This window comes from Tiliqua scincoides, chromosome 5 (genome assembly GCF_035046505.1).
Source record: "Tiliqua scincoides isolate rTilSci1 chromosome 5, rTilSci1.hap2, whole genome shotgun sequence".
In the NCBI taxonomy this organism is placed as follows: Eukaryota; Metazoa; Chordata; class Lepidosauria; order Squamata; family Scincidae; genus Tiliqua; species Tiliqua scincoides.
This window is the reverse complement of record NC_089825.1, coordinates 113,585,249-113,724,500: the sequence shown is the minus strand read 5'-3', so window position 1 is coordinate 113,724,500 and position 139,252 is coordinate 113,585,249. Positions and strand designations below refer to the sequence as shown.

At 45.0% G+C, this 139,252-nt stretch overlaps 9 protein-coding genes across 11 annotated transcripts; all 9 read left to right on the top strand.

Moving 5' to 3' along the window:
- Positions 1 to 4,840: 4,840 nt before the first annotated feature.
- On the top strand, positions 4,841 to 12,965 carry LOC136653233 (vomeronasal type-2 receptor 26-like). Its single transcript, XM_066630140.1, has 4 exons — positions 4,841 to 4,891; positions 7,948 to 8,074; positions 8,653 to 9,521; positions 12,936 to 12,965. Exons 1-4 carry the CDS (start codon positions 4,841 to 4,843, stop codon positions 12,963 to 12,965), a joined length of 1,077 nt encoding a protein of 358 aa, XP_066486237.1.
- A 3,215-nt stretch (positions 12,966 to 16,180) lies between these two features.
- On the top strand, positions 16,181 to 22,645 carry LOC136653232 (vomeronasal type-2 receptor 26-like). Its single transcript, XM_066630139.1, has 3 exons — positions 16,181 to 16,342; positions 19,896 to 20,022; positions 21,747 to 22,645. The coding sequence occupies exons 1-3, from the start codon at positions 16,181 to 16,183 to the stop codon at positions 22,643 to 22,645; spliced, it is 1,188 nt and encodes a 395-aa protein (XP_066486236.1).
- A 10,507-nt stretch (positions 22,646 to 33,152) lies between these two features.
- On the top strand, positions 33,153 to 42,653 carry LOC136653231 (vomeronasal type-2 receptor 26-like). The gene is made up of 4 exons (XM_066630138.1): positions 33,153 to 33,406; positions 36,909 to 37,200; positions 40,542 to 40,668; positions 41,905 to 42,653. The coding sequence occupies exons 1-4, from the start codon at positions 33,153 to 33,155 to the stop codon at positions 42,651 to 42,653; spliced, it is 1,422 nt and encodes a 473-aa protein (XP_066486235.1).
- Positions 42,654 to 50,918: 8,265 nt separating this feature from the next.
- On the top strand, positions 50,919 to 57,023 carry LOC136653230 (vomeronasal type-2 receptor 26-like). The gene is made up of 4 exons (XM_066630137.1): positions 50,919 to 51,080; positions 53,483 to 53,710; positions 54,942 to 55,068; positions 56,125 to 57,023. Exons 1-4 carry the CDS (start codon positions 50,919 to 50,921, stop codon positions 57,021 to 57,023), a joined length of 1,416 nt encoding a protein of 471 aa, XP_066486234.1.
- A 6,968-nt stretch (positions 57,024 to 63,991) lies between these two features.
- Positions 63,992 to 71,505, top strand: LOC136653229 (vomeronasal type-2 receptor 26-like). Its single transcript, XM_066630135.1, has 5 exons — positions 63,992 to 64,137; positions 65,957 to 66,248; positions 68,528 to 68,755; positions 69,766 to 69,892; positions 70,607 to 71,505. Exons 1-5 carry the CDS (start codon positions 63,992 to 63,994, stop codon positions 71,503 to 71,505), a joined length of 1,692 nt encoding a protein of 563 aa, XP_066486232.1.
- Positions 71,506 to 75,218: 3,713 nt separating this feature from the next.
- LOC136653228 (vomeronasal type-2 receptor 26-like) lies at positions 75,219 to 80,583 on the top strand. The gene is made up of 4 exons (XM_066630134.1): positions 75,219 to 75,482; positions 77,475 to 77,595; positions 78,155 to 78,310; positions 79,685 to 80,583. Exons 1-4 carry the CDS (start codon positions 75,219 to 75,221, stop codon positions 80,581 to 80,583), a joined length of 1,440 nt encoding a protein of 479 aa, XP_066486231.1.
- Positions 80,584 to 90,294: 9,711 nt separating this feature from the next.
- Positions 90,295 to 98,708, top strand: LOC136653227 (vomeronasal type-2 receptor 26-like). The gene is made up of 4 exons (XM_066630133.1): positions 90,295 to 90,558; positions 93,658 to 93,885; positions 96,284 to 96,410; positions 97,798 to 98,708. Exons 1-4 carry the CDS (start codon positions 90,295 to 90,297, stop codon positions 98,706 to 98,708), a joined length of 1,530 nt encoding a protein of 509 aa, XP_066486230.1.
- Positions 98,709 to 104,899: 6,191 nt separating this feature from the next.
- Positions 104,900 to 110,779, top strand: LOC136653225 (vomeronasal type-2 receptor 26-like). The gene is made up of 4 exons (XM_066630132.1): positions 104,900 to 105,061; positions 106,343 to 106,570; positions 106,997 to 107,123; positions 109,869 to 110,779. Exons 1-4 carry the CDS (start codon positions 104,900 to 104,902, stop codon positions 110,777 to 110,779), a joined length of 1,428 nt encoding a protein of 475 aa, XP_066486229.1.
- A 1,584-nt stretch (positions 110,780 to 112,363) lies between these two features.
- On the top strand, positions 112,364 to 119,852 carry NAXE (NAD(P)HX epimerase). 3 transcript variants are annotated; one of them, XM_066628085.1, is made up of 7 exons: positions 112,364 to 112,506; positions 112,585 to 112,628; positions 114,124 to 114,232; positions 114,574 to 114,684; positions 116,281 to 116,394; positions 118,214 to 118,361; positions 119,550 to 119,852. In XM_066628085.1, exons 1-7 carry the CDS (start codon positions 112,432 to 112,434, stop codon positions 119,750 to 119,752), a joined length of 804 nt encoding a protein of 267 aa, XP_066484182.1. In that variant the 5' UTR covers positions 112,364 to 112,431; the 3' UTR covers positions 119,753 to 119,852. The 3 variants fall into 3 exon arrangements, with proteins under 3 accessions (XP_066484182.1, XP_066484181.1, XP_066484183.1); XM_066628084.1 differs by having other exon boundaries at positions 112,364 to 112,628; XM_066628086.1 differs by lacking the exons at positions 112,364 to 112,506; positions 112,585 to 112,628 and adding an exon at positions 112,860 to 112,900.
- The last annotated feature ends 19,400 nt before the right edge of the window (positions 119,853 to 139,252 follow it).

Here is a 139,252-nt window from a genome sequence, read left to right as displayed (position 1 = left end):
AACACATTTATAAGGAGAGGCCATTTTATTTTTTCTTTAAAAAAAGAAAAGAAAAGTAGAAAGAATACCTGAAGAAATGGTGGAAGGAGTATTTTTAAATAAAAGAATCAAACAGTTTATCATGTAATATTATTACAAAGAGAGCATTTTATGTCTCTTTTTCTTGTCATTTTTCCTCACGGTTTATCTCTGTGTTCAATCTGTTGCATCCAATTGGGTAGGAATCAATGGGTCAGGCCCACAATCTTTAAGACATTTCATTTATTCTGAAATTGCTTTCTAGGACTGGGCAAGAATTATATTTATAATCAGCACAATAATCAGAATTGTAAAGAAACAGATAACCTGTCATGATAGCTGCTTGAAACCATGGAACTGATAGAAATGTCTCAAGGCAGACAAAAACCAAACAAAGGGGGGGGGGCTGGAGTGGGCATCTATTGAACTTGAACTTTACCTATGTTCAGAGGATATATTCTAGAGAAAAAAGAAGAGTTAATGGGGTTGGTGACAACATGGAAAATTATAGAGGTGTATGAAATGGCAAGACAATAGATCAGGGCATTCACGTTTTAACCCTTGTACCTGGACTGGCACCAGATTGGAACGGAGCTGATGATAAAAGTCACCAGTCTAGTCATCTGTGGTCATCTGTGGTCCCTAACATTAAAGTTAGGAAATTAGTGTGTATGTACTCTGATGATGCAGTTGTAACTCCTGTTGTGCTTATACGCTAATTTTTAATAAAGCTTTGTCATGCCACATTAGTCTAACAAACCTCTCCGAGAGAGAAGGAAGGAAGTCTTGGTTATTCAACATAAAAGTGAATTTGCCTTTCTCTTTCATTATCCTCAATAAGGAAATCCTTTCTCTCACTCTTTCTTCTAAATTGGCAAATGAGAGGACGGTAAGCAACTCTCATTTACCTAGTTGTGGCCTAACAAGCAATGCTGACTCCTAAACTAGACACAGGACCCTATAACCGACTTCCAACTTCCTCAGTCTCTACATGAGGAAGACCTTTGCATGCACATGGAGTAGACAACATCTCCTTATTACTCTTAAAATTAAATATCTGTGCAGGTAGAGAGTAAGTTTGGAGAGACAGCTACTTTGGAGAACTGGTTAAAAGATGACCCACATATGGTGGTCAGTTGCATTATTAGAGAACATCCCCCCCCCCCATGGCCTGGGAGAGCAATATATGGCAGAACAGATAGCGGAGTGCTAGGACAGTGGGCCTGGTTGTGGTTCCCAGATATGTGTCTGGGAACCACTACCTCCATTCATGTCATAGTTCTTTTTCATAAGCTTTTCCCCTGCTTATTGGGTAAGAGGCACTTTTTCAAGTGGGTGTTCCTTTTTTTAGCAGGGGGAGAGTAACTGGCCCACCTCACCCCAGCACTGTCTGTTCTAGTGGCTGTCTGCTGGTATTCATTTGCATCTTTTTAGATTGTGAGCCCTTTTGGGACAGGGAGCCATTTACGTTATTTGATTTTTCTCTGTAAACCGCTTTGTGAACTTTTAGTTGAAAAGCGGTATATAAATACTGTTGGTTGGTTGGTTGTTTCCTATTTGGAAAATCATAGCAAGGGGGAGTAGTTCAAAACTGCCCTCAACACAAATATGTGAGGGGGGAAGAATGGGCTAAGGATTTGTATTTTGAAAGAAAATTTATATTTTAGACTTGTTCAGTGAAATGGTTATGTTGAAATGGGTGCACGAGCATCCATGTGCCACTCCCCTTTGTGGCCTGCTGAAAAAAAACAGCATGATGGAAACGACACTTCAGTGCAGTATTTAGTACTACTACAGCCCAATCCTATACAGATACCCACTGTTTCAAAATGTCTGCTGAAAGCATGTAGAAGTACTAGATGGAGACCATAGCCTACGAAATGGGCGCTCTTCACTCTGAGCAATAATAATGAATTATTGACTTGGCAAGCATTGGCTTGGAATCAAGTCAGTTGACTGAAACCACCCAATCCTATGTGGCCCCAGTGCCCAGAGGAGCAGAGGCACCAAAATGGCTACCTCTGTGCCCTATGGGCATGGGGGCAACTACCGGAGTCTCCTCAGGGCAAGGGAACAAATGTTCCTTTACCTCACATAACACAGCTGCAGCCCCAATGAATCTCCTTGGATGTGCGCCCACTGTTGAGGGGGTGCAAACTTAAGAAGGTCCATATCAGGCTTTTTGGGCAGGGAGGGAGCACAGGATACACCATCAGAGACTGCTGCAGTCTCAGCCCCCCTCCAGAGCCCTATCCTCCCCTCCCCACACCCAGTTCTGCTTCCTCTGCCCTCCCCAACCCCAAAACGTCTAGTCGCCAAACGGTGGCAGTATTTACTGCCGGCTGCTCCTCAGCAATGTCTTCCTGGTGCTGAGGTCCAGTGTCCACTGGTGCTGGCCCAGTGTCAGCACTCCCTCCTCACCGGGTGCACCTCATCTTTGCACCCCAAATGTCACTTCCAACATGCTTTTTTTTTCCCCTGAGGAGAAAATAAAAGTTATAATAGTAGTTCAGAAACAGAACCAAAAACATGTAATTTTCATAACCACTTCCTCATTACAGATGCCATAGCAAAGAGCAACGTAAAGGGGAAATGGTTTTATCTCCTGACATTGTGAAAAATACTACTTTTTGCTCCCCAGTGGATTTTGAGAGTCAGTAATGAGATAGCAACAACAGTGTCTGGAAGCAGATATAAAAACCCCATGCATTGTTCAGAACTGGATTTATGAATCCAGGACTCTGTACGTCTTTTTTATGATCAATTTCCATTTATATTTTTGGTTAATGCTCCTTCAAATGATTCTGCCCTCATTTTAAATCAACAGTGTGCCTGCATTGCATATTGAGATCTTTTCAGTTTTATTAAACTGACCACTGCTACCCAGCCTCTCAGTATCAGAGACCTGTTTTCTATGTGGTGGATGACAGAGAAACAGATAGTTAATGTAGGTAAATATTTTAAAGAGAAAGAATAACCAAAAAAGAGCCATTGCTAAAACAGAACAAAATAGCCCAATCATTATCTCCATGTATCAACTACCTCAGCTGCTATTTATGTCAGGCTGTAAAAAAGCGGATGCTAGCTAAATAATACTGTAGTTGGAGAATCAGGAGAAGACATTTTCATCTAAGGATGGTGCTGGCAGGAATGTTGCTTCTTGTGCAGCTGCCTCTGACTGTATCCATGACCCATTCCATTAACTGCAGCATCTATGATGATCCCTTTCCTATACCTCATGGATTTTATCAGTCAGGCATTATGGCAACTGTCTATTCCAGCTACAAGGTTCCACAGGTAGATATTTGTAGTGGGTGTTTGGAAATTCTTTGGTGTACCATTTCACCTTACTGGATGTGATCCATTCAAAAATGTGCTGTGCCTTTTCTTTCAGCTCACATATGGAGTATTTTCCCTACCCCAGGGTGACCAAAGTCTAGTCTCTTCATTGTTCCAGATGGTCCCAAATGAATCAGAGCAATACATGGGGGTTGTCCGCTTACTTCAACATTTTGGATGGACATGGGTTGGGCTCTTAGCTGAGGATGATGACAGTGGGGATAGGTTCTTGCAGGCTGTGCTGCCAGTGCTTTCTCAGAACGGCATTTGTGATGCCTTCATCCTAAGGATGCTAAAACGGGCTTATATGGATCATTTTACAGGCTTGGTTTTAAAGCAGCTGGAAAAATATCCAATTCTCTTGGACAAAAAAGCCAATGTGTGTTTTGTGTATAGAGAACTGACAACATTTCAGCAGTTGAGGATGCTCATATTTTTGGCATCCTTCTATTCATTACCACCTCTGGGTAAAATGTGGATTGTTACATCTCAGTGGGATTTTGAATCACTACCCCCTCAAAGAAATTGGGAAATACAAGCCTTTCATGGAGCTTTGTCCTTCACCATTCACTCAAATCAGCCACCCGGATTCCATAACTTTGTCCAGAACCTAAAACCCTCCTGGGCAAAAGGAGATGGCTTTATTCAGAATTTCTGGGAGCAAGCATTTGACTGTTCATTGAAAATTCCCAGTGGGAATGCCACGATGAAGACATTGTGCACCGGGGAGGAGAAGCTGGAAAGCCTTCCTAGTCCTTTATTTGAAATGGACATGACTGGCTCCAGTTATAATGTCTACAATGCTATCTATGCTGTGGCACATGCTTTACAAGCTGTGTGTGTCTCTAGAACCAAATCCAGAGCATTGGTAAAAGGAGGAAGAGTAGAAGTGGAGAATGTGGAGCCATGGCAGGTAACTACCGGTATTCTATGAGCCAGATCAGAAACTACTTTTCAGGTCCTCTCATGCAAATAATGTCCTTAATGAGGATGAGTTGCTCTCTCTCTCTCTCTCCAGGGTCCCTTTCCCCTTCTACAAATTGCAGGGAAACAATTCATCTGAACCATCCCATTCCAGGAAATTTGTTTAGACACAGATCACATTTAAAGTTAATATTGACGAAAACTTGTCTCATTTATTTCAAGGGTCCTTAGTCGACATTTGCCTTCTTAGGATAAAACCCTCAATCAGATACATTCTGTAACAAGAACAGGGGCTTATAAATCAGTCTTTGTAATGCACCTTGTCAAAAATTGCAAGTCAACTCCTTGTCCTTCTTCTCCCTCATTTTCATTTTCAACCAAGCTCCATCACTTTCTAAAGAGCATCACATTCAACAACAGTGCTGGGGACACAGTGCGTTTTAATGAAAATAGAGAATTAATAGTCGGTTTTGATGTTACCAACTGGGTAACTTTCCCAAATGGTTCTTTTGTTAGAGTTAAAGTTGGAAGCTTGGACCCTCGGGTTCCTCCAGGTAAAATGTTAACCATTAATGATGACCTTATTGTCTGGCATGGAAGATTTAACCAGGTGAGATAAAGTTGTGCATTGTGGAATTCATAGAATGACTGAGAAAAGTTCCAGTTAAGTGATTTCTGAGTTGTGCCTGACTGCTTTTTATTCCAAATTTTAAACCATAGTTCATTTTCTTATTTGCAAGGAGAGATATGGATTGGTCTAACTTGAATTTGTTGTTTCTAACATAGCACAAGTCCTCATAAGCTATTTTTTTAAAACAAAAACCCTATCTACGCAATGATGTCCTTGCTTCTTCAGGACATTTTGGCCCAAATCCTAATCAACTCTCCAGCACTGGCATAGCTGTGCCAATGGGGCGTGTGCTGCATCTTGCAGTTGGGTGGCAGTCACAGAGGCTTCCTCAAGGTAAGGGAATGTTTGTTCCCTTACCTCAGAGCTGCATTGCCATTAATGTGGTGCTGGAAAATTGGTTAGGAAAGTCCTTTGACTTTCTGTGAAAGGATCAGTGAAGTTATTCTAAACTACCACAATATCTCTGTTATTTCATACATTATTTCTGACAGCAAAGAGCTTCATGTCTCCTCCAGGAGATCTCCTCAATCAATGTGCTCAGGGCATTAGAACAGGAAACCATTTTGATGTTCACCATCAATGACAGTCACCATCAACCATCCTCAGAGACACCATCAGTAATTTGTTTCATGCGCAAACTTTCATTAGAAATAATCTACAAGGAAAGGGTTGGCATATTTTTCCCTAAAAGGAGCGTAATGTAAATTCCGTGATGCCCTAATTCCATTTTAACAGACTACTTCTTGCCCTCCAGACATTCCCAATGTGCATTTTACTGATACTGATGTGCTCCCTTCATGTTACAAACAGGTGATGCCCGGGGGGCGGAGCTAACTTTCAGCGAAGTTGAGGTGAACTTTGGGGGTTCCCGAAGAGACTGCGAAATAGATATGTTTTCATGTGCCTAAACAACTAAGGCACGCTTCGGTGCCAGGAAGACGGTACGAAGAGCTGAGAGCTTGAACGGGGGGTCCTTAGAAACAGGCAATTTCAAGGATTTCTCTCTGTTTTGCTCTGTGCTGAAGCATATCTATCCCGGGCGACACCTTTGAGAAGCTCGGAGAGCTGAAAAACCGTCCTCCCACGGCCTAGATACAACAACATTGCAGCGAAAAAAGCTATTAAGAGTGAGTGAACTTGGCTTGTTAAAAAGTTTTACTGAGAACTGTAAGTAAGAAGTCTGGAGGAGGAGGAGATAATTCAAGATTATTCACGCTGGCCATTAGCCACCCAGGGGGGGGAATAGGTGAAATGGTATTTCCCCTGCTGGAGTAAGTACAAGATTATATTTTTTTAATGGTATGTACCGAAGAGAAATAAATAAGTAATCTTCAACGAAGGAAATAAAGTCTACCTTCATTTTCCCAGCAAAAAGCCTTTATTTAAGCCTGGACACTGTTACTTTCGGTTTCAGTTTCTCAGCAAGAGGCTTGAATTTTTTTTTTTTTCCTTTTGGTCATTTAAAGGCATACTAACCTGACTGTGGATTTGATTGACTTTTTTTGGATATAAAAATTTGGAAAGTAGCCCTGGATACAAAATTAGAAAGTAGCCCTGCAGGAAGTGGCTCAAGTTGGTGTTGATAAAAATGGCTTTTGAAAATCTAAAAGATGATCATGAAAGCCAGGCCTTGTTGGTGGACTTTCTGATGGATTTTAGAAGAGAAATGGAGCAACAAGTCAGAGAACTCTCTGAACAAATTGGGCAAATAAGGTCCTCCCTTGTAAACTCGCGGGAACAGATTATAAACAATAGAGAAGAAAAAAGAATGGATCAGATGTCAGGTGAAGTTAAAGAAGTGGAGTATTTTGAAATGGGACATGAGATGGAAGAAGCAATTGTTATAATAACTGGGAATTTTAAGGAAGAAAAAAGATGAAATGTTCAGAGAGCAAGCTGTCTCAAGAAGAGGAAGAATTTATGGATTGAATTCAAGAATAACAGAATGAAAAAGAAGAAAGAAAAACAGAGGGGGGGACTTAAGAAGAAAAAGAAGAAGTGGAAGAACCAGTAGGAGGACTAAGAGGGAACACCAATAAGATAGAGTACAAAGTAAACAATAAGAAGAAGGGCGAAATGGTTGAATAATAAATAGAATTTTTTTTTAATATATTAAATTAAAATAGATGTAAATGAAAATTTGAAATATAAATATTGTGGAAATTAAGTGGTATTAAGATAAATATTTTATTAATTAGATTAAACTAAAGTGGATGAAAAGGGAATTTGGAATATAAGTATTGTGAAAATTAAAGTGGTAAATATATGAAATAAATTAGATGGAACTGCAATTTTGGAATGTAAGTATTGTGTAAAATATAGTGGTATTAAGACAAATAAAAGGGTTATTTTATAAAAAAGAAGGTAAATAAAATAAATTATAGATGTCAATTTATTTTGGAGAAAATATTAAACCTGTATTTTGAGTTAATAAATATGTGGTGGATAAGCGAAGTATAATATTATTGTAATTGGAGATATTTGTTTTTAGATGTGATATTAGAAATTAAGAATCAGATAAGAGATTGTATTTTAGAGGTTAGTTTAGTGGTAAGAAGAGTCTATAAGTAAAAATTTGAAGCCTTTTTTGATTGGATAGTTATGGAAAATGATGTATAACATGTTATAAGAGATATTGAAGGAGGTAATACCATGGTAATCGGAGACTTCTTTTTTAGATGTCATATTAGAAATTAAGAATCAGATAAGAAAGATTTTATTTTAGAGACTAGTTTAGTGGTAAGAAGAGTGTATAAGTAAAAGTTTGAAGTGTTGTTTTTTTTATGATGGAATAGATAAGGTTAGAGGAAAAATATGGAATGTTAAAGTATTAACCAGTTGGGTTAAAGAATATGATAATTTTTGTATTGATTATTAATTTCGTTTGGATTAATGTTTGTTGTAATCGATGGCCACCACCCTCGTGTGTAACCTATGTAGTCCTAGCCCTAAGTCTATCCAATTTTCCTTACCTGTATCTGTAATAAATAAATAAAGCATTATATAAAAAAAAACAAAAACAAAAAAACAAACAGGTGGTGCCCGTTTCTGTGTGCAATGAGAACTGCTCTCCAGGCTACAGCAAAAAGAAGAAGGAGGGAGATAAATTTTGCTGCTATGATTGTGCTCCTTGCCCTGAAGGGATGATCTCAGGCCAAAAGGGTAGGCCAAATATAGTAGATTGGTCAAGTGGTCACGTAATTTAAAGTCAGACCTCGGTATCCATGGAGGATCAATTCAACTCAAAAGCTGAAAATTCTAATGTAGGGAAATATCAAGAAGACTAGACATAATCATCATAGTACTGTGTGATCTGGTGGGAGAGTGAGAATACCTGCCATTTAAAAGTTAATCTCAATAGTTAAGGATATTCCTAAATATTTGTTTCTCTTGAAGTTATCAATGATCCAAGAAGAGCAAATGGGCCTATATATATATATCCTTTGTAAATATCCCAGTTCCATTTAGTGTGGGTTACAAGAATCCGACATCCCAGAAACGTCTGTCTGGAGGAATGGGTTTGGGGGAAAGTAGGGTGGGGTGAGCATCCGTGATGAAAATGACAGCATGGCTAAGTTTCACGTGCTGTTCTGGAAAGTTCCACTAGTGGTACTAGTACCATCAGTTGCAAAGCATAGTTCTAACGGAAGGTAAGTGGTTGGTAAAAGTGATTTCAAAATATGGAGCTCTTTTCATTGTTTTAAGAAATGAAATGTTTAAATTGTCTTTCCTTTTTTCAGACATGGACAACTGTGTCAAATGTCCAGAAGATCAGTATCCCAACCAGGACGAAAGTCAATGTATTCCAAAGATCATCAGCTACCTCGCCCACAATGAAAGCTTAGGGATCATCTTAGTGGTGTTGGCAATTTTGTTGTCACTGATCACAGCTTGCATATTAGGAACATTTATAAAGCACAAGGATACTGCCTTAGTCAAAGCCAACAATAGGAACCTCACCTACATCCTCCTCATCTCCCTCCTTCTTTGCTTTCTCTGCTCCTTGCTATTCATTGGAAGGCCTGGAAGGGCGACCTGCCTTCTCCGACAAACTACTTTTGGCATTGTCTTCTCTGTGGCCCTTTCTTCTGTGTTGGCAAAAACTATTACTGTGGTTCTTGCATTCATGACAACCAAACCAGGATCCGGCATGAGGAAATGGTTGGGGAAAGGACTGGCAAATTCTGTTATCCTTCTTTGCTCCTTTATTCAAGTAGGAATTTGTGCACTGTGGTTGAGTAATTTCTCTCCATTCCCAGATATAGACATGCACTCAGTAAACAAAGAAATTGTAGTGGAATGTAACGAGGGCTCAGCTTCCATGTTTTACTGGATCTTGGGCTACATGGGTTTCCTGGCTGTTGTCAGCTTCATTGTGGCTTTCCTGGCCCAGAAGTTACCAGACAGTTTCAACGAAGCCAAGTTCATCACTTTCAGCATGCTGGTCTTTTGTAGCGTTTGGGTCTCTTTTGTTCCAACCTACCTGAGCACAAAAGGGAAGTACATGGTGGCTGTGGAGATCTTCTCCATCTTAGCCTCCAGTGCTGGGTTACTGGGTTGCATTTTCTTTCCTAAGTGCTACATCATTATGCTGAGACCTGAGCTGAATAAAAGGGAGCATTTAATACGGAGGGGGGGAAAATGAAAGACTAGAAATTTGTTTCAGTATTCCCTTCAAGTACCATCTTTTCTTTGAATTGTCGATGGAATGGGATGCAACTGCTTCTCACAAAACTACATTGTCTAAAGAGATCACTGTTAAATGACTGGAAATGGCCTAAGTTTGTCATGATGCTTTGTCCTTATTTCTTTAAATAAAGCTCTTCAACCCGTAATTTAACCTGGTTCTCACTGAGGTGGTAAACTGGCACCTGTTTGTTTCATACTACAGAAGGAACTTTTTGGAAGCAGGCTACCTCAGAATGTCAGGTGCAAGCGAGTGGTACCAGGATTCAGAAGCTTGTTGTCTTGTGTACTCCCTGAGATACCCTGAGAGGCCACTGTGTTATGCAGGAAGCTGGATTAGATGGGCCTTTGGCCTAATCCTGCAGGGCTCTCCTTATGTTCTTATTTTCTTATTATGTTTTTCCATATCTGGTTGGGTCTCATTACCAAACAAACCAACAATATTAAAATTCCTGCAGATGGAAGCCTACATGTCAAAGCACATAACACTTTTGAACTACAAAAAATAGAAGCTTGTCAGGTCACACAGAAGAGAGATACTCATATTGTGCATGAGTGTTTGGGACACTAATATTTGCATTAGCCATGCAAATCAGCAGACGCACAAACCACTTTAAGCCTCAATTGTAATACTGCATATCAGGCTCCAAATATGTGAGTGATGAAGTTCCCGGTTCAAATCTCGCCCAAGTCATGAGCTCAGAAAATGCCCTTAGACAAGCTACTAATCACTGATCCTTCTTATTTCTATAAGGAGATAATAATACTGGCCAACCTTCGGGCATTAATTTATGCATGTGCTACTGTATCCCTCGTGTGGCTCAGAATCACGGTACATCACAGTATGGCAACCAAGAACTCTCTCCACAACCTGAGTTCAGTCCCAGCAGTAGCTATAATCTCAGGTAGCCGGCTCGAGTTCGACCCAGCCTTCCATCCTTCCAAGGTTGGTAAAATGAGTACCCAGCTTGCTGGGGGAAAGGTAGTATCACTGGCGAAGGCAATGGCAAACCACCCCACTACAGTCTGCCATGAATGAGTTGAGGAAGCGGCATCACCCCAAGGGTTAGTAATGACTTGGTATTTGCAGAGGGAACCTTTCTTTCTTTCTTTCTTTCTTTCTTTCTTTCTTTCTTTCTTTCTTTCTTTCTTTCTTTCTTTCTTTCTTTCTTTCTTTCTTTCTGTATCCCACCCTTTGATGGCATGTAGTCTATGAAACTATTCAATTGTCCCTAATGGCAACCCAATAATAAAGGATTAGGACCAAACAGACTTGATATAAGCCATCAGTATCATAGCAAAAGCCAGACTCAGTGATGGGCAGGCTCAGGTCCCCTGCATTGGCCCAGGAGTGGCGCTAAGCATGTTTGTGACTACTCTGTAGCCAGCTGGGCTGATGCAGAGGATCATAGTGGCTCCCAGATACCAGATCCAGGCCTGGAGGGGGTCTGTTTGCACCAGCCTGAGCAGGCCGGTGGGGGAGGGGTGGGAAACGGTGCAAGGAGGGCGTTATGGAAGCAGGGAGGGGGCATTTTAAGGTGGGAAAGGGTGGACCAGGAGGTGGATCAGGCCTGGGAGGGGGTGGGACTGGCTGAGGTTGTGCAGGCCAAATTCCAACCCCTGTCCCTGGCCCAAGCAGCCTTACATGGACAGCTCAGATTTGCACCAGTGATTTTGCTGGTGCAGATCTTAGTAGCCCATAGCGTGATAGGCAATCGGAGCTCAGGTCAGCCATGCAGAGGTTCTCAGAGGGGTCTGAGAGCCTCTAGGACCCTCATGGAGGCTTGAGCATTCCTCCAGGTATGTTAAAATGTCTCTGGCTCCCCAAGGCACCACAACTGCTATCGCCCTGTTGTGGCACCTGTTCTGGACCACTTCCCATAAGAGGGAATGACCCATTTCTGACCTGGTAGGTTGCAACCCACTGGTTTGGGAACTGCTATCTTAGTATGCTCTTCTCTTGTTAACTATTCAATAAGCTTCCTGAACCTTCTCCCTAAGCATGGACAGCCCAGACATTCAGGCCCAGGACTGCTTTCTTGATGCTGTATAGCAAAGGCAAAAATAACTGTTCTGATAATAGGAATTCAGACCAAGCAAAAAACACACACACAAAAAAAACCACAACTCTTAACTTTTCTTTCATGAGGGATGACATAGTGAAGGTCAGGATATTGGGGATATGATAATCTTTGTCATCATTGTCACTATGATTGGATTTTTTCCTGCTATCCAAAAAAGGCAGATTTTAGGAATGCGTATCTATATGGAGAGCTCTTTCAATCTTTTGCAAAATTTTATGATACAATACAGTATGTTCCCTCCAGTGGATTACTCTGTCACTGTTAAAGCTAATCTTATTTTTTCCAATTTGCTGCCCACTTTTTGGTGTGAGAAAACTGCACCTCATAATAAATATATTAGCAGCCCAATTCTAACCAATATTCTAGCACAGATGCATCCAACATGGCGTACACTGCATCCTGTGATGGTGGGGGTAGTCAAGGAGGCCTCCTCAGGGTAAAGGAATGTTTGTTCCCTTACCTCAGGGCTGCATAGCAGGTGCATCAGTGCTGGAAAGTTGGTTAGGATTGGGTTGTTAGTCTCTCTCTCTCTCTCTCTCTCTCTCTCTCTCTCTCTCTCTCTCTCTCTCTCTCTCTCTCTCACACACACACACACACACACACACACACACACATTTTCTTGGTCTGACTTGTTTTTATTGGCTGTTTCGCTGTATTGTTTTAATGTGTCTAATTGGTTTTGTGAGTCAGTTTCTGGAGCCTTGATATGTGAAAAAACTCCTCCCAAAAGCCTGGAAGGTCGCCTGCTAGTCAATATCGACACTACTGAATTTGTTGGATCAATTGTAGCCCTAACATCAGTAGAAGGCAGTTTCGTAGGTTTCTCACTTTGATCAGCTTTTGCTCATCTAACAACCTGATTCTATTCGGCTTACCGCCTGCGCTCTTGCCTTACCGCCAGCAGTCCAGCACCGCAGTGCCAAGAAGACACATTGGGGGAGCTCTGGTTGGGCTTTTTTAGGGCTGCAGGAGGGCAGAGGGAAGATGGGGGGGGTGGAACTAGGCAGAGGGAGGGAAGGCCAAAAGGGGGCAGAGACAGTGGAACCACCTCAGGAGCCATGAAGACCTACACGGATCTTCTCGGTTCTGTGCCCACTCAATAGCAGGTATTCAATAGTGGGCGCAGATCCAAGTAGATCCGTCAGTGCTCTCTGGGCTTGACACGGGGTAAGGGAACCTCAAGGAGCCCTTGGGCAGTTTTCTTAGTCCCACAAGATACAGCATTAGCCATTTCAGTGCCCCTGCTCCTTTGGGCGCTAGGGAAGTTTAGGAATAAGCCCTAAGTAAGATCTGCTTGTAAAAAATGGTTCTTGAGCAACACCAAGCACCACTGTAAAACACCACTGAAATCCTGGATCTTTCCATTCTGAGCAATAAGCATTTTGTTCAAGCTACCTGACACTTATCTGCATGTGCTACTGAACTTTGCAAAGGGTTACACAGCCACTTCTTGGCTCATTATGCAATACAATAACCTGAGCCTGCTCTCTAAGAAGAGGCAGCCCAGAAGTTCAGGCCAGGGACTGATTTCTTCAGGCTCTCCTTTGGAGGTGAAAATAATAGGATTTCACAACTAAAGTCCAAACTCTGAGCTCTATTCCCATTAGTGGTGCCACAGCAAAGGACAAGACATTGAGGATGTGATTATTTTGTCCATCATTGTCAACATGACAGTGTTTTTCTCCCTGCTACCCAAAGGATTTCCAGGAGCTACCAATTAGATCAAGAACAATGGTGTGTGAAAGATGCTATCTAGACCTCCTATACTGATCAGAATAGTATCTAAGGATAGGCAGGGCTCTGCCAACCTTTTGTATCAATCTTTTTAATTAGGTATATTTCTTTCCCTGCCCAACTGGGGAAAAAATAATTCAATGAGTACCTCTGCACATAATAATTTCATTCTCAATTTGTTTTAGCTCAGAGAAAAACAAGTGGGGGGAGGGTGAGAGAGAGAGAGAGAGAGAGAGAGAGAGAGAGAGAGAGAGTATTTATACATCACATGTTTTAAAACTCTCATTCTTTTGGGGATAACCAGGCTAAATCATCGATATTTGTAGCTACACAGTATCTATGACTACTTTTAAAAGATGAAAACTGCACGATGCTGACCAGATGCTCCTCTAAATAGAATCAGAGAACTCCACATTTAGACTGGATGTGTTCACATTAAGATGGGGATGACAGTACTGCTGCTGCTTGTACTACAGTTTCATACGGTTTGCAAGTCTCATTCAGTTAATTGCACCATCAATGACGATCCCCTTCCTATAACGCACAAATTCTATCAGCCAGGCGACCTTCTCCTTGGTGCTCTGGCTTCTCAGGTCTTTGTCTTTCACGACAGCCCCTCTTTCATGGAACACCCTTCACAGATGCCGGTGGGTGAACCTGTGTAAGTAATTTTTGACTTGATTTTGCAATGTACTTGGATCAGAAAAAAAGAAGAAATCTTTAAGCAACAGAATGCTTAAGTAGCAAGCCTTTTCAGCTTCTATAAAGTAGGCTGGTATCCAAAAATAATTCGTTGGATTGACCTCTTTGTTTTTGAGCACTAGTCCTTTTCTTTCAATATTTCATTACTCTGACTTTCTCTTTTCAAATTCCTCTCATATCTTCTTTTTCTAAAAAAGTAACTTCCCCCAGTATACATCCCATAGTGTCTTCATCTTATCTGTCTTCTACCATGCCTTTTTTTCCCATTTGATTCAAATTCTTTCCAATTACCCTAAGAAAACGTACCCCGTGGGGAGTCACAACCAATCTCCTTTCAAAACAGTAACCAAGCTACAGTCCGAATTTGGGCTGGAACCCCTTTAATGACAGCAGTACACCACCGACAGTAAGCAAGTGGGATAGGCAGAACCAAGAAGTGGTCAGGGCCCGGGGGGGGGGGCGTGGGTGGGAACAGGAGGAACACTGTTATTGGTAACAATGACTGCACCAATATCTGCCACTCTGTTTAACCCCAACACACTTCCTTGCCTCTAATCAGACTTGTACCCTCTAAGCGCTGACAAGGTCCAAGTAAACGACATGTTTACTTACATGATCTCTGGAAGCCCACAGGATGCAGCAGAGCCTTGATGGCACGGGGGCACCCTATGGAAAAACTTTAGTTAGGATTGGGCCCTTAGTCTGTTTCAGCAAAAGCTCAATCCTTTAAACCACATCCAAATGCCCAATGTTGCTCAAACATCTACCTACCCATCATCTTCACGTCTCTCATGAGCGCAGTTATTTATAATGGTCTGTTCATACTTGTTTTTGAGTTTGCTCCATACGTCTTGTTTGAGCCCATTTAGTGGTGCTGAGAATCTCCCTACACAATAGTTAAAAACAACAAGGAAAGAGATTTTGAACTGCGCACTTCTTGCCATTTTCAAGTTGGATATTTCAGAAAAGCAGTGTTTCATACAAAGAATGTAATTCATGCCTGCTGAAAAGATTCTGTATTAAATAACTCCCCCAAACCAGAGAAATGTAGTTTTTTTCCTTCTCTTCTTATTGATACAGTAATGAAATCATAAATTACTAATACAAGTAAAATATGTTTAAAAAAGAAAAAAACTAAAAAAAGGAAAAATTAAACAAATGTATGTAAACCTCTGTGAATATAATCAGTAGAACTGAGTTAAAGAAATTTGATTTTAAATGTTTGAAAACTATCTACAAATAGAAGACACTAACAGGACACTCTAGACATATTTTTAAAAAAGCCTTCCAAGTATAAAAATGTAGTATTGATTAAATCAAATTGAAATAAATTGGATGGTAGTTGAGTCATAAAAAAATGTTTGCAATGGTGATTAGCCAGGTTAGACCAGACATTTTCAACCACTGTGCCATGGCACACTGGTGTGCTGTGAGTGGTCTTCAGGCGTGCCACAAGTGCTTGGGGGAGGGTCATTTGTTAGTAGGTCCAATAGAGATGTGAGCCCCTCACCAACAGCATGGTGTGCTTTGTCAGTTCTCAAAAAAACTGATGGTGTGCCTGGCAATTTTAGTACCTTGTCACTGTGCCGTGAGACAAAGAAGTTTGAAAATCACTGGGTTAGACTTTCAGCGCACTCCTATAGAAATCTACTCAGAAGTAAGCACCACTGAGCTAAATGGAATTTACTCCTGGGTAACTGTGTAGATGATTGCAAGCTTTAGCTGTGTTTCACCAATTCATTTAACCAACTTTCTGTTTTCACTTGTTCCAGTAGAATTGCTGAAAGTGTATCTCAAATAACAGTTACAAATTAAGCATCTGTAGGCTTTTAAACTCTGATTGACTCTTGAAACTATACTGTTGTACCAGGTTGAAATATACAGACCCCCTTATTAACCATTTAGATCAACATCACATCACATTCATTGCAGTTCAGTGCCAAAGTTTTATCAGCACACCTTGGCCTTGGCTTTTGCTATAAATCATATCAATGAGGATCCCCAAATCCTACCCAACATCACTTTGGGTTTCAACACCCTCAACTGCTACCTCACTGCAAAGATGACCTACAAAGCCACCTTGAGTCTGCCTTCATCACAGCATAGGTTTATCCCCAACTACAAATGTGGCTCCCAGAACAATTTAACTGCTGTCATTGGAGGACTCATGTTTGAAACCTCTGCCAGTGCGGCCACCATCCTAGCCATCTACAAGATCCCACAGGTAGGACAAATGCACACATGTGTAGAAATTTTGCAATGATGATTCCTAATTTAATTTGTTGGTAATGCATCTGAAAAGACAATTCATTTTCTTGCAGCTCACTTACGGAACATTTTCCCCAGCACAGAGTGACAAAATGCTGTTCCCTTCCCTGTACCAGATGGTCCCAAATGAAGCCTATCAGTATGTGGGGGTTGTCCGCCTACTTCACCATTTCCAGTGGACGTGGATTGGGCTCATTGCTGTGGATGATGACAACGGGGACCGGTTTTTGCATTCAGTGGTGCCTCTGCTTTCACAGAATGGCATTTGTTATGCTTTCATAGTGAGAATAACACATGTGACATATGCGGAAGAAGCAGCAGACTTACTTTTAAAACAAGTTCAAAGTTATCCAGTTCTCATGGATAATAAAGTGAATGCCTGTTTTGTATATGGAGAACCTCCTGCCATGAGTGCTTTATCTGTATTGTTGTTTTTTGCACCTCTCTTTGGATTTCCACCTCTCTGGAAAGTCTGGATAGTTACATCCCAATGGGATTTTCAATCTATAAATATTCAAAGGCTTTGGGATGTACAAGGCTTCCATGGGGCCTTATCCTTCACAGTTCACACAAATGAGCCACCTGGATTCCAAAAGTTTGTTGAGACTATCAAGCCCTCTTGGGCAAAAGGAGATGGCTTCATCCAAAATTTCTGGGAGCAAGCATTTGACTGTTCATTGAACAGTGACATTGGGGGTGTAGAGAGCAAGACGTCTTGCAGTGGGGAAGAGAAGTTGCATAACCTTCCTACTCCTTTCTTCGAAATGAGCATGACTGGCCACAGCTACAATGTCTATAATGCTGTCTGTGCTGTGGCACAAGCTTTACATGCCACTTATGTATCCAGAACCACACTTAGAAGATTAAGTGGAAGACTGGAGTTTCAGAATATGCACCCATGGCAGGTAATTCTCTCTCTCTCTCTCTCTCTCTCATATTCAATCTCTCATATGCACACACACACACACACACACACACACACACACACGCAAGAAGCAGGATGGCGTATCAGGCATGGAGGGAATTCTTTCCTTAACTCTGCATTATAAAATTTGATGAGAGTTGCAGTGATTTGGGGCCCAGTCCTAATGGAAGATAGTGCTGGCCCTAAGCTCCAGCTCCAGAGCTGGGTGTCGTAAATGAGCTCTAAGCATGTTTACGGCACCCTTGGAGGAACGAGTGCCAGGGCTGGGCCAGCTCCAATCAGCACTGGAAGCTGCACCAAATGGATGCCACCTGGAGAAAGGTAAGAGCTCCGGGCGCCAGTGTAGGCTTGCAGGGTAGGTGGGGGAAGAGTTCCAGGGAAAGGGGAGGTGGGAGGAACCGGCCTGGGAGGGGAGTGGGACTGGCTGAGCTATCTTTTGTGTCGGGTTTAAAAAACTGAACACAGAGGTTCTCTTGTCTGCATCGTCAAAATAGCTGGTGCAGACTTGAGAAGCCCTAATCTTGGAAACTGGGGCTTTCTTCAGAGGAGGGTGATGAAAGTCCCCTTCCTCCGAGGAGACATCTGGTGCTTTCCGTGGGGATACTGCAGTCACCATTTTGCTGTGGCTGTTCCTCTGGGCAAGGGCATGATAGGATTGGGCTGCCATATTGCAAAGATATTTTATTAAGGAGTACTTGCTGTTTACTTTTTGTCTATAACAAAATATTTGCGTATTGTATTTGAGTTGTGTATGTCCCCATTATGGTGGTTGTGCTCATTTTATATTCTAACTGAATTCCTGTGAAGCCAAATGACAGCCAGCAAAATAAAAGTATTCCAAGAATGATCAGAATTAGCAAAATAAATAGCACATTTTTGCTTCTACACGACATGTACATAAACACCCCTAAAAGGACTGTCTATTAATTGGGTGACAGGTTTATTAAGTCTAAGGATCTCTGCCATTGAGCACATCCAACCCAATAATTCATTAAATATGGCATCCTCAGTCCCAGCACCTTCATTTCACCTTCTTTTATTCTTCTCTTTCAATCAAGCTCAATCCCTTTCTGAGGAGTGTCACCTTCAACAACAGTGCTGGAGAGTCTGTGCGTTTTGACCAAAATGGAGAATTAGTAGCTGGTTTTGATGTCACAAACTGGGTCACTTTCCCAAATGGTTCTTTCCTTAGAGTAAAAGTTGGAAGGCTGGATCCTCGGGCTTCACCAGGCCAAGAGTTAACCATCAATGATGACCAAATTGTCTGGCAAAGAACTTTTAACCAGGTGTGACTTAGCTGCAGATGGTACAATCTAGAAAGGAAGGGAGGAAACACTAATTTTGTTCATTTCCAAGTTCTAGCCTGAGGTGGCCCAGCCCTGAGGCCAACTGTAACCCTCACTTGGAGCAATGGATTGGGGAAAGCAGCAAGCTGGTGTGAAGGTGCACCACAATCTGACCTGTCTACGACTTACAGTCACTACTGTATCCTGTGGGGCAAGTGAGGCAGCCAGAGGTCTCCTCAAGGAAAGAGAACCTCTCCACTTCTGGCTCCAGGTCAGCCTCCAATGGGTTACTGGTTACAGCTTACTTACTGGCACTGGCCTCCCCAGTATCGCCTTCCATCTCCCATTCACCACAATGTAACCTACAGCACCTTTTTGATGGCTATTGCTGGGTCTGAGACTGGCACAGTCTGGCACTTGGATAAGGACCCAAATCTTCTCTCCTCTTTCAGTTGCTCCACTTCTCATGAAGTGAACAACGGAAAGGATGCTGAGAGCAATGCGATGCTTTTTCCTGTCAAGAGACTCTACATAGAGGAGCAGCTGAGCTGGAACATGTCTCACAGCCTCATTCTGAGCTGCCCGTTCCACCGGGACTGACATGGTGCCAAAATGGCTGCCACGGCAACCTATGTGCAACAGGGCAGCCGCCACCGACTCCTCAAGGGAAGGGAAGTAGCCCCACAATTGGGATTCCCGATTCTGTGGCAGCCGTTGGGCTGCTGTAGAATCCAGAACCTCCATGTCAGGCTGCGCATCCTGACATGGAGCTCAGGAGCCGGTAGAGCTGAGTTCCACTGGTCCCACATCCCTCCTGTTTCCCACCCTCCCCACGGCATGCCTCCACCCCTCCCTCTCACTGCCATACCCCTGCCTCACCCTGCCAAGGAAATCCCTCTCTTCTCCTCTTCCCATGCACCCACCCAACTCTCCACTGCCCAGTGGTTCAGGAGACAGCGGAGCAGCGGAGTACCAGTGTTCCACTGGTGCTGGCCCAGTGCCTACTGGCGCTGGGCTAGCTCCGGTGCTCCACTGGCTCTAGTTGCTCACAAGTGTGCTCTATGCAGATTTGTGACAGTGCACGCTGGCAGTAAGCTCATGTGCATTGTTTAGGATTGGACCCTCAGTCTCTCTCTTTTTGTGTGCTGGTACTGATGATGTTTACACAGGTGGTATCTACTTCAAATATTGTCTTTCTAATGCAAAGATTTGGTGTTACTTTTGGTGAACAACCCAGGAAACAGTCATTGTCCACAGACATTTGTTGGATACTACTCCTCTTCTGTGTTTGTGCACAGGTGGTTCCACTCTCGGTGTGCAATGACAACTGCTATTCTGGCTCCAGCAGGAAAAAGAAGGAAGGGAAGCCATTTTGCTGCTATGAATGTGTCCCTTGTCCAGAAGGGATGATCTCTGACCAGGAGGGTAGGCGAAAAAGACTACAAAACCTTGTCCAATGGGAGGAACTTATGTAGCTTGATCTCATTTATGCCTTTTCATTCAGAAATAAAATGTCCTTTTTTCATGGAATGGAGAGATGCTGTCACTTTCCCATGGCTGTGGCCCAATTCTGCATCTGTCTTCCACTCTCTAAAGCAAATTGCATAACTTCCTTATTGTTGGAGCTGATGTAACTCCATCTGCTGTCCAGAGGGGGCAGGATGCTGTCCAGAAGGGGTCAAGCTATGGCCCAGTGACTCTGACCTTTCTACCTGTCCTCTCTGAGATCTTTGTGAGGTGTGGCCCTAACCCTTTATCCTTCCCTTCTCCTCTGAGCACTTCCTCTTGTCCTCTGACCTGTTAAGGCACACCAGGGCTCTGACGCCCAGGCCATCTTGAGCACAAGGCATGCAGGGCGTGGCAGCTCTAGGGCCTTGCTCTCTCTAAGTGTTAGCTGAACCACTGATCCTAATCAGATACTGTAAATATACACTCAATGGAACTGTAAGTAAATAACTTCTTTTTTGCAACTTTAACAAGCCATTGCCTCTTTGTCTTTTTTTATTGATTAGCAGTCAGCCAGGTGAGGGAGGTTCCCAGGGATGAAATCCAAACCGGGGGGGGGGGGTGTCCGTGGCTTAAGCTACTCTACTTACCCCCCCCCCAAAGATTAAACTATTTTTCATTTCCTCCAACACTTATAAGCCAATGGTATCTCTCTCCCACTCTCCTACCTCACAGGGTTGTTGTGGGGATAATAAAGGGGGGAGGGTTCATTAACATTACACTGAGAACTTTGGGCTAAGTGAATAATAGAAATTTTGGTTAAAAAAATGATGAATGAGGCATCAATTCAGAACCCCTGAGCCAGATGAAACACATGGCAGGGAGAAGCAATCTTAACCCTTGGCTTCTGCCACAGCTCCAGTCCCAATTGCTCCTCCCCACCACCTTTTAGCTGTTTCAGAAGGGGAAAGGCACACATTTGTGTCAATTGAAACAATTTCCACATCAAATTTTAGGTGGGAGAGATCCAGAGTGGGACTGCGGTAAGGAAAATGAGTGATGAACCCATAGTTTAATCTTGATGTTCACTGCACCCACAGCCATTGTGATCCTTGAAAGCAAATGCATACTTCCGCTGCCAGAACCTTGTAACTTTGAAGGGATAGGCAGTTTTTGACAATATCTAGAGAATTCACTAATTATGAATGAATGAATGAATGAATACTTCAAAGTGATTCACAAACAGTATATTAAAATACACAAACATGTACACACAAAATCATGCATTCAACTCAAATGGCTAGCACCATCACACACTAAAACTAAAAACCATCTGTCAAAATGTGAAAGAAATGAGCAATAAAAACACCTGATATAAATATTCCTGGCATATAAAATGACTTGGCAAGAAAGAACATTTCTTAACTGGGCATCTGAAGCTTAGGAGACAGGCACCAGTGCAGTATCCAAGGGAGGGCTTCCAATAAATATCATACCACCAACAAGAAATATCCTGTCTTCAACATTACCGAGTTCAAGTCAGGTGGGACCACCCAGAAAGAGGCATCTGAAGAAGAACTCAGGCAGGTAAATCTGTGTATAGGTGTTGTAGTGTCGACTGTTACGAAAGAGCAGGATTCCTATCCCCAGCTACTGGACAATATCTTGAAATATTTAAAGAGTTTTTCATTTTTTTTTCCCAGATGCGGATGCCTGTGTCCAATGTCCAGAAGATCAATATCCCAACAAACAGCACAGTCAATGTATTCCCAAAGCCATCAGCTACCTCACAGCCAAAGGAAGTTTAGGGATCATCTTAATATTGTTGGCTATTTCTTTCTTTTTGATCACAGCTTTGGTGCTTGGAACCTTCGTGAAGCACCAGGACACTCCCATAGTCAAGGCCAACAACTGCAGCCTCACCTACACCCTCCTCATCTCCCTCCTCCTTTGCTTCCTCTGCTCCTTCCTCTTCATTGGAAGGCCTGGAAGGGTGACCTGCCTTCTCCGACAAACTGCTTTTGGCATCGTCTTCTCTGTGGCCCTTTCCAGTGTCTTGGCCAAAACCATCACTGTGGTTCTGGCTTTCATGGCTACCAAACCAGGATCCAGGATGAGGAAGTGGCTGGGGACAAGACTGGCAAGTTCTATCATCCTTTCTTGCTCCTGTATTCAAATTGGTATTTCTACAGTGTGGCTAAATACATCCCCTCCATTCCCTGAGATGGACATGCGTTCGCTGAACCAAGAAATCATATTGAAATGTAATGAGGGCTCAGCTACCCTGTTTTACTGTGTCTTGGGCTACATGGGCTTCCTGGCCGTTGTCAGCTTCGCTGTGGCTTTCCAAGCCAGGAAGTTGCCGGACACTTTCAATGAGGCCAAATTTATCACTTTTAGCATGTTGGTCTTCTGCAGTGTTTGGCTATCTTTTGTTCCAACCCACCTGAGCACTAAAGGAAAATACATGGTGGCCGTGGAGATCTTCTCTATCTTGTCCTCCAGTGCTGGGTTATTGGGTTGTATCTTTTTCCCCAAATGCTATATAATTGTACTGAGGCCTGAGCTAAACAGCAAGGAGAAGTTAATGAGGAAAAAATGAGTGAGGAAAAAAGTCTCAGTATTCTTCTCTTATATGTTTTCCCTTAGACACGTCCTTGAAGTGGTGGCACAATTATGTATTCAGTAAACTAACACTCCTATAGCATCATCTATTTCTTTGCTAAATTTTGTTTCATTGATGTAAACTACTTTAGAAATACTGTCAAAAGCAGGATAGAATTGTGGAAATAACTCAGAAAAAAAAAAAGTATGACAGTGGCTAGTCTCATGGCATTTCAGTTGGCCTGCTGGTAAGAAAGCCTTGAGAAGGTACCAACGTTCTTCATCAGAGCAATCACCACCACCCCCACTGTAGCAAGCAGCTTGGGACAAAATGGACCTTGCTTTCACTTCTCGGAAAATTCCAGTTTATTGCATTGCTTTTAATTTTTACTTTTTGTTGTTCCCTCTTCCTAATATTACATTATTACTCCAACAACAGAAGTTCTTTGTGGTTGTACCTTTATCTTTGTCTTCTTCCAGTGAGTTGTTTCAGGGCCCAATCCTGAGCTGATCCAGTGCCGGTGCTGACCTCCAGCACTGGTGCTAAGTGTTGCAAACCTGTCATAGGTAAGAGCTCAGGGAAATGGTGAGGGTGGCAGGGGGTAGGTATTATGGGGTGGGAAAGTGTGATATGGTGGGAGGAAGTGGAGTAGGACAGGATGGAAAGGAGGCAGGAGGTGTCCCATTCCCCCAAGGAGAACTCTGGCAGCTGCCGTGGTGCTGCAAAACACAGTGGTAGCCACTTTGATGCTGCTGCACCCAGCAGTGGCACCCCCTTAGCAACTGGTATATCAGTGAGCTCTACCATGCACTGGCATTGTGCGGGGGTGTGGGGGTGTGGCCTCACTGAAAGACGCACAAATGGAACATGCAAATGTGGTGACATCACTAATGACCAAAATCTCTATAATTGCAATTTCTTGGAATAATACCATCATGTTACAACAGTATGCAAAGAAAAAAATTGGAGTGAAATATCTCCATTCTATCAAACGTTATGGCCAGAAAACCAGAAAACAAAAATGCAACTCTTATGTAACAAAAAAGTACATTTCCTTAATTCAGAATGGACCAATGAGACTGTTCGAATAGTGAGATGTTATTATGACACTTCATGATGTGAGTAAAGTGGTAGTAAGGAGACACCCTAGGGGAGAGGGCTAACACAACTAGTGACCAAAATCACTAAAATCACGGACAACCTCAGCCTCACCTCCATTCTCCTCATATCCCTCCTCCTCTGCTTCCTCTGCTCATTCTTCTTCATTGGAAAGACTTGGAAAGGTGACCTGCCATCTCAGAAAAATGCCTTTTTTCTGGTCACATATAGAGCACATATGGAGTCACATATAGAGCACATATAGAACAGGTCACATAGAGAGAATCACACATGCAATAGAGGCAAGTCAAAGGGCTTAGACAAGGGTTGGCACAAAGCCCCCTGGTGTCTGGGAAGAACAAAGAAAGGAATTTAGAGAGAGCACAGGTGGCTCCAAAGGACACCTAAGTGGAAGAAGGCCAAAAGACAAGTGCAAAGACATACCAAAAAAGAAGTTCTGCAATAATTTAGTAAACAGTGCCACCTACGGGTTGTTGGAATCTTTAAGTGAAATATGTCTCAATGTATATTTTTGCCCTATTTGAAACCTGTAACTTGAAACCAACCAATCAAATGCTTGTAAAGATATCTCTAGCCAACCCTGAGAAAGCCCCATCTCTGATGTCAAACCCCAGCCAATGAAAAGTGTGAGACTCCTCAAAGAAAGGAGCTAAAATGCAATATAAGCAAGAGGGTCAGACTGGGAAAATGAATCTCTTCGCTTTGGACAAGGAGTCCCTGAGAAGCCCGTTGCTGGCAACAAAATAAAGCTTGCAGACGATCACCACTCTTGCCTACTAAGTTTGCTTTTGAACTTTGCTACACTTTGCAACACTAACCCCTTATGTCAGTGCTTTCTAGCACTGGCATAGCAGTACCAATCGGACATGCGCTGCATCCTGCAGTTGGGTGTCACTCACAGAGGACTCCTCAAAGTAAGAGAATGTTTGTTCCCTTACCTTGGAGCTTCATTACTCTTATATCAGTGCTGGAATGCACTGCTAAAAGGGGATCGGTTTGCGCCCTTAGTTAAGCACGTCCCCTCCATTCCCTGGTACCGACATGCACTCAGTGAACGAGGAAATCATAGTGGAATGTAACAAGGGCTCAGCTACCGTGTTTTACTGTGTCTTGGGCTACATGGGTTTCTTAGCCATGCTCAGCTTCACTGTGGCTTTCCTAGGACTGGGGTTTCCAGACAGTTTCAATGAAGTCAAGTTTATCACTTTCTCCATGTTGTTCTTTTGCAGTGTCTGGCTCTCCTTTGTTCCAACCCACCTGAGCACTAAATGCAAATACATGGTGGCTGTGGAGATCTTCTTTATCTTGTCCTCCAGTGCTGGGTTATTGGGTTGCATCTTTTCCCCTAAATGCTACATCATGTCACTGAGACCAAAACTGAACAAAAAAGATCAGTTAATAAGGAAAAAATGAAATTATATACTGTTGGGTCGAAAACAATCCCAGATCCAAACTGGAGCAAGAAAGAAAGTGTTGTCGTTCAGTCTGAAGGCTCTATTTAGCCATTGTAATACTAGCTAAAAGTGAATTTGAGGTGGAGTGGCACATTCAAGATCGTCAGCATTAAAAGTGGCACATGGCATGCTACAGGTTTGCACCCTGGTAAAGGTGGAGACCGCAGAAGGTGCTACACAAACACACTGGTCATCAGAGATCATAGCTGCTGACTCTTGGTGCTGCCAGCAGTTGAAGGGGGATTAGCATGTTTTGTTTAATACTTCTTAAGTGCTATCAATAAAAGGCATTTTCTATACCCACTGATGTGCTTATTGTTTAGGAATCCAGAACAAATACTTGTCCTTTCCAGTGCAACCCAGTACCAGGTTTTTTTCTGCGGTGACTCCTGGCTTATGGAACTACCATAGGGCACAATGCTAACCAGGTCTACTCAGAAGTAAGTCCCATTTTGTTCAATCGGGCTTATTCTCAGGAAGTTGTGCTTAGGATTGCAGCCACAGATATTCATGCTTAAGTCAATCTCACAGATATGACGAGAGCAGGTTTTGAGCCAAAAATCATGATTTTCTATTACCCTCTTCACACTGTACAAGAACAAAGGCAACAGGGGTGACTGCAACAACTACCGTGGCATCTCTCTCCTTAGCGTTGTAGGAAAGTTGTTTGCCCGAGTTGCACTAAAGAGGTTCCAGGTACTTGCAGAGAGCGTTTATCCAGAATCAAAGTGCGGATTCCGAGCCAACAGGTCCACCACTGATATGGTATTCTCCCTTAGACAACTGCAGGAGAAATGCAGGGAACAACGACAGCCACTCTTTATAGCCTTCATAGATCTCACGAAGGCTTTCGACCTGGTCAGCAGGGATGGCCTCTTCAAGATTCTCCCCAAGATTGGATGTCCACCCAGGCTCCTCAGCATCATCAGATCCTTCCGCAAGGACATGAAGGGCACTGTTGTCTTTGATGGCTCCACATCAGACCCCTTTGACATCTGAAGCGGCGTGAAGCAGGGCTGTGTTCTTGCACCAACCTTGTTTGGGATCTTCTTCACTGTCCTGCTGAAGCAGGCCTTTGGAACTACAACAGAAGGCATCTATCTCCAGACCAGATCAGATGGAAAGCTCTTCAACCTCTCCAGACTGAGAGCAAAGTCCAAAGTCCAGCTGAAATGTCTGCGTGACTTCCTCTTTGCTGACGATGCAGCTATCACTACCCACTCTGCCAAAGATCTCCAGCAGCTCATGGATTGTTTTAGCAAGGCCTGCCAAGATGACCACAGGTCATGGTTCAGGATGTGGACTCACCTCCCTGCATTACAATCTCTGCAAATGAACTGGAGGTTGTCCATGACTTTGTGTACCTTGGCTCAACGATCTCCGACACTCTTTCTCTCAATACCGAGTTAAACAAACGCATGGGTAAAGCAGCTACCACGTTTTCCAGACTCACAAAGAGAGTCTGGTCCAACAAGAAGCTGACGGAACATACCAAGATCCAGGTCTACAGAGCTTTCGTCCTGAGTACACTTCTGTACTGCAGCGAGTCATGGACTCTTCACTCACAACAGGAGAGGAAACTGAATGCTTTCCACATGCGCTGCCTCCGACGTATTCTCGGCATCACCTGGCAGGACAAAGTTCCTAACAACACAGTCCTGGAACGTGCTGGAATCCCTAGCATGTATGCACTACTGAAACAGAGACGCCTGCGTTGGCTCGGTCATGTTGTGAGAATGGATGATGGCCGAATCCCAAAGGATCTCCTCTATGGAGAACTCGTGCAAGGAAAGCGCCCTACAGGTAGACCACAGCTGCGATACAAGGACATCTGCAAGAGGGATCTGAAGGCCTTAGGAGTGGACCTCAACAGGTGGGAAACCCTGGCCTCTGAGCGGCCCGCTTGGAGGCAGGCTGTGCAACATGGCCTTTCCCAGTTTGAAGAGACACTTGGCCAACAGTCTGAGGCAAAGAGGCAAAGAAGGCAGGCCCATAGCCAGGGAGACAGACCAGGGACAGACTGCACTTGCTCCCAGTGTGGAAGGGATTGTCACTCCCGAATTGGCCTTTTCAGCCACACTAGACGCTGTTCCAGAACCACCTTTCAGAGCGCGATACCATAGTCTTTCGAGACTGAAGGTTGCCAACTATGACCCTCAGATAAGTCAGGGGGGGGGCTTAAACTTAGGGGGGATGTCTGTAATTTTGTCTGATTTTACCCAAGGCCAGATTCTGAAAAATAACTTACCAGTAATTGGTACCAAAGAACTTTACAGTCTCTAATTTATTTGAAAAAATTAGGAAAAGATCTTAAGATGCATTTTTCTATATTAACATTTTAAATTCTGTTCTTCACAATCTTTTTGTAAAAACTATCAGAGAACTGCACTGTAAACAACATACCAGTAGAACTATTAACCAAATACTTCCTTAAGGTGCCTGGTGTGTTAAGGCAGAGGCTCTACATAGAACATCAAACCTATAACACATAACTGGGAGTGTGCAATTCAGTTCAGGGCAGAGACGAGCAACAAGGACTGAGCATGAGCAAGCACAGCTGATTTGCTCCTAAGCTGACCCATTGCTGTCCATGGGTTTTATTCTTAAGCAATGGGGCACTGAATTGTAGCCTGGGACTTTGTTTCAGATGTTAATGAAGATTACATCCTAGTGTTTTAAAAACCAGACCTCTGCTAAGCATTTGCAAAATGGAAGGAGGCTTCAGAAGGGCTGGGTGTGATCCTGCCAAAGAGGCTTGCTTGATTTAAACTGAAGTGTTGAGCCCTGGCTTACTGTATTCTCAGGAGAACAGAGTAAAAAGGTTAACTTTGGCTGCAGCTTGCAGAGACTAATGTCCTGGTTGCCCTGGAGACTATTGGCCCTTAATTACCCCCACACCTGCAATAAAGACACAAGACTTCGGCTTGGATGAAAATGGGCCACTTTATTGAACATTAGCTGCAGCCGGGCAATAACACTGAACATCAATCGTGCGGGGCCATACGGGGGAAACGGTCCTAGCCATCTGCCTCCCCCTACATTCTCATTGGGCGTAAACCTGGCTCGAGGCCTCAGCCGACAATCGCCAGCTGAGGTATTTCAACACCACCCCCAGAGGGGGCAAGGCAGCCGGACTTCAGGCTAGCTGGCCGAGCCACGCCATCCTGCCAGTCCAGGCCAGGCATTTGCCTGCCTGCCTCCTGGAGCCGGTCAGGCATCTTGGGAGCGGTTCAGACTTACCCCTCACCCTGCTGCCTTGGATAGACACCGAGACAAGTCCCTACCTACCCAGCCCCGCACGTACCCTGCCATAGGGGATGACAGCCTAGCGCTTGTCCTCCCCACTCCCCACAAGGAGGAACTCCTTCAAGCCCTGCTGCAGGTCAGTCAAAAACAAATCATTACCCACAGGGGACAAATGCACCCTGTCGCTATGAAACAGGGCAAGTTCCTTAAACCCAATAGACGGGTACCTGATAACTGCCCCACCCTGTCCAACTACTACCCTCCCCAGGTAATCATTAACCCTCTTCCTAGTAACATCTATCCTGCGTACACTACGAGCTCCACGCCACACGCGCCACGGGAGGAGGTTAGACCAGAGGATGGCCATCCCCGGGAACCAGCTGCAAAGCAACGAGAACTCCCTATGCGCCTGGAGCCTCAAGGATATCAAAGTCCTCTGGCCCAGATCATTCTCGCCTAGATGTATGACGATTACCTGGAGAGGGGGGGTGCCCCTCCAAATAATGCAGCAGTGTGGGCATAAACTGGCCCCAACACATGCCCCTTCTGGCAACCCAGGCGACACTGGCAAGACTCCCCAGTCCCAACTGAGAGCCAAAGCTGCTGGATAATGCTCTTTTCTGGGCCCAAAAGATAATCGAATGTCTGCAGATCAGCACCCTCACAGGAGACGACCAATGTGGACCTGAAACAGAAAAAGCAACATAAGCCATTGTGTTGAAACTCACAAGATGCCCGCAGGCAACATAACCAGGGACTCCCACCAGACGGTCCTGCTCCACACCAAGACTGGCGACGCCAGTCAACACGCCCCCCTAACCACTATGGGTACCCGTAAACACTAGCCGGCCCCGCCTACCTGTGGGCCTAACGCACGTAGTACCGAAAGGCACCGGAGCGCCAACGGCCAATCCTTTTAATGTCTTTTGCCTGAAAACCAAGCTGGCTGCCGTGGATGCTGTGGATGCGGCACCAATTCAAAAGGAGTGCAGAACAAACAGGTCGGGCGAAACGCCACGCCTCTGTAAGGCCGCACGAAACACAGCCCAGAACTGATAAACAGTCAAGGGAGAGGTGTCCTCGTGACGAAAAAGGGGGGCCCGCTCCCTGCGGCGCCACATCGTGGTAAGCGACAAGTGCCCGTACTGGTCAGATCTCGACTGAAGCCGCCCTCTTCAAATGGACCCACAGGCCCTTACCTCCTTGATCTGCCTTAGAGAACCTTAAAAATAAAGGAACACGATTAGCTTCAAACTGACTGTCACCCCACTGCAGGGCCCTGTCCCCAGGATTGAAATTGGAAGCAGACAAAACTTCACTGGGGCGAAAAGCTCCAAAGAATAAAACCAGGCAACAAGCCTTAAACAACTTCGCCCCATAACTAGAGGTGCAGAGCTGGTCATAATCCGCACAAAGAGCCTATAACATGCCAGGAGTGATTGGCTTACAGGCATCCGGGGGCCTGTGGGAGCTCCTCTTCAACCCCTCCAGCATCCTCCTGATTCGACAATCAGAAGTGCTATCCGCCCAACCCAATGCCTTAGCCTGAACCCTGGTGGCAGCTGCCAAAGAAGCCCAGATCATGTCCTGGGCGGTGCTGAGCCAAGGCTCCACAGCCATAGGGGCATGGCTTCTTGGTCTTGCTGAGCCTCCGGTGCCATCTGCCGAAAATGCTCCTCCTGAAAACGAGAGAGAGCATCAACAGTGCTGTTCTGCACTCCAGGCATGTGCCGAGCTGAGAAAAGCGCATTGATAGACAGGCACTGGAGAACAAAAGCTCTTACCAGGCGCATGACCCTAGGGGACTTGGAAGTCTGACTGTTGATGAGCCTGACTACCGCCTGGTTATCACACCAGAAATGGACAGAAGAATTAGCAAACTCCTCGGCCCACACATGCACTGCAACTAAGATGGGAAAGAACTCCAGGAACGTCAAGTCCCAAGTGATGCCCTCCTGCACCCATCCACCAGGCCAACGGGCAGCGCACCATTTGCCCCTGAAATAAATACCGAACCCATGACCCCCCGCTGCATCAGATTGTACCTGCAGCTTGGCCTCCACCAATCACCCCGTCCTCCAGAACGACACCCCATTAAATTGCTCAAGGAATGTGAGCCACGCCACCATGTCCTCCAGAAGTGCCGCCGTGACCCATATGCGGTGGGATGGCCTGCGCAACCCCGCCATCGCCTCACACATATGTCTCAAGAAGGCCCTACCTGGGGCAACCACCCTGCACGCGAAGTTGAGGTGCCCCACGAGCACCTGCAACTCCCTGAGGGTAAGTTTTTTGGCTTTTAATGCCAGCCGAAGCAAGCCAGAAAGCTTAACCAACTTTGCCTCTGGAAGCCTACTACACTGATGAACGGTGTCTAACTCAATGCCGAGGTAAGTCAACCTGGCTGCAGGGCCCTCGGTCTTATCATGTGCCAGGGGAACACCCAACTGCTCGCACAGCGTCACAAACGATGCGAGCAACACTTCGCAAGTTCCAGTACCTGCTGGGCCCATAAATAAGAAATCATCCAGATAATGGGCGGTGGCCAGATAATGGGCGGTGGTCACATGGCTAGTCCGAAATTGGACCACCCACTCCAGAAAGGTACTGAAACACTCGAAGTGGGAGCATGATATCGCACACCCCATTGGCAAAGCCCTATTACTGTAGTAGGCGTCCTTGAAGCAAAAACCCAGGTGGCAAAAATCATCCGGGTGAACAAGCAGCAGGCGGAATGCGGACTCAATGTCCGCCTTTGCCATCAAGGCACCCACGCCACATAACCGCAACCGCCCCACGGCCTGGTCCAATGATGTGTACCTGACCGAACACAGTTCGCTGGGAATACCGTCATTCACGGATGACCCTTCAGGGAAGGATAGGTGGTGAATTAAATGGAACTCCCTGGGAGCCTTCTTGGGGACCACCCCCAGAGGGGATACCCTCAAATTAGGAATAGGTGGGGTTAGAAACGGACCAACCACCCTGCCCAAGGCCAACTCCTTGCCGATCTTTTTCCTGACAACGTGCTCTAACCCCTTAACCGAACGTAAATTCTCGGCTAGCACAGGTACAATGGGTCGTGCTGCTGGAATTCTAAAACCCTTTGAAAACCCCTCCACCAAATGACCAGCAGCTACTCTGTCTGGATAAACTTGCAACCAAGAACACAGCTGTGATAACTTAATCGGCATTGGCCCCCTTTCCATCAGAAGGATAGAAAGGGGGGGCACCACCCCCGCGGCCTTGGCCAGTCTGCCGCCCCAAGGCCTGTCTTGCTCCACCCAATTTAGGGCACGCAGACATGGGGTGCTTTGCTCCGCACAGGCCACATGTGTGCAATAAAGTGCAATTGTTTCTTCCGCACTTCCCTGACGCATTGTACTCGAAACAGGTCCCAGGGTTCTGAATCCACTGAGCACCGCTAGGTGCCTTGCTAGGTTCAGCCTTGTTTTTGGCGATGAGATGCCCGCTATCAGAGCGATCACCCCATGCCGGCCTGGACGGAAGGACAAGCTGCGTCCACAACTCCCATTGCGGGATGCGCCAATCCAGCGCAGGATCGTGAGCTGCGCGTAAACGAAAATGGTGGTCGTACGCCACCCAGGCAGTACCCGTATAATCTCTAAACGCCCTGTGCACTATGTCTAAATACTTAAATAATGCCTGGGCGCGATTGGGATGCATTTGGAGCAGGACCGAGGCATAAATGACGTAGCCATTAAGCCAATTGGCCCAATTCTTGCCTATTTTGCGCCTCCTAACCGACTCCTGATCCCTAACAGGCTCGCCTACCCTAGGCACGGGCTCAGGCTCAATCTGTAAGAGGCTAAACATATCCACATACTCACCTCTCCAGATTTTTTCTTTCACAGACAAAGCCAAATGCCCGCCAAGCGGGAGAGCAATGTCCCCGTAGGACACCCGGGGGCGCTCAGCCGCCTCAACACAGCCCCCATCTGTATCCCAGGTGCAGCCAAGGGTCCCATCAACTGGCCCAATGGCGGGAAACCCAGCATTCCCGGGATACCAAGTGCCCAGGCCGGGAGCGAGGGGGCGCCAGCAGCTGCAGCCGCTGGGGCCAGCGCTCCTCCACCCAGCCTGCCCTGCTGATAATGGCCCCATGGATAATAAAGATTAGCCACACCCCACTGAGACCATGGAGCCCATTGGGGAGCGGGGGCCGCTGAGGGAACAGCAAAGCCCTCCCTTTCATCCCAGGCAGTGCCAACAGTGTTGCCCAAATCTTGCACTGCCTCACCTGGAGGACCTCCAACCGGCTGTCCTCCTCCCTGAATGGCCTGTGAGGTGCCCGTAATCTTCACCTCCGGAGTGGGGGCTACCAGGGCAGATGGCACAGCATCACTCTCCTCGCCAGGGCCGCTTACACACTTCCTGGAAGACAAAATTTCACTCAATCTAGCGCCACGCCCTTTTCTGGTTGACCTACGCAGAGGGGTACCCATGACTAAAACCCCACCACCATCACCCCTCCCTGCCCTCCTCAGAGCCTTCTCCTTCTCCCTAGCATCAAAACAAGCAAGCATGGCCCTAAGCTCATCAAACTCCTCCTCTCTTTCGGATGAGAAGGCAGGAGGGGAAAGAGGAGGGGGTGGAGGTCACCTGGGGGCTTCCCCCCCCCCCGCTTTTGACTCTTTTTGCCCATGGCGTGAAACCCAGTGAAGATGAAGCACAGAGGAGAGGAGGTGCACTCCGGAGCCCCCCCAGGCACACAAACGTCTGCAGGAACAGCCAACCAGCCCCTGCCAAGCGACCAGCCAGGACCCCTCTTCAGCAACTCTTCAGCCAGCCCTAAGGAGCGACCAGCCAGGACCCCTCTTCAGCGACTCTTCAGCCGCCCACATGCTTGCAACGCTGCTGCCTCCTCAGCGAGTGCTCCTCTCCTCACAGCCACTGTCTCCGCAGGCGAGGAAGAGGGGTGAGGCCGCCCAGAGGCTCAAGCTGCTCCCTCTGAGGACGCAACTGTCCTCATTGCCAGCCAGGAGCGCTCTGAGCCCGACCGGAGCGCACAGTCCACATTTAGGGCTCTGGCCTGCCTCCCCAGCCGCGAGAACCAATCGCAGCTCAAGCCTCAGCCCTGGGCACGAGGCGGGGAGGGGGCAATTGGCTGGTAGCGACTGATTGGCGCTAACAGCTTTTATCTCTGCATTGGCTTCTGGGCTTCTCCTCACTACCTGAACAGCCCAGACCCTGAGTAACCTGCAGATAAGGTGAGGAGATGACTTACACTTGATTTATTGACAGAAATTTATTGACTAATAGGTAACCCTCCCTCAGACTGAGAACTGCTATCTTCTTGCTGGACTTCTGCAGGGATACAAGGGTCCTTTTATTTTGCAAGACTTTTCATTAGAGTCTGCCTGGTTTCTATTGGCTGTTTTGTTTCAGTGGCATAGCTAGTGAATGGTGGGGGGTGGTCTGCCCCAGGTACCAGACTGGGGGGGGTGACACCACAAATGAGCCAACATGAACCAGGCGGGCTTTTTGGAGCAGGGAAAGGGCTGAGGAAAGGCAGTGGGAGGGTGAAAAGGGGCAGAAGGAGAGAGGCCTGGAGGGAAGATTGGGCCCAGGAAGGGGGCCAGAGATGTGGGCAGCCTCTTGAACCCCCTCCCGAGTCATGGAGACCTACACTGATCTCCTGGGGTCTGTGCCCGCTCAATAGTGGGTATTCAAGAGCAGATGCAGATCCAAGTAGACCTTGAACAGCTTTCCTGGTCCCATAAGATACGGCAGTGGCTCCTGGGGGTTCAAGTGCTGGGGAAGCTTAGGATTGGGCCCTAAGAGTGGTCTGCTGGTGGAAAAAAAAAAAATGATTCTTGAGCAGCACCAGCCACAACTATAAAACAGGAAAGAATAGAAGTCTTGGATCTTTCATGCTGAGCAATAAGAATTTTGTTCAAGTTACTTGGCCCTTTTCTGTGTTTATGAACATTATAAAGGGTTACACAGCCACTTCTTGGCTCATTATGTAATACCTGAGCCTGCTCTCCAAGAAGAGGTAGCCCTGAAGTTCAGGCCAGGGACTGATTTCTTCAGGCTCTCCTTCAGAGGTGAAAATAACAGAATTTCACAACTAAAATCCAAACTCTGAGCTCTATTCCCACTAGTGGTGCCACAGCAAAGGATAAGACATTGAGGGTATGATTATTTTGTCCATCGTTGTCAACATGACAGTGTTTTTCTCCCTGCTACCCAAAGGATTTCCAGGAGCTACCAATTAGATCAAGGTGTCTGAAAGATGCTATATAGACCTCCTATACTGATCAGAATAGTATCTGAGGATAGGCAGGGCTCTGCCAACCTCTTGTATCAATATTACATCTTTTTAATTAGGAATATTTCTTTCCCTTCCCAACTGGGAAAAATAATTCAATGAGTACCTCTGCACATAATAATTTCATTTTCAATTTGTTTTTGCTCAAAGAAAAAAAAAGTCGGGGGGGGGAGGGTGAGAGAGAGAGAGAGAGTATTTATACATCACATGTTTTAAAACTCTCATTCTTTTGGGGATAACCAGGCTAAATCATTGATATTTGTAGCTACACAGTATCTATGACTACTTTTAAAAGATGAAAACTGCACGATGCTGACCAGATGCTCCTCTAAATAGAATCAGAGAACTCCACATTTAGACTGGATGTGTTCACATTAAGATGGGGATGACAGTACTGCTGCTGCTTGTACTACAGTTTCATACGGTTTGCAAGTCTCATTCAGTTAATTGCACCATCAATGACGATCCCCTTCCTATAATGCACAAATTCTATCAGCCAGGCGACCTTCTCATTGGTGCTCTGGCTTCTCAGGTCTTTGTCTTTCACGACAGCCCCTCTTTCATGGAACACCCTTCACAGATGCCGGTGGGTGAACCTGTGTAAGTAATTTTTGACTTGATTTTGCAGTGTACTTGGATCAGAAAAAAAGAAGAAATCTTTAAGCAATAGAATGCTTTAGCAAGCCTTTTCAGCTTCTATAAAGTAGGCTGGTATCCAAAAATAACTTGTTGGACTGACCTCTTTGTTTTTATGCACTAGTCCTTTTCTTTCAGTATTTCATTACTCTGACTTTCTCTTTTCAAATTCCTCTCTTATCTTCCTTTTCTAAAAAACTAACTACCCCCAATATACATCCCATAGTGTATTCATCTTATATGTCTTCTACCAAGCATTTTTTCCCATCTGATTCAAATTCTTTTCAATTACCCTAAGAAAACGTACCCCGTGGGGAGTCACAACCAATCTCCTTTCAAAACGGTAACCAAGCTACAGTCCTAATTTGGGTTGGGACCGCTTTAATGACAGCAGTACACCACTGACAGTAAGCAAGTGGGATAGGAAGAACCAAGAAGTGGTCAGGGCCCCGGGGGGGGGGGAGTGGGTGGGAACAGGAGGAACACAGTTTTTGGTAACAATGACTCCACCGATATCTGCCACTCTGTTTAACCCCAACACACTTCCTTGCCTCTAATCAGACTTGTACCCACTAAGAGCTGACAAGGTCCAAGTAAATGACATGTTTACTTACCTCTCCATCCGTACATGATCTCTGGTAGCCAACAGGATGCAGCAGAGCCTTGCTGACACAGAGGCACCCTATGGAAAAACTTTAGTTAGGATTGGGCCCTTTGTCTGTTTCAGCAAAAGCTCAGTCCTTTAAAGCACATCCAAATGCCCAATGTTGTTCAAACATCTACCTACCCATCATCTTCACGTATCTCATGAGCACAGTTATTTATAATGGTCTGTTCATACTTGTTTTTGAGTTTGCTCCATACGTCTTGTTTGAGCCCATCTAGTGGTGCTGATGGCTGATGGCTAAATTGGATGGAAGTTGAGTCATAAAAAATGTTTGCAATGGTGATTAGTCAGGTTAGACCAGCCATTTTCAACCACTGTGCCATGGCACACTGGTGTGCTGTGAGTGGTCTTCAGGCGTGCCGCTAGAGCTTGGGGGAGGGTCATTTGTTAGTAGGTCCAATAGAGATGTGAGCCCCTCACCAACTGCATGGTGTGCTTTGTCAGTTGTCAAAAAACTGATGGTGTGCCTGGCAATTTTAGTGCCTTGTCACTGTGCCGTGAGACAAAAAAGTTTGAAAATCATTGGGTTAGACTTTCAGCGCACTCCTATAGAAATCTACTCAGAAGTAAGCACAACTGAGCTAAATGGAATTTACTCCTGGGTAACTGTGTAGATGATTGCAAGCTTTAGTTATGTTTCACCAATTCATTTAACCAATTTTCTCTTTTCACTTGTTCCAATAAAATTACTGACAGTGTATCTTAAATAACAGTTACAAATTAAGCATCTGTAGGCTTTTAAACTCCAATTGACTCTTGAAACTATAGTGTTGTACTGGGTTGAAATATAAAGAGACCCCCTTATTAACCATTTAGATCAACATCACATCACTTTCATTGCAGTTCAGTGCCAAAGTTTTATCAGCACACCTTGGCCTTGGCTTTTGCTATAAATCATATCAATGAGGATCCCCAAATCCTACCCAACATCACTTTGGGTTTCAACACCCTCAACTGCTACCTCACTGCAAAGATGACCTACAAAGCCACCTTGAGTCTGCCTTCATCACAGCAAAGGTTTATCCCCAACTACAAATGTGGCTCCCAGAACAATTTAACTGCTGTCATTGGAGGACTCATGTTTGAAACCTCTGCCAGTGTGGCCACCATCCTAGCCATCTACAAGATCCCACAGGTAGGACAAATGCACAGATTTTGCAATGATGTTTCCTAATTTAATTTGTTGGTAATGCATCTGAAAAGATAATTCATTTTCTTACAGCTCACTTATGGAACGTTTTCCCCAGCACAGAGTGACAAAATACTGTTCCCTTCCCTGTACCAGATGGTCCCAAATGAAGTCTATCAGTATGTGGGGGTTGTCCGCCTACTTCACCATTTCCAGTGGACATGGATTGGGCTCACTGCTGAGGATGATGACAATGGGGACCGGTTTTTGCATTCAGTGGTGCCTCTGCTTTCTCAGAATGGCATTTGTTATGCCTTCATCCTGAGAACAACAAAGGTTACTTATGCGGAAGAGGCAGCAGATTCATTTTTAAAACAAGTTCAAGGTTATCCAGTTCTCATGGATAATAAAGTGAATGCCTGTTTTGTACACGAAGAACATCCTTCCATGCTTGTTTTATCTCTGCTGTTGTTTTATGCACCTCTCTTTGGATTTCCACCTCTCTGGAAAGTCTGGATAGTTACATCTCAATGGGACTTTGAATCCATAAATTTTCAAAGGCTTTGGGATGTGCAGGGCTTCCATGGGGCCTTATCCTTCACAGTTCACACAAAGGAACCACCTGGATTCCAGACATTTGTTGAGACTATAAACCCCTCCTGGGCAAAAGGAGATGGCTTCATCCAAAATTTCTGGGAGCAAGCATTTGACTGTTCCTTGAGCATTGACATTGGGAGTGCAGAGAGTAAGACATCATGCAGTGGGGAAGAGGAGTTGCATAACCTTCCTACTCCCTTCTTTGAAATGAGCATGACTGGCCACAGCTACAATGTCTATAATGCTGTCTATGCTGTTGCGCATGCTTTGCGTGCCATTGACATATCCAGATCCACAGTTAGGAGATCAAGTGGAAGGCAAGAGTTTCAGAATATGCACCCATGGCAGGTAACTCTCTCTCTCTCTCTCTCTCTCTCTCTCTCTCTCTCTCTCTCTCTCTGATAATCAATCTCTCATATGCACACATGCACACACAGTGATTTGGGGCCCAGTCCTAATGGAACTACCTAATGGAACTACCACACTTAGAAGATTAAGTGGAAGACTGGAGTTTCAGATTATGTGCCCATGGCAGGTAATTCTCTCTCTCTCTCTCTCTCTCTCTCTCTCTCACACACACACACACACACACACACACACACACACACACACACAGTAGGATGGAATATCACCCAGGCATGGAGGGAACTCATCCCTTAACTCTGCGTTATAAAATTTGATGGCAATTGCAGTGCTTTGGGGCCCAATCCTAATGGTAGATAGCACTGGCTCTGAGCTCCAGCTCCAGAGTTGAGTGTTGTAAATGAGCTGCAAAGCATGTTCATGGCACCCTCGGAGGAGCAAGTTCCGGCGCTGGGCCAGCTCCAATCAGCACTGGAAGCTGCACCAGATGGATGTCACCCGGAGGATGGTAAGAGCTCCGGGCAGCAATGCAGGCTTGTGGGGCAGGGGGGAAGAGTTCCAGGGAATGAAGACTGCATGGTGGTGGGAGGAACCAGTCTGGGGTGTGGGACCAGCTGAGATATCCTCTTTGTAGAGCTGAAAAGTCCAGCGCGGAGGTTCTCTTGTCTGCTCCAGCAAAATAGCTGACACAGACTTGAAGAGCTCCATCATGGAGCCTGTCGCTTTCTTCATGGGAAGGGAAAAAGTCCCCATGATCCAAGGAGACATCTGATGTTTCCCGCTGGGACACAATGATCACCCTTTTGGCACAGCTATTCCTCCAGGCACAGGGAACGCTAGGATCGGACTGACCCTATTTCAAAGATATTTTATTTGTTAGTAGTTGCTACCAAATAATTGATTAAATATTTCCTCCTCAGTTGCAACACCTTCATTTCACCTTCTTTTATTCTTCTCTTGCAAACAAGATCCATCCCTTTTTGAGGAGTGTCTTCTTCAACAACAGTGCTGGAGAGACTGTGCGCTTTGACCAAAATGGAGAATTAGTAGCTGGTTTTGATGTCACAAACTGGGTCACTTTCCCAAATGGTTCTTTCCTTAGAGTAAAAGTTGGAAGGCTGGATCCTCGGGCTTCACCAGGCCAAGAGTTAACCATCAATGATGACCAAATTGTATGGCCAATAACTTTTAACCAGGTGCGCACTTAGCTGCAGATGGTACAATCTAGAAACTAAGGGCGCAAACACTAATTTTGATCAATTCTAGCCTGAGGTGGCCCAGCCCTGAGGCCAACTGTAACCCTCATTTGGGCAGTGGATTGGGGAAAGCAGCAAGCCGGTGTGAGGGTGCACCACAATCTATACCTGCCCACAACTTACAGTCATTGTTGTATCCTGTAGAGCAAGTGAAGCAACTGGAGGTGTCTTTGAGGAAAGAGAACCTCTCCGCTGGCTCCAGACTGGCCTCCAACAGGTGTGGAGACCCAACACTTACTGGCACTGGCCTCCCCAGTATTGCCTTCCATCTCCCAGTCACAATCTAACCTACAGCACCTTTTTGATGGCCATTGCTGGGGCTGAGACTGGCACTGCCTGGCACTTGGATCAGGCCACCATTCTCGTCTTTGGTAATCATCTCCCTGTTTCAGCTGCTCCACCACTTCCTATGAGGTGATCAATGGATAGTATGATGAGAGCAGTGTGATGCTTCTTCTACATAAAGGAGTAACTGACCTGGAACAAGTCTCACATCCCCATCCTGAGCTACCCTTTCCATCGCGATTTCCTTAGTGCCAAAATGGGTGCCATGGCAACCTATGTGCAAATGGGCAGCTGCTGCCAGCTCCTCAGGTAATGGGAAGTCGCCCCACAGTGAGGCTATTCAATTCTGTGGCAGCCGCTGGGCTGCTGTCAAATCCAGAGCCTCTGTGCTTGTCCGCCAGCCTGACACGGAGCTCAGGATCCAGTTGAGTTGAGCTCCACCGGTTCCACCTCCTGCCCCTTGCACACCTCCACCCCTCCCTCTGTCTGCTGTCTGCCTGCCCCCCCCGGAAAGCCCTCTCTCCACCTCCCCCATTCACCCACCCACGGGTCAGGTGACTTGCGCTGGGCTGCTTTGGTGCTCCATTGGCGCTAGTTGGTCACAAATGCACTTTCCAGCACGTTTGCAGTAGTACATGCTCGCGGTAAACTGGTGCACATTGCTTAGGATTGGGCCCTCAGTCTGTCTTTCTCTCTCTGACACAGGTGGTGTCTACACGTTAGCCCTCTTCAGACATTCACTTTCCCGTGCAAAGTGTTTGTGTCACTCTTTGTGAACCACCCACAGAGCAGTTGTTCTCCACACACATTTGATTGATACAACTCCTCTTCTGTGTTTGTGCACAGGTGGTTCCACTCTCGGTGTGCAATGACAACTGCTATTCCGGTTACAGCAGGAAAAAGAAGGAAGGGCTGCCATTTTGCTGCTATGAATGTGTCCCCTGCCCAGAAGGGATGATCTCTGACCAGAAGGGTAGGAGAAACAGACTACAAAATCTCCTCCAGTGGGAGGGAATTATAGAGCTCCACCTTCACTTCTGCCCTTTACATCCAGAAATAAAATTCCATTTTTTCATGGAATGCAGAGATGCAGTCACTTTCCCATGGCTGTTGCCCAAACCTGCATTGATCTACAACAAATCTAAAGCAAATTGCATAAATTTCTTATAGGTCAATGGCCTCTCTCTCTCTCTCTCTCTCTCTCTCTCTCTCTCTCTCTCTCTCTCTCTCTCTCTCCCCTAACAAACAGGGTTGTTGTGGGAATAATAAAGAAGGGGAAGGGTTCACGAACATTACCCTGAGTTCTTTGGACTGAGTGAATAATAGAAATGTTGAAAAAATTATGATGAATGAGGCATCAGTTCAGAACCCCTGAAGTAGATGAAACCCATGGCAGGGAGAAGGAATCTTAACCCCTGACTTCTGCCACAACTCCAGTCTCAATTTCTCCCCCCCCCCCCCAGCACCTTGTCAGCTGTTTCAGAAGCAGCATGCTAACATTTGTGCCATTTGGACCATATTTTCCTCATCAACTTTTAGGTGGGAGAGGAGAGAGCCAGAGTGGGTCTGAAGTAAGGACAAAGGGTGATGGACCCATAATCTACCTTGATGTGACCACAACCACTGAGATTCTTGAAAGCAGAACTCCAGGTGCCGGAACCTTGTTACTTTGAAGGTCCAGGCAGCTGTTTGACACGATGTACAGAATTCACAACATTATTTAAGTAATTCACAACATTAATAATTTTCCCTCTTGTCGCTTCCCTTCTCGCTCTCACACACTCGAGTCTTTTTGAGTCACCAAAATGCTTTGGGTGACTCAGAAAACGCCCCCATTAGGACGTGTTTTTGAGGCAAGACACTGGGGCAGAGACTCGTGACTTAACTCAAGTCAAACCATGTTTTATTGCCCATGATTGGGAGCCTCTAAAGAACTCAGTCAGGTAACTGTGGGTGTTGGTGCTTTAGTAACGACTGTTTCAAAGAACAGGATTCCTTTCTCCATATACTGGTCAATATCTTGAAATATTTAAAGAGCTTTTCATTTTTCTTTTTCCAGATGCGGATGCCTGTGTCCAATGTCCAGAAGATCAATATCCCAGCAAACAGCACAGTCAATGTATTCCCAAGGCCATCAGCTACCTCACAGCCAAAGAAAGTTTAGGTCTCATATTAATATTGTTGGCTATTTCTTTCTCTTTGATCACAGCTTTGGTGCTTGGAACCTTCATGAAGCACCAGGACACTCCCATAGTCAAGGCCAACAACCGCAGCCTCACCTATACCCTCCTCATCTCCCTCCTTCTTTGCTTCCTCTGCTCCTTCCTCTTCATTGAAAGTCCTGGAAGGGTGACCTGCCTTCTCCGACAAACTGCTTTTGGCATTGTCTTTTCTGTGGCCCTTTCCAGTGTCTTGGCCAAAACCATCACTGTGGTTCTGGCTTTCATGGCTACTAAACCAGGATCCAGGATGAGGAAGTGGCTGGGGACAAGACTGGCAAGTTCTATCATCCTTTCCTGCTCCTGTATTCAAATTGGTATTTGTACAGTGTGGCTAAGTACTTCCCCTCCATTCCCAGATATGGACATGCACGCGCTGAACCAAGAAATCTTATTGAAATGTAATGAGGGATCAGCCTCCCTGTTTTACTGTGTCTTGGGCTACCTGGGCTTCCTGGCCGTTGTCAGCTTTGCTGTGGCCTTCCAAGCCAGGAAGTTGCCGGACACTTTCAATGAGGCCAAATTTATCACTTTTAGCATGTTGGTCTTCTGCAGTGTTTGGCTGTCTTTTGTTCCAACCTACCTGAGCACTAAAGGAAAATACATGGTGGCTGTGGAGATCTTCTCTATCTTGTCCTCTAGTGCTGGGTTACTGGGTTTTAGCTTTTTCCCCAAATGCTATATAATTGTACTGAGGCCTTCCCTAAACTGCAAGGAGAAGTTAATGAGGAAAAAATGAGTGAGAAAAAAGTCTCAGTATTCTTCTCTTATATGTTTTCCCTTAGGCACGTCCTTGAAGTGGTGGCACAATTATGTATTCAGTAAACTAACATCCCTACAGCATCATCTATTTCTTTGCTAAATTTTGTTTCATTGATGTAAACTCCTTTAGGAATACTGTCAAAAGCAGGAGAGAATTGTGGAAAGAACTCAGAAAAAAAGCATGACAATCGCTAGTCTCATGGCATTTCAGTTGGCCTGCTGGTAAGAAAGCCTTGAGAAGGTACCAACGTTCTTCATCAGAGCAATCACCACCACCCCCACTGTAGCAAGCAGCTTGGGACAAAATGGACCTTTTGCATTGCTTTTTATTTTTACTTTTTGTTGTTCCCTCTTCCTAATATTACATTACTATTCCAACAACAGAAGTTCTTTGTGGTTGCACCTTTATCTTTGTCTTCTTCCAGTGAGTTGTTTCAGGGCCCAATCCTGAGCCGATCCACTGCTGGTGCTGACCTCCAGCACTGGTGCTATGTGTTGCAAACCTGTCGTAGGTAAGAGCTCAGGGAAATGGTGAGGGTGGCAGGGGGTAGGTATTATGGGGTGGGAAAGTGTGATATGGTGGGAGGAAGTGGAGTAGGACAGGATGTTAAGGAGGCAGGAGGTGTCCCGTTCCCCCAAGGAGAACTCTGGCAGCTGCCGCGGTGCTGCAAAACACAGTGGTAGCCACTTTGATGCTGCTGCACCCAGTGGTGGCACCCCCTTAGCAATTGGTATATCAGTGAGCTCTGCCATGCACTGGCATTGTTAGGGGGCTCAGGGGTGCAGCCTCACTGGGCTCGGGGGTGCACAAATGGAACAAGCAAAGGTGGTGACATCACTAGTGACCACAATTTCTATAACTGCAGTTTCTTAGAATAATACTATCATGTTACAACAGTATTCAATGAAAAAAATTGGAGTGAAATATCTCCATTCTATCAAATGTTATGACCAGAAAACAAAAATGCAACTCTTATGTAAGAAAAAAGTACATTCCTTAATTCAGAATGGATCAATGAGACTGATTGTTTGAACAGTGAGATGTTATTATGACACATCATGATGTTAGTAAAGTGGTAGTAAGGTGACACCCCTGGGGGGAGGGCTAACACAACTAGTGACCAAAATCACTAAAATCACGGAAAACCTCAGCCTCACCTCCATTCTCCTCATATCCCTCCTCTGCTTCCTCTGCTCCTTCTTCTTCATTGGAAAGACCTGGAAAGGTGACCTGCCTTCTCAGAAAAATGCCTTCTTTCTGGTCACATATAGAGCATATATGGAGTCACATATAGAGCACATATAGAACAGGTCACATATAGAGAATCACACATGCAATAGAGGCAAGTCAAAGGGCTTAGACAAGGGTTGGCACAAAGCCCCCTGGTGTCTGGGAAGAACAAAGAAGGGAATTTAGAGAGATAGCACAGGTGGCTCCATGCAACATGCCAGGGACACCTAAGTGGAAGAAGGCCAAAAGATAAGTGCAAAGACATACCAAAAAACCAGTTCTGTAATAATTGAGTAAACAGTGCCACCTACTGCTTGTTGGAATCTTTAAGTGATATATGTCTCAATGTATATTTTTGCCCTATTTGAAACCTGTAACTTGAAACCAACCAATCAAATGCTTGTAAAGATATCTCTAGCCAACCCTGAGAAAGCCCCATCTCTGATGTCAAACCCCAGCCAATGAAAAGTGTGAGACTCCTCAAACAAAGGAGCCAAAATGCAATATAAGCAAGAGGTCAGACTGGGAAAATGAATCTCTTCGCTTTGGACAAGGAGTCCCTGAGAAGCCCGTTGCTGGCAACGAAATAAAGCTTGCAGACGATCACCACTCTTGCCTACTGAGTTTGCTTTTGAACTTTGCTACACTTTGCAACACTAACCCCTTATGTCAGTGCTTCCTAGCACTGGCATAGCGGTACCAATTGGACATGCGCTGCATCCTGCAGTTGGGTGTCACTCACAGAGGACTCCTCAAAGTAAGAGAATATTTGTTCCCTTACCTTGGAGCTTCATTACTCTTATATCAGTGCTGGAATGCACTGATAAAAGGGGATCGGTTTGCGCCCTTAGTTAAGCATGTCCCCTCCATTCCCTGGTACCGACATGCACTCAGTGAATGAGGAAATCATAGTGGAATGTAACGAGGGCTCAGCTACCGTGTTTTACTGTGTCTTGGGCTACATGGGTTTCTTAGCCATGCTCAGCTTCACTGTGGCTTTCCTAGGACTGGGGTTTCCAGACAGTTTCAATGAAGTCAAGTTTATCACTTTCTGCATGTTGTTCTTTTGTGGTGTCTGGCTCTCTTTTGTTCCAACCCACCTGAGCACTAAAGGGAAATACATGGTGGCTGTGGAGATCTTCTCTATCTTGTCCTCCAGTGCTGCATTATTGGGTTGCATCTTTTCCCCTAAAGGATACATCGTGTTACTGAGACCAAAACTGAACAAAAAAGATCAGTTAATAAGGAAAAAATGAAATTATATACTTTTGGGTCGAAAACAATCCCAGATCCAAACTGGAGCAAGAAAGAAAGTGTTGTCGTTCCATCTGAAGGCTCAATTTAGCCATTGTAATACTAGCTAAAAGTGAATTTGAGGTGGAGTGGCACATTTAAGATTGTCAGCATTAAAAGTGGCACATGGCATGCTACAGGTTTGCCACCCTGGTAAAGGCTGAGACTGCAGAAGGTGCTACACAAACACACTGGACATCAGAGATCATAGCTGCTGACTCTTGGTGCTGCCAGCAGTTGAAGGGGGATTAGCATGTTTTGTTTAATGCTTCTTAAGTGCTATCAATAAAAGGTGTTTACTATACCCAGTGATGTGCTTATTGTTTAGGAATCCAGAACAAATACTTGTCCTTTCCAATGCAACCCAGTACCAGGTTCTTTTCTGCGGTGACTCCTGGCTTATGGAACTACCATAGGGCACAATCCTAACCAGGTCTATTCAGAAGTAAGTCCCATTTTGTTCAATGGGGCTTATTCTCAGGAAGTTGTGGTTAGGATTGCAGCCACAGATACTCATGCTTAAGTCAATCTCACAGATATGACGAGAGCAGGTTTTGAGCCAAAAATCATGATTTTCTATGACCCCCAGATAAGTCGGGGGGGGGGGGTTTAAACTTAGGGAGGAAGTCTGTAATTTTGTCTGATTTTACCCAAGGCCAGATTCTGAAAAATAACTTACCAGTAATTGCTACCGAAGAACTTTACAGTCTCTAATTTATTAAAAAAATTAGCAAAAGATCTTAAGATGCATTTTTCTATAATAACATTTTAAATTCTGTTCTTCACAATCTTTTTGTAAACACTACCAGAGAACTGCACTGTAAACAACATACCAGTTGAACTATAACCAAATACTTTTTTAAGGTAGTATTCAAGGTGCCCAATTCAAGGTGCTGTTTTTGACCTTTAAAGCCCTATACTCTCTGGGCCAGGGTATCTTAAAGATCGCCTACTCTCGTACAATCTGGCTCCTCCTCTTAAGTCATCAGAGAAGGCCTTTTTACAAGTGCCGCCGCCTAATTAGGTACGTGGGGTGGCGGCAAGAAATAGGGCCTTCTCAGTAGTGGCACCCACACTATGGAACTCCCTTCCCCTTGACTTAAGAATGGCTCCCTCTCTTGAGACCTTTCGGCGAGGCCTGTAGACCCTTCTGTTTAAACAAGCCTTTTGAGTTCTTGAACTTTTTAACATCTTTTTAACATCTTTTAATATTTTTTACAGGCCTGATTCTTTTATAATTTGCTGCTGCTCTATACTCTTTTTACCTATTTTTTCTCTGCTGTTTTTTATGATATGTGTTAATGTTTTTATTTGTTTTAAATTATGTTTTTAATCTGTTGTAAGCCGCCTTGAGTCCCTTCGGGGAGAAAGGCGGGATAAAAATATTATTATTATTATTATTATTATTATTATTATTATTATTATTAAGGTGCCTGGTGTGTTAAGCCAGAGGCTCTACATAGAACATCAAACCTATAACACATAACTGGGAGTGTGCAATTCAGTTCAGAGCAGAGACAAGCAACAAGGACTGAGCATGAGCAAGCACAGCTGATTTGCTCCTAAGCTGACCCATTGCTTTCCATGGGTTTTATTCTTAAGCAATGGGGCACTGAATTGTAGCCTGGGACTTTGTTTCAGATGTTAATGAGGGTTACATCCTAGTGTTTTAAAAACCAGACCTCTGCTAAGCATCTGCAGAATGGAAGGAGGCTTCAGAAGGGCCAGGTGTGATCCTGCCCAAGAGGCTTGCTTGATTTAAACTGAAGTGTTGAGCCCTGGCTTACTTTATTCTCAGGAGGACAGAGTGAAAAGGTTAACTCTGGCTGCAGCTTGCAGAGACTAATGTCCTGGTTGCCCTGGAGACTAATGGCCCTTAATTATCTCTGCATTGGCTTCTGGGCTTCTCCTCACTACCTGAACAGCCCAGACCCTGAGTAACCTGCAGATAAGGTGAGGAGATGACTTACACTTAATTTATTGACTTATAGTAACTCTCCCTCAGACTGAGAACTGCTGTCTTCTTGCTGGACTTCTGCAAGGATACAAGGGTCCTTTCGTTTTGCAAGACTTTTCATTAGAGTCTGCCTGGTTTCTATTGGCTGTTTTGTTGCAGTGGCGTAGCTAGTGGTCCACCCCTAGGTACCAGACTTTGGGGGGGGGTGACACCACAAATGAGCCAACATGAACCAGGCGGGCTTTTTGGAGCAGGGAAAGGGCTGAGGAAAGGCAGGGGGAGGATGAAATGGAACAGAGGGAGAGAGGCCTGGAGGGAAGGTTGGACCCAGGAAGGGGGCCAGAGATGTGGGCAGCTTCCTGAGCTCCATCCCAAGTTATGGAGACATACACAGATCTCCTGGGGTCTGTTCCTGCTCAACAGTGGGTATTCAATAGCTGATGCAGATCCAAGTAGACCTTGAACAGCTTTCCTGGCCCCATAAGATACAGTAGTGGCTCCTGGGGGTTCAAGTGCTGGGGAAGCTTAGGATTGGGCCCTAAGAGTGGTCTGCTGGTGAAAAAAAATTGATTCTTGAGCAGCACCAGCCACAACTATAAAACAGGAAAGAATAGAAGTCTTGGCTCTTTCATGCTAAGCAATAAGAATTTTGTTCAAGTTACTTGGCCCTTTTCTGTGTTTATGAACATTACAAAGGGTTACAGAGCCACTTCTTGGCTCATTATGCAATACTTGAGTCTGCTCTCTAAGAAGAGGCAGCCCAGAAGTTCAGGCCAGGGACTGATTTCTTCAGGCTCTCCTTCGGAGGTGAAAATAACAGAATTTCACAACTAAAATCCAAACTCTGAGCTCTATTCCCGTTCGTTGTGCCACAGCAAAGAATAAGACATTGAGGGTATGATTATTTTGTCCATCGTTGTCAACATGACAGTGTTTTTCTCCCTGCTACCCAAAGGATTTGCAGGAGCTACCAATTAGATCAAGAACGATGGTGTCCGAAAGATGCTATCTAGACCTCCTATACTGATCAGAATAGTATCTGAGGATAGGCAGGGCTCTGCCAACCTTTTGTATCAATATTACATCTTTTTAATTAGGTATATTTCTTTCCCTGCCCAACTGGGGAAAAATAATTCAATGAGTACTTCTGCACATAATAATTTCATTTTCAATTTGTTTTAGCTCAGAGAAAAAAAAGTGAGGGGGGAGGGAGGGGGGGAGAGAGAGTATTTATACATCACATGTTTTAAAACTCTCATTCTTTTTTGGGATAACCAGGCTAAATCATCAATATTTGTAGCTACACAGTATCTATGACTACTTTTAAAAGATGAAAACTGCACGATGCTGACCAGATGATCCTCTAAATAGAATCAGAGAACTCCACATTTAGACTGGATGTGTTCATATTAAGATGGGGATGACAGTACTGCTGCTGCTTGTACTACAGTTTTATACGGTTTGCAAGTCTCATTCAGTTAATTGCACCATCAGTGACGATCCCCTTCCTATAATGCACAAATTCTATCAGCCAGGCGACCTTCTCCTTGGTGCTCTGGCTTCTCAGGTCTTTGTCTTTCACGACAGCCCCTCTTTCATGGAACACCCTTCACAGATGCCGGTGGGTGAACCTGTGTAAGTAATTTTTGACTTGATTTTGCAGTGTACTTGGATCAGAAAAAAAGAAGAAATCTTTAAGCAACAGAATGCTTAAGTAGCAAGCCTTTTCAGCTTCTATAAAGTAGGCTGGTATCCAAAAATAATTCGTTGGATTGACCTCTTTGTTTTTGAGCACTAGTCCTTTTCTTTCAATATTTCATTGCTCTGACTTTCTCTTTTCAAATTCCTCTCATATCTTCTTTTTCTAAAAAAACTAACTTCCCCCAATATACATCCCATAGTGTATTCATCTTATCTGTCGTCTACCATGCATTTTTTCCCATCTGATTCAAATTCTTTCCAATTACCCTAAGAAAACGTACCCCGTAGAGAGTCACAACTAATCTCCTTTCAAAATGGTAACCAAGCTACAGTCCTAATTTGGGCTGGAACCCCTTTAATGACAGCAGTACACCACCGACAGTAAGCAAGTGGGATAGGAAGAACCAAGAAGTGGTCAGGGCCTCGGGGGGGAGTGGGTGGGAACAGGAGGAACACAGGTTTTGGTAACAATGACTCCACCGATATCTGCCACTCTGTTTAACCCCAACACACTTCCTTGCCTCTAATCAGACTTGTACCCACTAAGAGCTGACAAGGTCCAAGTAAATGACATGTTTACTTACCTCTCCGTCCGTACATGATCTCTGGTAGCCAACAGGATGCAGCAGAGCCTTGCTGACACAGAGGCACCCTATGGAAAAACTTTAGTTAGGATTGGGCCCTTAGACTGTTTCAGCAAAAGCTCTATCCTTTAAACCACATCCAAATGCCCAATGTTGCTCAAACATCTACCTACCCATCATCTTCACGTCTCTCATGAGCGCAGTTATTTATAATGGTCTGTTCATACTTGTTTTTGAGTTTGCACCATACATCTTGTTTGAGCCCATTTAGTGGTGCTGAGAATCTCCCAGATAAGCCTACACAATAGTTAAAAACAACATGGAAAGAGATTTTGAACTGCGCACTTCTTGCCATTTTCAAGTTGGATATTTCAGAAAAGCAGTGTTTCATACAAAGAATGTAATTCATGCCTGCTGAAAAGATTCTGTATTAAATAACTCCCCCAAACCAGAGAAATGTAGTTTTTTTCCTTCTCTTCTTATTGATACAGTAATGAAATCATAAATTACTAATACAAGTAAAATATGTTTAAAAAAGAAAAAAAAAACTTAAAAAAGGAAAAATTAAACAAATATATGTAAACATATATGAATGTAATCAGTAGAACTGAGTTAAAGAAATTTGATTTTAAATATTTGAAAACTATCTACAAATAGAAGACACTAACAGGACATTCTAGACATATTTTTAAAAAAGCCTTCCAAGTATAAAAATGTAGTATTGATTAAATCAAATTGAAATAAATTGGATGGAAGTTGAGTCATAAAAAATGTTTGCAATGGTGATTCGTCAGGTTAGACCAGCCATTTTCAACCACTGTGCCATGGCACACTGGTGTGTTGTGAGTGGTCTTCAGGCGTGCCACAAGAGCTTGGGGGAGGGTCATTTGTTAGTAGGTCCAATAGAGATGTGAGCCCCTCACCAACTGCATGGTGTGCTTTGTAAGTTGTAAAAAAACTGATGGCGTGCCTGGCAAATTTAATACCTTGTCACTATGTCGTGAGACAAAAAATTTTAAAAATTACTGGGTTAGACTTTCAGCGCACTCCTATAGAAATCTACTCAGAAGTAAGCACCACTGAGCTAAATGGAATTTACTCCTGGGTTACTGTGTAGATGATTGCAAGCTTTAGCTGTGTTTCACCAATACATTTAACCAACTTTCTGTTTTCACTTGTTCCAATAAAATTGCTGACAGTGTATCTCAAATAACAGTTACAAATTAAGCATCTGGAGGCTTTTAAACTCCGATTGACTCTTAAACCTATAGTGTTGTACCGAGTTGAAATATACAGAGACACCCTTATTAACCATTTAGATCAACATCACATCACTTTCATTGCAGTTCAGTGCCAAAGTTTTATCAGCACACCTTGGCCTTAGCTTTTGCTATAAATCATATCAATGAGCATCCCCATATCCTACCCAACATCACTTTGGGTTTCAACATCCTCAACTGCTACTTCACTGCAAAGATGACCTACAAAGCCACCTTGAGTCTGCCTTCATCACAGCATAGGTTTATCCCCAACTACAAATGTGGCTCCCAGAACAATTTAACTGCTGTCATTGGAGGACTCATGTTTGAAACCTCTGCCAGTGCGGCCACCATCCTAGCCATCTACAAGATCCCACAGGTAGGACAAATGCACACATGTGTAGAAATTTTGCAATGACGTTTCCTAATTTAATTTGTTGGTAATGCATCTGAAAAGATAATTCATTTTCTTGCAGCTCACTTATGGAACATTTTCCCCAGCACAGAGTGACAAAATGATGTTCCCTTCCCTGTACCAGATGGTCCCAAGTGAAGTCTATCAGTATGTGGGGGTTGTCCGCCTACTTCACCATTTCCAGTGGACGTGGATTGGGCTCATTGCTGTGGATGATGACAACGGGGACCGGTTTTTGCATTCAGTGGTGCCTCTGCTTTCACAGAATGGCATTTGTTATGCTTTCATAATGAGAATAACACAACTGACTTATGCAGAAGAGGCAGCAGACTCATTTTTAAAACAAGTTCAAAGTTATCCAGTTCTCATGGATAATAAAGTGAATGCCTGTTTTGTACATGGAGAACATCCTTCCATGAGTGCTTTATCTGCATTGTTGTTTTATGCACCTCTCTTTGGATTTCCACCTCTCTGGAAAGTCTGGATAGTTACATCCCAATGGGATTTTGTATCCATAAATATTCAAAGGCTTTGGGATGTGCAAGGCTTCCATGGGGCCTTATCCTTCACAGTTCACACAAAGGAACCACCAGGATTCCAGACATTTGTTGAGACTATAAACCCCTCCTGGGCAAAAGGAGATGGCTTCATCCAAAATTTCTGGGAGCAAGCATTTGACTGTTCATTGAACAGTGACATTGGGGGTGTAGAGAGCACGACATCTTGCAGTGGGGAAGAGAAGTTGCATAACCTTCCTACTCCCTTCTTTGAAATGAGCATGACTGGCCACAGCTACAATGTCTATAATGCTGTCTATGCTGTTGCACAAGCTTTACATGCCACTTCTGTATCCAGATCCACACTTAGAAGATTGAGTGGAAGACTGGGGTTTCAGAATATGCGCCCATGGCAGGTAAGTCTCTCTCTCTCTCATATTCAATCTCTCATATGCACACACACACACACACGCACACGCACACGCACACGCAAGAAGCAGGATGGCGTATCAGGCATGGAGGGAATTCTTCCCTTAACTCTGCATTATAAAATTTGATGAGAGTTGCAGTGATTTGGGGCCCAGTCCTAATGGAAGATAGTGCTGGCCCTGAGCTCCAGCTCCAGAGTTGGGTGTCGTAAATAAGCTCTAAGCATGTTTGCGGCACCCTTGGAGGAACGGGTGCCAGGGCTGGGCCAACTCCAATCAGCACTGGAAGCTGCACCAGATCGATGCCACCTGGAGAAGGTAAGAGTTCTGGGCGGCAGTGCAGGTTTGAAGGGCAGGTGGGGGAAGACTTCCAGGGAAGGGGGAGGTGGTGGGAGGAACCGGCCTGGAAGGGGTGTGGGACTGACTGAGCTATCTTCTGTGTTAGGTTTAAAAAACCAAACATAGAGGTTTTCTTGTCTGCATCATTAAAATAGCTGGTGCAGACTTGAGAAGCCCTAATCTTGGAAACTGGGGTTTTCTTCAGAGGAGGGCGAATAGGGCTAATAGGCAACAAATCATCTAATATTATAATGCCATTGTACAAATCGATGGTAAGGCCAAACCTGGAGTATTGTGTCCAGTTCTGGTTGCCGCATCTCAAAAAAGACATAGTGGAAATGGAAAAGGTGCAAAAGAGAGCGACTAAAATGATTACGGGGCTGGGGCACCTTCCTTATGGGGAAAGGTTATGGCGTTTGGGCCTCTTCAGCCTAGAAAAGAGGCACCTGAGGGGGGACATGATTGAGACATACAAAATTATGCAGGGGATGGACAGAATGGATAGACAGATGCTCTCTAAACTCTCACATAACACATAACAACTCTCTAACTCTCACATTTAATAATTCATTAAATATGGCATCCTCAGTCCATAACATAACATAACACATAACAACATAACATAACACATAACAACTCTCTAACTCTCACATTTAATAATTCATTAAATATGGCATCCTCAGTCCATAACATAACATAACACATAACAACATAACATAACACATAACAACTCTCTAACTCTCAAATTTAATAATTCATTAAATATGGCATCCTCAGTCCATAACATAACATAACACATAACAACATAACATAACACATAACAACTCTCTAACTCTCAAATTTAATAATTCATTAAATATGGCATCCTCAGTCCATAACATAACATAACACATAACAACATAACATAACACATAACAACTCTCTAACTCTCACATTTAATAATTCATTAAATATGGCATCCTCAGTCCATAACATAACATAACACATAACAACATAACACATAACAACTCTCTAACTCTCACATTTAATAATTCATTAAATATGGCATCCTCAGTCCCAGCACTTTCATTTCACCTTCTTTTATTCTTCTCTTTCAATCAAGCTCCATCCCTTTCTGAGGAGCGTCACCTTCAACAACAGTGCTGGAGAGTCTGTGCGCTTTGACCAAAATGGAGAATTAGTAGCTGGTTTTGATGTCACAAACTGGGTCACTTTCTCAAATGGTTCTTTCCTCAGAGTAAAAGTTGGAAAGCTGGATCCTCGGGCTTCACCAGGCCAAGAGTTAACCATCAATGATGACCAAATTGTCTGGCAAAGAACTTTTAACCAGGTGCGCACTTAGCTGCAGATGGTGCAATCTTGAAACTAAGGGAGCAAACACGAATTTTGATCACTTCCAAGTTCTACCCTGAGGTGGCCCAGCCCTGAGGCCAACTGTACCCCTCACTTTGGTCAGTGGATTAGGGAAAGCAGCAAGCCGGTGTGAGGGTGCACCACAATCTATACCTGCCCACAACTTACAGTCATTATTGTATCCTGTGGAGCAAGTGAGGCAGCTGGAGGTGTCTTTGAGGAAAGAGAACCTCTCCTTCGCTGGCTCCAGACTGGCCTCCAACAGGTGTGGAGACCCAACACTTACTGGCACTGGCCTCTCCAGTATTGCCTTCCATCTCCCAGTCACAATCTAACCTACAGCACCTTTTTGATGGACATTGCTGGGGCTGAGACTAGCACTGCCTGGCACTTGGATCAGGCCACCATTCTCGTCTTTGGCAATCGTCTCCCTGTTTCAGCTGCTCCACCACTTCTTATGAGGTGATCAATGGATAGTATGATGAGAGCAGTGTGATGCTTCTTCTACATAAAGGAGTAACTGATCTGGAACAAGTCTCACAGCCCCATCCTGCGCTACCCTTTCCACCGGAATTGCTGCGCTGCCAAAACAGGTGCCATGGCAACCTATGTGCAAAAGGGCAGCTGCTGCCTGCTCCTCAGGGGATGGGAAGTTGTCCCACAGTGAGGCTACTCAATTCTATGGAGCCATTGGGCTGCTGTCAAATCCAGAGCCTCTGTGCTTGTCCGCCAGCCTGACATGGAGATCAGGATCCAGTTGAGTTGAGCTCCACCGGTTCCACCTCCCTCCCCTAGCACACCTCCACCCCTCCCTCTCCCTGCTGTCTCCCTGTCCCCCCACCCCAGAAAGCCCTCTCCCCGCCTCCCCCATTCACCCACCTAATTCTCCGCCACCCAGCGGGTCAGGTGACTGGCGCTGGGCTAGCTTTGGTGATCCGTTGGCGCTAGTTGGTCACAAATGCGCTTTACAGCATGTTTGCAGCAGTACATCCTGGCGGTAAGCTGGTGCACATTGTTTAGGATTGGGCCCTCAGTCTGTCTTTCTCTCTCTCTGAGTGCTGGCACCAGTGGTGTCTACACGTTAGCCCTCTTCAGACATTCACTCTCCCGTGCAAAGAGTTGGTGTCACTCTTTGTGAACCACCCACAGAGCAGTTGTTCTCCACACACATTTGATTGATACAACTCCTCTTCTGTGTTTGTGCACAGGTGGTTCCACTCTCAGTGTGCAATGACAACTGCTATTCTGGCTCCAGCAGGAAAAAGAAGGAAGGGCTGCCATTTTGCTGCTATGAATGTGTCCCCTGTCCAGAAGGGATGATCTCTGACCAGAAGGGTAGGAGAAACAGACTACAAAATCTCTTCCAGCGGGAGGAAATTATAGAGTTCCACCTTCACTTCTGCCCTTTACATCCAGAAATAAAACATCATTTTTTCATGGAATGCAGAGATGTTGTCACTTTCCCATGGCTGCTGCCCAAGCCTGCATCAATCTACAACAAATCTAAAGCAAATTGCATAAATTTCTGATAGGCCAATGGCCTCTCTCTCTCTCTCTCTCTCTCTCTCTCTCTCTCTCTCTCTCTCTCTCTCCCTCCCCTAACAAACAGGGCTGTTGTGGGAATAATAGGGAAGGGTTCATGAACATTACCCTGAGCTCTTTGGACTGAGTGAATAATAGAAATGTTGAAAAAAATATGATGAATGAGGTATCAGTTCAGAAACCCTGAAGTCGATCAAACCCATGGCAGGGAGCAGGAATCTTAACCCCTGTCTTCTGCCACAGCTCCAGTTTCCATTGCTCCCTCCCTCCCCAGCAGCTGTTTCAGAAGGGGAAATGCTAACATTTGTGCCATTTGGAACATATTTTCTTCATCAACTTTTAGGTGGGAGAGGAGAGAGCCAGAATGTGTCTGCAGTAAGGACAAAGGGTGATGGACCCATAATCTATCTTGATGTGACCCACAGCCACTGAGATTCTTGAAAGCAAAGGTCCAGGTGCCGGAACCTTGATACTTTGAAGGTCCAGGCAGCTGTTTGACATGATGTGCAGAATTCACATTATTTAAGTAATACACAACATATTTTCCCTCTTGTCGCTTCCCTTCTCGCTCTCACACACTCGAGTCTTTTTGAGTCACCAAAATGCTTTGGGTGACTCAGAAAACGCCCCCATTAGGACTTGCTTTTGAGTCAAGACACCGGGGCAGACACTCATGACTTAAGTCAAACCATGTTTTATTGCCCATGTTTGGGAGCCTCTAAAGAAGAACTCAGTCAGGTAACTGTGGGTGTTGGTGCTTTAGTAACAACTGTTACAAAGAACAGGATTCCTTTCTCCAGATGCAGGTCAACATATTAAAATATTTAAAGAGCTTTTCATTTTTTCCAGATATGGATTCCTGTGTCCAATGTCCAGAAGATCAATATCCCAACAAACAGCACAGCCAATGCATTCCCAAGACCATCAGCTACCTCACAGCCAAAGAAAGTTTAGGTCTCATATTAATATTATTGGCCATTTCTTTCTCTTTGATCACAGCTTTGGTGCTTGGAACCTTCATGAAGCACCAGGACACTCCCATAGTCAAGGCCAACAACCGCAGCCTCACCTACATCCTCCTCATCTCCCTCCTCCTTTGCTTCCTCTGCTCCTTGCTCTTCATTGGAAGGCCTGGAAGGGTGACTTGCCTTCTCCGACAAACTGCTTTTGGCATTGTCTTTTCTGTGGCCCTTTCCAGTGTCTTGGCCAAAACCATCACTGTGGTTGTGGCTTTTATGGCTACCAAACCAGGATCCAGGATGAGGAAGTGGCTGGGGACAAGACTGGCAAGTTCTATCATCCTTTCTTGCTCCTGTATTCAAATTGGTATTTCTACAGTGTGGCTAAATACATCCCCTCCATTCCCAGAGATGGACATGCACTCGCTGAACCAAGAGATCATACTGGAATGTAACGAGGGCTCAGTCTCCATGTTTTACTGTGTCTTGGGCTACATGGGCTTCCTGACCGTTGTCAGCTTCGCTGTGGCCTTCCAAGCCAGGAAGTTGCCGGATACTTTCAATGAGGCCAAGTTTATCACTTTCAGCATGTTGGTCTTCTGCAGTGTTTGGCTCTCTTTTGTTCCAACCTACCTGAGCACTAAAGGAAAATACATGGTGGCCGTGGAGATCTTCTCTATCTTGTCCTCCAGCGCTGGGTTATTGGGTTGTATCTTTTTCCCCAAATGCTATATAATTGTTCTGAGGCCTTCCCTAAACAGCAAGAAGCAGTTAATGAGGAAAAAATGAATGAGAAAAAATGTCTCTGTATTCTTCTCTTATATGTTTTCTGTTACTCACATCCTTGGAATGGGGGTCCAACTGTGCAGTCAGTACACTAACACCCCTATAGTATCATCTTCCCTTTGTTAAATTTTGTTTCATTGAAGTTGGATGCTCCTTTAGGAACGCTGTCATGATCAGGATAGAACTGTGGAAATAACTCAGTATAAAAAGAGAAGCATGACACTGGTTTGTCTCATGACATTTGAATTTGACTGATGTCAAGAGGTCTCGAGAAAGTACCAACCTTCATTCACCAGAACAATCAGTACCACACCCCACTCTGGCAAGTGGCTTGGGACAAACTTGACCTTTCTTTCAACCCTCGGGAAATTCCACCATATTTCATTGCTTTTTATTTTCTTGCTTTCCTCTCCCTTTTATTACATTATTATTCAAACAATAGGAACTGTTACCCTGCAGATGTCCGATCTCGTCTGATCTCGGAAGCTAAGCAGGGTCAGGCCTGGTTAGTATTTGGATGGGAGACCGCCTGGGAATACCAGGTGCTGTGGGCTTATACCATAGTCTTTCGAGACTGAAGGTTGCCAACCAGAAGTTCTTTGTGGTTGCACCTTTATCTTTGTCTCCTTCCTGTGTGCTGTTTCACTGACCTATTCCATGGACCACCACATGGGAAGCCTAAAGCGGAACTGGCAAGAGCTCAGGGCTGTCACTGCTCCAAAATGCTACCACTCCTTCCTTGGGAGAAGAAGACTTTCATTCCCTTCCCCCAGGCAAGGGAAGTAGCCCCGCAAGAGGGCTACTTGATTTTGCGGCAGCTGCAGAGCTGACATATGTTTGGTCTACATTTTACACATATTCTCCAAGGTATGCCCAGTAACAATAAGAACTGTGGTTAATGTGTGCATGTACCTCAATGACATAGTGATGAACCTGTGTATGCATATATTATAACACACACACAAAAATAAAATAGAACCACAGAGGAGTCCTAATGTATCGGTTCCATTTTGGAGGCAAGAACATGTAACCCAGACATTTAAATTCCAGGGACACATTTGGGTGGGGAGGTTTTTGGAAGCAACCCTAGGATCTTTGAAGTCCACAATTTCCACCCATCCCCACCTCACATGATCATAGCTGTAGACTTCCAGCAGTGGTGTAGCTAAAGGGGGCAGAAGGGTACATTCTCCCACATACCATGCCTTGAGGAGGTGAATCAGAGGCTTCCAAAAGTCACCTTTGGTTTCAGCAAAAATCAGAAGTGCCTTTTGAAGACTTCTTAGGACACTCCTGGAGATCTCTTAGACGTTGTATGGGGGTATTAAAATTTGGGGAGAGTGTTATAGGGTTATAGCAGAGATTCTCAAATTTCTTGGGAGTACAACCCTGAGCTAAGTCTTTGTGTGGGGCGGAAGCAGGCAGTGACGCGATCCCCAGTACTGCTAACGGGGGGGGGGGATGAAGGGTTTTCTCTTTAATCCACAGGGGCTACTACAAGGTCCAGGAGTTGTAGGGAGCCCCGCATAGCCCTCCACAGGTCTCCCCAAGTCTTAGAATACTGAAAATAAGCTAAAAGATAAAAAAGATTTATCTTTTTTAAAGATAAAAAAACTGGAAGTGGTTTGGGATCACTTATTTTCAGTATTCTAAAACTTGGGGAGCCCTGCAGAGGGTTATGTGTGGTTCTCTGCACCTCTTGGACATTGTAGCAGCCACCTGTGGGTTAAAAAAAAAAAAGAACTGTCACCCTCCATTAACGATGCAATCCTAAGGATTGCGTTGCTGCCTTCCCTGTCCCCTTAAGGGGTCAGAGGCTGAGGCTCTCAGGCAGGGGCATCGTGACACCCCAGTTTGAGAACCTCAGGTTTATAGGATATGGGGTTGGTAAAAAAAATTTCCCCCCCGTGCCAGATGTCTTAGCTATGCCACCAACTCCCAGGACCAGGAAAGACCATGAGAAAGGGTCTCATGGAGACTCTGCAAGAAACTTTCTGATTTACATCAAGTCAGCAGACCAAGACTCTGGTCTCTGTGTTGATTGTCACTGGCCATAACCTGTTTTTACCTGAACAGTCTTCTGCTCTTTACGGCATACTCCCAGGAGATGACCCCAACCAGAAAAGGGTAAAATAATCCAAGATCCATGAGTAAGTTTGCAGGGTCTCCAAGGAACTTTCTGATTTACAACATGTCAGAAGGCTGAGACTCTAGTCTGTGTATTGATTGATTCCACAAGTGAGAAACTGAACTGAAACCTTGCAATTAGATATGATTATCCAAGATAAGCATAATTACAGCTGGCTTCAGGCTCACAATTCCTTTGTGAATTCCAGGCTCACAATCTGGAAAAAAATATTATCTGATGCAAGGGAAGTTTGTCAGGACATTGAACCAATTCAGTGAGCACTGGGAAAAGTTTGATGTGACTCCTTGAATCCATTACTTTCAATGGAAAAGTTGTCTCCATATTGTATGTTTCGCAATACTCAGTCACATTCTCTCATTTTACACATGTAATGCACAAGACATTTTGCAGGGGCAGCCAGAGGCTTTCTTCATGCTGTCCTTCAAAGGCAAAATAATTGTTATGATACTCATCGTTCGGGGGGTGGGGGGTAAACACAGACACACACGTCCTAGCTCTGTTATCATGAGTGCAGCCATCAAAAAGGCCAAGACATTAGAATTATCTAATCATCTCTCCCATCATTATCTCTCCCATCGTTCTTGTCAACAGGACTGGTCTGCTTCCTTGTACTCAAAGGATTTCCAAGGCCCAGCAGCAAGATTGACAATAATGTGTTTGAAATATGCTTTATAACCTTCCCAGGTTCAGGACTGGGATAGGCAGGCCTCTGTTTCTCATTTGCATGACTAGTTCATCATTATAATTTATTGTAAGCTTCCTCCTGCTGCCCCACTTCCAGGTAAAAGAAACAAAGTTTCAGCGAGTACTTCTGCATATAATAACTTCTCTTTTTTCTGGTTAGTTCTACAATTCCAGGTTTCGTAGCATGAGAAAATGTAACTCAAAAATGATGTAACCCAGTCAGAGGAAAATAAGAACAGACAGATATATTAAAACTATCTTTCCTTTTTGGACTGCCATGCAAATTTTTGCAAATCTGTAGCTGTACAGTTCCTATAAGTACTTTTAATGAAGGAAACTACGTGTTCAAACCAATAGTGCATTCCACCAAAGAGAAGATGCCAACGTATATGGAGTCATAAGGGATACTGACAATGAGGTATCCAATGGAAACTTTATGAAGTGTGTGAGAGAGAGGGACACCAGGACAATGTATTGTCAAGGAGGCAGATGACTCAGAGGATACTTGTCTCAGGCCTTTACTCTTCTCCTCTTGACCTGCAGGCATGAGTTTCCCAGCTTGATTCCTCCATTCCTCTATACCTCCCATTCTGTCTCTCTCTTTCCTGACCTTGCAATGAGTAACAATTCTCTCAGCAAACTCTGCCAACCACATGAAATCTGCCATTCCATGAGCTCACACACACAACCACGGAAAATGCCCTGGCCTCCACTGGTCACATCCAGAGACTTTTTGCAGGCCAGAGAGGTCACTCGCAGCCTCTCTGGCCCTCAGAAAGCAGACCTCAGGAAGACCTTAAAATGTCACTTATGGTTTCTTGGAGAAAGCCAGAAGTGATGTTTTTATGGTCATCCATAGGCTTTAGAAGGCCTTCCGATGGCCTGAAGACATCACTTCCAGTTTCTGTGAGAAACAAGAAGGGATGCTATAAGACTCTCCAGGAACCTTGGAAGGCCTTCTGAGCCTCAAGGAAGCTTTGTGGGACCTCTCTGGCCCTCAGGACTCCTCTGTATGGGGAGGCAGCAGGCGTAAATGGTCCATTGGGAAGCACGGCTGGGAATGTGGTGGTAGCCCCATAGCCATGCCATCTGGAAGCACGTGAACTCGGGGACCCCCCCAGGGACACCACTGGGTAGAAGTGCTGTTTAGACAGTAGCCCTCTTCAGACATTTACCATGCCATGCAAAAGGATGTTATCACTCCACGTGCACAGCTCTCTGTGTGAGTCATACTCCACATACATTTATTTCTAATCTGTGTTTGTAGACAGGTGGTTCCAATTTCCATGTGCAATGACCACTGCCATCCTGGCTATAGCAGGAAAAAGAAGGAGGGAGAGAAATTTCGCTGCTATGATTGTGTTCCTTGTCCAGATTTCTGATGATTTCTGATCAGAAGGGTAGGAGAAATAGCATACAAGAGCTTGTCCAATGGGAGGCAATATACAGCTTGACCTTGAACCCTTCATACTTTTCAGGGAATGGAGATCGATGCTGTCACTTTCCTGTAGCCACTGCCCAAATATGCATCTATCTATCATTATCTAATGATAATCCAGGCCGCTTGGGAACGCAGGTAGTATCTGGCATAAATGCCAAATCCTGCCCCGACTCCAGTTCCCTGCTCGCCTGCTCCTGGGAATGCCCACTGCCTGCCCTTCCCTACCCCGAAACACCTCCCGCCTCCACACCACCCTCTCCATGCCCCCCCAGGCCCCTGAGCCAGCCAAACTCGGATAACACAAACTCACCTGGCCCAGGGCCTGTGTCTGCGCAAGGAAGCTGGCACATGCCCATGCACTATCCTGCCTCCCCCAAGAGTGGTGCGAAAGTGCTTTACGGTGCTTCCGCGACACTTTGGCCGGCGCAAGGGACATGAGCAGGCCAAAGGGGTGCTTAGGATTGTGCCCTTAGTATCTTAGTGCTCATTGTCTCTCTACCGTTGTGACCTGTCTCACAGGTTTGTTGAGGGGGTGATAAAGGAGAGGGAGGGTGCTTGAACATTACCCCGAGCACTTTGGGGTAAATACATTATAGAAATGAGAAAATAAATATGATAAATGAGACATTAACTCAGAACCACTGAACTAGATCCAACCCATGGCAGGAAGAAGGAATCTTAGCCATTGACTTCTGCCACAGCCCCAGTCTGGATTGCTCGCTACCCCACCACCATGTCAGCTCTTTCAGGAGGGGCTTTCATTTGTGCCAATTGGAGCCTATTTTCCACATTAAATTTTAGGTGGAAGAGGAGAGATTGAGAGTGGGGCTAAGGTAAGGACAAAGGGTGATGTGCCTCTCAGCCCCATAATTCAATCTTGGATTGGGCCCTCTGCCACTGACATCCTTGAAAGCAAATTTAAGCCTGTTAGTACTGATGATGGGCTTAAAGAAACAGGCAACATTATCCTATGGTGAATGTTATATGGCAAAATTCTTACTGAGGTTGTGAGAACTTAGCTATACAGAAGATATTTGACACTACATGCAGAACTCACAGTAATTCTTTATGTATATATTTATTATAGGAATGCATATTCTTCTTTAAAATGTGAATGACATTTTCAAAGTTACTCATACAGTTTAACAAAATAAAACAATAGAAAATACAACTTTAACGGCTAGCCAGTGGCATAGCTAGCGAGGGTCGGAGGGGCGGTTCGCCCCAGGTACCAGTCTTTAGCGGAGGCGGGGTGCGTTCGCTCTGCATCTACCTTCACTGCTTCAGGGAGCCCTGCTGCAGGTTGTGCTGGGCTCCCCGCACCACTGGGAGGCTGCACCCAAGCCCCTGCAGCCCCCCTGAGCGGCGTGATCCTGGGGATTGCACCGCTGCCTTCCCCCGCCCCTGCTGCCTCCCCCTTCCCACCCACACAAGAACTTAGTGGCTCTCAAACTCTCTGGGAGAGTTTGAGAACCACTGCTCTATACTATATCTCTATTGGTATTTAAAAGGGTTGCTCAACCAGTTCTCTTATTTTCATCCTCTCATTTTACATATGCAGTAAACATCACATTTTGCAGAGGCAGCCCAGAGGTTCAGGCCGCAAATTTCATTCTTCATGCTGTCCTTCAAAGCCAAATAATAGTTGTGATATTCAAAGTTTGGGGGGGAGGGGAAATACACAGGCATGCACCCACATCCTCAAGAGTGATGCCTTAGCAAAAGCCAAAACATTAGGACTGTGATTGTCTTTCCCATTGTTATTGTCAACACGACTGGTCTGCTTTCTTTTACCCAGAGGATTTTCAAGGCCCAGCAGCAGGATCAACAATAACCTGAAATATGCTTTATAACTCTCCCATGTTCAGAACTGAATCGAGGGATAGGCAGGGCACTGTTGTTCATTTGCATGACTGTTTTATCTTTATAATTAACTACATGCTTCCTCCTGCTGCTTCCCATTAAAGGGAAAAAAGGTTTCAGTGAGAACAGTATTTCTTTGTATAATACCTTCTCTTTTTCTGGTTAATTCTAGAGTTCCAGGTTTCATCATATGATTCATTTTAGCTCAAGGAATAAGCAACCTACTCAAAAGAAAACATGCACAGATAGACAGTTTAAACTCTCATTCCTATTGGGACACTCACAGCCCAATCCTACCCACACATTCCTGGGAGTAAGCCCCATTGACTCTAATGGGACTTACTTCTGAGTAGACAAGCATAGGTTTGGGCTGTCAGGCAAAATTCTTGAAATCTGTAACTGTATAGTTTCTGTAGATACTTTTTCATGAAGAAAACTACATGTTTCAAACCAACAGTTCATTCCACCTAAAAAGAGAAAATGTGCCAATATAAATATACTCTACTTTTAGTGTCTCTACTCCCTGCTTAAGCTAGCAAGGGTCGACAGGGAGCAATTGTATAAAGGATCTTCTGCTACAGTACTCTGTGTAATTTGCACCCATAGACCCACAGGGAAGAGTTTGTGAGACGGTTTTTATCTCACAGCAAAAACAGAGTCACTTGCTACACAAGGAAGGTTGTGACAAAGCGGATGCTGACCAGTTTTCTAAGTGCAAACATGGAATTCTGCATGTGGAGGGGCAGCTTGGGCATTAAGGTGGAGGTAACAGTGGTTGCACTTCTTATACTATCATTTTGCAATGTCTGCAAGACTCATTTGATGAATTGCACCATGACTGACGATCCCCTTCCTATTGTCCACAAATTCTATCAGCCAGGCGACCTACTCATCGGTGCTCTGGCCTCTCAAGTCTTCTTCTTTCACAACAGCTCGTCTTTCATTGAACAACCCATGCAGATGGTGCTGGGTGAGCCTGTGTAAGGAATTCTGTTCCTTTAATTTTTTTTTTCTTTTTGTAATATAGTCTGATGCAATAATGCAAAGCACATGGTAAACAACAGAGTACTTAAGTTACATCACTTGCTGGCTTGCCTCAGGTAGGCTTGTATGCAACAATAACATGAAACTATAAGGGCGTTCTTACTGTGAACATCTATAGCCACCAATATGCACTTATGCTCAGTGGCATGGCATGAACTTATGCACTTCTGCTCAGTGGCATGGCATGAACGTATGCACTTATGCTCAGTGGCATGGCATGAACGTATGCACTTATGCTCAGTGGCATGGCATGAACTTATGCACTTATGCTCAGTGGCATGGCAAATGATCATGTAGCCTGGTGCCAAGCTCAAAATGATGTCCCGGAAGCGATGTCATGCCGGACTTTTAAAAAAGTGAAAATGGGAGAAAATCTGCGTCCTCCACCCAGCAGCTTGGCACCCACTTGCTCTGCCACCTCCCCTCAGGATCCCCCCATAATAACACCTTATTGGATCTCTGCTGTATTATAACATCTAATTGGCTCAGAACATTCTGTCTCATTGCTCAGTTTTCAGTTAAGAAAATTCAGTTTTTGTTACATAATTCAGTGGTGTTTTTATTTTCTGGTTACGTGGCTATAACGTTTGATCAAACAGAGATATTTTGATGTGGTTTGTTCCATTGCGTTCTACATTAAATTCCACATCGAATGGCATATAATATGATGGTATTATTCAAAAATACCAAGGTTTTCACAATTTTGGCCAGTAGTGTCAAGCTCAGGTTGTTGCTCCCCTCAGGCTTGTTGCCCACCCTCTTAGCTATGCCACTGCTTACAATGCCTTTTTTGTATCAAGTTTATTAGGTTGATCAGCACATAAGCCATACACCTATTTATCTGAAATCTTACAGCCAGAGTTTAAAACCACATAAAAACTGAAATTGGCTATATCCACAACACACCCTTTGCAAAGACTACTTAACAGTAATTTCAATCTTAAAGAGTCCGAAAACATAGAAAATGTATGTATCCATTTCTTTAAGAATCAATCTCTCCCTGCTGTTTATTTTGGGCATCAGAAAAAGATATGCACCGGGTTTTTGTAGCAGATAAATCAGTCATAAGGTGCCACAAAGTTTCTAAATGGAGGTGATGTTTGTCAGTTGCGGAAAACTCTTCTATTCTAAAAGCGTGTGCGATACCATCTCTGAATTCCTTATGTGACAGCAGATAGCTTTCCATCATCCTCATGTATTTCATGAGCTTAGTTATTTGCCATGGTCCATTCATTCTTGCTTTTTGGTTAGCTCCATTTTACTGTCTATTTCCTCTTTGATGACACTTGGTGGTATAGAGAATCACACCGATAAGCGCACTTGGTTTCAGAAAAAATAATAAGAACAGGAAAAAGAGTTTTAATTCTCCATTTACCATCGTGGATATTTAAGAAGAGCAAGGAAGCGCAACATTCAATGCAAATAATGTATCAAATTTTAGCTGTTGTTTCTGTGTTAAAAGGGGGTTTGAATCAATAGAATGATAACAAATATTGAGTGAAATTAATGGATCTGAAATTGAATTATGATTAATAATCTCAATAGTTAGAACTTAACATACCTGGATTCTATTCATTATGTCAAGAATCTTCCGTTTTGCATTTGGTGAAGGAGAAGTTGCTGACAATGGATCCGATACAATAATTAGGTTAAATCTCCAATGAAATCTAAAAACCTTTTGAGAGGTTTTATGAAAAAAAATTGTGTAAGAGTCATTTTTCTGGCTGGCTAAACATCATATCACTCCTCTTGCAGTTCAGTGTCAAAGTACTATCAGCACATCTTGGCCCTGGCATTTGCTGTACAAAATATCAACAAAGATCCCCAAATCCTACCCAACATCACATTGGGTTTCAACATCCTTAACAGCTACCTCATTGCAAGGATGACCTACAAAGCCACCTTGAGCCTGCCTTCATCACAGCACAGGTTTATCCCCAATTACAGGTGTGACTCCCAGAATAATTTAATTGCTGTCATTGGAGGACTCATGTTTGAAACTTCTGCCATTGTGGCCACCATCCTACCCACCTACAAGATCCCACAGGTAGGTCAAATGCACAAAGGTGCCAAAATTCCACAACTATGCCAACTCATTTAATTTTTGTGTAAGTCATCTGATAAGAGTCATCCATTTTCTTGCAGTTCAGTTATGGGTCATTTTCCCCCGCGCAGAGTGACAAAGTGCTATTCGATTCCCTGTACCAGATGGTCCCAAAAGAAGAATATCAGTTCATGGGGCTTGTCCGGTTACTTCACCATTTCCAATGGATGTGGATTGGGCTCCTTGCTGTGGATGATGACAATGGGGACCGGGTTTTGCATACACTGTTACCTCTGCTTTCTCAGAATGGTATTTGTTATGCCTTCATACTGAGAACACCAAAACGGACTTATATGGAAGAGTTGACAGACTTGCTTTCCAAACAATTTCAAAACTATTCAGTTCTCATGGATAATAAAGTGAGTGTCTGTTTTGTACATCGAGAACCTCCTTCCCTGCTTGATCTGTCAATGCTGATGTCTTATGCATTCTTCTATTCATTGCCACCCCTGAGTAAAGTCTGGATTGTCACATCCCAATGGGAGTTTGAATCACTATCCTTTCAAAGGTCTTGGGATACAGACTTTTTCTATGGTGCCCTGTCCTTCACAGTTCATGCAAATCAGCCTCTTGGATTCCAAAAATTTGTTGAGACAATCAAACCCTCATGGGCAAAAGACGATGGGTTTATCCAGAATTTCTGGGAGCAAGCATTTGATTGTTCGTTACAGAATTATATCCCGGATGCAGACAGTCAACGATCCTGCACTGGAGAGGAGAAGCTGGACAGCCTCCTTACTACCTTCTTTGAAATGAATATGACTGGTCACAGTTACAATGTCTATAATGCTGTCTATGTTGTGGCACATGCTTTGCACTCTATGTACATAAAACAGTCCAAATTCAGAGAACCAGGAGGAAGCCCGGAATATCAGAATACACAGCCGTGGCAAGTAATTATACTTCTATTAAAAAAAAAAAATCAAACAAGCTCGCATATTATCCAGAAAAAAAGATGCCATCTTGCAACTCTGCAAAAAATAGCTCTATCCAAACTATGGTTACTCAACTTTTGAATCACACCTTAATAAATAGTAATTGCTCATGATGGTGATTTTAAATTAAGGGTTTGCTGGTGTGTCCCGTCCCCCCCAAATAACTTGTTCATTTTTGGTGCCTGGATCCCAGTGAAGCAAATGACAACCCCACTCCCCCCAAAAAGATCAGCAAATATATTGTAAGCAAATATGTAATAATATATTCCGAAACTCATTGTAAGTATTAGAGCTGTCACCTGATTCAAGACATCTTCCCTCCTAAACCTAACCAGCTTTGCACTGCAGGAATGCTCATTCCAGCAGCTTAAGGCCCTCTACGACTGTTGTAGAAGATGACTAGGCATTAGGCATGGGCAGGGACGTGCACCAGAGAACCTGGAATGCTGGCCAGCACTGGTAAGTCTGCACAGGGGGTTGGGGGGAGGTGGGAATGGGGAGCGATGGGGGTGGATTTGGTCTGGGAAGGGTGTGGTAGCAGCAGCAACACATGCCAATATCCTTAAACAACCCAATTTTTGCCCCAATAACTTTTTAAAATGATTTAATGGGTGCAGGGGGGCATGGGAGTGGGGCAAACCCCCCCTCCCTGTGCATCCCCACGTGTCCATTAAACTATTTTACACACTAGGGACGCCTTCCTCTTTAAACAGGCTGCCTTTGGCAACCGGGAAAGGAATAGCACTGAGGTCTCCTGATTCACTGATGTTCTCTTTAACCATTCCAGCTGTTTAGAGAAGGAAGTGGTATTTAATGGGCGTGGGGGGTTTAATGGGCAGGGGGGAGTTTAATGGGCACAGGGGGGCAGGAGTGGGTGGATCCAGTGACAGTTGTGCATGTCATAGCCTCTCCTTTCCAAACCTCCTTGCTCCTTTTTCTCCTTGGTCATACACCAACCAAAAGAGGTGCCATATATCCAAAGAGATCCATTGATACTGACCTCCAGCAGGCTGTCCAATTCCCTCCCCATGCAGCATGAGCCTTTTTGCTGCATTTGCATCAGAGGAGGGGGAATTCAAATAGGATTGGGGCCCTAATTATCAACAGCACCATCATAAGAATGTCTACTCCAATGTAAATGCTTCAGTGTTCAATAGGTCTTTTGTTTTAATAAATGTGGTTAGAATTTCAACCAAATTCTAACCAAATAACTGATTCAAGTTTACAGTCCTACTTTCAACTCTTTTTAAAATCTCTCCTTTATTTTATTTTTCTCTTTTGATTTAGGTCCATCCCTTTCTAAGGAGCATCTTCTTCAACAATAGTGCTGGAGAGACAGTGCACTTTGACAAAAACAGAGAATTAGTAGCCAGTTTCGATGTTACAAACTGGGTGACTTTCCCCAATGGCTCTTTCCTTAGAGTAAAAGTTGGAAGACTGGATCCTCAGGCTCCTACAGGCCAAGAGTTGACCATTAATGATAGCCAAATCATGTGGCATAGAAACTTTAACCAGGTGAAATAAAACTGCATATGGTGAAATCTGTAAAATAACTGAAGGAAGTTCCATTCTCCTCATTTCCAAGTTTATCCCAGAAGAGGCCCTGTCACATGACTAGCTGAAACACTCGCTTCAGGTGGTGGTCTCAAGTGAGAAGTGTTGCAGGAATTGAGGGGTTAGCTTGCAAAGATCAACAGATAGACGTCCTGCTTTAAAAGAGGGATTGAAAAGGCAGAAAGGATTTGAAAAGCGTATCTAAAGGCAAGGTTGTAGTCATGGCTGGTTGTAGGGAGGAAAACAGAGCAAGAGACTCGGGCAGCCCAGTGTGCCATAACTTCCTGTGTGGCAATGCAGTGGCACCAATATGGCACCCACTGCATCTCGCAGGGGAGTTTTTGTCTGCAGGGTCTACTTGGATATTGCTGGTACAAGTTCATGTGGATTCAGGAAAGTGGTTCAAAGCCGAGAAGGGGGTTCTGGTGTGTGCTGTTGCTGTCAAAACAGTCCCCTTCACAGTCCCAATCCACACTCCTTTCCCCCGTCATTTCAGCATTTCTCACCCACCCCCCCACATCCCTCCCACCCCGTACATGATCTTACTGGCTTACAACATATCCTATTCCCCCTTCTGAGCCTGGAAGCCTGACATGGGTCTTCTCGGAACTGCACCAGCAATTTAACGGGCGCAGATCTGAGTAGCCCCATTGGGCAGGCTGCGGCTTTACCCAGGATAAGGGGACAAATGTTCTCTTACTCTGAGAACTTCAGCCTGCTCCTAACCTAGGATTAGGTTGCCAATCATGTTCTTTTGGCAGGCTCCCAGCTCCATGTGCACATGTCTACTGCTGTGTTCGAAGGAAAGAAATAAAAAGGTTCTCAGCCACCAGGCCATTTTATACTATCCGAAGAGGGCCACTGGAATTTCTTGGGTGTGATCATACAATGTGAATTCACAACTTCCACTCAGTTCATTCTCAAAACATATTTTATGGTTTCTAGTACTTTCCTTTTATGTTTATGGACAGGTAGTGCCACTTTCCAGGTGCAATGACCACTGCTATCCAGGCTACAGCAAGAAAAAGAAGGAAGGAGATAAATTTTGCTGCTATGATTGTGTTCCTTGTCCAGAAGGGATGATCTCTGACTGGAAAGGTATGAGAAATAATGCTGCATCGCCAGAGCTTGTTCTGCGTCCTGAGCAGCTGGTCCATAGGATTGGGCCCTTTTAAAAATGTAAATTCTTTGATAAAGAATTTGTGACAAAGAATGAGTGTATAATAAAAGAAAGCCATTAAGAGATAAAAAACCAAATGAGCAGTAGCAGCGCAGACTTAAGATAAGAACAGTCAGTAAAAAAAAATGTAAGAAATGGATGGAAGACCAATAAACACAGTCAAAAATATTATTTCCAAAAGATACCACTTTTCATTTAATAACTAAAAAAAGATTAAGACCACAATCCTGTTTGTGGGATATGCTGGCAGACTGCAATGTCCACCAGCATTTTCATGGTCCACCATCACAGCCGTCTCTCTGATAGTGTGTGGAACCCAACTGACAGCACAAAGGCCATCAGGCCACACACCAACAGCATTGCTCATTGATCAGCCAGAAGTCCAGGTATTTTGGCAGCAGAAACAATGGGGATGGATCATGGAGGGGTCAGGCTGGGATGGGAAAATCTCAGGGGTAGGAAGGGGAAGATTTCTGTGGTAGTGGCAGCTACCAGTTCTGCTGCTTCTGTTCTGTTCTTGATACCCCCACTTCTCTTAGATATTTATGCCAGTAAAATAGTAGTGTGGGCCCTAAGTAGGTAGTAGAATGGAGTGAGCCCATGCTCTTGTGCTTTTCATTTTTTTATAACAGATCTGAATGCCTGTGTCCAATGTCCAGAAGATCGGTATCCCAACGAACACCAAAGCCAGTGTATTCCCAAGGATATCAGCTTCCTCGCTCATGAAGAAAGTTTAGGGATCTTCTTAACTTTGCTTGCTATTTCTTTCTTTCTGGTCACGGCTCTGGTGCTTGGACTGTTTATAAAGCACCAGGACACTCCCATAGTCAAGGCCAACAACCGCAGCCTCACCTACACCCTCCTCATCTCCCTCCTCCTTTGCTTCCTCTGCTCCTTGCTGTTCATTGGAAGGCCCCGAAGGGTGACCTGCCTTCTCCGACAAACTGCTTTTGGCATCACCTTCTCTGTGGCCCTTTCCAGTGTCTTGGCAAAGACCGTCACTGTGGTTCTGGCTTTCATGGCTGCCAAACCAGGATCTGGACTGAGGAAATGGGTGGGAAAAAGATTCTCAGTTTCCATTGTCCTGTCATGCTCTTTTGTTCAAGTAGTCATGTGTATGCTTTGGTTAAACATTTCCCCTCCATTCCCAGATACAGACATGCACTCAGTGAATGAGGAAATCATAATGGAATGTAACGAGGGCTCAACTTCAATGTTTTACTGCATGTTGGGCTACATGGACCTCTTGGCTATTGCCAGCCTCATAGTAGCTTTCTTAGCTAGAAAGTTGCCAGACAGTTTCAATGAGGCCAAATTTATCACCTTCAGTATGTTGGTTTTCTGCAGTGTTTGGTTGTCTTTTGTTCCAACGTACCTGAGCACTAAGGGGAAACACATGGTAGCTGTGGAGATCTTCTCAATCCTGGCCTCCAGTGCTGGCTTTCTGATTTTTATTTTTTCCCCTAAATGCTATATAATAATTCTGAGGCCTGACCTGAACAAGAAGGATCAGTTAAGGAGAAAAAAATGACATATAAAATTGTTCCTCTATTTTGCTCTAATGTGTATTGGACCAGTTAATGGAATAGAGACACAATTCCATACTCATACAATTTTGATTGCTTCTTTTTTCTTTGACTTTTGTTTCACTGATGTTCCGCACTGCTTTAGGGTCACCATTAAAACCAGGATATAATTTGTGGAAATAAATAAGTAAAATAAAATAAAAAATATAGGATTCCAACTTTATGGACTCCAAAGTTATGGACAAATAACCAGAAAAGGAAAACACAACTGCCTTATGTAACAGAATGTGGATTTCTTTAAATCAAAACAGACCAATGAGACTGATTGTTCTGAAAGCTAATGAGGTGTTATTATGACATAGCAGGGAACTAATAAGGTGCTAGTATAAGTTAGTTCTCATTCCATATATTGGACCAAATACTCAAAACTCCTATTCAATTGTATGTCATCAAATTGGCACCTAGTTTTTTGTTGGTTACTGATTTGTTGTGTGACCTGTACTGTTATATATTAAACTAACTAAATAAAGTAAATGGAGTAACACCGACCCTAGTGATGCCATTGCGTTTAGGTTGTGCATGTGATATTTATTTCTGTATTTATATACCACCTTTCTCATCAGGTTTCTCTTCAGATAAAGGCAGTTTATATAGGCAGGCTTCTCCTAGACCTGATAAGGGTATTTACAATATAGTTCTCTATATATAGAACTCTTCCGCTTCCATATGTTGCCTTCAGAGTGAAGCCCTCTTTCTTAGCTGCACAAAACATGTATTGTAATTTATTTGGTCTAGTATGGGAGGAGGTCCATCGTGGGGGGGGAGGATGCAATGAGCTCTCACACTGGGTGACACAAACTCTAGTGATGCCTCTGTGTGTTATGAACTGGCTTAGCTGACCCCATGTGTCCTCAGTACCAGAGATAGGGGGATTCCCCATTAGCCATTGGGGCAAGTGATGGGTACTCTGGGGGATCCAATGCAGGTCTTTGTCCAAGGACCCCCCAGGAAGTTGGTACTGGTACTTAGCTTGTAATCCTCTCATTTTAAATATGCAATAAATATTATGCACCTTCTCGCAGCCGCAGACCTCCACAGCCCTGTGCCCGGGGCAAAGCTCTGTGACGGCGCCCCCCTGCAGGCTGTCGCCGCCCCCCTCAGGCAGAAATTCACCCCTCCCCCACTTACCAGAGGCTCGCGGAGCCTTATGCGATCTCCTGCCAGGCCGGGGAAACCTCTGTGAGGTTCCCCGGCGCTATAAACTGTGCTTCCAGCAAACCAGAAGCGCAGTTTCCACCCCTGTCAGGAGCCTCAGAGAGGCTTCCATGGGACCCTAGAGGCTGGTGCTCAGGGCATTTGCCCCAGGTCAGCCTACGGCAGGTATGCAACTACCTTCTCTCTAAGCAGGGGAAGCCCGGAAGTTAGAGATCCGTACTTGTTTCTTCATGTTTAAATGTTAAAATAACATACATAATAATAGCTTTTCACAAAAAGAAAAAAAAATTCATATTGTTTTTCTTTCTCAGTGCAACAGAAAAGGCCAAGGTGATGAGGATGAGTTTTTTCTGTCTCATCGTTGTCATCATCATCAAAATGACTGTTTTCTTTCCTGCTACCCAAAGGATTTCTAAGGTCTAACAGCAAGAGCCACGATAACTGTCTGAAAGATGCTATATAAACCTCCCAGATTGTTTAGAACTTATCTAGGGATGGGTAGTGTTTTGTTATTCTTTTCTACGATTATTTCATCTTGGGGTATGCTTCCTTTCCCCAATTGAAGAAGAAACACAGCACATAAATCATCAGAAAATAACTTCCCCTTTTCCGGTTAAATCTACACGTCCAGGTTTTCCTGATATGTCAAATAGTAACTTGGAAGAAGAAGAAGAAGAAGAAGAAGAAGAAGAAGAAGAAGAAGAAGAAGAAGAAGAAGAAGAAGAAGAAGAAGAAGAAGAAGAAGAAGAAGAAGAACAACAACAACAACAACAACAACAACAACAACAACAACAACAACAACAACACCCAGGCAAAGGTATCTGTAGCTATATAGTTTCTATGATTATGTTTTAAAGAACAAAACTACATGGGCAAACTAACCGTTGATTCATCTTGAGAGGGGAAAGTGGCAGCATGTTGGAAGGATGTTCTTACAAGACACCAGTCGCAAAAGAGTCACAAATGGAAAATAAGATGAACTGTCAGACAGGGCAGTGATGTGGAGAGATGCCCTTCTAAGCCAGCCTTTCTTCCTGTGCCAGAGTCTTCTGCCACCCAAAGAAAGCTGTAACAATATCAGAGCTAACCAGGTAGTACTCTGAATGGAAACCTGGCAACGCTGCACTTGGAGGGGAAGTTTGGCATGAAGATGGAGGTAACAGGAGTTGTGCTTCTTCTGCTATTGTTTTGCACTGTCTGTGAGACCCATTCTGCCAACTGCATCATCTGTGAAGATCTCCTTCCTATAACCCACAAATTCTATCAGCCAGGCAACCTCCTCATTGGTGCACTTGCCTCTCAGGTCTTCATCTTTCACAGCAGTCCCACTTTCATCAAACAACCAACACAGATGCTGACTGGTGGACCTGTGTAAGGAATTCTTGCTTCTTTTTTCTTTGCATTAAGCAACAGAGGATGCAATCCTATACACACTGACCTGGGAGTAAGCCCCATTGAGCACAATGAGGCTTACTTCTGAGTACGAATGCATAGGATTGGGCTGATAGTCCTTAAGACTTTTCAGCACTCATGCAGTAAGCTTGTATCCAACAAGTTATGTTTGGTGCAGAGAATACAGTCAGCAGGGAGCTGCAACCAATCCTACTAGCAGGGTTGGTCTGAGACAGTAAAAAACCTGAGAGTCTCTTATAGCACCATCTGATTGCTAACTGCACATATGTATGTTTGGAACACGCATTTCTGAAAACACAGGCTTGTTCCCATTTCTTATACACACTTAGCACAGGTATGGCAATACTTGCGTTGTAATGGGTAAATCAGCCCCAAGGTATCAGACATTTCCCAAATTGAGAGGAGGTTTGTATGTGTTCTGTTTGACTTGCATTTAAAATATCATCTCTAAATTCATTGCCGGGCAGCAGATACCTTCATAGCACATTCATGTCTTTCATGAGTTCAGTGATTCATAATGAAATCTTCATGTTTGCTTTTGAGCTGGCTCCATATTGTTATCTATTTCCTGTTTGATTCTAGCTGGGGTTCTAGAAAATTTCAAACTAAGTGTACATAATGTCAAAAATCAACAATAAGAAATGGAAGGATGGAAAATACTGAGCATTTAATGTATTTAAGAAATGCTAAGGAGTGTAATGTTCCTTAAAAATGTATTTAATTTCTGTGGAGCTGCTTCTGTATTGCAAGACAATCCAGAGTAGTATAGTCTTGATTACTACCCATTGAAATGAATGGGACATATGTTGATTTATATTTCAATGGTGCTTAGGCAAGATTGACTTTGTTTCAATTCTAGCCATAAGTTTAAGAAATCTTCTGTTTCCCACTTGCTCCAGAATAAGCTGCTGACAATGTCTCCTATATAGTACAATAATTCCAATTTATATTCCAAGAGCATATTGATCCAGGTGAATCTTGAAACTTGGCATAGTTATGATGCTGAAGTATACAAGAACCCTTTCTCCTGTTTGAATAAACATCATGTCACTCCCCTTGCAGTTCAGTGTCAAAGTACTACCAGCACATCATGGCCTTGGCATTTGCTGTACAAAATATCAATGAGGATCCCCAAATCCTACCAAACATCACGTTGGGTTTCAACATCCTCAACGATTATTTCATTGCAAGGATGACCTATAAAGCTACCCTGAGTCTGCCTTCATTACAGCGTCAGTTTATCCCCAACTACAAGTGTGACAGCCAAAATAATTTAATTGCTGTCATTGGAGGACTCATGTTTGAAACCTCTGTCAACGTGGCCACCATTCTAGCCATCTACAAGATCCCACAGGTAGATCAAATAAACAGAACTGTAGAAATTGTGAAACTATTCACTTTTTGTGTAAGACATCTGATGAGAGTCATCCATTGTCTTGCAGCTCACTTATGGATCATTTTCCCCAGTGCAAAGTGAGAAAATACTGTTTCCTTCCCTGTACCAGATGGTCCCAAATGAAGTCTATCAGTACTTGGGTGTTGTCCAGTTACTCCTCCATTTCCACTGGACATGGATTGGGCTCTTTGCAGTAGATGATGACAACGGGGACCAGTTTTTGCATACAGCGGTACCTCTGCTTTCCCATAGTGGCATTTGTTATGCCTTCATACTGAGAACACCAAAACGGACATATGTGGAAGAGTTACTACCCATGATTTTAAAGCAAGTTGAACATTATCCTGCACTCAGTGATGACAAAGTCAATGTGTGTTTTGTGTATGGAGAACCTCCATCCCTCCTTGATTTGTCAATGTTGTTGTTTTATGCACCCTTTGTTTCATTGCCACCCCTGAATAAAGTCTGGATTGTTACGTCCCAATGGGATTTTGAATTAATGCCCTTTCAAAGGCTTTGGGATGTACAATTCTTCCATGGTGCCCTATCTTTCACAGTTCATGCAAATGAGCCACTTGGATTCCAAAAATATGTTGAGACTATCAAGCCCTCCTGGGCAAAAGGTGACGGGTTTGTCCAGAATTTCTGGGAGCAGGCATTTGACTGTTCATTGGAAATTAATATTATGGATACAAGAAGCAAAGATCCCTGCACTGGGGAGGAGAAGTTGGAGAGCCTTCCTACTACTTTCTTTGAAATGAGCATGACTGGCCACAGCTACAATGTCTACAATGCTGTCTATACAGTCGCACATGCTTTGCATGCTATTTACATGCTGAGAATGAAATTCAGAAAGCTAGGTGGAAAAGTGGAAATTAAGAATATGCAGCCATGGCAGGTAATTACTTCCCAAAGACAAAAGACACACACACACACACACACACACACACACACACACACAGAGAGAGAGAGAGAGAGAGAGAGAGAGAGAGAGAGAGAGAGAGAGAGAGAGCCCAAAAGGAAGCAGGATCACATATTATCCAGAGAACACTTATCCTAACTCTGCATGAAAGAAATCTATCAAAATTATAGTGACTCAGATTTTTGGCAGGGACCTTTAGTCAGGGAAGCTGGGGGAGGCAAAGCCTCCCCTGCCCTATCAGCTTAGCTTCCGATGTGATTGTCCACACATACCACCCAGTTTCTGAGTGGTCATACAATCACCAGGAAGGCTGAGATGTCACTGCTACAAACTCCAGTCTCTACGAGAAACTCTCCAAGACTGTTCAAATCTCTCTGAGAGACTAGAACTTGTGGAATCAACATAGCCTCCACTGTGATTGCACAGGTGCTGGGGTGTCGGGGTAGCCCCCATAATGCCTTGCCATGTGATGTCACCTGGGGACTCCATGCACTGAGCCTCCCCAGACTTGGAGGTCACCACATGTCACTGCTTTGGGGGGATATTTTTGTTAAATACTACTCTTTTCTAACAGGGAGGGGGTGTCCATAATATGTTTCCTTTCTGTTCTACCTGCATATCAATGGTCCAAAACGACAGCCAGCAGAATAAGCACATTCCAAGAATGATTTCAATTAAAAAAAAAAAAAAAAAGATTGTTGGGTCAGTCATATGCATTTTTATTATATATATTCATACATAGATACACGTGTCAGCAATTTAATATATACTTTTAAAGCAGGAATAATCACATGACTTGGGTAACATGCTTGTTTAGTTCACATGTTTTTGAAATGGATAAACAATACAACTGTAAGCATGTTTACTCTAATGCAAGTACCGTTACATTCAATGGGATTTTTGCTTTAGTAAATGTATTTAGAACTGTAGCAAAATTCTAAACCATATAACTGATTAAAGGTTGCAGCTCTACTTTCAACACCTCTAACCTCTTCGTCTCCTTATTTCACTCTTATCTTTCATTCAAGCTCCATCCCTTTCTAAGGAGTGTCTTCTTCAACAATAGTGCTGGAGAGGTTGTGCACTTTGACAAAAACGGAGAATTAGTAGCTCGTTTCGATGTTACAAACTGGGTGACTTTCCCCAATGGTTCTTTCCTTAGAGTAAAAGTTGGACAACTGTATCCTCAGGCTTCTCCGGGACAAGAGTTAACCATTAATGATGGACAAATCGTATGGCACAGAAGCTTTAACCAGGTGCAAATGGAAGAATCTAGAAAGAGAGAAAAAGTTCCATTTTCAAGAAAGCGTTCTGAAAAAGCATCCACTGCCTGAGACAACATACTTCACCTCACATTATGGTTGAGCCACTCCTGTTGAGGCTGGGGGAGGGGGAGATGACAGCAGGGGGAGGCAGGACTGGGCAACCCAATCCTTGATCACTTGTGCACATTTGTGTATGATCATAACTCGGTTCATCCCAGTCTTGCTTGTTATACATCAGTGGAGGGAACTTGATTTTTCAGGCTCACCCAACTGATGCCACGCAATATCTCTAGGCCACAAAGAGGCCTAAGACAGGCAGAAGTAGTGTCTCAATAGAGGGCAAACTGAAGAAGACCATTGGAAGCTTTAAGATGTTAACATTCTATGTGAACAACTCACTACCTACACACTACTCATTCTCAGCACACTTTTTAAATTGATAGTAATACTCTCTCTTTATGTTTATGGACAGGTGGTGCCCCTTTCCAGGTGCAATGACAATTGTTATCCTGGCTACAGCAGGAAAAAGAAGGAGGGAGAGAAATTTTGCTGCTATGATTGTGCTCCATGTCCTGAAGGGATGATCTCTGACCAGAAAGGTAGGAGAAAGACTGCATAAGAGCTTGGCCACCTGTGAAAAAACACAAAGTTTGGCTGAGTCAGTTGTGGCTCTTCGAAAAAAAACTGGAACTGCTGCCAGGGTGTGTGTAGGTGTGTTGGAGTTCTCTTTAAACATTCCCCTGATGTCCCCATCCCATCTGTAAACAAGGTGGGAGAGGGTGGGATGAACTAAGTGAGAGCGGGGACAGAAGCAACAAGAGGGAGGAGAGCCACGCGCAGCAGCTTGGAGGCTTACCAGCATGACCCAATACTTAGCAGCTTTACGGCAGCAACTGTTACCCTGCACATGCCCGATCTCGTCTGATCTTGGAAGCTAAGCAGGGTCAGGCCTGGTTAGTACTTGGATGGGAGACCGCCTGGGAATACCGGGTGCTTAGGCTTATACCATAGTCTTTCAAGACTAAAGGTTGCCAGCCATTTACTCAGAAGTAGCCCCATTGTGGCCAGTCATTCAATGAACCTGCTGGATCCATGCCATGAATTTATCCTGGGTGGCTAGGAACTGCCTCTCCCTCCCCCCCCCCCGCCTTCACCCCTCACTCATCCAGGGACAAAACCTTTATCCAAAGATCATTGGTTCCTTCAGAGATGGACAAAAGAACCTACTCCTATCTCTCTCCACCACTGCTCAATGGAAAACCAAAACATTAACCCTTCCCTGCCTCCTGGCTGGAACTTCCCTGCTGTTCACCCAGTTTGAATGATGGCCCCATGAGGTCTTTCATGCAAAAAAAAAAAAAAAAAAAAAAAAGGGCAATGGAACTCACATTCTCCTGTTGTTAATTACTTAACACCTCCTAAATTGTGTACCACTGCTGAGCACAAGGGAGCTACCACCCTGTGTTTGCCAAAGTCTCATCAAGCATACACTGAAACAGATAAGGCAGGTAGTGGGTGAAGAGGTTCGGGAAAGGTATGGATGGGGAGGGAGAGCTGGGGTTAGGCTGAGGAAGAGAGGGGGTAGAGCTCAGCAGAAGCAGTGTATGATGAGTTCCTATCCTTCCTTCTCAACCCAGACCCACCTTCTGACTCCCCTCAGAATTATGCCACCTAAATAGCTGGCATAGGTCTGAGGAGCCCATTGGACACCAGGTGGCCTATGGGGAGGGAAGTAAAAAAGATGTTTACTGTACCTCTAAAGGGCTGTCTGGTTGCTCCCCCCAGCACAGCAAGCAAAATCTACTGTGTGGACCTGCATGCTATGGGCTGTGAGAGAATGAGCATCTAGGTGGATGAGTATGGCCATAGTTGCCATAGTTGCCACAGTAGCAACCATTGCAAAGCATGGAAATTATTTTTCCATAATACTGGTCAATATTTGAAATATTTAAAGAGCTTTTCAACATTTCCAGACCAGGATGCCTGTGCCAAATGCCCAGAAGATCAGTATCCCAACAAGCACCAACGTCAATGCTTTCCGAAGGTCATCAGCTACCTCTCCCACAACGACAATTTAGGGATCATCTTAGCCACTTTGGCTATTTCTTTCTCTCTGATCACAGCTTTAGTGCTTGGACTGTTTATAAAGCATCAGGACACTCCCATAGTCAAGGCCAACAACCGCAGCCTCACCTATATCCTCCTCATCTCCCTCCTTCTTTGCTTCCTCTGCTCCTTCCTGTTCATTGGAAGACCTGGAAGGATGACCTGCCTTCTCCGACAAACTGCTTTTGGCATTGTCTTCTCTGTGGCTCTTTCCAGTGTCTTGGCAAAAACCATCACTGTGGTTGTGGCTTTCATGGCTAATAAACCAGGATCTGTGATGAGGAAATGGGTGGGGAAAAGATTATCCAATGTCATTGTCCTTTCCTGCTCCTTTATTCAAGTGGGCATTTGCTTATTTTGGTTAAGTACTTCCCCTTCATTCCCAGATATGGACATGCACTCACTGAACAGGGAAATCATACTGGAATGTAATGAGGGCTCAGCTACCCTGTTTTACTGTGTCTTGAGCTACATGGGCTTCCAGGCTATTGTCAGCTTCATTGTTGCTTTCTTGGGCAGGAAGTTGCCAGACACCTTCAATGAGGCCAAATTTATCACCTTCAGCATGTTGGTCTTCTGCAGTGTCTGGCTGTCCTTTGTTCCAACCTACCTAAGCACCAAAGGGAAATACATGGTGGCTGTTGAGGTCTTTTCTATCTTATCCTCCAGTGCTGGGTTATTGGGTTGTATCTTTTCCCCCAAGTGCTATATAATTGTACTGAGGCCTGAACTCAACAACAAAGAGCAGCTAATGCGGAAAAAATGAGAAGAAATGTCTTTGTATTTTTCTCTTATATGTATTCTCTTAGACCTGTCCTTGAAGTGGGGACACAGAGACCTACTCAGTAAACTGTAATTCTGCCAGCTTCTTCTCTTCTTTCACTGCATTTTATTTCTTTAATATTGTAAGCTGTTTTGGGAGCAGTGTCAAAAATGGGATAAAGATGTGGAAAGAACTCAGTAAAAGAAAATAAATGCACATTCATTGATGGAACTGAGGAGTAAGAACAGTAAGGTCCAATTCCAACCAGGGAAAACTCCAGCACAGAATCACATATACCAGCTCAGAGACTGATGCATAGATGCAGAAACCCCTCTTCCAGAAGCCTCTACAAGAAGGCCAGCACATCAGCCAGAACACTGTGCCACTGTTAACAAAATGTAGCTGCAAGCCTACAAGTGAATGTCTGCCACATTGTGGAGTGGGATGGGGGCAGGATGAAATGGTGTCAGCTGTCATTGGAACCCAAACTCCCTTCCTGAGATGGACATGTCCCCAACAGCTACAATGTATAGCTCAGAAGTATCCCCAATCAAGGTATATGTAAGTCAAAACAAGTGCTATACCCCTCAACCATCTTGACCAGCCTCCCCACCATGAGAGGGCATAGAATTTGCTGGATATTATTCTAGTGCCCATTGTGCTCTCAATTTGGCTTCCACATAGGACTGGGCCATAAGTAGCTTAAATCTGGAGGAACAACAGCCATCTTTGGCAAGAGCATTTTTGCTAGCATTTTTGTAATAAAGAGAGAGACACAGGGCACTTGTTGGTTCTGCACTGGCCTTGCCAATTTTTTTCATTAAATACTGGGATCTGATCTGGCATGTTGATAGCTTTGAGGAAGTTCTAGAGGAGATAGTTTTAAGGTGACCTCCAATTGTTGGTTCTCTCAAATACATGGGCCCTGGGAACACACGTTTGGTGGGGAAAGGGCAGAATAGAATGATTCACTTGCTTTGCTGATGTACATGTAGTACTGCACTTTTGTATTATACCACACAAAAAGAATCTTGATGCAATCAGAGCATGTGTTGACAGGAGTACTCTGCTGCAGAGATATTTTGTCAATGTACAGGCACATCAATGATATAGAGCAGGGGTGCTCAAACCCTGGCCCGGGGGCCACTTGCGGCCCTCGGGGGCTCTCAGTCTCCAATGAGCCTGTGGCCCTCCAGAGATTTGTTGGAGCCTATGCTGGCCTAACGCAACTGCTGTCAGCAAGAGGACGACTGTTCGACTTCTCACCTGAGCCATGGGACAAGGGCTCCCTCCACTACTTGCTGTTTCACATCTGTGATGCAGCAGTGGCAGCGAAGGAAAGGCTGGCCTTGCTTTGCGCAAGGACTTTTATAGGCCTTGAGCTACTGCAACACCTTCATTCATTCATATAAGTTCCATCTCTAATATATTCATCTATGTAAATTTATTCAAATTTTAAATGGTAAATTATTTTTTTTTTTTTCCTGACACAGTGTCAGAGAGATGATGTGGCCCTCCTGCCAAAATTTTTGGACACCCCTGATATAGAGGGAGGAAACAGAAAGAAGTTGGCACCTGTTTTAGCAAATCATGCTCTTCAAAATTTAGAAATGTAAAAGAAGAACAAAACAAAACAGAAAATAACCCCAGAGACTTCTTAATGTATTGGTTCCACTTTGGAAACAAGGCCAGGATCTGGCAGTCCAAATTCTAGGGGGAGATGTGGGTGGGAAGAAATTTTGAAGCAACCTTAGGATTTGCGAAGGCCATCATCTCCACCCCACCCCTGCCCATCACATTATCATAGCTGTAGATGGCCAGGACCAGAATAGTCAATGACCAAGGCTGGAAAGTCTGCTCCTCAAAAAACTTTCTGATTTACATTAAGTCAGCAGGCCAAGATTCAAGTTTGCCTTTTTGATTGTCATTGGCCATAACCTATGTTTACCTGAACACCTGAATAGTCTTCTGTCCTTCAGAGCACACCCCCAGAGGGGGATCTCCCACAAGCATATAGTAAGCCAAGACCCTGTAATTATATACAATTGTCTCCAATCCAGCAAGCACAATTATAGCTGGCACCAAACTCAGAATCAACTTGGAAAAAAGGAGAGAGAAAAAACCCTTGTCTAGGTAGTTGATTGCAAGGTGGGGTGGTGCAGCAATCTGAGAGACCATCTCTTTAATCTCTTGTACACCGTTGCTTTGTCTTATACATTTCAATTGAATTATATCAATAAGGAAATGTCACAGCTGGTTGCATCAAGACAGAACTGGCCAAATGCGGGGGGGGGGGGGTATTGTTTTTCCCTGACTCAGAGTTGTTTTCAAATGCGAGGTTCATAGTCAGACCTTCAGATGAAAACACCAAGAACTGTTTTTTTTTTTTTAACACTTCAATTTTTTTAACACTGACTATAGATTCTTCTTCATCATCATCATCAGTCCCATATTGGCATAGATACTATAAACAGTATTTGCAGAAAATTAGTCACAGTTAACTCCCATTGAAATTGATGGGATTTAAGGCAGTCATGTTTATAAAGTCTCATTTATATCAATTTCATGAGAAGTTTCAGTTACCTATGGCCCTGCATGTATTGCTGTCAGGCAATTAATTCAGCTGTAAATGTGAATGCAGATGCTTAAATTCCCCAGCATCCATAGATAGGGTTAGGAAAAAACCTGACCAAATGCCAGGATAGCCACTGCCAGTCATGGAGCTACATGGAGCTACATGGAGCTAGATGGACCAATGGCCAAACTCAGTAGAAGGCAGCTCTGTATTTTCCTAATTGGTAGAGCAGCCAGATCCTTGATTCACCTATAGTCATTTAAAGCCTATTGAGACCCAAAGAATATTAAAAGCAACAGTAATAGATGAGTGTTTAGAATCATTGTATTGATCTTAAATACTTATAGTGGATAGTAGAGGGGTGAGGCTTATTATCTGAATTTTTTGCAGGATCACCCCATCTGACCACCAGTGGTACCAAATTGTTTGAGGGCTCCTGCACCAGTGCCACTGACACTTCATTCCCCCCCCTTCCCATCCCACTAAAATTAGAAATCCAATTTTGGCATGTTTTGAAGGATTGAGGACTAGACTTTCTAAGTTTCTCCCCTCCACAGCATGCACTTAGCCGCTGCTTTTTACAAAAAATAAAAGCAAAAAAAAACTGGCAGCTGTTGCCCGCACAGTACCACCTACCTTTTTCTCTTTTTTTGATAGCAATAGAGGCCAGTGGCTGCTCTGAGCACTGCTCACCTCTATCCCTTTTTTAAAAAGCTGCTGTCACTTTTTTTTTTGCTTTTTTTCCTGAAAGTTTTATAGGCAAGTAGCGCCTTTTTTAAACCAAAAAGTGTCGGTCTTGCGATGACCTGTGGAATGATTGGAACCAGCTCTGAAGATGACTTTTCGATTGGCCTGAAGGGGAACCAATAGCACAGGTGCAGGAAGAATCTAGGAAGTTAACAGTATGGAGCCACACGACAGCTGGTGCTAGTCAGAAAGCACAGGTCACTGATGACAGAGATTTTAAGGGGTTAACCTAACTTCTCTTCAGATGAGAGAAATAACTGAAATAGGAGCCAAGAAAAAGACTGTAGTTTCTCTTGAAACCAGGATAGCCATTATGTCAAAGTGACCTGCACAAAAAGAACATGCACGTCATAGCTTTTCCAAAAAGGAAAATTCCAGGGTCTTCTGTAACCAAGTTGTGGGACATGAACTTTTCCTAAGAAGGGTAAAATGACTTCCTAGTTAGGGCTGGAACCATACACCAGTGTCATGATATGCTAAATAAGGAGGTGGAAGTGACATGCAGTGTCACATGGGTAACTTGTTTGTTACACCCTATTAATATGAAGTTCTGGTGTGGTTCGCTGAGAAATCCAGAAAGAAACAGGGAGTAAATGTCTGTATCCAAACTGAATATTAAACTGTAAATAGCTGTAAATAAAGCCTCCAAAACGCTTTTAAGGGGTCTGTGACTGTTTGGCATTGCGTCAGTGACAAGAATCGGAAATCTTTCCATCACTGACTCAATGGGCAACACTGGGCAGTACTGGCACTGGGCAGGGGGCAAAAACCAAAGGTCACTGGGCGGGGGGGGAGTTTCTAGAGGCTGGATTTAGCTGTCAGGAAAGCAGAAGCTTTGAAAAAAGCCACAAAGAAAAAAATTGAACCGACAAACAGCACGAGAGGAGTGGATTGCGGTGGCACCTCCCACGTGCCACCCAGGAGCACCTGCACCCATTGACCCATTGACCCATTGACCCTTCCCCCAGGCATGCCAGTGTTTACAAGGTTCTCACAGGTTTCAAAAAAGGGCTTCAGATGACAGCTGTGAAAAAGGATTCCTTATTCACTACATAACTTATTTTGAGAACAGCAAAGAACATGTTACATTATGAAATACTGAAAGAACCCTCTCCCCGTGCTCCCCCAATAAACAACCCAGAAAGAGAAACCAGTGCCAGTCTGGGGTAGATGAAAAAATTGCAAGCCCCAAGCCAATCTGGCACATAGCATAAAATTCCTACCCAGTCCCCAAGGGGAACCAGTTTAAGAACTGGTGGGAAAGGCTGCCCACACGCAGGTGAACTGGGGGCAGATACAATGTGTCCTTTTATGCAATTGAGTGCTATGTACTGTAGCTCATGAATGTTCTTGAAACAGTCTGCAGGCAGATGGATCTTGCATTTTGTGCAACCTGCCATTGTAAAGTGTGGGTTCCCTGAAACCTACAGATACAGCAGTCCCTTGCACTTTCATCTGGTTAGGAACAAGAGCATGGACAAAAGTCAAAAATGGATGAATGTCAAAGCATAGCTTTATTATGTTGGCTGGTGAAAAATGTAAGTAACTAACTGTTGTTGGCAACCTTCAGTCTCGAAAGACTATGGTATCGTGCTCTGAAAGGTGGTTCTGGAACAGCGTCTAGTGTGGCTGAAAAGGCCAATTCGGGAGTGACAATCCCTTCCACACTGGGAGCAAGTACAGTCTGTCCCTGGCCTGTCTCCCTGGCTATGGGCCTTCCTTCTTTGCCTCTTAGCCTCAGACTGTTGGTCAAGTGTCTCTTTAAACTGGGAAAGGCCATGCTGCACAGCCTGCCTCCAAGCAGGCCACTCAGAGGCCAGGGTTTCCCACTTGTTGAGGTCCACTCCTAAGGCCTTCAGATCCCTCTTGCAGATGTCCTTGTATCGCAGCTGTGGTCTACCTGTAGGGTGCTTTCCTTGCACGAGTTCTCCATAGAGGAGATCCTTTGGGATCCGGCCATCATCCATTCTCACGACATGACCAAGCCAACGCAGGCGTCTCTGTTTCAGCAGTGCATACATGCTAGGGATTCCATGCAAAGCCGAAATAAACATAAGAATGTTGATGAATGTCATGGAGGCTTGGATGAAATTGAACAAAAGAGGAAAGCACATGGGCAAAATTTGAAATGTGGTTACAATTAAAAATGGTTGAAACCGCAAAGCAATGAAAATCAACTGGATGAAAGTCAAGGTACTGCTACAAAGGAACTCAGATGGGAGACGCTCGGGTGTGCCCATGTTGATTGACTGCGTATTCAAATCTCTTAAAGTCCAAGCCTGAAAAAAACCTTGACAGCTCAATCCTAACCCGCACTGGGACAGTCAAGCTGGCTTGCCTGCACTGTATCCAGTGCATAGTTAGAGGTGGATCTGAAACACCTTGGAGTAACGGGACTTATGTCCCCTTACCCCGAGTAATGCCCAGCCACTTCAATGGGGCTACTCAGATCTGCACCAGCTAAACCACTGGCGCAGATTTCAGCAGTCCTGTAGGCTGCTCAAGAGTGGGGTAAGGATCTGGTCTAAATGCCAGAAGCCGGTCCCAACCTCATCCTGGGCCCACCCTACCCAACAGTCTGCCCACTGCTCACCCTCCCCCACCCTGGAATGCTCCAGTTCTGCCCACCCTCTACCCTCCCCAACCCCTCTGTGCCAGCAACCCACCAGTGGCACAAACGTACCTCTGCTGGAGCTAGCCACCCAGGAACTTGCACCAGCTTAACACCACGTCAGGATTGCATTCTGTCATCTAAAGGCTGAAAGGGAACAGAAAGGCAGGAATAAGTCTATAGTGTGAAAGAAAAAACACAGATACAGGCGCCATGCAAAGGGAGTGCCAGTGTTGCCTCCCCATCTCCCCCCACCCAGAGTAGCTGCAGAAATGTGTACCTATCTGACTAACTCAGGTGTGGGTAAGAAGTCCCTTGTTCCTTTCCCTTGAGGATGGGGCTGAGGGGGAGTGATGGAGAAGAGAACTTTTCTGCTGAATTGGTCTTGCCTGTCATTTAGGCCTGTTCATTCTTGTTGTAGCCAATCGTTGCAATCGTACAGACATTTCTGGGAGTGAGGAGTAAGGCCTATTGACCAATGAGACCTCCTTCTGGGTAGACATGTATACGAGTGCACGGAGAATCCTCTTTTGTGCAACTGTAATGTACAGTAAGTCAAAGCAAATGCTGTGATAGCAAGTCAATGGGACTCCTGATCCCTCTAAGTTCCAAAGTGTACTAAAAGCAACCTTTTGTTTCTGGTATATGGAAACAACTAGAATTTTTTTTCTGGTGGCATAAATGTCTTAACTGAGGTCAACTGAGAAGGATTTCATAAAAAAAAAAAAAAAAAAAAAAAAAACCAGAAGATTTTAGGATTCTTTTCTCCCTGGTCCTTATAGGTTTCTAAGTAAGATATGTCCTGATAAAACTGGCTGTTGAGCAGAGCCACACACCATGATAAACCAGGAAGGGGCTAACCTAGCCAGTGAAATGTCATCCTGGATCTTTTCATTGCAAGCAACACACATATTTTATTTAAAAGCCATTTGGACACAGTGCAATTGTCTCTGCAATCGGGGTTTCACAAAATCAAGCAACTGAACAAACAAACAAAAAACAAGGCACAAAACTCCTAGCCATTTTTTTTTCATTAGTGATGTCATAGCAAAGGCCAAGACACTGGGGATGTGATTATCATCCATTATTGTCAATCTGAATGTTTTTCTTTTCTTTTCCTGTCTCCTACCCAGAGGATTTCCAGGACCTACCAGCAAGATCAACAATAACTCTCTGAAAGATGCTATAAAACCTCCCATGTTGTTCAGAACTGGATCTAGGGATAGGCAGGGCCCTGTCTGTCCTTTTCACCCAACTATTTCCCTTTTATAGTTTCAAGTATGTTTCCTTTTCCCCAATTTAATTTTTAAGAACTAGAGTGGGAACCTCTGGAGAATGAGAAACTTCTCTATCTTCAGAGAGAGAGAGAGGCTTATTAATTGAAATTCCATTTGGGACACCCAAGCAAAGTCATGGATCTCTATAGCTTCATACCTTCTTTGAATAGTTTCTAAATAAGGTGACTGAACAGTCATTAATCTTGAGAGAAAAAAATTCCAACTCTGGAATCTACTCTTAAGTGATTCTGATGGAGAAGAGAAACCAAATGGAAACATTCTAAACCGTGAGGCAGAGTACATATGAGGCTGTCTTGCTCTTCTCAGTTTATCAAACAGGAAGAAAGGAAAGAACCAGGAAGGCTGTGACAATATAGATGCCAGCCATATAATGCTCTGTATGGAAACATGGCAACTCTGCCTTTGGAAGGAAAGCTTTGGTGTTAAGATGGAAGCGACAGGATTCGTACTTCTCGTGCTACTCTTTCGTACCGCCTGCGAGACCCATTCCATTAACTGCACCATATTGAATGATCCCTATCATATACCCCACAAATTTTATCAGCCGGGAAATCTCCTCATTGGTGCTCTTGCCTCTCAGGTCTTCGGCTTTCACAGCAGTCCCAATTTCACCAAAGAACCCACACAGACGCCGAATGGTAGACCTATGTAAGATATTCTTGCTTTTTTTCCCCTTCTGCAATATGATTCAGATCCTAGTAAAAGAAATTTTTCTAATAGATACAGGTGTTTGTTTTTGATAAAAACATATAAAAACACAAAACACCACATAGAGTGCTTCAGTAACAAGACTTTTCATTGTGCATAAGGGAGGTTTCCATCTAGCAACACCTGGATTGGCTGTCCCCTTAGTTTTCATTCAAAAATCCTTTCATTCAAAATTTCATTTGCTCTGAACCTTTGCCTCATCTTTGTGTTCTCGAATACACCTCATTATTCTATTATTTTTATTCCTCAAATATACCTACTGCAACGTACTCCAGCTTATTGCCCTTTGATTTTTTCGGCTTGATTCAAAGTTTTAAGTTTTAAGTTACTACAAGTGGGCAAGCTTGTATTAGTTAGCATAAAACAGTGGCTTCCAACCTTTAGGAACCGGCAGATGACTGAGGCAGAAATTGGGATCATTTTGGACCACAAGCAACCCCAACCTGCCTGCGCACAAAAAAATACAATTAAATTTGTAATAATTAGATGATATTTATTAGATTTATTTGTTATAGAGAAGATTTGTGCATTGCTGCTTTTGTTGTCAGCTGCAGCTGTGGGCAGTCCATTGTCCACCTTCTCTGGTGATCCATGGGGAAGTGTCTCCCGAGCTAGTGCTCCCCCCAGAGACCACTAGAGAGTGCAGAGAACTGACCTCCCATCGCAGCAGCTGTTCTTTGCAGGGCAGCTATCTTGCAAACTGCAGAAGCTGAGGTCTTTGCAGGACAATTAGCAGCTATATGATTTTTTAATAGCCACGGGGCTTGAGGCAATTAGTTGTCTGATCTTTCCATCACCTTTATTTTCATTGGAGACTCTGCTCATCTGCTATGGAACCCACCAAATATTGGGTTGTGACCCACTCTTTGGTCCCAACCCATTGTTTAAGAACCACTGGCCCAAATCCATACAAATGTAGTCATGACAAAGGTCCACTGTAATTAATGAGACTGCAGGTGAGTGTTGGCAAACATTTTCAGTGGTGTTTTATGAGGATTGATTTAGATTCTAGCCATAAATCTAAACAATCATTGTCATTTGCTCCAGAAGGAGCCAGTGACAGTGCCTCTCATAGAATAAAATTTCAAACTACAGGTCCAGCCTGTTTATACACAGAAATTTTTCTACACAGATTTAACTCAACAGGAATGGCCCCTGCAAATGAGAAGGAATGTGCCGATCCCTGGAGAAGGGGAAAAATGCATCCCTTTAAAATCAATTTTAAAAACTGAACAGTCCTTTAACAATAGCCTCCTTAATGAGAGAGAGAGAGAGAGAGAGAGAGAGAGAGAGAGAGAGAGAGAGAGAGAGTAGCTGGCTGACAATCCATCAAGCCTTCTCTCACCAGCAGACCCCTCCCTTCCCCCTGAGCAGTGAAAGAAAGGTGATCACTTTGCAATGGTGAAGGGAGGGGCTGAGTGAAGTGCCTTTCTAAGCCCTTGGAGGAGGACTGATTGATGATTGTCTTCTTAATGACTCTTATCTTACATCACAAAGGTCAGCAAGGCTGTTTTTAAATCACTGGAGCAATGAAACTTTGTTTTTTAAATTGATTTGCTATAGTGCATTTTTTGCCATCCACATGAGCGCTTGGAATGGAACCCATGCGAATAATGAGTCTCAACCTGTATGCTCCTAGAGATTTTTAAACTAAATGTGAATCTTGATCCCATGCAGAACTGTGATAATGTAACATGCAATAGGCATTTTTTATGTTTTCATAAAAACTATAGTGCTGTCATTGCAGTTCTGTGCCGAAATGTTACCAGCACATCATGGCCTTGGCATTTGCTGTAAAAGTTATCAATGAGGATCCTGAAATCCTACCAAACATCACTTTGGGGTACCACATCCTCAACAGTTACTTCATTGAAAGGATGACCTATAAGGCCACCTTGAATCTGCCTTCATCACACCATCCATTTATCCCCAACTTCAGGTGTTACAACCATAACCATTTAGTTGCTGTCATTGGAGGATTCATGTTTGAAACTTCTGCCAATGCGGCCACCATCCTATCCATCTACAAGATCCCACAGGTAAGTCAAGTGCATAGAGGTGTAGAAATTGTGCAACGATGCCACCTCATTTAATGCTTGTGTAAAGCATCAGATAAGAGCCATTCATTTCCTTGCAGCTCACCTATGGATCATTTTCCCCAGCGCAGAGTGACAAAATGCTGTTCCCTTCCCTGTACCAGATGGTCCCAAATGAAGTCTATCAGTACAGGGGGGCTATCCGGTTACTTCACCATTTCCAGTGGACATGGATTGGGCTCTTTGCTGTGGATGATGACAACGGGGACCGGTTTTTGCATCAAATGTTCCCTCTGCTTTCTCAGAATGGCATTTGTTATGCCTTCGTACTGAGAACACCAAAACGAACTTATGCGGAAGAGTTGTTTATCTTGCTCATTCGACAAGCTGAACATTACCCTGTTCTCAAGGATAATAAAGTCAATGTGTATTTTGTACATGGAGAACCTCCATCCCTTCTTGATTTAACAATGTTGCTGCATTATGCACCATTGTTTTCATTGCCACCTCTGGGCAAAGTCTGGATTGTTACATCTCAATGGGATTTTGAATTCCTGCCATTTCAAAGGTCTTGGGATATAGACTTTTTCCATGGTGCCCTGTCCTTCACGGTTCAAGCAAATCAGCCTCTTGGATTCCAAAAATTTGTGGATACTATCAAGCCCCCCTGGGCAAATGGAGATGGCTTTATCCAAAACTTCTGGGAGCAAGCATTTGACTGTTCATTTGAAATGAATATTGGAGGTGAAGAGGACAAAGACCCCTGCACTGGGGAGGAGAAGTTGGAGAGCCTTCCTTCTACTTTATTTGAAATGAGCATGACCGGCCACAGTTACAATGTCTACAGTGCTGTCTATGCTGTGGCACATGCTTTGCATGCTATGTACATATCAAGATCCAGATTTAGGAAGCTAGGAGGAGGGCTGAAATTTCAGGATATGCAGCTATGGAAGGTAACTTCTCAATGACTGAACATTACTGAACAAGCTAAACAAATCAGGATAATGTATTGGCCTAAGATAGGGAAAACCCTTTTCCTAACTCTTCAGTAACTATAGCTGACATTTTGGAGTGGTGTTTTAACTAAATTTTTAATTGTCTTATGTGATAAATTGGAGTTTGTCCTGTTTTTAATTTTTTTTAATGTATGATGATGATGTTGTTGTTGTTGATGATGATGATATATTTTCGTTGTTTTAAACTTTGTAAGGCACCTCCATTGCCCTTACTGGGAGAAAAGCAGGGCAATTCTTTAAATAAATAACTATGGTTTTGCCATATTTTTTTTTGTTCATAACTTGTTCCTTTATGCTTCTTCTGGATCCCAATGGAGAAAAAATGGCAGCTAGCAAAATAAGGTCATTCCGAGAATGATCTAGGTAAGGAAATATTTTGTAAAACTCATTGTAAATATTAGACCTGTGACCATTTTTAGGAAGTCTTATGCACAGAACAAATGTGCCACATGCAAGCCAGCATTTTCCATGAATGTAATACTTACTTTATTTTATTTACGGTCATCCGACCAGCTAAACACAGACAACAAAACAAAATACAAAGAGTTAAAACCAACTCCCCTTTACAGATATATAAAATCATAAAATCAGAGATTTACACTCTCAATTTTCTTTCTTATCAACTGTGCAGCGTAACAAAAGCGGGCAACCCTGAATGATATATCGGAGTATACATCAGAAAGCAGAAAAGCAAGCTGCTCCTCCACCTGCATCCCCGTTTCAGTACCGAGGATCGGGGAGATAAATTTAGATCTTAAATCATCGTAATATGGACATTGCAAAACAATGTGAGCAGTTGTCTCCACCACATTTTGAGGGCAGGGGAATGTAATACACTTTTGCAGACAAAAACAATGTGGGTTTCCATGTGCACGAGTTTTTCCCCCACAGATCAAGAGACCAATTCTATACTATCTTCAGACATTGGTTCTCCTCTCCTGCTGGGGCTCTTCCCTTATCCAGAAGAGACCTCCACAACTGTCCCCCTACCACAGGATGCCACAGTAGTCATTCTGGCAGTGAGGAAATGGATAGGATTGGCCCATAAACCCTTTTCACTTCTTAATCCATTAGTTTGGAATCATCCACATGGTGTTGAACAGATAGTTGGAAAGCTGACATGGTTGCCTGATATCTGTGGGTTCTGAGTCATCAGAGAAGGTGATATTTTGCCCTAAAATATTTCCTGGGGAAATATTTGCCAGGCCAGGAGCTTTACTGCCACAGAAGGCCAAACCCTCAGGAGGAAACTCCCACACATTTTGGCAGAAACATGCTTCTGGTATATGTGCAGACATAGGAAGATCTCCAAAGGATGATTGATAGAACCAGAAGGGGGACTAGTACAGATAAATCCTAGAGTTTGGGTGAATCTGTGATTGCAAATGCTACCTGGGTTGACACTCACAAATGTGGGGGCATGTTTGGCCTGCCCCTTAGGCTTTAATCCTACGTGCACATTCCTGGCAGAAAGTCATATTTAATTCAATGAGACTGACTTCTAAGTAGACATGCACAGGACTGTGAGTGATTTAACTGTATGAGTGTAAATATTAATCCGCTCATAACACTTTGCATTTATATACAGGTAAAATGAGGTGACTAGTGACGTATGGACATTTTTTGCTTGTAGATGATACATAAAAGTATAGAAAGCAGACTCATAGACAAGACTTTGAGGAAAGGGGGAACAATTATTTTAAGACTGTGCTAGCCATATATTGCTTTAAACACACACACAAACACATTTATTTAAAAGAAGTTGCTGTCTGATTGTGTGACATCTTTATTAGCTTATAAGGATTTTAAACAAATTGATTAAGGCCCAAATCCTGACCAATTTTCCAGCACTGACACACTGTGCTAATGGGGCATGTGTTGCACCCTGCAGTTGGGGGGCACTCACAGAGGCCTCCTCAAGGTAAGGGGATGTTTGTTCCCTTACCTCAGAGCTGCATTGTCCTTACCTCAGTGGTGGAATGTTGGTTAGGACTGTGCCCTAAGCCTAACAAAATAATTGACTGAATTCTGCACCCTCCCTATTAACCCATCTCTTCTCTTGTTTCATTCTTCTCTTTCGTTCTAGCTGCATCGCTTTTTAAGGAGCATTTGCTTCAACAATAGTGCTGGAGAGACTGTGCGCTTTGATGAAAACGGAGAACTAGTAGCAGGTTTTGATGTTACAAACTGGGTGACTTTCCCCAATGGCTCTTTTCTTAGAGCAAAAGTTGGAAGGTTAGATCTTCAGGCTCTTTCAGGCCAAGAACTGACCATTAATGATGGCCAAATTGAGTGGCACAGGAGCTTTAACCAGGTGAGACATAGTCATGGATGGTGAAATCTATAAAATACTAGGGGATATTATAGTGGTGTGGTCTGGGCAGCCAGGTCCTCGGTGCTGGTCGCTCGGATGGGGATGATGCTGTCAAGAGGCTTCCAGGATGGAGACTGAGGGCCTTTCTCAGCAGTGAAAAGAGAAACCCCAAGCAGCCTCAGACGTGGCCAGGGGAGCGGGTTTTACCACCTGACCTCCTCCTCCTGTCTTTTTCTGCCAGGGATCACATGCAGCCACCCTCACAGGATGGATGCCTACCCTCTACTGAGCTCCTTATTTGTTGTTGAGGAGTTATTATATATAGGCATCTCTGGTCTTCACCCTGACCCTTCCTGCCCTTGACCCTCTGTAAGTGCTGCTCCCTTTATGGGCCCCGGTCCTAAAGGGAGCCTCCTCTCCAGGCCTGGTTATCCTGCTTGGGAGGTTGATGAGGCTGTGGCTGTATGGCCATGCCATCAACATGTTATCTGAAGGGAGTGGGGCTGCCTGTGACCCAGGTACCTTGCAGTGAACCTGCTGGTGGTTGCTGTGTTGTGCTCACACAAGTAGGGAACGAGGCAGGGAAGGGCGTTTTTGGGTGGGGGACAGAACAGGAGGTGGATCAGGATTGGGAGGGGGCTGAATCATGCCACATCCTAACCCATTTTCCCAGCACGAACAGCCCTACCTGGGCTTTGCACCAGCTATATAGCTAATAATAATAATAATAATAATAATAATAATAATAATAATAATAACAACAACAACAACAACAACAACAACAACAACAACAACAACAACAACAACAACAACAACAGGTATTTATATACCGCCTTTCTTGGTCTTCAAGACTTTATTCAAGGTGGTTTACATAGGCAGGCTTTATTTAAATCCCTTATTAAATAGGGATTTTTACAATTGAAAGAAGGTTCTATCTTCAAGAACCACTACATTCAGGTGTTTCATTCCGATCTGGCTTCACATTCTGGCCTCCATCCTCCCACGCTCAGAGCAGATGGAATAGCTTGGCTTCAGTTTGTCAGCTGCTTCAAGGTCGCACGGTGCTGGTGGCCTCGAACTGGCGACCTTGTGGATGTTATCTTCAGGCAGACGGAGGCTCTACCCTCAAGACCAGACCTCCTGCCCACCTCCTGGGTACAGATCCAATAAGCCCCATAGCGGTGTCTGTGGCTTTACTCAGGATGAGGAGGAAAATATCCCTTTACCCCAAGGTGAAACACATGGTAAAACCAAAACACATGGCAACAAGGGTCTCATTTCTAGAGTTTTCATAGACTTTCCTCGCATAGAACCCTATCAGGTTCTTGGAGGGGTGAACTAATCAAGGCATCATCCTTTCTTGGTTGAGGTCAACTGATGGGTTCTGCCTTTATTTTTCACACCCAGCTGAGAGTCCAGTACCTAGTTTGGAGGATCCTTCTTTTGTTTTGTTTAAACTTGTCAGGAGCTCTTAGGAATTGGCTGTGGTCACCAGGTAAGATATCTGCTGGTCCAGCAGGCTATTTGAATTTTAGGGCCCGTAAATTCTATCTGAATTTTGGAGTTCTGTTAGCACTTTGGAGCAAGTAAAACTCTTTTAGATTCAGCCAAATGAATGGAGGGAGTGTGATCACTTGGTTCATCAAAAGTGTGGCCTTCCTGGCATGTGAAGCAAGCAGCCTGATTTTAACCTGGGCTGGCACAGCCAGGCTGCATGGCCTGTACTGTATCCAACACAGGTTAGGAGGCTGCTAGAGGTCTCCTCAAGGTAAGGAGATATTTTTCCCTTTACCCTGTATCGAGCCCCAGCCTGCCTTATGGGACTTCTCGAATTCATGCCAGCTATTTAACTGGTGCAAATCCAGAAAGCCCAGTGTAATGCTGGGAAGGCCGGCGGGGAGGGGTTAGGGTATGGTAGAAGACGTTTCTGTCAATCCTGCTCCCTCCTGAACCTAATCCACCTCCCATTCTTCCCTCCCCCTACACAGAAACACCTCCTCCCTACACCCTCCACATACCCCACATGGCACAACCTAACTTGCGCTATCCAGCTGATAAGAGCTGCATCAGCAGGGTGGCAAGGGCCTTTACATCAGCGCAGCCTCTTCTCCGGGTGTCAGAAGCACATTTGCAACAGCTTTGGCTGGCCCAATGAAACAAACTACGTATGTTGAAATATCTCAAGAGCTATAGCAAAAAAAAAACCAGTGGGGTGAGGCAATGGTGCATCATCACATCCACCACCCCGCACACTGCATGGGAGGATATCCATCATGGGGCTGACATGCTGGTCTCCTGCACTGGATGATGCAAACCATAGAGATGCCACTGGTCACTACTAGTACTTTTCTATGCACACTTTATTCATCCCAATAATTTCCCTTATTTCCACGGACAGGTGGTGCCGCTTTCTGTGTGCAATGACAACTGCTATCCTGGCTATAGCAGGAAAAAGAAAGAAGAAATGGAATTCTGCTGCTACGATTGTGTTTCTTGTCCAGAAGGGATGGTCTCTGACAAAAAGGGTAGGAGAAATAAGACACAAAAGCCTGGCCAAGAGGGAGCAAGAATGTCGCTTGGCCTGTTCTTTTCCATTCAGAAATAAAGAAGTGGCATTTTCAAAGCACGGAGAAAAAAGTTCAAATCCCTACAGAGCCATGGAGCTTGCTTAGTAACCTTAGACCAGCAACTGCCTCTCAGCTGAAGCTACCTCACATGGTTGTCAGGATAAAAATGAGGAAGGGAAATCCATGTAAACCAGTCTTAGCTCCTTGGGGGTAAGGCAGAATATAAATGTGAAAAGAAGTTAGGTTTTGCAGTTTAACTCGGAACCCCAACTTGATCCTTCCTATCTCTCTTCGTATGCCACTGTAAATATCATTTCCTTGTACAGGTATAGTCTCATACGTGTAACTGAATTGACGGTATATTCTTCTCTACTTTAAACTCAACTGATTAAACTCAACTCCAAATCTATCCTCCTCTCCCATTATTAGATCCATTACTAAAAGCCAAATGAGATGATACAACAAGACCTTCCTTAGTACTACTCAGAATGATTTTTATTTTAGAAATTTCAATTGCGGGAGGCCCTGAACTGATCATGGCCATAGCAGGGAGAAGGGCCTTAACTTTTCTGCCTCTGTCAGAGACTCAATAAGAATTGCTCCCATTTCCTCCTCTTGTTTGATAATAATAATATTAACAACAACATCAACAACAACAACAACAACAACAACAACAACAACAACAACAACAACAACAACAACAGGTATTTATATACCGCCTTTCTTGGTCTTTATTCAAGACTTTATTCAAGGCGGTTTACATAGGCAGGCTTTTTTAAATCCCTTATTAAATAGGGATTTTTACAATTGAAAGAAGGTTCTTTCTTTCAAGAACCACTACATTCAGGTGTTTCATTCCAATCTGGCTTCACATTCTGGCCTCCATCCTCCCATGCTCAGAGCAGATGGAATAGCTCAGCTTCAGTTTGTCAGCTGCTTCAAGGTCGCACGGTGCCGGTGGCCTCGAACTGGCAACCTTGTGGATGTTATCTTCAGGCAGACAGAGGCTCTACCCTCTAGACCAGACCTCCTGCCCACTGGCCCCATCAGAGATTATTCTACGTGTCCAACAGCAGATATGAGAGAAGGGATTCATATTAGGACTATGGTAAGGACAAAGGGTTACGGGTCCCTGGCCCCTTGCTTGAGTCCTGATCAGGACTAAACCCCTGTGAGTTTCAAGTCCACTTTCCACCACTTTCAGGGTGTGCTTAAGATAACAGTTATGGCCCAATCCTATCTAACAGTAGTGCCGGAAAAACACTTTGCAGCAGCACAAGCAGCATTTCTCCAAGATATTCATCAACATCTTGAAACAATAACCAGTTCTTTCTTTTTTCCCCAGACATGGATGCCTGTGTCATATGTCCAGAAGATCAGTATCCCAACAAGCACCAAAGGCAATGTATTCCCAAGGTCATCAGCTACCTCTCCCACAATGAAAGTTTAGGGATCATCTTAGTGACTCTGGCTATTTCTTTCTCTCTGATCACAGCTTTAGTGCTTGGACTGTTTATAAAACACCAGGACACTCCCATAGTCAAGGCCAACAACCGAAGCCTCACCTACACCCTCCTCATCTCCCTCCTCCTTTGCTTCCTCTGCTCCCTGCTCTTCATTGGGAGGTCTGGAAGGGTGACCTGCCTTCTGCGACAAACAGCTTTTGGCATCATCTTCTCTCTGGCCCTTTCTTCTGTGCTGGCAAAGACTGTCACTGTGGTTCTGGCTTTCATGGCTACCAAACCAGGATCTGGGATGAGGAAATGGGTGGGGAAAAGATTGTCCAATTCCATTGTCATTTCAGGCTCTTTGGTTCAAACAGGCATTTGTTTGCTTTGGTTGAGCACTTCCCCTCCATTCCCAGACACAGACATGCACTCAGTGAAAGGGGAAATCATAATGGAATGTAATGAGGGCTCAGCTTCCATGTTTTACTGTGTCTTGGGCTACATGGGTTTCCTTGCTGTTGTCAGCTTCATTGTGGCTTTCCTGGCCCGGAAGTTGCCAGACAGTTTCAATGAAGCCAAGTTCATCACCTTCAGCATGCTGGTCTTTTGCAGTGTTTGGCTGTCCTTCATTCCAACGTACCTGAGCACAAAGGGGAAGTACATGGTGGCCGTGGAAATCTTCTCTATCTTAGCTTCCAGTGCTGGCTTACTGGGTTGCATTTTTTCCCCTAAATGCTACATTATTGTGCTGAGGCCTGAGCTGAACAATAGGGAACAGTTAATCCATAGGAAAAAAGAAAACGTATAAGATCACAATCTTCATATTCCCTTGGGCAGGCGCAAGTCACTTGCACCAGCCCAGGAGTGTCGCGAATGTGCTGTAAAGCAGGTTCACACCTCTGTAGGAGTTGAGGAGGCAAGGACACGTGCTGGCCTCCATGTATCAGATCCAGCCCAGCGCTGGGTAAGTTTGTACTGGCCTGAGACCAGCACAAGGAGTTGGGAAGGGTGGTGGGTGAGCGAAATGGGGGTGGTGGGCGCAGTGGCAGGTGAGTGATGTGTGGGCTGGTGGGCAGATCGAGCCTTCAGGGGGAATGGAACTGGCTTCTGGTACTTAGGCCAGATCCTAACTCCTCTCCCAAACAGCCCAGCATTACCTTGGGCTGCTTGGATCTGCGCAAGTGATTTTGATTACACAGTGCACTCATGCTGTTATTCTGCATAGCTCAGTATTAAAACATTTCCGCTCAGAAGCCTTCAGAGTTGGATCCTTCTCCAACCACACAGACTTCCTCTCTTTCCAGCACCCCATCTTCCCACCTCTTCAGGGCAAAGCACCATGCCTGTCTCCTACCAGGTTTCACCCTGCCCAGCCCAGCAGCTCTGTATCCTGTTGTTTCAGCTCTGTATCTTCAGTGGCAACTGAGCTTGGTGCTGCGCAACCCACCTGAAATTGGCTTGTGACACACCTAGTGGGTCCCAACCCACAGTTTGAGAAATGCCGAGATAGATAGATAGATAGATAGATAGATAGATAGATAGATAGATAGATAGATAGATAGATAGATAGATAGAGCAAGTCTATGGGATTTCCGAACCCTCTAAGTCCCAAAGTATTTATTTTATTTATTTTTCACATTTTTATACCACCCATCCTCCAAGGAATTTGAGCTCAGGGTGGAATACATGGTTCCTTCTCGCATTTTGTTCTCACAACAACCATCAGTTAGGTTAGGCTGAGAGATAGCGACTGGCCTAAGGTCACCCAGGAAGCTTTGTGGCTGAGCCAGCAGTGGAGCTAGAGGACTGCATCACTAAGGTTTTTCAGTGCTCGAACACCGGTATAAAGCAGTCTCTCCCTGTCACCTTCAGAGCCATTCAGAGCTGCTCCAAATGGCTCAGAGGCTCATTGGAGACTGGGGCTCCCCGTGGGCCAGATTGGGAGTCCCTGAGTGCCACAAATTGCCCCTGGGCCGAGGTTTGGGCACCCCTGCTCTATTTTTTTAAAAAAGCAGCTCTTTCTCAGGTATATAGAAACAATGGCAATTTTTTTTTTCTAGTGACATAAATCTCTTAGCTGAGGTCCCCTGACAAGGATCCCACCCAAAAAATCTGAAAGGTTTTCATTTTTCTTTTCCCCCATCCCTGGTCCTTAACAGGTTTTAAGTAAGGTATGTCTATATAAAACTGGCTCTCGAGCAGGACCAAGCACCACTGGAAAATAGGGAGGAGGTAATCAAATAGATGCCCTGCATCTTTTCATTCTAATGCATTTATTCTAATGTATTTTATTTAAAAGTCATCTGGAAACAGTGCAACTGTCTCTGTAATTATGTTAGTGAATGGAGTTCCAGGCAAAAGACACTTCCTTATCGTATCTTATAGTGAACTTTTCTTTTTAAATATGCAATAAGTATCTTGAGTCTGCACTTCAAGTAGGGACAACTCAAAGGTTCAGACTGCTGTTTGCTTTCTTCATTGTGTCAGAAGGATACAATACTAAAAAATATCAGTTCTGATAATAGGATTTCACACAAAAAACCCGACCATTAAAAAACAACAACACTCCTAGCCATATTTTTCATAAGTGATGACATAGTAAAGACCGAGACACTGGGGATGAGATTAACTTCAATTATTGTCATCTGCAATATTTTTCTTTCTGTCTCCTACGCAGAGGATTTCTAGGACTTACCAGGAAGATCAACAATAACTATCTGAAAGATTCTATAAAACATCCCATGTTGTTCAGAACTGGGTCTACAGATAGGCAGGGCGCTATCCATCTTTTTTTTCTTTTTTTTTAATGCTATTTATCTTGTATAGTTTAAAGTGTCCTTTTCCCTAATTTATTTTTTTTTAAATTAGAGTGAGAATCACTGCACATAATAACTTCTCTATCTCCAATTAGTCCCAGCTATCTTAGTATGACAAATTGTAGCTTATAGGATCTAACTCAGGGAAATGCAAGCAGAGAGAGAGAGAGAGAGAGAGAGAGAGAGAGAGACAGACAGACAGACAGACAGACAGACAGACAGACAGACAGACAGACAGAGACTTATCCGCATACATTCAAATGTCTTAAAATTCTAATTTGAGGCAACCGGGCAAAGTTATTCATCTCTATAGCTTCACACATTCTATGCATACTTGCTAAATGAGAAGACTGAAGAACCAAAACAACAGTCCATTTATCTTGAGAGGTGAAAATCCCAACTTAGTGAAATCTACTCTTAAGTGATCCTGGTGGAGAAGAGGTACCAAACGGAAACATTATAAACTGTTAGAGCACTGGTGCAAAGAAACCTTTATTAAGTAGTCTTGGTCTCATTTTATCAAACAAAGCCGGTTAAGGAAGGCTGTGGCCAAACAGATGTTAATCATATAATGGTCTTTATGGAAACATGGCTACTCTGGAAGGGAAGCATTGGAATTAAGATGGAGGCGATAGTAGTTGTACTTCTCATGCTACTGTTTCGGACTGTCTCCAAGACCCATTCTATTAACTGCACTGTACTGAATGATCCCTATCCTATACCCCACAAAGTTTATCAGCCAGGAAGTCTCCTCATCGGTGCTGTTGCCTCTCAGGTCTTCGGCTTTCACAGCACTCCCAGTTTCACCAAAGAACCCATGCAGACGCTGAATAGTAGACCTATGTAAGATATTCTTGCTTCCTTTCCTTCCCTGTTCTGCAACATATTCAGATCCTAGCAGCAGCGAACTGATCATTTAGTCATAGAGTGCTTCAGTAACAAGACTTTTCATTGTGCATAAGGTAGGCTTCTATGTAACAACACCTGGGTGGACTTGCCCCTTAGCTTTTGATTCATGAATTCTTTCATTCACCATTTCATTTTCTCTGAACATTTGCTTCATATCTGTGTTCTCAGAGACACCTCATTATTCCACTATTGTTATTACTAGAATATGCCCACTGTAATTTTCTTATCTGTCTATAGTTTGTTGCCCTGTAGTTTTCCTTGCTTGATGCCAAGTCTTTTAAATCACTACAAGTGTGTGTTTGGTGCAGAAAGCACACTCAGTAGGGAGTTGCAATCAATCCAACTTGCAAAAGAGCCAGAGGAGGTATAGTGGTTTGGGAGGTGCACTTAGACTCTGGAAGATTCAGGTTCAAATCTCCCCTCAGCTATGAAGCTTCCTTGGCCTTGAAAGTGACCTTGGGCCAGGCACTTTCTCTCAGCCTCATCTACGTCACAGGGTTGTTGGGAGGACAAAAGGAGGGGAGCTCTTTAGAGGAAGGGTGGTATATAAATGTGAAAAGTAAGTAAGTAAGTAAATAAATATTGTTGGCAACCTTCAGTCTCGAAAGACTATGGTATCGCACTCTGAATGGTGGTTCTGGAACAGCGTCTAGTGTGGCTGAAAAGGCCAATTCGTGAGTAACAATCCCTTCCACACTGGGAGCAAGTGCAGTTTGTCCCTGGTCTGTCTCCCTGGCTATGGGCCTTCCTTCTTTGCCTCTTTGCCTCAGACTGTTAGCCAAGTATCTCTTCAAACTGGGAAAGGCCATGCTGCACAGCCTGCGTCCAAGCAGGCCGCTCAGAGGCCAGGGTTTCCCACCTGTTGAGGTCCACTCCTAAGGCCTTCAGATCCCAATTGCAGATGTCCTTGTATCGCAGCTGTGTTCTACCTGTAGGGCGTTTTCCTTGCACGAGTTCTCCATTTATAAATAAATAAATAAATAAATAAATAAATAAATAAATAAATGGACAGGCGATGGGCAATCCACTCCTACCTAACCCGCCATGTGATGATACAGCAGCACCAATGTGGCATCTTTTGAATCCCACTGAGGAGTTTCAGCCTTGGGAGACCTCCTCACAGTAAGGGACATTTCTTCCCTTGCTCCAGGGGTAAGCCCCTGCTGGCTTGGTGGGTCAACTTGGACCTATGCCAATGATATAGCTGGTGCAGGTCTGTGCTGAGCCATGAAGATAGATCAGGCCCAGAATGGGAGTTAGGTTTCGGCAGCTGCCACCACCAAACCTGCCCCCTTCCTGGACCTGATTTACCAGGCTCCGTCTCCAACCCATTCCACCCATTCCCACCCTGGTCTCCCCTTTCCCTTACCTGCAGTGGCAGGCACCAGTAATTCATTGCAATGAATCAACCATTTGCCACTTTTGGGGGTGGCCAGGCCACCCTCTCTGACATTGTCAGATTTGCAACAGCTGGAATGTGCATTACACCTTTGGATTGTGTGTTACTGCAGTGTAACCACCAGATAGGATTCGGAGAACACAGGGTTGTTCTCAATTCTTGTTCACATCACAATATTACTTCAAAAAAATGCATCCAAATTCTGTTGAGTTAATTCTGTATTACACGAAAATGGCCTAAATACAGAGAAATATAGTCATGACTTCTTCCCAGTAAAAGTATTGGGGCAATAGATGAGTCATGACACATATTCTCAATGGTGTTTGAATGCAGAAAAAACACCATCTTCAGTAGTGTTTTGTGAGGACTGACTTTTCTTTGATTCCAGACATATATTTAAATAATCTTCTCCCTTTCCTCCCTTTTGAGGAAATGTTACATCATTTGGGACTCTTCAGTCTAGAAAAAAAGATACTTGAGGGGGACATGGTTGAGCCATACAAATTATACAGGGGATGGTGTATTGGAATTGCAGAAGATCTGGCGAGGAGGTAGGTGTGGTGTCAGCAGTGGCCCCTTTAAGGGTAAGGCCTGGGCATCCAGCAGAGTGTGCTGCACAGCTGCAGCCACTTGAAGGCAATAGGACCCTCAGGGATATAAGGAGCACCAGAGGCAGGAAGGGTTTGAGGAAGGACAGACTGGATTAGTGGACTAAGGAATTGATGGCTAATGGACTGATGTGTGAATGGACTTTGGAAGCTGCTGGAGCAGAAACTACTGGATACACTTAGACTGGTGCTTGGCTGCTGTGCCCAAGACCTGCTGAGGACCAAGGGGCTGTTGTAGTGGTGGGAGGCTGCTGGCAGGAGAGAGGACCTCTGTAGGTTAAACAGGCAAGCTACCCTGGTGGTGGGGTCCAGCAGTACTGCAGGGCAGAACTAGGGTTGTTTTTTGAGGAAAGAAGGGGAGCTAATTAGCTAAAAGTGGGCATAATTCTCCAGGTGAAGCTTAGACTGGTAATCTGGCAGAACAGATGGGTAGAGTGGATAGATGAATGTTCTTTTCCCTCTCACACAACAGCTGAACTAAGGGAGATCCATTAAAATTCAATGTTGGGAGAGGACAGACGAAAGGAAATATTTTCTTTACCCAGAGTGTAATTCACCTGTGGAACTCCTTGCCACAGGATGTGGTGATGGTGACTGTCCTAGATGCCTTTAAAATGGGATTGGACAGATTTCTGGAGGAAGAGTCCATCAGAGGTTACAAGCTGTGATGGGTTTCTGCAACTTCCTGGTTTTAGAACTAGGCTACCTCAGAAGACCAGATGCAAATGAGTGGTACCAGGATGCAGGTCTCTTGTTGTCCTGGGTGCTTCCTGAAGCATCTGGTGGGTAACTGTGAGATACAGGAAGCAGGAGCAGATGGGACTTTGACCTTTTTCACTGGGCTCTTCTTAAGTTTTTATATGTTCTTATCCTTGGACCTGCATTAGTAATATCTCTAGTGCAAGTTCACATGCACAAGTGAAGGTAGATCACACTTGAGAAAGGGGTTAGAGGCATTCTGTTTTTCATTTACTCCAGAAGGAGCCACTGACAGTGCTTCTTATATAACAGTTCCAAACTATGCTGTTAGAGGGTTTTAAGCTACATGTGAATCTTGAAGTCATAAAGAATTTTGTTAATGAAATATGCAATAGGCATTTTTCTGTTTTCATAAACATCATATGGCCATCATTGCAGGTCTGTGCCAAAGTATTACCAGCATATTATGGCCTTGGCATTTGCTGTAAAAGTTATCAATGAGGATCCCAAAATTCTACCAAATATTACCTTAGGGTACCACATCCTCAACAGTTACTTCATTGCAAGGATGACCTACAAAGCCACCTTGAACCTGCCTTCATCACACCATCCATTTATCCCCAACTTCAACTGTGACAACAAGAAAAATTTAGTTGCTGTCATTGGAGGACTCAAGTTTGAAACCTCTGCCAATGTGGCCACCATCCTATCCATCTACAAGATCCCACAGGTAGGTCAAGTGCATAGAGGTGTAGAAATTGTGCAACGATGCCACCTCATTTAATGTTTGTGTAAGGCATCAGATAAGAGTCATTCATTTCCTTGCAGCTCACCTATGGATCATTTTCCCCAGCGCAGAGTGACAAAATGCTGTTCCCTTCCCTGTACCAGATGGTCCCAAATGAAGTCCATCAGTACATGGGGGCTATCCGGTTACTTCACTATTTCCACTGGACGTGGATAGGGCTCTTTGCTGTGGATGATGACAACGGGGACCGGTTTTTGCATCAAATGCTCCCTCTGCTTTCTCAGAATGGCATTTGTTATGCCTTCATACGAAGAACACCAAAAACGACATATGCAGAAGAGTTGTTGTTCTTGCTCATGGGACAAGTCGAAGATTACCATGTTCTAGAGGATAAAAAAGTCAATGCATATTTTGCACATGGAGAACCTCCATCCCTTCTTGATTTGTCAATGTTGCTGCATTATGGACCGCTCCTTTCATTGCCACCTCTGGGCAAAGTCTGGATTGTTACATCTCAATGGGATTTTGAATTCCTGCCATTTCAAAGGTCTTGGGATATAGACTTTTTCCATGGTGCCCTGTCCTTCACAGTTCAAGCAAATCAGCCACTCGGTTTTCAAAAATTTGTAGATACTATTGAACCCTCCTGGGCAAATGGAGATGGCTTCATCCAAAATTTCTGGGAACAAGCATTTGACTGTTCATTGGAAATGAATCTAGGGGATGAAGAGAGCAAAGACCCCTGCACTGGAGAGGAGAAGTTGGAGAGCCTTCCTTCTACTTTATTTGAAATGAGCATGACTGGTCACAGCTACAATGTCTACAATGCTGTCTATGCTGTGGCACATGCTTTGCATGCTATGTACATATCAAGTTCCAGATTTAGGAAACTAGGAGGAGGGCTGAAATTTCAGGATATGCAGCTGTGGCAGGTAACTACTCTCAATGACTGAACACTACTAAACAAGCTGAACAAAACAGGATAACATATTAACCCAAAACATGAGAAGTCTTCACCTAACTCTTCACATTTATGTGTAATTATGGCTCTGGAAATTTTTTTGTTCAGAACTTCTTTATTTATAAGGCATCTATATTATGGCTGGTTGGCCTTCTGGAGGCAGCTTGTGCTTTGTCAGCATGACAGCGTCATGGACAATGGTGGTGGATAGGATTGGGCTGTAAATCTAAGCAAATTGAGTTGCTGCAATTCAATTCCAGCACATTTTTGTCTCCTTGTTTCATTCTTCTCTTTCACTCTAGCTCCACCCCTTTTTAAGGAGAATCTCATTCAACAATAGTGCTGGAGGGACTGTGCGCTTTGATGAAAATGGAGAATTAGTGGCAGGTTTTGATGTTACAAACTGGGTGACTTTCCCCAATGGCTCTTTTCTTAGAGCAAAAGCTGGAGATTTGGACCCTCGTGCTCCTTCAGGCCAAGAGTTGACCATTAACATTGACCAAATTGTGTGGCACAGAAGCTTTAACCAGGTGAGACATAGTCGCATAGGGTGAAATCTATAAAAGAACAGATGATGCTTCTATTTTGGCCATATCCATCTTTCTTCCCAGGTTCAATCAAGCCATGAGATCTGCTAAACTCACTGAAGGAAAATAACTGGGGAAATTAGTTGGGAAAAGGAGAGAGTGCCTGATTTTCAGACCACAGCAAAAGATCGTGGCTGGAGAATGGCTTTCTCTAGTCTGAGCTAAGAGCTACAGGCAAGATGTGAGGCTTGAAATAACCCAGTTATGGTGAAGGAGCTAGTCTTCCACCAGATGAACACTCATTCACTCACTCACTATGTAACAAAGTTGCTTTAGGGTGTTATCATTCCATTTGAACAACTCAGTACCAGTCCTTCTCCATATGCATTATTTTGCATCCTAATAATTTCTCTGGATGTTCACGAACAGGTCATGCCCATTTCCGTGTGCAATGACAACTGCTATCCTGGCTATAGTAGGGAAAAGAAGGAAGGAGAGAAATTCTGCTGCTATGGTTGTGCTAATTGTTCAGAAGGGATGATCTCTGACCAGAAAGGTGAGAGAAATAATTCACAGTTGCTGGGCAAACTGGGAGGAAATATGAAGTTTGCCAAGTTCTTCAGTCATTTGCTTCCAGAAATAAGGAAATGACATTTTCAGTGCATGGATATACAGACACCACTGTTTTTCCATTGCTATAGACTAGGGGCGTCTGAACCCTGACCCGGGGGCCGGATACGAGGCTCGAATGAACCCATCTCCACAGCGAGTGAATCTTTCTGTTCCACTCAGGCGCCACATGATTGGGGGACAGGGATGCTCTAGGCCACTGATTTTCAATCTTTTTCATCTCATGGCACACTGACAAGATACTAAAATTGTCAAGGCACACCATCAATTTTTAGTGATAATTGACAAGGCACACCATGCTGTTGGTGGGGGGCTCACATCCCCCAATGGCCTTACTAATAAATGACCCTCCCCCAAACTCCCTCAGGACACCTGCAGACTAGTCAGGGCACACCAGTGTGCCACAGCACAGTGGTTGAAAACGGCTGCTCCAGGCAGTCATGTCCTGGGACAGCAGGCAGACGATGCAACTGCCCAGAGTGTCCCTGTCCCCTCATCAACTCCTGGGTCGATGCGACTCCTGGGTGAAATGGAAAGATGTGGTCCAAATGGGGACTGCATTTCTGTTGTGCAGCTGTGCCAAGTTTGGTCACCTCTGCTATAGACCAAGTGGGTGTTAAAGGATGAGGCTTTGCTTATCTATTTACCACTTTATATAATTTACATAAATTAGACTGCAATCCTATGCACACTTTCCTGGGAGCAAGCCCATTGAACACAGTGGGGCTTACTTCTGAGTAGACATGCATAGTATTGGGCTCTTACATAGAGAGCCAGGCTGGTGTAGTGGTTTGGGAGATCCAGGTTCAAATCTCAGCTCATCATGAAGCTTGCTGATGACCTCCATCACTATCTCTCAGTCTCGCCTACCTTACAGGGTTGTTATGAGGACAAAAGGAGAGAAGGAGTCGTGCACCAGCCTGAGCTCCTTGGAGGAAACACAGTATAAAAGTATGAAAAAAATAAAATAGTAAACTTCCTTATAGGCCACTGTGATACAGAAAATCAAATGAGATTGCCTCTTTTATCTATAAAACAATATTTTGCTACATCAAAGGCCACCTCTAGAGTTTGTGGTTGCAATGGGATCTGAATCAGGGACTTCCTGGGTTCTGGCTTACAGCTGACACTCACACATTTTTCTACATCTGTTCAGCACAAACATGTTTTATAGAGAAGGAATATGAAATGAAATTATTGGGGCATTGGCTGGAATTTTGCCCTTGGGCCAGGAAACCTGAATTTAAATCCCCACTGAGCCATGGAGCTTGTTGAGAAATCTTAAGCCAGCCACTGTCTCTCAGCTGAACCTACCTCCCAGAGTTATCAAGAGAAAAAATGGGGAAGGGGAATCCATATAAACCTGTCTGAGCTCCTTGAGGATAGAGCAGGATATAAATGTAAAAAGTTAGATATGGCACTCAGAACCCCGACATGATTCCTCCTGACTTTCTTCATACAACAGGGATGGGCAGACATTTTGGCAATAGGACCACATCATCTGTCTGACACTGTGTCAGGGGGGCCGAAAAATAAAAGAATTAATTTGCATTCCAAATTTGAATAAATCTACATATATCAATACATTAGAGATGAAACTTGAATGGATGAATTAATTTTACTGAGCTTATTTATAATACACATGAGAACTATAAGGGTATTTAAATATTAAAAAGCATAAAAACTGGGTTTCCTTCCTGCTCATTGCAAAACCGTGCCTTTTTCAAGCCTCTCATGGCTAAAATAGCTCTACAGACCCAATTCCAGGTCACGCTATGCCACATTTAGCCACTAGATGGGGATGATGTAATGGAATAGTTCAGTGGTTCTCAAACTTTTTAGCATGGAACCCACTTTTCAGAATGACAATCTGACCCAGTGATGTCATTAACCTGGAAGTGAGTGACATCATCAACCATGAAAATTTTTAACACCCCAAAATTTTTAACAAAATCAAATTAATTAATTAATTAAGGAACTATGCAAATTAAAGTTTACAATAAGAATAAGTTAAAAAATTTATTTAGAATACAGAAGAACCCTCCTAACCTCCCAAGCAGTTGCTGATCTTTTTAAAAACAATTCCCCAAACATCCCAGGAGCTGAAATTCTATCCACAGTTACACGGGAGTAAGCCCCACTGAGTATCGTTACTAAAAGCGTATACATAGTAGCCTGTTAAAAGTACAGATCTGTCACATTTCCCCAGTGCAGTCACATACCATGGTAGCATCAAGTCTAATATATTAAAAATAAAATATACATTGAATTGAATTAAGAGCCACCTGAAATTGGCTCGCAACCCATGTAGTGGGTCCTGACCCACAGTTTGAGAAACACTGGATTAGCTTATTCTCTTTGACAAACAGGAGATGTGAGAGGAGTGATCCAGACTGGGACTGTGATAAGGACAAATGGGTTAATGGACTTACCTGAGTACTGATTAGGGATAGGCCCCCTGTGGGTGTTATTCCTGAATGCAGATTTAAACCCATTAGTGCTCATGATGTGCTTAAGAAAACAGTTATGGCCAAACCCTATCTAACAGCAGCACTAGCTCAGGCTTCTGCAAAGCAGAAGTAAAGGGCTTTGCAGCAGTACAAGCAGCATTTCCCCCAGATACTTGTCAATATCTTGAAACATTTAAGCATCCCTTCTTTTTCTTTTCCAGATATGGATGCCTGTGTGAAATGCCCAGAAGATAAGTATCCCAACAAGCACAAAACTCAATGTATTCCCAAGGTCATCAGCTACCTCTCCCACAATGAAAATTTAGGGATCATCTTAGCGGCTTTGGCTATTTCTTTCTCTCTGATTACAGCTTTAGTGCTTGGACTGTTTATAAAGCATCAGGACACTCCCATAGTCAAGGCCAACAACCGCAGCCTCACCTACACCCTCCTCATCTCCCTCCTCCTTTGCTTCCTCTGCTCCTTGCTCTTCATTGGGAGGCCTGGAAGGGTGACCTGCCTTCTGCGACAAACTACTTTTGGCATCATCTTCTCTGTGGCCCTTTCTTCTGTGCTGGCAAAGACTGTCACTGTGGTTCTGGCTTTCATGGCTACCAAACCAGGATCTGGGATGAGGAAATGGGTGGGGAAAAGATTGTCCAATTCCATTGTCATTTCAGGCTCTTTGGTTCAAACAGGCATTTGTTTGCTTTGGTTGAGCACTTCCGCTCCCTTCCCAGACACAGACATGCACTCAGTGAAAGGGGAAATCATAATGGAATGTAATGAGGGCTCAGCTTCCATGTTTTACTGTGTCTTGGGCTACATGGGCTTCTTGGCTGTTGTCAGCTTTATTGTGGCTTTCCTGGCCAGGAAGTTGCCTGATAGTTTCAATGAAGCCAAGTTCATCACCTTCAGCATGCTGGTCTTTTGCAGTGTTTGGATCTCCTTTGTTCCAACATACCTGAGCACAAAGGGAAAATACATGGTCGCTGTGGAAATTTTCTCTATCTTAGCTTCCAGCGCTGGCTTACTGGGTTGCATTTTTTCCCCTAAATGCTACATTATTGTGATGAGGCCTGAGCTGAACAATAGGGAACAGTTAATCCATAGGAAGAAAGAAAACATTTAAGTTCCTTAGGGAAGTTCAATAGATTGTGAGACAATTATACACTGTTGTATGGATTCTGTATCTTTGCAATCACAGGTTTCTTTAAAAAATCTGGATGGCGGTAAGGGCTTCATTCCGTGGTGGGTGGGGGAGGAACCAGGGTGGAAAGGGGGCAAGACTAGGGGAACCTTCTGGCCTGACACAGAACCCTTACTGCCATCCAGATTTTTTTAAAAGAAACATGTGATTGCAAAGATACAGAATCCATACAACAGTGTATAAATCCAAATAAGTGTGCAATTCTGTGGTGTGAGCATGCACGCGCTTGCATTTGCTTCACAGATATGAAAGGCAAAGGGAATGACTTTTGAGGAAGGAGTATAAGGAACCCTGCACTTGAACTGAAGGCAGAAGAAAGTCGGGGGTATGGGAAATTACAAGGGAGAAAGTTTCCAAGTACAGCACAGTTATAGGTACTTGATTCTGGAGAGTTTTTTCAAGGTGTCTAGAGGGTTCTGAACAGTTTCTGGAAACTCTGACCTGCACTCAGGGCTTGTTGTACCAAGTACAGAGAGAATGTGCTGATCAAAATCCTCCAGTATTTAAGAAAGTGTGGAGTTTCTGCTACATGCAGATCTGGGGGTGAGCAGGTAAGGTGAGAAAAGGCCTCTGGGAGGCTACAATGGGAAATACTTACGGGGCTGAATCTTGGGGGCAGTGAAGAGAACCAGAGCCTGGGAAGGGGGCGGGCTTGAGCATGTGCCACACTTTGTGGCCAGGCAGAAAAGTGCAAATGGGTGCCAGGGCTCAAGTGTTTGGGGTAGGGTGACCAGAAGTCCTTTTTTACCAGGACATGTCCTCTTTTTTAGTCTCATGTCCTGGAAAAGAACTTAAATGTCCTCTTTTTCCCTATGAACGTGCCCTTGGAGGCAGCGCATAGCCTTCTTGTAATTAATAAATCTTTGTAATATAGTATTAAATTTAATAGTAAGAACTATAGTGTTTAAATTAACCACATGTAATCAACACACCAGCGTTTTTAGCTTTTCTTTTGTTCTACATTTTTCTTGGATGTCCTACATTTTGGGGTGCCTTTGTCCTCTTGTGGTTATGACATCTGGTGACCCTGGTTTGGGGGGAGGCTGGAGTCTTGAGAAGGGGTGGAGTTGGGTGCCCAAACTAACTTGGAAGCTAAGGGAAATAGGTTCTGGGGCTGAAACTTGGGGGGGGGGGTGACAATGGAGAGAGCCAGAGCTAGGGGAAGGGGGCTGGTTCAAGCAGGTGTGCGCCTGATCTGGCCAGGCAGGAAAGTGCAAGGAGGTGCTGGGACTCAAGCTTCAGAGAGATGGGGAGAGGCTGGAGTCTTGAGATGGGGCAGAGTTAGGTGCCTGAGGCTGCAATTCTAACCACACTTTCCTGAAGTGGGGGGGGCAGCGGAGACAGCGAGCCAGCGCTTCGGGAAGACGGCTGTGCGCGGATCTGGCCAGGCAGGGAAGCCCAAGGAGGTGCCGGGGCTTCCGCGTGCGGGGGGGAGGAGGCTGGAGTCTTCCTGGGTTCGGGCGCAGGCGCTGGGAAGGAGCGGGCGGGGAGAGGCGGCGGGGCGGTCCGTGCGCTCCGCGGCGTCTCCTCCTCCTGCTGCTGCAGCCCGGTGGCGCAGGCGGAGAGGGCGCTGCATGTCCTTCGGGGGGCTGCGGAGGGCCCTGCTGGGGCTCGGCCTGCTGCTCTCGCCCTCCAGCGGGGCTTGGGCCGGGGGCCGCTGCCCGGCGCGCCTCCTCCCCTGGCCGACGCGCCCACCCCGGGCAGCAGCAGCAGCCGGAGCAGCGGCCATGCAGAGCGCGGCGCCCGCCCGCGGAGGGCTCAAGTACCTCGGGTAGGGGGCGTCTGGGAGGAGGTGCGGGGGCTGCAGTGCGCTCCCGGGGCCGGTGGGGGCCGGAGGATCTTGGAAGCTGGGAATGGGCTGCAATCCTATCCACACTTACCGGAATGTAAGCCCCATTGATTATAATGGGGCTTACTTTTGAGTAGACATGCACAAGCGCCCCTGCACTGGTGCAACTGCCCCTGCTTGTGCAAGAGGGAACTAGCCCAGGCCCTCTGCAGCCTCCTCCAGTCCCGGATGCAGCCAAAGGCCCCTTTCCCCAGGTCAGCAAAGGGACTTGGCTGGTTGAGCATGCACTAAGAGAGGAAGCAGCTCTCCTTTTTTTCTTGGAAAAACAATGGAGACTGCAATCCTATACACGCTTTCCTGGGAGTAAGCCCCATTGCACAATGGAACTGACATCTGGTGCATAAGGTTGCACTGCTAGTGCATCTGCAGGAACATGTAGGGTTAGGGGCGTGACTGGCTCTAAGCCCATTGGGCCCTGTGCCTAAGCGCCCCCCCAAAAAACAAAAAATAAAGTCAATATTATTACTAAATAATCTCAGTCACTAAGACTCCAGTCCTCTGTGCATTTACCTGGGAGTAAACCCTATTGACAAAATGGGACTTACTTCTGAGTAGAGACACACATTGGGTTGGGTAGTGGAACAGGTGGCTTTGTCACTATTTGTTTTTCAAAGGTCATCTGCACCTTTGGTTTGTCTCCTTGCAGGCTGGCACACATGCAGTTTTATATTGGAATGTGCTCAGATCCATTCGATCCATCAACTCGCCTCTGCTTTTTTGATGCACATTTGGATGGCTTTCCATTCCACCATAGGGACAGAAAGTCTATCATAAACTGGACAGCCATCCAAATTTGCGCTGAAAAAGGTACATGCGAGTTGATAGACCGAATGGATTTGAGCACATTTCAATATAAATATCTCTGAAGATGCTATATGGCCTTGGGCTGTGCCATATGGCCTGGGGCCCCACCAAAAATGTTTCAGATTGTACCTTGCAGCACCAAAAGCTGGCCCTAGTTAGGGATTTCCCTCTCAAGGTCTGGTTTTTGGCCTGGGTGATCACAGAGTAGCAAAAGGTCTGCCACCAGGGGAGGTGACATTGTGTTTTCCACCATAATGTATGTAGCACAACACAGCACACACCAGCAAATATTTGTGTGGCTAAGATACGTTTAAGTAGTATTTCTCTGTTAATAGTTGCAGAGAAAATAAATTAATAGGTCATTTTTATAATCTCTAGTGGGTCAATTTCTTTCAGTCTATTCTGCAAGCCAGTGTGGTGTTTGGGCTGGGTAGATCTTTCAGATTGCACTTAGCCAGAAGGATGTTTCTCAGACCTGATCTCTCTCACAGGGTTGTTGTGGGAATCAAAGCAGGGTGGGGGAAGGGAACCTGTGCTGCTGCTGGGTCCCCAAACTCTGTTCTTATTCTTTAAAAGCTGCACTAAGAGATTCTGTCCTCCTTTTCCCATCCAGCCAAAAAGAAGCCCAGATGATCGACCAGGAACTCTTTGAGGAGTACAAGTTCAGCGTTGACCAGCTGATGGAGCTGGCTGGACTGAGTTGTGCCACGGCCATTGCTAAGGTAGGTGATGGCTGGGAAAAGGACAAGTCAACAATAGTTCAAACCTGGGCATGAGCTGTGGAACTCTTGGCTGCAAAATAATGACAAGCCTTGCTGACTTGGGCTCAGTCTCCTGTTTCCCATGGGGTCCCCAGCTGCCTCCGGGAACCTCCCAAGTGGGAGAGATAGGCACCCCCCTCCCACTGTCGCTCTCCTGCATCTGGGATTTGGAAGGTGGAATGCAGCTGGACCCAGAGGGAGTGCATAGTCATCAGGATCAGTCACCCTTGAGATTCCTGTGAAATTCCAAAGAAGTGGTCTCCTCACTGCAAAAGGTGTTCCTCTCCTCCTTCCATCCCCAGGCGTATCCACCCAGCTCCTTCACCATCAGCCAGCCAGCGGTCCTGATCATCTGTGGTCCCGGGAACAATGGCGGGGACGGCCTGGTGTGTGCCCGGCACCTGAAGATGTTTGTGAGTGTCCTCTTCCATCCAGGGCAAACTGGGGGCCTGTTGTCCGGGGTTGAGGGGTCTGGACTCAGAGACATTGGATCTGTGTGGTATGTGATGCTTTCAAGTTGCACAAGTTTGAAAAAAAAACCAGTACAACAAAATGCAAAATTGTGTCTAAATACAAGTGTTCCGCCTCCCACCGTATCTGTGGGTCCCATATTCGTGGTTTCACAATTCCCACCCGCCATTGTGCAAATAACTCACTTCTTCATTTGCAAAACACAGGTTTTTTTGCTTTTTTTACAGAACACTGAAAAAGATGAAAGCGAGCACTAAGAGCTGGTAGACTAACACTACAGGAGGTAACAGAGAGAACACTAACAGGAAGTGGAGCCTTGCATTCTCCGTCTGCTTCCTCTGCTGCCCACTGATTATTAGCGTTCTCTCTGTCGACTTCTGTAGCGTTAGTCTAGTAGTTCTCAGTCTAGTATTCTCAAGGTCTACTTCCATTTTCTCAGCGTTCTGTAGCAAGCAAAACAAAAAATCTGCATTTTGCAAACAAAGAGGAGTCCTGAGTGCGATGGGGGGGATTTGAGTAGGGTTCGACTGCTTTCCAGTTTCCAGTTCCCTGCAGGTACAGGGGGCACCTGTATTTCCCACATCAGTTAATCCCAGACTTACATACTATTTTATAGAAAAAGTTCTATGTAATTGACGCTCCTCCCTAGAAGAGACAAAAGTCCAACTCCAGTCCTCTTTCAGTGGTGCTATTTTAATTGCAGGATATGGATATTTACTCTGAAGTATCCGTATTGTTAACTTTTCAGTTATTCCAGCATTGCTCTCCCTTATAAGCAGGATGCGTCAGTTAGTAAAAATGTGAAGAGACAAATTTGCAGGTTCTTGCAACAAAAAATGACATAACTGGCTCTGGATGATCTTAAACATTACCAATGACCAGGGCTGTCACTCGCTCAATGTTATAGAAATCATAATAGGATTTCATTGTATGATTTTTAATTTATGTAAATTTTCAGAGCTCTTGAACTTAGCTGTTCAGTCAACAGGACTCGGGGCTGGGGAACATTACAGATGTTTTTAGATAACACTGCAAATATGTCACAGCAGGAGTTATTGTGGAAGAGGCATCTTCTCCAAAATATGAAGGAGAAGGTGGAATGCCTCTTCTCAGGAGAGGAGGAATACCTCTTAGATCAGTCATGCTTTAAAAAATAAGTGTGCGTTTGTGTTTAAATGGATGTCTCCAGTTAAAGATTTTAAATGGACTTGATTGATCAGCAGAATACTGTAGCACTCCTGGTTGGTGTTTCGTCACAGGAGAACATGCTTCCCCTTCACCCCTCCCCTCCAAAGCATCTTTTCCTTAATCCTTAATTCCTACTCCTAAAAATTGCTGCAGCTGCTATACCTGAAAGGGCAAAAACATGGATGCTCAAGCAGGCACAAGGTAGCCTGATGAGACAGCTTGGTGCAACAGTGGGAAATGTTTTGAAAATTAGGTGTAAGCAGGTCTTCTAAATGCTTTGACATTGGAGCCAGTGGGGAAAAAAGAAATGCAAATACTGAGAAGACTCTCTTGTCCTCTTCCTTCTGCAGGGCTATGAGCCTACTTTATATTACCCCAAACGCCCAAACAAGCCACTTTTCGAAGGCCTGGTCACCCAGTGCACCAAAATGGACATCCCGTTTCTCTCAGAGTTTCCATCTGAAGTAAGTAGCAGAGCCTCTCCTATTTGGTCCCAGAACAGTTCTTTGCAGTGCAAGTGTGTGAGAGAAGAGGGATCAAATTCAGGAAGAGTATAAAGAAAGAAAAATGTGTTTTTTATTTCACAGCATCAGAAAAACGAGACCATCTCAGTCACCCCCTTGAACATTTATAGCTTGCAGGAAAAAAGTCTTTTTTGCAATTTTACTTTAGCTTGCCCTTCCATGCAACCAGAAATTCTGCTGTGGTCGCCCCACCGGGCGCGAGCGCCTGCAGGGCTCCCTGGGTCAGGGAAAGTGAGAGTGGGGCGATCGCGCTCTGCCTCCGCAAAACGGGAAGCGGAGCACAATTGCCCCACTCTCACCTTCCCTGACCCGGGGAGCCCTGCAGGCGCTCGCGCCCGGCTCCCCACAGCCAGGGACGGCTGCTGCAGGGACTGGAGGGTGCATCCCAGTCCCTGCAGCCCGGTCAAAAGGGAACGTGGAGCGATTGCGCACTGCTTCCGGTTTAGCACAGCGGAGCGAGATCGCTCCGCTGTCACCTTCCCTGACCTGGGGAGCCCTGCTGAAGGTCATGCAGTGCTCCCCGCACCCCCGGGGGGCTGCAGGGGGCTTGGGCAAGGACCCCTGCAGCACCCCTGAGCAGCGCGATCCTGGGGATCGCGCTGCTGCCTCCCCCCGCGCCCGCAAAGACTTGCTGCAGGATTCAAACTCCCTGCAAGTTTGAAAACAGCAGCCTTAGGAACTGTCAGCTCCACCCTTCCTTTTTTGTTTTTTTAGCCCTCCCCACATTATATCCCAGTTCCATTCTCTTTAAAGACCCTGTGGTTTTGGGTTTTCAAGGAAGCTATCATCCAGACATCAGAGACACTCTTCACACTGCTTCAGTGACCATTAATGGGTTGGTGGTGAAAATACTGATATGCCCCTTAGTTCCTGCCTCTTCTCTCCTGTTCCCTGTTGCGACAGTTTAAGTGTTGCTGAAATAACTGTGTTTGCTTCTCCTTCTCCTGTCTCCTCCCCCCCCCCTTTGTTGTGGCTCTTATGTCAGAATCTAGATTGTAGGCTCTGTGGAGCAGGGGCCTGTCTCCTCACTCACTCTGTGTACAGTGGTGTGCACATCGATGGTGTGCTAATCCTAATTGCAGCAGGAAATAAGTCCAGATTCAGAATGCCCATCTGCGTGGAAGAATGCCTCACCCCTTCTTCCATGAGCACACAAAGATGGCATTGCGGTCATCCCATGATGAACATCAGAAGAGCCCTGCTGGATGGACCTGCCAAAGGCCCATCAAGTCCAGCCCACCAGATGCATCAAGGAGCACACAAGACAACAAGACACCTGCATCCAGTTGTCACTCCCCTGCACCTGGCATTCAGAAACAGCCCACTTCTAGAATCAGGAGGTTACATTCACCCATTGTGGCTTGGAACCTGTGTTGGACTTTGCTCCATCAATCTCTACATTACCCTTTTCAAGGCAACTAGGCATTCAGGTGCCATGACTATATCCTGTGGCAAGGATTTCCACAGTTTAATTGCATGTTGGGTAACGGATGAAGGATGGCGTCCACTTGGAACACATTGTTTCTGCTGTGATCTTTCCTTTCTGTTGACAGGGCTTTTCTGACACTTCTGGGGCGGAGGACTGGCCTCTATGGTCAGCCCACCCTTTGGATGGAGGGGTTTATTACACAGGAGTTGAATAAACTAGAACAATGATTAGAGAAGCAAGAACAGGCCCTCTTTGCTTTCCGTTGGGACACCTGCAGGCTGCGCCCTCTGCATGGCCTAACCCACTGCCTGTTGTTTCATTGCTTGGCAGGCTGCGCTCATTGACGAGATCTATGGCCTCGTGGTGGATGCCATCTTTGGCTTCAGCTTCCAGGGGGCTGTGCGGGAGCCCTTCGCCACCATCCTCAGCACCCTGGAGCAGGTCACCATCCCTGTTGCCAGCATCGATATCCCGTCTGGTACGTCCGAAGAGGGGGTCCTGGTGGCTTCCATGGCACACTGGGGCACTCTGTTACGTGGGGGGGGGGGGGGGGGGCTCATCAAGTTCTGTGGGTCAGGGGGGTGTTCAGACATCAGTGGAGGATCCTCAGTTGTGCAGGCAGGTTCATTGCCTGCTGAGGTGGACAGCATTCTTGCCTGAAACCGTTGTGAACCTCTGCCTGCCAGCATTGTCAGTGCTGAATTGCACAGGCTGATAGCTGACTCAACAGGAAGCTACCTCCCATGCATAGACCCTGAATTGGGTCCTTCCTGCCTCAATGCTCTCTGGTCAGGCTATGCAAAGCCAGGGCAGCTGCCTGCTTCATCCCTTATATTTTTGCCGCCCCCTCCCCCCCCCCATAGTAGCGAGGATACCACCAGGAGTATTTTTCAGCAGTTCCATCCAGGGCCAGCTCAAGGGCTTGGCTCTCTCCTCTGAAGCTCTAAATCTCTAGGGGACCGGGTGGTGGAATGATTGCATGCAGCCCCTGCTCAGGAGTCACCTATGGGCCCCACTTGAGTACCTGCTTGCCTACCTGAGGTTCAGCAAACCAGGACTTAGCAAGGCCCTCTCTGCTGAGGCAAGGCCCATCCCCCAGGGGTAGAGGTAAATTTTTTTATTTTTTGCAAATTTTCTGTTTACCCCAAGGAGGAAAAGTGCAAAAAGCGGTGTCATGTGTCTTTATTGCAAGGATGCATTTTTATACATTATAATGGGTTTGAAAGTGTACTAGGTCAGTGATGTAGGTGGAGTAGTGTCCACAGATGCAGCCACAGTCATTATCCCATTATTTATTTTCTGCATTTTCCCAGTTGATTATATAGTTTATATATAATTATTATTGTTATTAATAAGATTTGGGGGTGGTTCTTCTTTTGTTTTGTTTTTACAAAAATGAGGAGTGCAGAAAGTAGCATCAATGTGTTTTTATTTTATCAGCAAAAAATTGCACCTCTACCCCATGGGGCATTTTCAGACGCAACTTTTAAAAGTTTTTAAAAACTTAGTGGACAAGCTCTCTGGTCCATGGTGCTGTTTATTTGTCATGGCCACAGTCTTTTATTGTGGAACAGCTGCATCTCCCAGGAGAAGCACGGCAGGGCAACTGTTCTAACTAGTCAGCTCCCAGTTTCCTGAAGAAACCTCCATTTTGCTTTGCTTCCAGGTTGGGACGTGGAGAAGGGGAACCCTGGAGGCCTCCAGCCGGACATGCTGATCTCCCTCACCGCCCCCAAGGCGGCAGCCAAGCAGTTTGCAGGGCGCTACCACTTCCTAGGGGGAAGGTTTGTGCCTACAGCTCTTCAGGAGAAATATGCGCTCAACCTGCCCCCCTACCCAGAGACCGACTGTGTCCTGAAGCTCTCTTAGGAGCTGGACCTAGTGGGGAGGGAGAAGCCTTGGTGAGGGGTGAGGCACTTGGGGACAGAGTGTGCAGGAGTTGGAAGGTGGGGCCAGCACACCCTGGGCCCAGTTGCTGGCTTAGGGGGAGAGGTGGCCCTTCTTCTCCCCCCTCAGCGGTGAAAGAGAGAGAGTGCACAGCCAACAAGGTGGCTTGAAGTTGCTTGTCCTTCAGGCCCAGAAAATGCTTGTCTGCCTTCCATGATTAGGATTCTGGTTTTGCTTTTCTTCAATTAATAAAAATAAATATTTCTGAGCTACTTTCTTTCTAGTGTCTGCTCTGGGTAGCAGTCCTAGCAGTGAAGGGAACCGATCTACAGGGAGGTCAAATCCAGCCTTACGTTCCCAGAATCTCAGTATGAAAGCTGTTTAAGGGTATGTGTTTAAGATGCTTCCGGAGGAGAGAAAGGGCCAAAGCTTCAGGCACCATCAAACAGCAGTGGTTGGGAGCAAGAGTGGGAGGCCAGGGCTGCCTCTTTCTCCTGCTTGCAGCCTTCCCAGGAGGCTGCAGTTGGCCACTGCGCGCAGCTTGCAGGGCTCTCCTCGTACCTGTAGACTCCAAGTACACTCAAGCCCCAAATTTCCTCTCAGGTTGGTTTATTTAAACGTTCACACAAGTGTCCTTTAGATAACAGAACAGGATCTTTATTGGCATAGGTTAAAAGAAAATAAAGTAAAACAATCATAATCACCATTTCCCCCCATTCACTGTGAAATAAAAAACCAAAGGTTCCACCCCACTAGCACCGTAGACACAAAGTTAGCAACTTTATCCGGGGGCTCGGTTTCCACTATAGAAAGAAGGGACCGGATCTGAGTTGAATCCTCCCAGCACTGTGTGTTGTTCAGAGTGGGGCCAGGTGTTTCTTATGAGGAATGTCATATGGGCAGTAAAAAAATATGCTTCGTCTCTACTCAATTCCTGTCATAGGAGCATCTTCTCTCTGAGTGGGGAACACTTAAGAGACCTGCCCCCAAGCAGAGCTGAGCAAAATGCGTTGCAAGGGAGAATGCTCTGCGATCCTGTGGGCACCACAGATGATAGGAGAAAAATGGTTGACTCTCCAAAACTGACTGGGATATGCAGATAGAGAGGAGTGCAAGTGGTGTTAGCTGTGCAGAATAGCTCCTGTCACTTGATATCGAGCATCCTTTCTTTAATAATCCTATAAGTTTCATTTAAAACAGTCATACCTAGGGTCACTGTATCCAGGCTTATCAATTCAAGCTTTGTGAATATATCCACAACTTTCACAGACAATACTAGGTCACTCAGAAGCTGGCACATTAACCCAGAGGGAGTGGAGTTGAAAAAGGTTGCAAGCCAGAATTTTAATGATCTCAACCAAGCCAGTGGTTTAAGCCAGATCAAACCCACTTCAAGACACAGAGTATAGAACACATCTCGGTAAGCTGAGGATCCTCTTCAGGAAAGAGGCCTGCATACACTCAATTGATCAGTTCAAGGCCTTTTGCCAGATCGGGGATCCATAAAGAACTTGAGAGAGTACATTTGCCTTGAATATCTCGAAAGCAGCTGGAATATATCTATTACCCTGATTAAAGAAAAACCAAGTGATTGCAAGGGATGGACTTGTTGATCCATTTAGAACAGCATTACGGTGAGAAACCCATGTATGCTTGTAATGGAAGTTGATGCCTGAAACACTCAGGGCCCAATCCTATGCAATTTTCCAGCACTGGTGCAACCGCAATGCAGCCTCAAGGTAAGGGAACAAATGTTCCTATACCTTACAGAGGCCTCTGTGATTGCTGCCCCACTACAAGATGCAGTGTGTGCCCCATTGGCACAGCTGCACTGGCACTGGAAAATTGCCTAGGATTGGGCCCACAGGGAAGGGGGCCACAGAGTCCTTGCCAAGACTCCTATGGGGGGCAGGAGTTCATTCCTAGAGCAGATCTCAATAACTGCCTTGACTCCTAGTCCCCAGGAAGCAAATCCACCATGCCTTTTTCACCCAGTGCTGCTTCCTCCCCACTTTATCTGTATGTGGGAGCAGGGGGGAGACACTGGAAGGAGACACTCTCTATAGGAGAGTGGGGCTCTACAAGTGAGGCATAGCCGGTCCAAGAGGGGGAAAAAATTGCTTTAGTAGAGCAAAAGCAGGAATAGTGCTCATATTAGGGAGCTTACACACAGATCTTTAGGGGCCTGCATTATGTTGGAAATTAAATCCTAATGATCAAGTTCCTCCTCGCAAGAAGCTTCTTGTGGTAAATAAAAAAAAGGCACGCTATAATGTTGCCACAGCAGAACTTAAGTCCTTTTAGTTTCCAAAGCGAGCAGGAGCAAGGCGCGTCTGAGCAAGGCGCCTCTTGGACCGTGTGAAGCTCTAAACGCCTTGCAGCTGATTGGAATATGTTCCTCCAACGGGGTTGCGTTCAGTTCAAGGTCAAACCCTCTCTCTGAAGATCCATTAAATTTAATAGGTTCTGCGTTTCTCCATCTCGCCCATTGAATGACGCCCCTTCATGGATTTCGCTTGCGATTGGTCCATAAAGGGAAGCCTATCTGCACAGCCACGCCCACTCCGTGGTTCACAGCCGACGAGCAGGCGCAGAGCGCAGTCAATGGCAGAGGACGCCAGGTGCAGCACTCACCTGCCTCGGCGCTTCTGGCCAACGCTCGTGGCAGAGCCGCAAAGCGTACTGGGAGACGTAGTTTCCAGGGGGGAGCCAGGACAGCAGGCGAGCCAGGTGTCTCTGTCCCCAGGAGGCAACACAGCGCGCTGCTTCCTGCTTGTGTGTCGTTGCTGTCTCCCTCTTTGCAGTGTGTCGCTGGTGGTTTCCCTCTTTGTAGGGGGGGGGCTGACTTGGAGGGGAAGGGGTCTGCAATCCTGGAGATGAAAGGAGAATCTGTCTGGAGGTTTCAGGGAATGCAGAAAAAGAAAGAACGAAAGAAAGAAAGAAAGAAAAAGTGCTGCAGTGCATTGAATAAAGCTATGACATGGATTACATGGGTTATGTGAGTTGCATTTTTAGAGTGAGCAGTGCATGAAGTTTATCTGTTAAAGACGCTGGGAGCATTTCTGGGGAGAAAGGCAGGGACCAAGATCAACAGAACATAAGAACAGCCCCACTGGTTCAGGCCATAGGCCCATCTAGTCCAGCTTCCTGTATCTCACAGCGGCCCACCAAATGCCCCAGGGAGCACACCAGATAACAAGAGACCTCATCCTGATACCCTCCCTTGCATCTGACATTCTGACATAGCCCATTTCTAAAATCAGGAGGTTGCACGTACACATCATGGTTGTAACCCGTAATGGATTTTTCCTCCAGAAACTTGTCCAATCCCCTTTTAAAGGTGTCCAGGCCAGACGCCATCACCACATCCTCTGGCAAGGAGTTCCACAGACCAACCACACGCTGAGTGAAGAAATATTTTATTTTGTCTGTTCTAACTCTCCCAACACTAAATTTTAGTGGATGTCCCCTGGTTCTGGTGTTATGTGAGAGTGTAAAGAGCATCTCTCTATCCACTCTGTCCATCCATCCCCTGCGTAATTTTGTATGTCTCAATCATGTCCCTCCTCAAGCGCCTCTTTTCTACGCTGAAAAGGCCCAAACACCGTAGCCTTTCCTCATAAGGAAGGTGCTCCAGCCCAGCAATCATCTTAGTTGCCCTCTTTTGCACCTTTTCCATTTCCACTATATCTTTTTTGAGATGCGGCGACCAGAACTAGACAGAATACTCCAGGTATGGCCTTACCATCGATTTGTACAACGACATTATAATATTAGCCGTTTTGTTCTCAATACCCTTTCTAATTATCCCAAGCATAGAATTGGCCTTCTTTACTGCGGCCACACATTGGGTCGACACTTTCATCAACCTGTCCACCACCACCCCAAGATCTCTCTCCTGTCACAGACAACTCAGAACCCATCAGCCTATATGTAAAGTTTTGATTTTTTGCCCCAATGTGCATGACTTTACACTTACTGACATTGAAGCACATCTGCCATTTTGCTGCCCATTCTGCCAGTCTGGAGAGATGCTTCTGGAGCTCCTCACAATCACTTCTGGTCTTCACCACTTGGAAAAGTTTGGTGTCGTCTGCAAACTTTGCAACCTCACTGCTCAACCCTGTCTCCAGGTCATTTATGAAGAGGTTGAAAAGCACCGGTCCCAGGACAGATCCTTGGGGCACACCGCTTTTCACTTCTCTCCATTGTGAAAATTGCCCATTGACACCCACTCTCTGTTTCCTGGCCTTCAACCAGTTCTCAATCCATGAGAGGACCTGTCCTCTAATTCCCTGACAGTGGAGTTTTTTTAGTAGCCGTTGGTGAGGAACCGTGTCGAACGCCTTCTGAAAGTCCAGATATATAATGTCCACGGGTTCCCCCGCATCCACATGCCTGTTGACCTTTTCAAAGAATTATATAAGTTTCGTGAGGCAAGACTTACCCTTACAGAAGCCATGCTGATTCTCCCTCAGCAAGGCCTGTTCGTCTATGTGTTTTGAGATTCTATCTTTGATGAGGCATTCCACCATCTTACCCGGTATAGATGTTAGGCTGACCAGCCTATAGTTTCCTGGGTCCCCCCTCTTTCCCTTTTTAAAGATTGGCGTGACATTTGCTATCCTCCAATCTTCTGCCACCTTGGCCATTTTGAGGAACAAGTTGCATATTTTAGTCAAGAGAGCAGCAACTTCATTCTGCAATTCCTTAATAACTCTTGGGTGGATGCCATCAGGGTCCGGTGACTTACTGATCTTTAATTTATCAATGAGGTCTGAAACATCTATCTTTTAACAAACTTTTAACCTCTATCTGGCTTAACTCCTCGTTCAAGAGGGGCCGTTCGGGCTGCGGTATCTGCCCGAGGTCTTCTGCAGTGAAGACAGATGCAAAGAACTCATTTAATTTTTCTGCCATCTCTAAGTCTCCTTTTATCTCCCCTTTCCTTTCCTCACCATCCAGAGGGCCAACAGCTTCTCTGGATTTCCTGCTTCTAACATATTTGAAGAAGCTTTTATTATTCCCCTTAATGTTGCTGGCCATGCGTTCCTCATAGTCTCTCTTGGCCTCCCATATCACCTTCTTACATTTCTTTTGCCACAGTTTATGTTCCTTTTTATTCTCCTCATTAGGGCAAGACTTCCATTTATGGAAGGAAGCTTCCTTGCCCTTTACAGCCTCTCTAAATTGGCTCATTAGCCATGCGGGCACCCTCCTGGATTTAGTGGAACCCTTCTTTCTTTGCGGTATACTGCTCTGCTGGGGCTCTATTACTGTTGTTTTAAGCAGCCTCCATGCACTCTGGAGAGATTGGACTCTTTTTACCTTTCCTTTCAACCTCCTTCTAACCAGCCTCCTCATTTGAGGGAAGTCTGCCTGTCGGAAGTCAAGGGTTTTTGTGAGAGATTTGCCTGGTATTCTTCCCCCAACGTGCATGTCAAAACAGATCGCAGCCTGATCACTGTTCCCCAATGGCTCCGTAACATTGACATCTCTAACCAGGTCCTGTGTACCACACAATATTAAATCTAGAGTCACCTGTCCTCTGGTGGGCTCCATGACTAGCTGCTCTAAGGCACAGTCATTTAGCATGTCAAGGAATCCGGTCTCCTTTTCGTGACCAGAACACAAATTGACCCAGTCAATATGAGGATAATTGAAGTCCCCCATGATTACAACCCTCCTTGTCACCTCCCTGATCTGTTTCCTCATTTCAAGGTCCCCTTCCGATTTCTGGTCTGGAGGACAATAGCACGCCCCCAGTATTACATTGCTCCACAGGCCTGGTAATTTAACCCACAGAGATTCTATGGTGGAGTCGGACCAATCTCTACTTATTCTTTTTGTTTCCCCCTCATCATCCCCTTTGTTTTTCCTTTGAAATAAAAACACTGTTCTTTGAAACTGGAACAATGGAAAGCACAATATATCTATAACGGGGAAACTCTTTACGTTTATCTGTTTCATCCTTACTGGTCAAAGCCACTCCCCCCTTGATCCAATCCAATTACTGAATCTTTCAGACATGAGCTTGTGTTTTGACATCTGGCTAGGTAGAAGAAAGGTCTAAATCTTACAGTGAAGGTAGAAGAGGAGAAGGATGGTGGAAGTCTCCCCTCTCACTGTCCAGCTCTTTTATAGGTCCTGCCAAGGGGTTTGTTTTGACGTGAGTTTGTTCGCATCTGGATTTTGACCTCTGCAGTTAAGTCTACAAGTCACCTGAGGCTAAAGCTCTGTCATGGCGGAGTTCCAGGGAAACCCAGTGTTCTCTCTCTGTGTTTCAACACAGCACACCCAAAATTATCAAGGCAGTGGAGGGATGGTGGGGGAGAGACCTACCACAGTGAAGGTTTGGGTTCCTATCCTATAGGCACAGTGAAAGAAAAACATCAAACTCTGAAGGTGGAATAAGTACATGTATTTCCTGAGCAATGACCTAAGAGGCTGCAGGGAAAGGAACTAGTCATAAACATCAAAGCCAAGGCACTTGGATTTTATGCAGGGAATGTTGGCCTACTTCTGGCAATGGCTCCGTGTCACATCCTACAAGGTGTTGCATCTCACTCTGCTTTCTGGACACATCAAAATAATTACAGCATGTGAGGAAAGGCTTCCCTGAGGATGCGAGCAGAGGCTTCGTTCCCCTAAGGCAGTGCAAATTACCCCACAATACATACCTGAGATTAATCAAAAGCACACTGCACATTAAGACAGTGGACACTTTGAACATTTGAGCAACATCAACAGCCTGCAAAGCACTGCAGGGAGACAAGAAGTGCAGTGGAACCCTATAACAAAATGGAAGTCGATGACTCCAGGCGGACTCCATACAACTCCTTTTTTCTGCAGAACATGAAAGGAGGAACAAGCTGTTGCAGAGCACCTCTTTGAGATGCATTGCCACACCTACTACCTGGGATGTTGCCATGACCACTGCAAGGGAGAAGGTCCATCATAGGGGTGACATGCTGTCCTCACATACTGAGTGACACAAACCCCTAGTGACGCCCCTGGTAGAAGGTATTAACATGTTTGATGATAGGGCTGCCTGAGAATATAATCTGGACAGTTGTAGTGTCCAGATATGATCCGGTTGACCACCTACTGCTTCCTTATCTCCAGACTGAACTGATGCATTGCTTTAGTGGCCTTCCCTACACTGTTACTTCCTTACACTGTAAGGAGGGGATAAAAGCACCTGTGCTTTGTTATTCTGTGAGAACTGTGGTCATCCCCACCACAAACCCTCAGTCCAGCACTTCCAGCCCTTCACAGAAGTTGAGGTTCTTTGTTTGGTTGTGTTGATGGTTGTTAACATGCCCCGTCACATCCACACTGGGAGGATGACACAACCACTGAAACAAGCTCCACGCAGGTTGTTAAAATAAATTTTGTACAACAACCTAGCCGGGCTGTTTGGCAGGCATAGTTTGAAGACTGGGCAAAATGTCAGGCCACAAGAATGGTATTTATTTACCTCCACATCTACTGCTAAGCTTTCGCCTTCTAATTGCAAAAGTTCTAAGAGAATTGGCAATCTTGATGCATAACTAAACAGGTGTTCTGATCCATCCACTATGAAATATTAAGAGCCCAATTCTATCCTCCCTCCTGCAGGTGTAATCATGTTAAAATGGAGCATGTGGTATCCAGCAGGGGAGGGCTGGATCAGGAGGATTCAAAGGGGAAAGTCCTCCTCCTAAGCCTCCTGTTGTGCAGTGGGTCTCCTCGAGCCTGCACCAGCTCTATAGTTGGCACATATATGAGGACAGAAAGGGTGTGAAATCTCTATTCTATCAAAAGTTATAATCAAAAACTTGGCTATAAAAGAGGCTTACAAAAGAGGGAAAAGGATCCAGCATGCACCATTATCACTGGATCCACAACTTCCTACAGCCCCCTTGCCCCATTACTCCCCTCCCCACTTAGTTTTGCCCTTTCCCCATCCGCCCTGCTCCTCTACTGCCTTACCTTCAGACAGTGCCTTAGCTGCCTGGTGTGTGAGGCTGTCGCTGCACCGAGATAGCTACCGCGGCATCCAATGCATGCCGGGCAGCCTGTGGTGACTCCTCAGAGGAAGGACACTTTCGTCCCCTTCCCCCGGGTAAGGGAAGTAGCTCCCAATGATGGTACTTGATTCTGCTCTTGAGCTGCCACAGAATCAAAGAGTCCCGTGTTGGGCCGCAAGGCCCAAACTGGGGCTCAGGATCTGGTGGAGCTGAGACCTCTCCCTGCCCTGCCTTCCCCCATGCCTCCACTCACCTCTCTGCCACCTGGCGGTTTGGGCAAGCTGCTGGGCATTGAAACACGGGCCCAGAACTGGAAATGATCCAGCACGGGTTTGTGCTGGGCTAGCTCCAGCACTGGGCCCACAGTAATGGTCGTAGATATGCCTTACGGCATATTTGCAACAGTGCGTGCTGGCAGTAAGCCAGTGCGCAGGGCTCTGGATCGGGCCCTCTGACTGTTCAGCTGTCCCCTTCCTGATTCCACTGTCCCACTGCCTAATTGAACTTACTAGTGCCAGCAGGCATCAAACAACTACAGCTGGGCAGACCTGGACTTTTGAAACTTACAGTTTCAGCAACAAGACCATGTGTATAGGGTGTTGCATTTTTTTCACAACTGGAAAGCAATTTCCGCTGCTGGAATGCTCATTCTGGCAGGGTAAGGCCCAATTAAGATTGTGCCATCAGTTAGGGAGCAGGCAAGCCTCAGTCAGATTCAGATAAGAATGGGCAGACTAGGATCCAAGTGGCAAGCACAGATCACAAAGTCAGGGCAGGCAGAAGGTGAATTCTAGTACAGGGTGACCCCCCCCCCCCAAAAAAAAGAACCCACAAATCTTTGAATAAAACTGTTAATTTTAATTTTTATTCTTTTTTCTTTCAGGGTATACAAGTCGACTTTGTGCATGAAATATTGGAACAATAATCTTCCCCAATATGATTGAAGTTTGAGTCCAGTAAGTTTCTTGAAATTTACTGGACTTTTGTAGGATTTAATAAAATTTTTATGGGTTCTGGGTTTTTTGGGTCACCCTGTACAATGAACAGAGTTCCAGGAGGAGCAGAGATAGCTAGGTAATTGAGAAAGTAGACAGTCGCTGGCAGTCCTTGCAGCAGAAGAGGCAAGTTCATTTGTAGATCTACCCAATGCCAAGAGTTGTTCAGGCGGAGAAACCAAACCTGAAGCAACAGTTATCAATGGACAATAACCCCAACATTGGCTTAATATCCAGTCATGCTTGTGTAAATGGAATGAACAATAATTCCCAATTTGTTAAGAATTTATCGTAAACATTCATCCCAATTTGGGAAGTGATACAATTTGGGATTGAAATTTGTGTCCTCCTCATTAATGTCAAGGAACAGGGAAGAAACATGAGAGCTTTGCTTATTCTGAATTTGTGAACCGGTCAAGAGAAATCTGACGTTAAGCGAACAGCCAAGAAAAAAAAATCAGACTTGCAGGACACAAACACATTCTTCAAGCCTTTCTTCTTATAAGCTGTTCCTTACTGTTCATCTCAGGCTTGAAAATTATAATGTAGCATTTGGGCAAGAAGATGCAGCCAAGCAGTCCAGCACTGGAAGCTAAGATAGAGAAGATCTCCACAGCTACCATGTATTTCCCCTTTGTGCTCAGATAGGTTGGAACAAAAGATAACCAGACACTGCAAAAGACCAACATGCTGAATGTGATGAGCTTGGCTTCGTTGAAACTGTCAGGCAGCCTCCTGGCAAGGAAAGCCACAATGAAACTGACAATGGCCAAGAAACCCATATAGCTCAAGACAAGGTAAAACATGATCGTTGATCCCTGGTTACATTCTAGTAATGTCTCTTCAATCATAGAATGCATGTCAGTATCTGGGAAAGGAGGAGAAGTTGCCAACCCCACAGTACAAATGCCTGTTTGAATGAAGGAGCAAGAAAGAACAATGGAGTTGGCCAATCTCTTACCTACCCACTCCCTCATCCTGGACCCTGGCTTGGTAGCCATGAAAGCCACAACCACTGTGATTGTTGTTGCCAACACACAAGAAACAGCCACTGAAAAGATGATGCCAAAAGCAGTTTGTCGGAGGAGACACGTCACCTTCCCAGGTTGTCCAATGAAGAGCAATGCAGAAGGGAAGCAGAGCAGGAGAGAGACAAGAAGAGTGTAGGTGAGGTTCCGGTTGTTGGCTTTGACAATGGGAGTGTTGTGGTGCTTCATAAACATTCCGAGCACCAGAGCTGTGACCGCAGTAAAGAAAAGACTGAAACAGACTAAACTAATTCCTAAAGCTTCTTCATAGTTCAAGAATGTCACAACCCTGGGAATACACTGATCCCGCTTTTTGTTGGGATAGTTTTCATCTGTGCATCATGAACAGTCATTCATGTCTGAAAAAGGAAGTAATGTGGAATCAGTCCTGCCTAGAAACTTGTAATCTCAGCATCATGTCATTACTGATCCTGTTATAGAGATAAATTTAGATAGTTTGTAGCTACTGATACCAAATTAGGCTTCCAAGACCTCAAGGACTATCTTGTTCAATGAACAGAAGAAATCACAGTGAAAGCTACAGAATTAATATTTTAAGGCCGCAATCCTAACCAGCAGTTATGCCGGCATAGGACGCCCTGGAGTGTCACAAACATGTCGTAAGGCACGTTTGCGCCTCCGTGGGTGGCAGCCACGTCAGCACATTCAGATGCCCCAATGCACAGAGGCAGGCAGAAGCCTCCGCGGTGGCTCCCGCACCACCGCTTGTGTCAGCGCACTCGCGCCAACACAAGCAGCAAAGGTAGGTAGGGGGCAGAGAGGGGGCATTTCTGGGTGGGGGAAGGGCGGGCGATGAGCGGCCCCAGGGGCGGGCACACGGGGAGCTGGGGGCGGGGCTGGGACCTGGCGGTTATGCCTGATCCCAACCCCGGTCCCTGGAGAAAACGGAGCGGCTTCCAGCTGTTCCATTCTCCTTGGACTTGCGCCACCTCCAGAGGTGGCGTAGGTCTGAGAAGACCCATTGGGGTGTGCAGCCCTTACCCAGGGATAAGGGGAAGAGCTTCCCCTTGCCCCTAGCTCAGCCGCTGAAGCCAACGAACCTGCGTTGGATGCAGCGCAAGCCTTCTGGCTTGCCTGCTCCTGCACAGGTTTGGATTGTGTCCTAAGATGTCTTGAGAACTTTTAGTTCAGAATGACTATGCAAGTACTATAAATCTATAAATCATGAACTCTACACAGATGATTGTACTATAAATATATAAACCATGATATATACTTCAGAATGGTGGATCAGCTTTTGCAACTACCATAAAGTCCTGCGCCACCAGAACATGAGTTCTGGTGGCACAGCAGGCCCATACAATTGAGCCCTCAAACCTATACTTTGATATGTATGTCCCTGCAGAATGTACCCAACCTATTTCTTCAGCTTGAACTCAGATCAATGTATTTCTTACCCTTCTGGCTTGAAATCTCCCCTTCTGGACATGGGATGCAGTCATAGCAGCAAAAGGGCTCCCCCTCCTTCACTTTCTTTCTGGAGCCAGGATGGCAACTCTCACTGCATACAGAGACAGGTCGTGCCTAATCCATAAATCAAAAAAGACTGTGATGAATATAACAGTAAGGAGTTGGATTCCTTAAAGTTTTGAGGTGTTTTTTTTGTTTTTTTTAATATGCTTCTGAAGTAATATGGGAGCCTTTGTTCCATGGGGTCATCATGTGTCTGGATCCACCCTGTGGGACCAACATTTCTGGATGTCTGATGAGTTAGAGATAGCTGAGGCAGTGGGATGCTGATGCCTACTGTTGTGGAAGTTTGGAGAAGGAGGGTGGAGCTGATATTGTCAAGGAGATGCTTGCTGCAGGGCGAACATGCACACGTGGGACATCAGACCTTACACGGTCAGGTATGGGAGATGCTGGAGGAGCAAGCTTTGCTTAGTTTCCTGGGAGAAGTATATGGCTGAGTAAGCCTTGGAAGAGAGGAGGATGAATGCAAACTCCCTCTACTGTGGCATCTAGTGTTGGAAGAGCGCAGCATGTGAACAAAGCCACCCATTATAGTCATTGGGTTTGAGTTGATACATTAATCTCCACTAGTAGGGGGAGCTGTAACCTCTCTTGTTGCAAGTTTAATGGTTTATGGTTTGCTCTTTCCTATTTTGAGTAGACCTCTCATTAGTTTCTTTTTTCCTGTCTTCTTTCTGCCTGTGTAGAAATGGCTGCAGTACTTTCTTAGCAAACTTTTTGCTGTGTATGTAGCTCACATGGTTCCTGATATCTATGATTTTGGTAGGCTGCCAGCAGAGAGGTCTACTTTGCTACAGCTCCTCTTCTCTTTGCCTTTAGCATCATCATCATCACCACCACCACTGGACCTCAACATCCTCAAGGGTTCTGTTCTTGGAACCACTGCAGATGCCAAAAACTACAGATAATCAAAGCCATGTCCAGCCCAACCTGGACCCTCCAAACACACACAGAGCTTCACTCCTCTATTGTCTGGAGAGTCTTCCAAGGCACAGGGAGGTTGGGTGTGACCTCCTTGCATCTTAGAATGCCTGTGGGAGGCATTCTGGATGCACTTCCATCTTTTTCCAAAAAATCGGAAGTGTGTCTTAGAGGATTCAAACAGGCCCTTGGAGATGCAAAAAGCCTCCTTGCATCTCTGAGCGCCTCCCAGAGGCCTCTAAGATGGACTTCCCTTTTTTTTTTTTTTAAACAGAACTCCATCTTACAGTCCACTCCTGAGCAACCCAGCACACAGAGCTGCTGTGTTCTGAGACAGGTCAGGTACAGGCTGGGCATCAGTGAAGCTTGGGGGACCTTGAGTTGAATCCTTGATGTAAAATCCATGGATGGCAAGGTTCAACATGGATTATTGTGGTGGTTGTATGTGGACTCACCTCCCTGCATTACAATCTCTGAGCATGAACTGGAGGTTGTCCATGACTTTGTGTACCTTGGCTCAACGATCTCCGACACTCATTCTCTCGATGCCGAGCTAAACAGGCGCATCGGTAAAGCAGCTACCACGTTTTCCAGACTCACAAAGAGAGTCTGGTCCAACAAGAAGCTGATGGAACATACCAAGATCCAGGTCTACAGAGCTTGCGTCCTGAGTACACTTCTGTACTGCAGCGAGTCATGGACTCTTCGCCCACAACAGGAGAGGAAACTGAGCGCTTTCCACATGCGCTGCCTCCGACGCATCCTCGGCATCACCTGGCAGGACAAAGTTCCAAACAACACAGTCCTGGAACGTGCTGGAATCCCTAGCATGTATTCACTGCTGAAACAGAGACGCCTGCGTTGGCTTGGTCATGTCGTGAGAATGGATGATGGCCGGATCCCAAAGGATCTCCTCTATGGAGAACTCGTGCAAGGAAAGCGCCCTACAGGTAGACCACAGCTGCGATACAAGGACATCTGCAAGAGGGATCTGAAGGCCTTAGGGATGGACCTCAACAAGTGGGAAACCCTGGCCTCTGAGCGGCCCGCTTGGAGGCAGGCTGTGCAGCATGGCCTTTCCCAGTTTGAAGAGACACTTTGCCAACAGTCTGAGGCTAAGAGGCAAAGAAGGAAGGCCCATAGCCAGGGAGACAGACCAGGGACAGACTGCACTTGCTCCCGGTGTGGAAGGGATTGTCACTCCCGGATTGGCCTTTTCAGCCACACTAGACGCTGTGCCAGAACCACCTTTTAGAGCGCGATACCATAGTCTTTCGAGACTGAAGGTTGCCAATATAGCTGCTGCACATCATGAAGCCACTCAGAGTGCAATCCTATCCTGCGCTGGAACAGGCAAGCCAAGAGGATTGTGGCCAGAAGCGGCTTTGCCAGAGAGGGGGAAACTTTTCTCCTTACACCTGGGTAAGGGCTGCTGGTCCCAATGGGTCTCCTCGGAGGTGGCACAAGTCTGAGGAGAGCAGAGCAGCTTAAAGCCACTCTGTTCTCCCCAGGAATGGGGGTTGGAATCCGGCATAACAGCCGGATCCCAGCCCCACCTTCCACTCCCTGCCCGCCCGTTCCTGAGGCTGCCCACCACCTGCCCTTCCCTGGCCCAGGAAGGCCTCCCTCCCTCCTCCCCCACGCCTACCTTTTGTCCTTGCATCGGCTTATCCAAGCTGACACAGGGAGCTGGGGGGAAGCTGGCACGGAGGCTTATGTCAGCCTTCGCAGGCCGGCACTTCTCGGAGTGCCGGCCTGGCTTCCCCTCGAGGAGGCGCAAACGTGCTTTACGGCACGTTTGCAACCTTCCCAGGCCAGCCCAAGGGACTTGGGCAGGCCTAGGGCACAGTTAGGATTGTGCCCTCAGTATTTAACCTGGAAGACAAATACTGTCAACTGGAGCCTACCTGGTTAAACCACCTATGCCAAACTATGACATCCTCATTGATGTTTAATGCTTGGTTTGGAGGAGCCTGGGAATCCATCCTTCCAACTTTCACTTTACTGAAGGATTGATTGGAGAAAGCAATCCAGTTGATAACATCCAACGCAGCTACCGACGCCACGCTTTGATCAAAAGAAACTGTATCCCCTGCACTGTTATTAAATGACACGCTTCTCAGAAAGCGGTGCAGCTAGATGGAAAAGAAGAGGAGTTTAGAAAAAGGTGCAATTGAACAGTGGTACATTGGTTCTCTTGTACTGAACTTTTAACTGTATACAGAGCCTGGTCCTTTTCACACAGTTGCTTCTCTTCGCAGCGGTGATTCACAAAGTTTATGTGGGGAACAGTTGCCACTCTGAGATATATTGGTTGATGGTTAATTGACATTATTTGAAACAAATGCCCATAAGCAGAGAATTTACACATCAACAAAATAAAAGGTAAAAAAGTTACTGGCATGATTATATGTAAATTTGCTATTACATAGGCAGCTCAATGCTAACTTGCGCTGTAACAGGGAAGCTGCAGGCCTGCCCCATATCCAGAGTGAGTTTGGGCTGCAAGTGGCTCAGCCCAGGGCAAGGGGAATCGCTTCCCCTTACGCTGGGGAGAATCACTGCAGCCCCAATGGTTCTGCTAGGATCTGAGCTGCCTGGGAATGAGGATAGGATCTGGCACAAGTGCAGGATCCTGGCCCCGCCATCTGCTACCCCACGGGACTTCCCACCACCCGCCCTCTCCCACCCTGAATTGCCTCCCACCCCACCTCCTAGACCCCCTTGCCAGCCAAGGTAGGCCAACACATACTTACCCATCCGCCGGCACAGCAGGGCCAAATTCACTCTCCAGAGGCCGGCGCACGTCCATACACCAGCCCTCGTCCTCTTAAGTTGGTGCGAAAGTGCTTTACAGCACTTTCACGATGACGATGGGCCAGCATAAGGATACCTTCAGGATTGCACCCTTAATACACAGCAGATGTACTGCATTTCTATGCAACTAAGCAAAGGGGCTTATAGATACTGCACACTCATATACTGTGTGTAAAGGGCCCATATCTAATCAAGGAAGCTGTATAAACAATCCCTCTTCATTGAATTGCCCTTCACATAACAAGTTCAATTCCCCTTCTTGTAAATAGGCTATTCATTTTGCCATTGTGGACATATGTCACATTTCAACAAAGTACTGTTAACAAAATGGAGAAATTCTTTTTCCCCATTTAGGTATGAATATATTGGAGGCACCCAATAAATTAGAAATAAAAATTACACGGGAAAAAATGCACAAAAACTAGGCATGTAATGGTCCAATCACCTTAAAAAGTATGCCAAACTAAAGGTAAAAACAATGGAAGGTCTTGTGCTGCCTGCTGTTGGGGGGAGGAGGGGAGCAATTGGTTGGCTTGGGAGGAAAAAGAGAAACTAATTTCCCCTACCCCTATATTAACCCTTCAACCACCAATGGGCCTCAGACCTGTGCCAGCTTTTTAGACAAAGAGGGCATGATGGTTCTGTCCAGAGTAGATTGCATCTGGCTCATGTTGCCCATGCCAGATGCCACCCTTCCTGCTTCCAACATGCTTCAACCCTACCCTCATTCCACCACGATCTTCTCCCCCCTACCCCATTACACCCACTCCTCTGAATTACTGGCATTGGTGGGGATTTTCTTTGCCACAGCCATGCCTGGGGTTCTCTCTGCCATCGGTAGCAGAGGCCAAGAAGTGCATAGTACTGTGCATAGTACTGCATAGTACTGTGCACTTTCAGAAACCATTATGTGATGCTCTAAAGCATCCACTGCCTCCGGAATGCTGGAACGCTATTGGGTGATAGTGCCCAATAGGATTGGGCCATAACAGTGCATTCCTGTAAACCCTTTCCAGGGAGAAAGCCCCATCAAACCCAGTGGGCCTTGTTTCTAAGTAGACATGCATAGAATAGTGTTGAAAATTATTTAAAGTTGCAATCCTGTACATTTGTTCCTGTGAGTAAGCCCCAATGGAACTTACTTCTGAGTACATAGGCTTGTGCTTGTATGTGTTTTTGCCCAATCCTACTCCCTGCCACTTTATAGCATACAGTGATGCCAACAGAGGCTACACTGCATGCTATGGTGGCAGTGGTGGGGCAATCAGACAGCCTGCAAGTAAAATACTTAAGGTGAGTTCTGGCAGCGCTGGGCAAACAAGGTACTTTGCCTTGTAAGCTATAAGCTACCTCTTTGAAAGTCTGGTCCAACAAGAAGCTGACGTAACATACCAAGATCCAGGTCTACAGAGCTTGCGTCCTGAGTACACTTCTGTACTGCAGCGAGTGTGCCCCAAGGATCTGTCCTAGGACTGGTGCTTTTCAACCTCTTCATAAATGACCTGGAGAAAGGGTTGAGCAGTGAAGTGGCTAAGTTTGCAGACGACACCAAACTTTTCCGAGTGGTGAAGACCAGAAGTGATTGTGAGGAGCTCCAGAAGGATCTCTCCAGACTGGCAGAATGGGCAGCAAAATGGCAGATGTGCTTCAATGTCAGTAATTGTAAAGTCATGCACATTGGGGCAAAAAATCAAAACTTTAGATATAGGCTGATGGGTTCTGAGCTGTCTGTGACAGGAGAGAGATCTTGGGGTGGTGGTGGACAGCTCGATGAAATTGTCGACCCAATGTGCGGCGGCAGTGAAGAAGGCCAATTCTATGCTTGGGATCATTAGGAAGGGTATTGAGAACAAAACGGCTAGTATTATAATGCTGTTGTACAAATTTATGGTAAGGCCACACCTGGAGTATTGTGTCCAGTTCTGGTCGCCGCATCTCAAAAAAGACATAGTGGAAATGGAAAAGGTGCAAAAGAGAGCGACTAAGATGATTACGGGGCTGGGGCACCTTCCTTATGAGGAAAGGCTACGGCGTTTGGGCCTCTTCAGCCTAGAAAAGAGACGCCTGAGGGGGGACATGATTGAGACATACAAAATTATGCAGGGGATGGACAGAGTGGATAGGGAGATGCTCTTTACACTCTCACATAATACCAGAACCAGGGGACATCCACTAAAATTGAGTGTTGGGCGGGTTAGGACAGACAAAAGAAAATATTTCTTTACTCAGCATGTGGTCGGTCTGTGGAACTCCTTGCCACAGGATGTGGTGCTGGCATCTAGCCTAGACGCCTTTAAAAGGGGATTGGACAAGTTTCTGGAGGAAAAATCCATTATGGTGTACAAGCCATGATGTGTATGCGCAACCTCCTGATTTTAGAAATGGGTTATGTCAGAATGCCAGATGCAAGGGAGGGCACCAGGATGAGGTCTCTTGTTATCTGTTGTGCTCCGTGGGGCATTTGGTGGGCCGCTGTGAGATACAGGAAGCTGGACTAGATGGGCCTATGGCCTGATCCAGTGGGGCTGTTCTTATGTTCTTATGAGTCATGGACTCTTCGCTCACAACAGGAGAGGAAACTGAACGCTTTCCACATGCGCTGCCTCCAACGCATTCTCGGCATCACCTGGCAGGACAAGGTTCCTAATAACACAGTCCTGGAACGTGCTGGAATCCCTAGCATGTATGCACTGCTGAAACAGAGACGCCTGTGTTGGCTCGGTCATGTCGTGAGAATGGATGATGGTCGGATCCCAAAGGATCTCCTCTATGGAGAACTTGTGCAAGGAAAGCGCCCTACAGCTAGACCACAGCTGCGATACAAGGACATCTGCAAGAGGGATCTGAAGGCCTTAGGAGTGGACCTCAACAAGTGGGAAACCCTGGCCTCGGAGCGGCCCGCTTGGAGGCAGGCTGTGCAGCATGGCCTTTCCCAGTTTGAAGAGACACTTGGCCAACAGTCTGAGGCAAAGAGGCAAAGAAGGAAGGCCCATAGCCAGGGAGACAGACCAGGGACAGACTGCACTTGCTCCCGTTGTGGAAGGGCTTGTCACTCCCGAATTGGCCTTTTCAGCCACACTAAACGATGTTCCAAAACCACCTTTCAGAGCGCGATACCATAGTCTCTCGAGACTGAAGGTTGCCAACACTACCTCTTTGAAAAGCCAGCATGCCCAAGTTATTGTCTGGCAGTTACGGAGAGTTACCCCTTGGTAGCCAACTCACCAAACTTTGCAAACCCATCAACAAACCATCCTGTCTTTGCTTTTTTACAGCCTCCTATGAAGTTTTCTAGATGAAATTCAACGACACATCAATGTGGATCATCATCCCACTGTGAATCTACTCAAAGCATCATATGATCTTACCCCCAAGGAAAGGGTCACTTTCAAAATCACAACAGTTGATAAAGCACTCTTTTCCCCCAAAAAGAATACAAATCCACACACATGGTATACATTATAGAAAGCAAGCATCTTGAATTCAGTATTCAGATAAGAACAAAGAAGCTCAAGCATACTGTTGTTAAATATTTTAATTTGGATAACTAAGGCCTATGATGTAGAGATGTTTCCTACTGAGAAACCGTCAGATCCTGTTGTCTTGGAAGATAAAAAGAGAGTGCCAAGGGAAAGGAGGGAGGGAGGGGAAAAAGAAGAATTTAAGATGTTTGCACCATTACCTTCCAGAATGGTTTATTCTTCAGGTTCAGACCCCTTTCATCCACCATGTCCCTGTGACTATGTCTAGATGAGATCATGGCATGTAAAGCATGGGCCACAGCACAGACAGTGTTGTAGATGCTATAGCTGTGGCCAGTCATCCTCATTTCAAACAATGGCACAGGAAGACTCTCCAGCTTTTCCATTCCAGTGCAAATATTTCCCTCCAGCTTCCCAACAATCTGATCTGAGAACACACAATTGAAGGCGTCTCGCCAGATGTCCCTGAGAAAACCATCTCCTCTTGTGCTGTGTGGGTTTCTCCTCTTGGTAAACTGGTAAAATCCTGGTAGGTCTTGAGAGTGAACTGTAAAGGCTATTGCACCATGAAATATTTCTGCATCCCAAGTGCATTGATGGACAAATGAAGTGAGTGCCACCTGAGCGGTCATGATCCATACTTTGCCTTTTGCTTTCTTGGTCTTATCTTCTTTTTCTGACAGATATGGCCACCATCTCAAAAACGTCATGGAATATGATTCTCCAAATACTA

What these genes read in the sequence shown, in the direction of transcription:
- LOC136653233 (XM_066630140.1), top strand. Translation starts at nt 4,841, where the DNA reads ATGTTAACCATTAATGATGACCTTATTGTCTGGCATGGAAGATTTAAC. An exon ending in GATGATCTCAGGCCAAAAGG is followed by an intron (nt 8,075 to 8,652) that starts GTAGGCCAAATA and finishes TCCTTTTTTCAG; the next exon opens with ACATGGACAACTGTGTCAAA. An exon ending in TGCTGAGACCTGAGCTGAAT is followed by an intron (nt 9,522 to 12,935) that starts AAAAGGGAGCAT and finishes CTGCTCCTTTGG; the next exon opens with GCGCTAGGGAAGTTTAGGAA.
- LOC136653232 (XM_066630139.1), top strand. Translation starts at nt 16,181, where the DNA reads ATGACCTACAAAGCCACCTTGAGTCTGCCTTCATCACAGCATAGGTTT. An exon ending in CCATCTACAAGATCCCACAG is followed by an intron (nt 16,343 to 19,895) that starts GTAGGACAAATG and finishes GTTTGTGCACAG; the next exon opens with GTGGTTCCACTCTCGGTGTG. An exon ending in GATGATCTCTGACCAGGAGG is followed by an intron (nt 20,023 to 21,746) that starts GTAGGCGAAAAA and finishes TTTTTTTCCCAG; the next exon opens with ATGCGGATGCCTGTGTCCAA.
- LOC136653231 (XM_066630138.1), top strand. Translation starts at nt 33,153, where the DNA reads ATGAAGCACAGAGGAGAGGAGGTGCACTCCGGAGCCCCCCCAGGCACA. An exon ending in TCCGCAGGCGAGGAAGAGGG is followed by an intron (nt 33,407 to 36,908) that starts GTGAGGCCGCCC and finishes CTTTCATTGCAG; the next exon opens with TTCAGTGCCAAAGTTTTATC. An exon ending in CCATCTACAAGATCCCACAG is followed by an intron (nt 37,201 to 40,541) that starts GTAGGACAAATG and finishes GTTTGTGCACAG; the next exon opens with GTGGTTCCACTCTCGGTGTG.
- LOC136653230 (XM_066630137.1), top strand. Translation starts at nt 50,919, where the DNA reads ATGACCTACAAAGCCACCTTGAGTCTGCCTTCATCACAGCATAGGTTT. An exon ending in GGCAAAGAACTTTTAACCAG is followed by an intron (nt 53,711 to 54,941) that starts GTGCGCACTTAG and finishes GTTTGTGCACAG; the next exon opens with GTGGTTCCACTCTCAGTGTG. An exon ending in GATGATCTCTGACCAGAAGG is followed by an intron (nt 55,069 to 56,124) that starts GTAGGAGAAACA and finishes CATTTTTTCCAG; the next exon opens with ATATGGATTCCTGTGTCCAA.
- LOC136653229 (XM_066630135.1), top strand. Translation starts at nt 63,992, where the DNA reads ATGACTGACGATCCCCTTCCTATTGTCCACAAATTCTATCAGCCAGGC. An exon ending in GGCATAGAAACTTTAACCAG is followed by an intron (nt 68,756 to 69,765) that starts GTGAAATAAAAC and finishes GTTTATGGACAG; the next exon opens with GTAGTGCCACTTTCCAGGTG. An exon ending in GATGATCTCTGACTGGAAAG is followed by an intron (nt 69,893 to 70,606) that starts GTATGAGAAATA and finishes TTTTTATAACAG; the next exon opens with ATCTGAATGCCTGTGTCCAA.
- LOC136653228 (XM_066630134.1), top strand. Translation starts at nt 75,219, where the DNA reads ATGGCCTTGGCATTTGCTGTACAAAATATCAATGAGGATCCCCAAATC. An exon ending in CCATCTACAAGATCCCACAG is followed by an intron (nt 75,483 to 77,474) that starts GTAGATCAAATA and finishes CTTTCATTCAAG; the next exon opens with CTCCATCCCTTTCTAAGGAG. An exon ending in GATGATCTCTGACCAGAAAG is followed by an intron (nt 78,311 to 79,684) that starts GTAGGAGAAAGA and finishes CAACATTTCCAG; the next exon opens with ACCAGGATGCCTGTGCCAAA.
- LOC136653227 (XM_066630133.1), top strand. Translation starts at nt 90,295, where the DNA reads ATGGCCTTGGCATTTGCTGTAAAAGTTATCAATGAGGATCCTGAAATC. An exon ending in CCATCTACAAGATCCCACAG is followed by an intron (nt 90,559 to 93,657) that starts GTAAGTCAAGTG and finishes CTTTCGTTCTAG; the next exon opens with CTGCATCGCTTTTTAAGGAG. An exon ending in GATGGTCTCTGACAAAAAGG is followed by an intron (nt 96,411 to 97,797) that starts GTAGGAGAAATA and finishes TTTTTTCCCCAG; the next exon opens with ACATGGATGCCTGTGTCATA.
- LOC136653225 (XM_066630132.1), top strand. Translation starts at nt 104,900, where the DNA reads ATGACCTACAAAGCCACCTTGAACCTGCCTTCATCACACCATCCATTT. An exon ending in CCATCTACAAGATCCCACAG is followed by an intron (nt 105,062 to 106,342) that starts GTAGGTCAAGTG and finishes CTTTCACTCTAG; the next exon opens with CTCCACCCCTTTTTAAGGAG. An exon ending in GATGATCTCTGACCAGAAAG is followed by an intron (nt 107,124 to 109,868) that starts GTGAGAGAAATA and finishes TTTCTTTTCCAG; the next exon opens with ATATGGATGCCTGTGTGAAA.
- NAXE (XM_066628084.1), top strand. Translation starts at nt 112,432, where the DNA reads ATGTCCTTCGGGGGGCTGCGGAGGGCCCTGCTGGGGCTCGGCCTGCTG. An exon ending in CCCGGCACCTGAAGATGTTT is followed by an intron (nt 114,685 to 116,280) that starts GTGAGTGTCCTC and finishes TTCCTTCTGCAG; the next exon opens with GGCTATGAGCCTACTTTATA. An exon ending in TCTCAGAGTTTCCATCTGAA is followed by an intron (nt 116,395 to 118,213) that starts GTAAGTAGCAGA and finishes ATTGCTTGGCAG; the next exon opens with GCTGCGCTCATTGACGAGAT.